Source organism: Notothenia rossii (genome assembly GCF_949606895.1).
Source record: "Notothenia rossii genome assembly, chromosome: 5".
Taxonomy (NCBI): domain Eukaryota; kingdom Metazoa; phylum Chordata; class Actinopteri; order Perciformes; family Nototheniidae; genus Notothenia; species Notothenia rossii.
The window spans coordinates 13,805,843-13,929,600 of NC_136903.1; the positions used below are offsets into that span (position 1 = coordinate 13,805,843).

The 123,758-nt window shown below is 40.0% G+C and overlaps 2 protein-coding genes and 1 long non-coding RNA gene across 3 annotated transcripts; all 3 read left to right on the forward strand.

Annotated features, from left to right (window-relative positions):
• The first annotated feature begins 19,764 nt into the window (after positions 1-19,764).
• On the forward strand, positions 19,765-22,063 carry LOC307040908. The gene is made up of 3 exons (XR_013808632.1): positions 19,765-20,225; positions 20,311-20,766; positions 21,628-22,063. It is a non-coding gene; the product is annotated as an uncharacterized lncRNA (long non-coding RNA).
• A 6,348-nt stretch (positions 22,064-28,411) lies between these two features.
• tp53i11b (tumor protein p53 inducible protein 11b) lies at positions 28,412-68,175 on the forward strand. The gene is made up of 8 exons (XM_079684113.1): positions 28,412-28,859; positions 32,724-32,843; positions 53,606-53,745; positions 60,446-60,504; positions 60,634-60,682; positions 61,448-61,544; positions 63,580-63,681; positions 65,588-68,175. The coding sequence occupies exons 3-8, from the start codon at positions 53,617-53,619 to the stop codon at positions 65,719-65,721; spliced, it is 570 nt and encodes a 189-aa protein (XP_079540239.1). The 5' UTR covers positions 28,412-28,859; positions 32,724-32,843; positions 53,606-53,616; the 3' UTR covers positions 65,722-68,175.
• A 1,970-nt stretch (positions 68,176-70,145) lies between these two features.
• Positions 70,146-93,434, forward strand: cd82b (CD82 molecule b). The gene is made up of 9 exons (XM_079684109.1): positions 70,146-70,302; positions 75,480-75,558; positions 76,752-76,824; positions 82,491-82,615; positions 84,037-84,111; positions 86,014-86,112; positions 87,263-87,436; positions 89,900-89,983; positions 91,179-93,434. Exons 2-9 carry the CDS (start codon positions 75,496-75,498, stop codon positions 91,254-91,256), a joined length of 771 nt encoding a protein of 256 aa, XP_079540235.1. The 5' UTR covers positions 70,146-70,302; positions 75,480-75,495; the 3' UTR covers positions 91,257-93,434.
• Positions 93,435-123,758: the final 30,324 nt, after the last annotated feature.

Below are 123,758 nucleotides of genomic sequence, written 5' to 3' on the forward strand. Positions count from 1 at the left end.
GGAAATCTCCTCAAGACGCAGATGAAGGACGAAGCAGAGATGGACATCTTGAGAAAGGAGAACCAGGATCTGAGAGAACTGAAGGAACCGTGTGCTGACGACAAGGATGTGGAGATCGTCACTTTGTTGAGTATCAACAGAAAGCTCCATGTGGAGAAAGAGGAGAAGGATCTGGAGATCGCCCGCCTGCGAGAGGAGATCCGGACGCTGAAGCTACGATATGGGGTGGAGGAGGAGGAGGAAGAGGAGGAGGAGGAAGAGGAGGGGGCTGTGGAGGAAGAGGTGGAGGAGGAGTGGGTGGATGAGTTTGAACAAAGCTCTGTTCTGATCTTAAAAACGACGAGCAGACCATTGTTGTTGAATAGGTTCAACGCCTTCGTCAACGGCCGCCCGAACATCCCAGAGTACATAGCCTACTTCACTAAAGGGGGACAGGTGGGGGAGGAGGGGGCTGCGGAGGAAGAGGTGGAGGAGGAGGAGGAGGGGGCTGTGGAGGAAGAGGTGGAGGAGGAGGAGGGGGCTGTGGAGGAAGAGGTGGGGTACAACAGTTATTAGATAAGTTATTAGAACAGTCATTCGAACACTTATTAGAGAAGATAATAAGTCCACTTTAATTAAATGTAATGTCACTGTATCGGGTTCCCCTGTGTCTCAGGGTTCCCCCGCATTGTTACAGGATTTGGGATCATTAAGCCCAGATTCTGTCATCATAAAAAAAAGAACACCCCTTCCTTTCTGCTCTGTGGGTTTTGATAATGTGCCACTATAGCTGAGAAATGGGTGTCAAAACTAATCACCAACAAAACAAACAAACAGACAAAAGTTTCGCTCCACTCCACCCAATGCAGTTTGGTTTTCGTGCTCACCACTCCACTGAGACAGCTAACTCTGTCTTTGTGGAAAAGGTTAAATGTATGTTGGACACGAGCCCATATGCAGGTGCTGTCTTCCTTGATCTCAGGAAGGCTTTTGACACTGTTGACCGCTAAGTGCTCCTTACAAAGCTGACGTATTTCAATTTTTCAGCAGTTTCGATACATTAGTTTAAGTCTTACTTATCAAACAGAAAACTGTGTTTTGGTCAACGTTGCCAAACCCCCCTACCTTGTCAACCCTGTTGGGGTTCCACAAGGTTCCATTCTTGGACCGTTACCTTTTTCTCTGTACATTAATGACTTGCCTAATGTATTTCCTGAGTTGAATGTGCAAATGTATGCTGATGATGAGGTCATCTTTATACATGGGAAAAACAGTGAAATTATCTCATCTTGTCTCTCAAATGCTTTGGACAAGGTTCAACACTGGCTGAACAACATTTGCTTGCAGTTAAACGTAAAAAAATCAGTATGCATGATGTTCAGTAAACGACCAGTCAAAATCGAAGGGTCCAACATGTTTTTAAATGGAGCAGAAATAGAACCAGTCTCCCACTTCAAGTATCTTGGAGTCATATTGGACTCGAACTTGACTTTTAAGAAACACATTAAGAAAGTATCAAATACTATTCAATTCAACTTGCAACATTTTAAACAAATTAGACCCTTCTTAACTGTCAATGCTGCAAAGTCATACCTCCACTGTATGATTCCATCCCATATTGAATACTGTTTTACAAACTGGTCTTTTGCTTGTGCCACAAACCTTAAACCAATAGAACAACTGTACAAGAGAGCTATCAAGGTTTTTGACGGAAAGCCATATTCCTACCACCACTGTACCATCCTTGAAAATCACAATTTCTTGAGTTTTTACCATTTTAAGTCTGTCTAAAAAGTATGTGCTTTATTTATAAATGTTTACATGGACTGGCCCCCCCTCCCTTAGGGGAATTCATCCACAAAAAAAGATACTGGACACTGCACTAGGTCAGAAACCAGAGGAGACTGAAGTCCACTGCAGACGGACCACTTTTGGACAAAATGTCCTTTCCATTAAAAGGCAGCTCATTCTGGAATAGCCTCCCAACTGAAATACGGGATTGTCTCACTCTCAATAGCTTCAAAGGTCAACTGAAAGAATGGTTGAGAAACAAACATCCGTGCAATCACCGCTAAATGCAATTTAATACAGGGGTATCTTCTCTCACACTTTATGTATCTCTTGTATCTTCTCTTGGACTTTATATATCGTTGCTGCTATATTGTATTACAATGTCATAAATACTTGTGTATGCTGCTCTTGCTCTTTTGCACTTTTTGCATATCATGTATTTGTTTTTGCTATGTTTGTAAAATGTCATTTTCTTAAATGTTTTTATGTGAGGAACTGCGGATGGAAATTAGCTCAAAGCTAAATCTGGCATATTTAAGCTTGACACATTTTATTGTTTTAAGTGTTCATTGATTTGCATTATCCCTGCTAAATAAACAATTAAATAAAAAAAGTATTTCAGTGTGATTTATGGAGATTAATGAAGCATATAAACACCTATTGGTAGTTATTCAGGAAAAAAAGAATCTTTTAAAACTGACACAGTTCGGTGACTTCATAATATCAATTTACTGTCAAAGTACATTCAAGCAGGCTGTACTTAACTTACTGTACAAAGTTGTTAGTGATACTGTGTGTAAGTATATTGGCAGCTACTGAACACTGTCATAGTCTATGTGAACCTAAACATACATTTACCATGGCACCCTGCTGAAAAAACCAGCCTGACCAGCTACATTGAACAGCCAGTAGATATTAGGCTGGAATGTTTGGCTGGTTTGGAGGGGTTTTGGACACTTTAGCTGTCCAGGATGGCTGGTTTAGCTGGTTTAGCTGGTGCATCAGCTAAACCAGCTAAACCAGCCATCCTGGACAGCTAAAAAAACAGCATAGACCAGCATAGTATGCTGGTATGCTGGGCTGGTCACCAGCATCCATCTATCACCAGCTTATGTTTAATAATAGTATTAAATATACCATGCTGGAAGCTTACCAGGATTCCAGGTGACCAGCATACATTAATAATATAATGCATTTTATTTATGGTCGTCTTTCAAAGCTCTCAAGGACACCTTACAGAGCATAATTAAAAACAAGCAACACAGAAGGTCAAACAGTAATTCGAGACTTAAAAAACAAAGACTAAAAACAACAACCAGTTTAGAGGAATTATGATATTGAATACGCCAGTTTAAAAAGGTGGGTTTTCAGGCAGAATTTCAAGGTTGAGTGAATCCATATTGCGGATTTCTTGTGGGAGAGAGTTCCAGAGACGGGGGGCAGAGTGGATGAAGGCTCTTGACCCCATTGTTTGAATACAGGTATGATTATTTAAACCAGAGAACATAGCTTTGTAAAACAGTGCTGCCCTCATTTTAAGTTAAGTTGTTGTCGCCACAGTTCCAGCCGTTGGTCTGCAGTGGAACAGACTACGTCAATTTCTAAACCAATATAATTATTTTGAATCAATAGTCGTTTGTTTATTTAGTATTCGCGTCGAGACGCTGGTTGACCATGACAGTGTTCTTTTTCCATTAATGACCGTCTCAATGCACATTATCCCTTACTTATACAGTACGTCATGTATTCCAGAATGTCTTTTTACAGCACTAAAGGATAAGATGTACTATTGCTTTCAATCAAAGATGGCCATGGTGTGCAGGCATCACATGAGCTGCATTCAATTCCCAGTGTGTTGTGAGAGAAACCTGCTGTCCAGTAGCTGCCAACATGAAAGTATTTCAGTTTGATTTATGGAGATTAATGAAGCATATAAACACCTATTGGTAGTTATTCAGGAAAAAAAGAATCTTTTAAAACTGACACAGTTCGATGACATTATAATATAAATGTACTGTCAAAGTACATTCAAGCAGGCTGTACTTAACTTACTGTACACAGTTGTTAGTGATACTGTGTGTAAGTATGGCAGCTACTGAACACTGTCATAGTGTATGTGAACCTAAACATACATTCATGCATGATGTACATTATATGTTAGTCGGGCCCCCTGGAGCCTGTGTATGTACCCTGCATGGCAAACAGTAGTAGTACCAGGCCACAGTTTTTTTGACAGCTAGTTTGCTGTAATTTCATTACATTTAACTGAAATTAAAAAAGCAATGTATGTATCATGTACGTGCACAAATATTAGCAGAAAGATAATATAATACATTTTGGATTTTGTTAACTGCATTTGTACAGTACTTCCTGGAACTTGGTACTGATAGCAATTATTACATAATGTTTTAAATGAGTCTGATTTAGCTTTTGTGGATTATATCGTGTTTTAAAAAAATGAATGTGTGTGACTGTTTGTGTGTGCGTGCGTGAGTGTGTTCACTGCAGCAGGCAGGAGAGGGCAGCAGACATTCAGGCTGAGAGCACACTGTTTGTTTCATGTCTCTCGTCTTCAATCCAGGGGAGGGGCTCATTAAATCTGGCTCCCGATCTCTGGCTGATGAACTCTTTATTAAAACAATATGTTCATCCTACGCCCCTACAAAGATATCATATTAAAGTTAAATTAACTGGTGCTTGATGATCTCAATGAGAGGATATTTTACAGCTAAAATCTCCCTCTACACGGTCTGCTGGAGCCTTTCCAGAGCGATAGTAATAGAGCCTGGAACCTTGGCTATATGAAGTAATTGGACATATGCTAATTAAGGTTTCTGTTCATCAGAAGGCATATACTCATTAGCAGTGGGACAACATCTTCCTCCAGAGGGCAGAAATCAGCACATAGAAGACTGAATCATAGTCCCCAAAAAAAAAGTCTGTGCACCATTTGAATGATAAAAAGCACCTAATTTGTTTATTTAAAAAAATAAAATCTATATTGTTCAGGGCTGCAACCACTATTAATTGTATGTAATTTTACTGCTAAGAATAGATATGGTTGGATCACTTAAAAATGAAATACTCCTATAATCAGGTAAGATATGTCAGGGCCTAAAATAAATGAGTAAGTGCCCCTGCAGCTATAACTTTGCATGTATTTCACATTGGCGATATTGAGGAAATATTTTACTCACTTTAGTTTAAGAATAACTCTACACTGTATTTATGTGTCTTTTTCTACAGTCTGTTTTGTGAAACACTGAGAGTAACACTATAACCACACACACCTCCTGTTGGCATGGAAACAGTGGGTGAGTTCAGGTGAGCGGGGAGTCTCGCATGTCTCACCCGGTCACCTGCCAGGCTTGGCAAGGTTCATGGAAATCTGAGAAGTGTGGGGCCTATTGCTGAGTGACATCCCTATTATTTCCCTTCACCTCTCCCGTGGCAAATCAATTTACTCTAGACTTCACAGAAAAAAATAAACGTCCTCATGACTTTCATGAGCGACTATCTGTGCTGTCGTTCAGTCAACAGGCGCTGAATAAATCAAATCCAATTTGATTGAATCCAAATCTCACATCTGTCTGCACTTACACTCAATCCCATTTTAATTGAATGTTATCATTAAAGTTGTAATTCCTTAATGCATAAAAAGCTTGCACCACCCTGATGATGCACAGCAAACTTTAATCACTTGAATGACATAAATATATATCACTATGTGCAATTATCTGTTATTTAGTGCTGTTGCCCTTCAACTATTAACATGTCAGCACATTAACAGCAGGAAGAAATAGCAGCAGATTCTATTTCAAAGTCACTATTGGAAGCTGGTGCCTGCCTGTCTCCTTCTCCCCAAATACTGTACCACCACCCACCCCTCTATCCTCTGCAGTTTTTAGCCTCATGCAGGCACGTGCACACAGACATCAAAGTGGGCTTTAAATAAATAAATGAATATATATCTACTGCTGTTTGCGCACAGTTTCCCTTTCCAAAAATATATTGATTGAATACAAAAATAAAAATAATCATGTCACCCTCCCTCCCTCCCTCCCTCCACGTCTCCACGTCTCGCGCACAGCGGTGCGGACCTCGGCAGTCACTTCAGACAGACAGGTAGCAGCACCTCCCACTTTACCATGTTATGCCAGCTTTTCTTGGCTTGTTTGAAGGTGAGTGGTGATGAAATGACTAAGCTGCCAGTGCCTCGAGTTTACATCAAATTAGCCAAAATACAAAAACAAATATAGTTAACCAAGGTAGGCTACTAGCTAAGGGATAAGTTAGCTCAAGGTTTAGCTAAGGCAATTTATCATGGGCATGCAGGCTAATGTACTGTTGCCTATGGGGAGACACTACAGGCGAATACAGTAAAATGTGTATCTAATAACGTAATCACAATCGCCACATTGATATGCAAATTAGGCGTTAAGTAGGCCTAATTAAAATGCGTTAATTTGTATGCAGTTACCAAGGCATTGCAGGTGAAAAGGATACACAAAACAAAAAACATAGCACCTCACAAGTTCCCCAGATAGTTACTTACTTACTTAGTCAGTATTTTCCCCGGAAATGTTATGTTTAAATGCAGATTAGCTTTATATCTATATATCAATTCAGACAGGGTAGTAAGACGAACACCATTTATATGTGTTTTCTTGACGTTTTTTTTCCATTAGAGTGAAAGAAAACATGGAAGCAAAATAGTAGCATACATGAAAAAACGATGTTTTTGCCCGTAATGTCCTTAAACAGTAACTTCATAATTTTGATTGTTGGCTGCTGATTTAATAACTATTAATTGTACTAGTTTGTTGTCTGCTCTTGTGCTTAGTGAAAGAAGACCATTGTCTCTGTGTTAACTGATTCTTGTGTAGAATTCTGTTGAGTATTGAACAATTGCGTCAGGGTGAGGGTATTAAAATATTGGTCATTAAGTTAGAGATGTGCAACTATATTTAACTTTTTGTTTTAAAACATTTCTTTATAAATGATTATGGGAAGTGCCCTTTTTCTCCCTTGAGCTCCTGCCCCCCAAAATGTCTGTGCACGTCCTTGGCCTCATGTATATATTTATTTGTCTACTGGTCTCTTCACTTGGCCCCTCTGCAGAAGGGGTCAGAGTGCAGGTTCTCACATGGTGGCTGGGATTCAGTGACTTGTTTTTGTATTTAATTGTATTAAATATAACTGCTTTTATTTATAGCTACACAATAAAATGGAATTAAAGCTTTGTAAACAGTTAGATGAATCATAAAAACATCAGATAATAAAAGAAAATCAGTTTATAGAAGATATTTCTCATAAGGAGGTCGATCTTATCACTTGGTTGGACTGTGAGTTTATAGGCTTTAAGAATGAAGCAGTGCAAATGCAAAAACAAAACTAATTGCACAACTTTTCTTTTTGACAATGAATACAAAAACATACAATATTACAACCAACTATTCAGAATATTTTGAGAAGAGATGCTTTTTTGAATCTCAGAGAATTCAATTGAATCTTGTTTTTTTAATATAATCCCGCACATTTTGACAGATCATTATTTGTCTTTTATCTCTCAACAATAATGACTTATAAGAGCCCCATTGTGCTCTTTTGGATTTTCCCCTTCCTGTAGTGTTATATCGTTTGTGTGCCTGTCAATCGTCTAAAAGTTCCCTCCAGAAGCAGTTTCTTTGTGAAAATGTCAGAGAGGAACAAAATAAAGATCACTCTTTTTTGGAGTGCTAAATGTAATGAAAGTTATTCCATGAGGGTAATTCAGACACACCTATTTCAACTGCTAGCAAAAGAGACGACCATTTGTGGGTATTTCAAAATGTCGGGCTCCTTTGAGTTGTCTTTCTGGACTCAGGAGTAGATTAACTGAACCAGTTCTTGGCTCCATTCATCCTGAAACTTCCCCTTTCAGACAGACACAGTCGGAGGCTTTCGATTTCTGCTTCTACCTCTGATGTAGTTTCTTGTTTTGGTGTTGGAGGTGGCTTAGTCAGCGCACACACAATCACCAAAGAAACAGATGTAACTTAACATTTTAAATGTATGCTGGATGGTAGCTGTTTTCTCTCTCGTCATTGTTCTCATATGCCGAGCATGTTTGCAGATACTTCAAGGAATGGCCATCTAATATGTCTTAGCTAGAAAACTATTGATAAATCAATAATGGACAGCGAAGGACATGGAGTTAATGCGTTTGCATATATCAAATGAGCTTAATGTCTATGAGGCTAAGCTGTGTCTCTCTGGTCTGGCTGAGAGTGAAAAAGGTGGAAACCATCAACACACAACTCATATATTATACATCTGGATCTGTGAATCTGGGAGATGTCTCATCACGTTTATCTTCCACCCTCATCATGAAAATGTCAGCCAGGAGACCTGTTGACCTGGAGCGGAGGCACAGGCGCTGAACTATTGAGAACCAGGAAACGCTTGGCATTTCTCCTCGCAGCAGTTTTCTGACCTGGAGATGGAGCGAGCATCAATTCAGCCCACAGCAATCAGGCCTGTTTGGTAGGGCATTGTATCCTCGGTATAATCATCCAACAATTTAATTTCCCCTGCCTTCCTCCTGGGACCTGTTGAATGGTTTTCTATCGTTAAGCAAGAAAGGTGGCTTTTTCGGTTTTCAAGATAATTGGTATGTGGCAGTTTGAGCCTGTGAATGGATCTTGAAGGATATGTTTTTTCATGAACACTAATTATGCCACATATTTCAGTTGTGGTATCTTTGCTCCGTGTGTCTCAGTCGCTACAAATCATTGAATGTGGTGTATTCATTGTTTGTGTAATGAGGTCGTGATTTATAGCAGATGTTATTTCTATTACCGTAAAATGTGATATCTACATGTCCTTAATTCCAACAAATGCAGCACGCTCATTAAAATGAAATCTTCACCGCACTCTCTTGTCCTTTACTTTATCCTTGACATTTCTTTTGGCACATTACATATTCACACAGTTCCCTCTCTTCATCTTCTCCTTAACACTTGCCATTTGTCTCCTGCAAGCTTCTGCTGACTCGAGTCTCAAGGCAAAATGTAAATACCTTCCCATGAGTCCCTGGGGCAGCAGGAGGGTCACACCTGAATACACTTCTCTTCATTTCTGCCTACACTTTGCACACTTTTCTTGACTAACAGATTAGACAAATAACAATATCAAACTAATAATGTTCTAGGATTTGAGGTTGTTTTAGTTTTAGTTTAGTCAGCCTGCTTTGTTGCAAGACAAGTATATGTTGGTATGCGTTTCCCTTATTTCCATTGAAGTGTCTTTTTAAGTGCCTTAAAAATGCATCAGCCAAGTGAAAATATATATACTTCACATTGCACTTAAACAAAACACTTACCTCCAAAATTAGGCATTAGGCTTAAGTGTGTTTAGAGTGTTTTATCTTCTAGTGTGGGCGCTCTTATGTGCTACATACTCTGTAGCTAATTTATATTCTGGTTTTAGATAAAGATTCTGCCCTTAGTTATAAAATAAAAACTATGTCTAAAACAGCAACAAGCAGCTATTATTCTAAAGAGTTTAATTCACCATACTGTCATTGTGGTACGTTTCTGACTAAAGCCATAATAGAATGTACTTAGCTTAATGCTAACATTTTGGCAGGCTGAAATTTGTATCATGACAATGCTAACATGCTGTTATTCAACAGATACAATGTTCCCCATGTTCACACTGTATTTTTGAGTTGAAGCAAACGTTTGCTTATTCGTACAAAACTGAAGCACAGCGGAGGCTGATAGAAATGTCCTTCATTCGCAGGAATTGGTCACATACAATTGTGAAATGATGCCTTTGCTGATGTTGAGGGTTTATCAATGTAACTACAATTTATGTAGTAAAACATATTGCCTGTACCAAACAATTGCATTGCAATTCATCCAATAGTTGCAGACATATTTCAGTCTGCATGGAAGTGGTCCACAGATGAAAAAACAAAATTGCCATCCCTGGAGCCAGAATACTCGTAAATATGAGTACACTGTGTGCATTTTACTACAGTACACGCATGGAATTATTCCTCTCTGTGAAGGTTTGTACAAATACATAGCTGACCTGAAATAACTCTGGAAAGTAACCATTCCCTCCTCCATAGAAAAGGCACTGAAAGTAACTGTAAGAGAAGTCGGCTGTCCTGTCAAGAGCAAGGGCAAAATCTTCTGTCAGAAACCAGAATCAGCAGGACAGCCATTCTCTTCTTTATTCTATAGACAGTCTGATTAAAATAATTGTCTCACCGGTCAGTCTGGCTCCAGTTTGTATCAAAAAGGTTCATAGCCTATAAAAGTTTGCTTTGTAAACATGATCTAACACCATGTATTTCTATTTAACCAGCAGCTATATGTCAACAATTTTGCGAAACACAGACTAGAATTACCAAGAGGGAATAAGGACCCAGTGCATAGCGACATAGTTTAGTGACAAATAAACTACTGGTCCAGTTTTAGAAGACTGACTATGTGACTGAAGCATGTCTGGTCATTAAAAAGGTTTACTTAGGGGGACACATTTACATATTAGGGGGCAGGATGTGATTTTACTTGCCGGAGAGCAGTCTTATTTTCACCAGGCGAGACTTCAATATTATCAGCCAGGGTCTCATTTCACCTCCTGGACTCCTAGTCCTCTATCTCTTCATCGATGCAACTACCGGTCTGTCAGCAGGGTACGGGACAAATCGATGTGTGCCTTCGCACGAGAACGTTTTTGATGAGCTGAGGTGGTCTAAACTTCTAACTGCTGAATATTATATGAGCCTGATACATACTCAAAGTGACTTCTGATTTATCTGCTCTAAAATTGGCCTGCTTTAATTCCTTTTCAGAAAATGTTACTCAAGGACTTCAGCTTTCATGTCCTAAGCAGGTCTTCCATCTTCTTTGTGCCATTTATAAGTGAATTGTCAACTTGCCAGAGATTCTCAACAGCTTTTAATCTTCTTCCTCCATTTTCATTTCCATCCATTTATCACCCATTCTTTTCCTATGGATAAATCATATACATTTTACCCAGTCCCAAATTCATTCTGCCAAAATAGTACATTTGATACATTGTTGTGTACTGTTCATTGGACTACACACATAGTACAGCCTACATTGAGCAAACCAACAGCAATTGGCAATAGGAGAGATTGCAGAGGAGATTCAAAGGAAAACAATTGTGGGGCATGCAAGCATGCAGGATTAGATTCATGGAAGAACATCTCCCAAAAATCTTACTTAACAGGCAAGAATGTGTCCTTTAGATTTTACAAGTAAAGTATAACTCACCAGGGTGTAGCCAGTCTCAAGGACGATAAACCTTGAGGCACAAGCAAGTGCTGACATGTCTAGCAGCAGCCATTGAGAGGAAGAGGTAAACTCACTGGATGCAAAAAGTAGATGGAGAAAGATGGGATTGAGCTGTTCATGAGGGGGTCAGGCAGAAAGCAATTTTGAACAGGAAGGCATGATGCAGGGCGGCTGAAAGTAGAGAGTGATTGCGAGAAAAGCAGGTATAGATTTTGAAAACAGCCTATAGTCCCTCAGGAGATGGCTGCCATTGATCCAGAACATATGGTGTCGTGGTCAGAAACACAGAGCTGACATCCCCATGGGAGGTTTGCAGTGGAAATTACCAGAAAGGGAATTGCTTAGATTTGGCAGCAGACACAAATGAGTGATTGGAAACATAACATCCGTCCAGTGGTGGCATGTTTGTTAGCCTTATGTTGAGAATAGACCTTGAGGAGATATCAGCAACTGATTTTCAGAATGTTAAATGGTTAAATACATGACCTATCATGCAAAAAGCACTTTTTTATGTCTTTTATACATACGTGTCCCTGGTGTGTCAGGGAACTCACAACATGTCAGAAAAGAATACCCTCTCTTTTCCTCCGTACCCAAATCTCTAAAAACGGGGATGCAATGGAGCTGATCTAGATTTGCATCCGATAGGACGTAAATTACGTCACATCGGACATGCGTACCCACGGCACTATCAGAAAGTTGCTATCAGAAACAATGCCTGACGTGTTTTGGACGCAATAGGTCTTTGTTTACATTAGCAAGCATCGCTAACACTCAGAGCTAACCTGCACTGGAGAGAGTATGTGTAAAGAAGCAGAAAAAAAAAAAAGGAACTCACCTTGTGGTAAACCCGCAAGAGAAAAAGCCTTTGAGCTTCATACTGTTTCAGAAATAATCGTTGATGTGGTTTGGAACATGATATGGCGTTTAAACACGGCAGCATTGAGCTGTGTCTCGTACAATTCTGAGCAGGCATTAGCTCCCCCTCTTTTCCTTTTTTTTAAGCTAAGGACCCAAAATCTGCATTTCTCTAACATGGTTGGAATAGAGGGATATGAGGGATGTCTAAAATGCATGATCTGTTTGGTATTTTGAGCAAAACATATCATAGACATGTTTTTATATAACTGAGACCCATAATATATGCCTAAAAATAGCATGATAGGAGACCTTTAAACATTGTTACCAGGTTACTTAGCCTGTGATGTGGTAGATGTGCGTCTATGCCTTGCTGCTTGCTGCTTGCTGCACTCAAGGAGAGAGGAAAGAGAAAAGAGTCTTAAAAACATTGAAATCCAAATCCCACAATGCTACGCAACATGCTTCGTCGTCGTCAAGGTAACATGACAAGGTATACGTGCTTTCCTATTGATACCATCTTGAGCCCTTGCAGTATCTTGCAATCACGCAACTACCAGGGGACCTCAATTAAGTCTATGAAGGTTCAGGGTAAAAGCTGATACTATAAAGATATAAGCCCCTACGTGTTGTTGATTATCTCCTCTTTGCTTGGATGAGATTTGGTGTTAAAGGCAGCTTACGATAGCACAGCTTGCTTCCCTCACAGGGCATATCTATGGTTCAAATCACCATTTAACGTGAAAATGAGGCTTTGATAGGAATGCTCATCCAAATTTTGTAATACTATCTGTTGCATTTCTGAGGGAGAGGTACAGTACTTCCTTTATTTTCATGCACACAATTTCTCTCTAAGCTCAATTGCTTGTTGACAGTTCAACCTTTTAGCAGATAATAGCAGTTTGATAGTGAAATTATTCATGTTTTGTCTGCTTGAGTAAGTGGTAACAAGTCTAACAGTCTCAGTGAGGCTGGGTCAAGCCGCAGACCGTCTGCTCTTTGCTGAGTGGAGTAGAAACTAAAAAGGCAGTTCACACTTCAGTTAGGTGCAAAGATGGTGTAAAGCTGTACTTTGAAGCGATGCCCATTGCCCGCAGCACACTACTAGCGTGAGTAAAAGTGCATTTTAGTACTTCATTTTGCTTCTGTCATTTGTAAAACTGAACTTTTTCATTATGCAATAAATACATACGGTATTGGTTATATAATTGCTAATAATTCTGCCCTTTTTTTCTTGGTTTTATTGCAGATTTGATGTTATCTTGTGAGAACATTCAGTTCTATAACAGTTAGGACATTTCCTACAACTACACATTATAAATATCTCATTAAAGACCCCAAGAGTTAGTTGTACCAGCAAAACAAAAGTGTCCTGATAAAATAGTTAAGTAGTGTTCAGTTTCTGTGCAGACTGCATTATTTTACATTGAGGGGAGACGCTTACCCGCATCAGCTTTTATTCACCTCTTACACGGAGCAGTTTTATTCTTTAATGATGAAATATCATGTTAATAGTATATTTGCCTGTGCTGAATTTATTCATCTCAGAGGGTGAACAGTGTTTTGATCCGGAGGGTAAAACTGTCCAACAGTCCTGAATTTATCCCATCTGGTAAATCGTATATAGATGTTGGGTTATACAAGAGGTTTGGATCAATTAAACTTGCATGTGTTGGTTTTATAAAAGGTGTAAATACTGTTGATGTTTTCAAAGCATGTTTGTTCATGCATTCAGATGAAGCCAGTCAACACCTACTTTAATTTAAAACCTGAATTCATTAGAATTCATCTTTTTTAATGAAGTTATTTGCATTTTCTTCTGGCTGAGACCTGTTTGCCTCATATATTAAAGCTTCAATTTTCTATACCTTTTTTAATTCTTAACACCTGGTACATTGTTCAGCTTGTGAAATACTCATATTTTATATTTCACAAAATATGATTAGGCTTCTCTTGAACTAATCAGCCTCTGTGTTTTAAACTGGGAGGTAAAATGCCTTTAAATCTGAATTAAGCCTGTGTTTGGGTTAATGATTTTCTCCTCAGAACAAATAAGTGCCAGCTTCCCAAAATAGCTCTTGGCTGAGGCTAAAAGGAAATGTAATTATACTAGAAAGACTGGAGAGCTTTCCTTTGCATGAAAAGAACAGCTACAGTGCTAAATATTTAGTTGGACCCCAGGTAGATTCACAATGTGCCAACACCTCTGAGAGCTCCTTCATATCAAGAGTATTTTCATTTGCTTAATATTTTTTGATTAGACCCATTTACGCAGTCTGTATGGAGTGTTTAGGAAACACACTTCCAAAGAGCCTTTAGATTAATGACCGTGATTGTGTACCACAACGAGATCCCCCCCTGCTTCTGGTTTTCTTTATTCTCAAGTCTAATTATTCATATTATGTGGAAGTTATTCTGTGGACAGGTAATTTGGTTTGTGCCCTGAATATTATTGGATTGTTTGGTTCTCTAATTTTCTCCAGGATCAGACAGGGAAATAAAGATGAATGTCAAGGTAAAGGATGAGTCAAGAAAAGTATTAATTGGCTGTGCCTTTGTCTGGTCAGGTGGAGGACAGGACGGTTCGTCTGCAGACAGAGACAGTGGAGTGGAAAGAGAGACTGCATTTAACTAATACCTGACCTTTGCCTCATTCCACTTTAGAGCGTGGTGTACAGCTGAGCATCATGGGAGTCTTGATAAATAAACAGCCAAAGCACAGCTGACTGACTTTGTGTTTACATGTGACAGAAAGGGCAGCCAGGAGAGTTCAAACTCAGATACGGTACATTATATGGAGGTTTTACCCTCCGGGTGAAATACCTTCAACCTGCCCTCCATTTTCTAACCCCTCTTTGGAAATTGCCTCTTTTCTTCCTGTTGTTTAGAGCTGGAATAACTATTATTTGTATTGTCTACTAATCTGTCAACTATTCTTTCAATCAAAGGGATAGTTTTTCTGTCCTTTACAGTATTAATATCTTACGTAAGAAAATAGTGAAAGACGCCGATCAGTGTTTTGTAAGCCAATGATGACTTATTTTAATGTCATGTTTGGTCTATAACTCCATATATAATCAATTTACGGTCTTAGGGGAGTAAAGACATTTGAGAGGATGTATGACCATGGAAAAGTTAAAGTAACGCGGGGTAACATTTCAGGGTAAGAGTTGGGCGGGTCTTGCCTTATGGGGAAAATACACACACACGAACACTTGTTAATGCTAACACACACACGGCAACGCTCACCACCAGCACACACACAATGGCAGATGCAAGTATCAGCGAGAGCAGCAGCGCATTTGCAACTTGGAAATATAACCACTATTTTCAATTTGTTTCAAAACAGCAATGCCAATCTCCTGAAGCACCTAAGTAATGTACATGGGGCTATAAAGCTAGTCGCCAAAGACCCCACCGTCTCAACCACTGGCAGTGACCCAGATGGAGCAACACCATCTAAACAGCCAAAAAACTATTTTTTTAAATCGCCACATGTCACCCAGTCAACTAAACAGATTGATTGCCAGGTAAGTTGTTGAGGACATGCTGCCCATCGCAGCGGTCGAGTCTGTTGCCTTCAGAGAACTAGTCAGCAAAATACCACAAGTACTACAAGTGCACTACAGATCTTGATTGTTGAGGCTACAATAAAGATGCCTGTCAAAATGTCTAAACATATCTTTTGTGTTTTATTGTTCCACTACATTTCATAATGATGATTGCTACAATGATGGGGAGTTGTCTTTTCTATTACTGTGCCACAGAACAACACCAAAACTTGTATTTGTATTGTTATTATTTTTAAAGTAAAGTAACTTGTTACTAGTTACTTTTATAATTTAGTAACTAATAAAGTAACTAGTTACTTTTTCGAGAGCAGTAACTATAACTATTACTAGTTTGTTTTTTTAAGTAACTTGCCCAACACTGGTATTGGCACATTCTTGTTTTGTTTTTTTCATGGAAGTAAATGTCCTGTCACCATTTCCCACAGTCATCCTGTTCTGATGTCTGTTTTCAGTTCTCAGCCTGCTGGCAAAAAGCCTAAGTAATCCTTCAAATTAAGCAAATATTACACTTTTGCACATAAACATCAAAACCCTGCTTCTTGAAGCAAGGATAAGATGGTGAATATATTTATAAAGCTATATGATTATCATATGCCAGAGAGATCAAACACTTTTAAACAGCCTGGGATTTTAGGATGTGAAGTGAGATTAAGCACAGCTGGAGAAATGTAGACTCATGCTAAGAGGGCCGTATATATGATTAGTTGAAGAGGTAGGATGTCTGTGAGGAAGCTGATAACAAGACCTTGGCGTCCCCAAGGTCCACTGAGGTGATGCGCACGTCGAGTTGATCTAAAGCTCCTCTTCATGGATATTAAAAAGGAGATGTATGGTATTTTTCTAGATAAGGAAATACAGGCAGTCTATCGTCAGTAATTAATTTCAGCGGCCTTGATCCAGAACCCTGATTTTTCTTCTGTGAAAAGGAAGCATTTTCTTTTTTTCAGTGGAACAAAAGGGAGCTGATGCACTTTCATATCTTCTTGTTGGCAATATATATTATCTAACAAGGGGATTGTGCAAAATGCCTCCTTCTTCATGCTCAACAATCAAAACACCCATTTGGTTGCTGCAGGTTGGGGGTGGAAGAAGAATGCGGTTTGTTTGACAGGTTTGAGTGCGGGCGTAGACAAAGCACATATGCCTCCTACATACCAGCCCCCTTATTAAAGCCATGTTTTCATGGTCATTGCTCAAATCACGTACAGCACATGAGTTTGTGTCTGCAGGCTAAAAATGTTATTGAAAAAATATAATAAATGGAAATAATGAGTGAAAACATTTTCCAAACAGGATTTCATTCTCCAATCTTGTCGGTACTAGATGTTGGTGAAACCATTTGTATGCATGTTATACCATACATCTGGCCTATTTCTGTCTTTTAGGACACCTGCACTGTTCAGAATATATTTTAAAAGCACAACCAGGAAAACAGGTCATCTATCCTGCCTCTCTTCTACAGCAGGAGTGTCTCATTCTGAGGGCATCCATGCAGGAAAGATAGTGAATTTGACCACACTCCATACGAGTATATATAAATACGTTTTATAAATGGATGTCTTCTCCCTCATAATATGCCCACACATGTCTTCTCACAGCAGGCTATCAGCCTCCTACCCATTTCTATTTCACAGATTGCCCCTGCCTGCCACTTTATCTGTAAAATCCACCCACTGTGTCCCACTGCAAATGTCACCGTTTCATTTATATGTCCGGTGTCCTTATAAACCCCTAGGTAGATGTCATAAAAATGCATGCAGGCGAAAAGTGCGACTTCAACATGACAACAGACCTGATTTCAGATCTGCTCCAATTCCCTTTATTGGGTTATTCGAATGACAGATATATTAAATAAACAACAAGACCCATCCGTTGTGTTGAAAAATAAAGGTTTAAATGAAACTTTATATGAATTACTACAAGTGGACATCCTTAGACATTTCCGAGGCCATAATCTGCAGCCAAAAGTCACTTTTAATTTTTTGTACATAGAAAAAACACAATGCTTAAGATATTAAGTCACTAATGCTTCGGATCAGCTTCTTTCAAGCCTAGCAGTCGTATGTACTTGCCATCTTTTTTTGCAGGATTTTACACGAACATCGGTTAGTTTGTCCGAATGGATCAGTTCTCATTCTGAGCAAATACTCAGTTCTTTCATATAAATCAGAAATGTGATGCTGACAGCCTCAATATATAGCATAGGACTTTATGAAAGTAGCCTAAATCAGAATACAAAATTACAGATTCAGTGCTTTTGCTTCAGGTCAGGATGTCAAAATATATCAGAATCACACGGTAGAAGAACAAGTAGAATTTGTTATAAACCTACAGTTTGAATGCACTGTGTGATGTTTTTCTAGAGAACTGTGTGAGTTACAACCTGTGTTTTATGATTGTTTGCTACTCGTTCCTGCCAACCTCTGAGGACCTTTCGCCTCCAACCCCTTTCATTTCGCTTCTGCCTGCAAATCCTCATAGGTCCTTTCCCCAACACTAATTCAGCACCTCTGTTCGACACTGAGGAGCTTGTTTTATTAGCACCTACATGAGTATCCCTGATGCTGTTACAAAAGCAATCAAAGAAAGATAACCCTGTTTCTGCCATGTGGGCTCTGAAGACAGAGTTTTGAAAAATATATACCTGTTAAAGTGTTACTGCTGTGCAACAATAGGAAAGGATTTATGTTGAACTACAGGGCGGATATTAAGGAAGCGTAGGGCTGTACCCGAATATCCGAATATTTGTTCCTTGGAGAACTATTCGGGTTTCAATTTCGTTAATCGGATATTCGTTTTTTCCCCGTTTTTTTTTCAAATTGAATTTATTGAAATCTCCAATATCAACGTAAGAGCTTGTGCCTCTTCGGGGGGTGCTAACACTTAACCATAAACGTTATCGTTTACTTTCTCCGTCTTTATATTTAGATAATAGGCTTGTTTGAGACGAGCTGCGGCTCGCCTCGAAAGTAGACGAGAATAGCAGATCGCTGCCGGGGGAGGTCTCAAAAAGCTTTCCTGAAGTCGGACAGCTCGGAGTCAGCTTATTCTTCTTCTTTTCTCGTTTTTTTGGCGGATTGAAAACAACTTTAAGGTGCATACCGCCACCTCCGGAGTCGGCTTGACTCGGATGTATAATAAGAACTGGATACAGCGTGGGAGGCGGGACCTCATTAATTCCTATGAGAGTTGCTCATTGGCGCATGATGATAAAATGGCCCAACTTTTGAGAGAGCGAAACGTCACAGATTACCCATCATGCCTGAGCAGTACCCGTATGTGTGCTCATAGCGCATGCGCAACTTTAGCCAAAATGCTCGTTCACATAAAGCACGTCAATTTGCGTACACGTAACAGCACCGTGCATTCATGACAGCATGGTATGGCTTGTTTTTATGATGGTTTGATATTAACGAGGCGGCAGTTAGCAGCTAGCGGCTAGCTAGTGATTGTGCTAATGTGCACATCAATCGTTATGTACTTATATTACGCTGTAACAGGATCTAGTGATATCCAAGCAACAGAGCTTAATTTAGCATGAAATAATTATTGAACTGTGTGTGTATATATATATATATATATATAAACACACAGTGTATATAGTAGTAGTAGTAGTAGTAGTAGTATACTATTTTACAAGTAGTAGTATACTATTTTACAAATGATGAATTTGTGATGATGAAACATGTGCAATATATCCATTATTACAGCTCCGTGGGATGGCAGATATGGGTCCGTTGTTATTGTGCATCCATGGGTAAAGATAAATGCATGTAGTGCTGAACACGTGACATGAACGTGCCGGGAGGCGCGGTCCCGTGGGTTAGATGCGCGTTCATAGTGCAGAGGGAAATAACTCTCAGAATAACGTTATTAGCACATTTTTACAACTTGAGGAACGAATGTTTTTAATAAGGGCTATACAAGTGTTCATACTGGGTAGTTTATTTAGTTTAAAAAAAATTATCCAACGATTTACAGACCACTCTTTCCCCATGTAAGTCAATGAGAAAAAGTGTTTCCGGGCCTGGCAACCAAACGGAAGTGTAGTACCGCCGTTTGGCCACCACGAATATTTTCATCTGAGTCCGGCGCACTTCCTGGGGGCTTGAGTCGGACAAAATGACTAACCATCATGCAACATTATTATATATATATATATATTAGGGCCGGGACTTTAACGCGTTAATTAAGATTAATTAATTACACAAAAATTAACGCATTTTAATCGCACTTAATTTTGTACCGCGGAACGTTTCTCACTGGATGAGTTTCAGGGGTACCGATTATACTGGAGCACCAACTAACGTTCATGACTTCAGACAACAACAAACCACAGTGAACAATAGTCGAACGAAGAAGCTGATGAGACCGCTTTGGTTGGCCCCGTGGATGGGACATTTTGTTTTAAAAAACGGACGGATGGAAGCGTCGATAAGAGCACGGTTGTTTGCAAATTATGCAAAAAGTAATTTGCATATCACCGCAGCACATCAAGCCTCAAGTATCACCTCAATGCAAAACCTATAGCAGCTAGCATGGAAGCTAGCGTGGACGTTAGCCCGACTCGGAGTACAAGGACCCACACCCAATTCGCGTTGATCAAACAGAGTGGCCTATGCAACAGAGAGATTTTATTTTTCATCAGGATATTGGAAGAATAGGAGGGATTGATGTCAATCACTGGCACTTTTTTATTTTATTTTAAATGGTACAGTACACTTTATGTTGAACTATTTATTATGTTGTTGGTGCAACTGGCACTTTATGTTGAACTGTTTATTGTTTCGGCCAAGGTTATAGAGAGGCGAAGTCCCTCCCCTTTCGGGAGCCTCCATGGGACCCCGGAAGCGGAAAATTATACATTGAATTCAATGGAGAGAGAAAACGTATCTTTTGATCCCGTTTGAATTGTGCCACGAATGACACATATGATGTTTGTCAATTTAAAAGAACATTTTGCAAGTAAAAAAAATTAAAATGTGTCGTAAAACTGTGAAGTAACAAACATTTTTTTGTATTAAGCCGCTCAGTGAACTACATGTCTCTGGTCCCGCACAATACGCGTCACCAACACAAAGATGGCCGTCACGTTGGCACATTTCACCTCATTCTGTCAGAATGAGAATAAAAGTATAAAACGAGGTGAAAATCACTACAAGTCTGGGCACGTTGAGAGCTGTACATACACGAAAGGGGAGTTAGTCGGTTCTGTAAGAGCCAGCATGCGGGACCGGCTTTACAAGGTTTCGGTGAGTAATATGAGTGCAATGTTAACAGGTTAATGTCAGTCAATAAGGAGGAGAATGAAAAAGAAGATGATGAACCACAGACCGGCATATAATGACTGCAGTGTGCAGGGCTGTGTTAATTTGTTACTTTTATCAATAGCATTAGTTGACTGAGAAAACCGTCAAGAAAAAAAGTTTAGCGATGTTACGAGTCGACTAGCATAATATGAACCACGGCTGTGATTGACAACCTGGACAGCCAGTCAGAAGCTAGAATGCCAACCTAGAGAGCCAATCAGAACCTAGAACGGGTGTACTGTATACGGGTGTGTATGCTGTGGATAACATTAGTGTTCACAAGAACAAGGTACACTCCCGTGTTTTGTTTTAGTTGCTCTTCAGATTGAAGCGGACAGTTTTATATCGACTATATGTGTGATCTCCTTTTTACATCTCGTTGTGTCATTTGAGTTTATTTGCTGTGTGTAGATTCAAGGATTTTGGTTATCTTGTCAATTTGTTTGGTTATCTAGGCACAGTGTGTGACTCCCTCTGGTACACTGGTATGTTTTCCTAATGTAGAGAGCATTGATTAATTCATAAACTACACACTGAGTCTAGATCCTGACCAAATCCTTTTTTGTTGATGAAATGTTTTTCAAAAATGTAATACACATTTAAAAAAAATACAATGTACAATCACAACCAATACAACACAAATTACAAAATATTCAGAAAAAACAAACAATAACAACAATCAGACAAGAGGACAAAACTATGGAAAAATAAACCCTCCCACCCCCAGATCTGGACCATCCTTGTATTGCTCATTCAATCTATTATAGGATGTTAACAAACATGGTACTTACTTTATTTGTACAGATCTACATGGGAGAAGATGGCGCGATGCAGAGCGCTGTCTGTGTTTGTGCACGGAGGATGTACAAATGCAGCCACGCTGCAGCATTGGCAATATTTGCCATGTGGCAGATCAGCTCCACAGAAGTTGAGTGCCAGTGGAGGAAGCCTGGCACTTCAAAAGTAGTCCAGCCGGTGTCTCAACTCTACCAACAGCAAGAGGAGACATACAACCCACTGGCCAGAGACATCGCCACTGAGGAAGTAGACTGGTTCAGGTCTGCACTGAGGGGCGCAGCGTGGCATGGCATGGCTTTTGTCACCTGAGCCAGAGCTGCAGCCTCAACATCAGGCCATTTTCAACGTGCCGGAGCTGGTGAAGGAGCATGGGGGTCGGGGGCTTGAGGCAATTCTTGCCTCAATGCGACTGAGCAGAGACCATTAAGCTGCCATCCAGACAGCCACCATAGGATAGCAGACAAATCCTCAGTGGCAGTTACACAGGCAGGGCAGGTTGACAGCCAGCAATTTTGGTGCTGTGCTGAGGTCGGGACTTTCATCCACTCCATGCGCGTCCCTCATGAAGAGGGTGCTTGGGGGGTACAATTTAGACGGAGTCATGGCTATCAACTGGGGAGTTGACAAGGTGTGTTTGGCCAGTGTGTTTGGCCTTTTAAGTGTGACACATATGTAGTGATAAATGCTTCACCTGACCACTGTTCCTAAATAAAAAAAGTTTTCTGCATCGTCAGTCATTTTTTCCAAATAATTACCAATATTTCACAAATTCTTCATGTCAACTTAAGAGCACAGCTGTATGTTGAGTGTCAGCTTGCTTGGTTAATCTTACTGGATGTGGACATGGATGTCGGTGCAGTCCACAATCATTTTGCAGTTGAAGGCAGAATGAATTTATTATTGACTCAGAATGAAGCACAACTTCATGTCATACAGTACATTGACTTTATTTGTAATTGTGTAAAAACATATGAGCATTGATTAGCAAGCAGGACCTGCAGGAACAGAGAACGGTGATGGATGGAGCTGGGAAGAGAGAAGAATAAAGAAAACAGATCAACTTTATTATCGGATATTAAAAATTCAATTTCAAAACAAGTTGCCGCTCCTACAGTTTTCTAGTATGTAAAGATGATTTCACGTGACCTATGCAAAATATCACACTCAATACATGTGTCTCTCTGGGGGGTGCATTGTGCCTTTGATGTATATAAATAATATACCATAACCAAATACTATTACGTACAGTGGAAATCAGGTTGCCAGAGCAGGTCAGTGTGCATGTTCCTCATGGTCTCAGCAGTTACAGGTGAGGTAAAGAAAATAAAAGAGAAAAAGGTAAGTAACAACACTGAATAATTATCTCTTTTAATAATTTTCTCTCAGTAATCACTCAACTACTGTCTTTCCAACAAACAGATTGACTCACCCTCACTGTCATCACAATGACACATGTCCAGAAGAATGTCATGCAAAGCTCCCTGCCTGCCTGCCTTCCTTCGACTCTCCCTGAACTGCTTCCTTAGCACCCGGTGGAGGGCGCAGTAGGCTACTCTTCAAATGTTTCACGAAATACTTACCATGATGACTACTCTTACTGTTTAACATGTGGGTGTACTATAAAATAATAACTTCATGGTAAGGCTACTAAAAATGACAAGGCTAAGTAATGTAATGCTAACTAACGTGCTCGCTACTAGCTAGGTAGCTAACTTGACTATGTTCCATGCACAACATGTATATTACCTATGATATTACCTGATATGTCTGATCCAGCGACTCCTGGTCCTTTCATAAGACGGGAAGCGATAGAACGAGCAAGTGGTATGATCACTTTTGTGATTACAACATGGTACAAAGCACACAGGCATCTTGCAAAAGTGAATTTATTGGAGCAATCTCTTATATTTATTGGAGGGAATAAATCAGTTAGGAAATCTTCTTCTTCGCTTTAATTACGAGTCGCAACCACTTGGAGCATTATCGCCTGTGACATCACATGCGCGACCCAGAATGGGATTTGGGATTTGTAGTCTTTGTAGTCGCGTATTTTTCATAGTCTTATATTTCAACAGTTTTACGACAAAATGTGACTTTTTTGACATGGAAATGATTGTTTAAGATTGACAAACATCATATGTGTAGTTCGTGGCACAATTCAAACGGGATCAAAAGATAGGTTTTCTCTCTCCATTGAATTCAATGTATAATGTTTCGCTTCCGGGGTCCCATGGACCGGAAGTAGATGGGCGTGACTTCGCCTCTCTATTGAGAGAGTTGGACTGAAATGTATTAGATTTTTTAAATCAACTGTTGGTAAATCAACAAAGTCTGTTATGGCCTCTGAAGCAACAGAGAGATGTTTTCTAATAGTCAGGGTTTCCAATGTTCTGAATGTACTTGAAAGTATTGTGTTTTACTTAAAAAACAAAGTGTTATAGTTTACAGAAGGTCTACCTACCTATAGGCTACCTGAATCTCTGAAATGTACTATATTCCTAAATATGCTATTGCTACACTTTATGGCCAGTGTACCACCTTGAAAAAAATAAACAATGTTTTGTTGCTTAAGCTTATGTATTCAGTCATTATTAAATGGTATACTAAAATCCATGTGAAAAAAATTGCTTCTCACTGTTCTCAGGTCAAATATGTATATGTGATTAAAAATGCGATTAATTGCGATTAATTAATTACAAAGCCTGTAATTAATTAGATAAAAAAATTTAATCGAGTCCCGGCCCTAATATATATATATATTTACAGTGCAATCATTCTTTCATGCTAAATGAAGCTCTGTTGCTTGGATATCACTAGATCCTGTTACAGCGTAATATAAGTACATAACGATTGATGTGTACATTAGCATAATTACTAGCTAGCCGCTAGCTGCTAACTGCCACTTCGTTAATATCAAATCCATCATAATAACAAATCATTACCATGCTGTCATGAACGTGCGGTGCTGTTACGTGTACGCAAATGTACGTGCTTAATGTGTGAACAAGCATTTTGGTTAAAGCAGCGCATGCGCTATGAGCGCACATACGGGTACTTCTCAGGCATGATGGGTAATCTATGACGTTTCGCTCTCTCAAAAGTTGGGCCATTTTATCATCATGCGCCAATGAGCAACTCTCATAGGAATTAATGAGGCCCCGCCTCCCACGCTGTATCCAGTTCTTATTATACATCCATGCATGCAACGCAGTTAGGAAATCTTCTTCTTCGCTTTAATTACGAGTCGCAACCACTTGGAGCATTATCGCCTGTGACATCACATGCGCGACCCAGAATGGGATTTGGGATTTGTAGTCTTTGTAGTCGCGTATTTTTCATAGTCTTATATTTCAACAGTTTTACGACAAAATGTGACTTTTTTGACATGGAAATGATTGTTTAAGATTGACAAACATCATATGTGTAGTTCGTGGCACAATTCAAACGGGATCAAAAGATAGGTTTTCTCTCTCCATTGAATTCAATGTATAATGTTTCGCTTCCGGGGTCCCATGGACCGGAAGTAGATGGGCGTGACTTCGCCTCTCTATTGAGAGAGTTGGACTGAAATGTATTAGATTTTTTAAATCAACTGTTGGTAAATCAACAAAGTCTGTTATGGCCTCTGAAGCAACAGAGAGATGTTTTCTAATAGTCAGGGTTTCCAATGTTCTGAATGTACTTGAAAGTATTGTGTTTTACTTAAAAAACAAAGTGTTATAGTTTACAGAAGGTCTACCTACCTATAGGCTACCTGAATCTCTGAAATGTACTATATTCCTAAATATGCTATTGCTACACTTTATGGCCAGTGTACCACCTTGAAAAAAATAAACAATGTTTTGTTGCTTAAGCTTATGTATTCAGTCATTATTAAATGGTATACTAAAATCCATGTGAAAAAAATTGCTTCTCACTGTTCTCAGGTCAAATATGTATATGTGATTAAAAATGCGATTAATTGCGATTAATTAATTACAAAGCCTGTAATTAATTAGATAAAAAAATTTAATCGAGTCCCGGCCCTAATATATATATATATTTACAGTGCAATCATTCTTTCATGCTAAATGAAGCTCTGTTGCTTGGATATCACTAGATCCTGTTACAGCGTAATATAAGTACATAACGATTGATGTGTACATTAGCATAATTACTAGCTAGCCGCTAGCTGCTAACTGCCACTTCGTTAATATCAAATCCATCATAATAACAAATCATTACCATGCTGTCATGAACGTGCGGTGCTGTTACGTGTACGCAAATGTACGTGCTTAATGTGTGAACAAGCATTTTGGTTAAAGCAGCGCATGCGCTATGAGCGCACATACGGGTACTTCTCAGGCATGATGGGTAATCTATGACGTTTCGCTCTCTCAAAAGTTGGGCCATTTTATCATCATGCGCCAATGAGCAACTCTCATAGGAATTAATGAGGCCCCGCCTCCCACGCTGTATCCAGTTCTTATTATACATCCATGCATGCAACGCACTAGCAAGACGTTGATCGCAACTGCGCAGGTCTCGCTTGTCTCAAACCGTCACATTGTTTCCAATGCAACAAAAACAACAACAACAACTTCCTGTCAACTGCGCTAACTCTCCTTCAAAATAAAAGCATGTCCATAAATAGGAAGCCAAGCCAAATTACACTTAAGACATATACAACTGCAACGAAAGTAACAAACACAATGCGATATCCTTTTCAATTTCAAAGAACACAAATGGGGTTACATTAACACATAACAATAAAACAACAATACTGTAGAATAACTAAATGAATGCCGTGAATACACCGAAATACACGTGTTGAAGCGGTTCACTGCTGATTACTAAGCGCCTGCGACCGCCCAGCAATATATTGTACTGACTGTTCATTTGAAGACACAGAAAAGGAGACGAAGGGAGGACAGGCAGGGACAACATGTTGTCAATTAAAGGTCACTTATGCAAAATCCACTTTTTCATGTCTTTTATACATAAACATGTGTCCCCTCTGTGTAAAGACATTCTGAAAGTTTCATGAAAAAGACCCCCTCTCCTTTTGTCTTGATCCATTTATATAAAACCTGTTTGAAAATAAGCTGATCAGATTTTGGCCACTTTAGGAAGTCATAACGATTTTTTTTTGGCATATGTAGCCATTAGCCAACCAAGGTATATATCTGAGACCTATAATTTATTGATGAAAAACAGTATAATAGGGGACCTAAAGGTCATGAAGACAGAGTCACTAAGGGTTTGCATCACGTAAAACTGACTTTTCTATCAACTTAGCCTTTTGTGAAGTTTTCTTTTTACAACTTCTCTGTGGGGCTCCGATATGTATTTAAATGGGGCAGAATGAAAAGTTCACATGGGAAATAATTAATAGAACCGCTCATAACTGATAGACATCTGAGACGTGACAAAGGGCCTCAAATAACCCCTGCTTTGAACAAAACTGGTTTTGACTGGTTTACTTTTTAGAAAAACATTGCATTTTATAAGTTAGCCTATTTAGATAAATCAAGTATACATAATTCATGGAGCCAGGGATGGAAAAAGAGTACTGATTCCTTGGGTGTTATACATTTCATATGAGGTTGCTAATGTTAAATGATAGAAATATAATGAAAAACACATTAGGGGCTACACAATTTAGTGCATGAACAAGGTATACCCTAAGTGGAAAAACAATCAGACCTTAGGCCTACGTAAAAACTTTAACAACCAACAGCACATTTGAAGTGCAAGTGAAAAGCCCTTACAATAAAAAACAATGTTCTTCAGATAAGCCTTACAACAAAATAGCAGAACATAGGACAAAACCCATACAAGTATAAAAAGATACCTACAGAAAATAAACAAAAAGATGCAGTGGGCACATCGGTGGGTGCGAACAAGTTGGGCCACATAAATCAATGAAACGGGCAACAACATAATAAAGCATCACAATGGCAGCCAACACTGAGATGAGGTAAACGCAATATGCAATAAACTTCACAGCCCACAAAAAATCCCACCTTCATGCAAAACGATAGCCTGCAGAGCTTTTACACGTTTCTGGTCCACAAAGATTGTTGTTACTCACCTGTTTGAATGTCATTAGTTCTGTCTCGTGCACTGCGACGGCCTCCTCAATCTGCTCCAATCTCTGCTCGTTAATTTTTCAATGTTCAAAACAAATAGGCCGCTCAGCCTCCATATTGCTCTGCGCTCCTCAAAAACAAAGTGTTCAGCTGAATAATGCTCGAGAGTAACAGCCATGGCCAGTCTCATGTCACAAACAACCACCGCGGGAATTTTAACTTGAACTAGACCCAAACATGGATGGCCCAATATGCACCTGTGCATCCTGGGTACGTTTGATTTGAGTCACTCAGCATGTTGGCCGGGTGGTGCTGTCAATCAGTGGTTCACACTTTTGACTCCTGTGAGCTCTTGGTATGGGTCTGGAAGTGTTTGAGGAGGACCAAAAAGTCTTCCTCTTGCATCCACCCAGACCCACCTCACACAGGGACAATGCAAACCAATCAACAATATTGAAACAGTCTAGCAAATGAGCCATCATTGTAAATGTGCCATGTTACAAAGGTCCCTGGTGGTCCGTGTTACAACCGTCCCAGGACCACCAGTAATTTTTCATCCCCTGTGTTTCACCCATATTTAGCTAGTTATATGTGTAGCTTACAAAACAGTAATTCTAATAATACTAGTTTGGATTCCTAGACATTTGACCTCAAGACAGTATCCAAAAAATACATCATATCATTTTTGTCAATATTTTTACCTAAGAAACACACTTGCTGATATCTTTCGCGAGATATTTAAACATGGCTCCTTTTTGTCACAGCGACCTTTCCATCTAACTGAGCATACAGAGTGAGTTTCATCACTCTAGCTTGTGATTGGAGATATTGATATTGGTTACAACCGTCCCGTGTTACAACTGTCCCTGGTCTCCTACTTTTGGTTCAGTAAAAACATTTGATGTACTGCCTTGGATGGGGAGTTTTTGTTGGAACTGGTTTTCATTGGTCAAAGTTGTCTGCCGCTTGCTCGTGTATTACGGTAGACAGAACCCGGTGTGCGCGGTGGTCATTACGGTAGTGTGTACTCTGGATTGTTTGCTGCTCCGGGTTTGTGAAGTAAGCACGGAGCGCTGCGATGATCCGCTACACTATCTGCCCTGCTCACTGAAATAACGGCTAAATACTCTCTGAAGCGAACTCTGGACACCACTCCTCTTCCTTACTGTAAGTTAAACACGTTATCTGCGCTTTTAAATATATGTACTGGGGTCTAGCCCACGAATTTCCTTTACATTTCACTTTTTGGATGTTTTCAAGCCATGTTTTCTATCTGTCAACGTTTTGGGAGAGTTGAATGCTAGCGTAAATATAAGTCATTGTGTTGCGTAAGTAGAATAGCTTATCGTATTTCTGCATGAAATATCGATTTGATCTGGCTTTTAAGTTGTTTTTTTGTATTAGTTTATGTGAAATCTTGGTAACATTAAAAAGCTGGAAAAGCGAAGTTACGCGTGGTGGAGAGGTCTGTTAAAAAGCCGTTGCAGAGATAAAAATCACCTTTTTTTTTGCTTTTGTTTCACCGGCATTTAACATGAAGCAACATACTTGCATTCAATAGTTTTAGAAACCCCTTTCCTTTTAAATTACGTTTTATTAAGCTCCATATCCTTATCTACGGCTGAGCTGCTACACCCCACTCAGTTACTGTGAAGTTATTTAGCAGCAAAGGTTAATGTTTGCTAGTAAATCCCCATCTGATTAATTATTCAACTGAGCTTTTCTTATTTTGACAGAGTTCCTTGATATTTGAAAGTGTGATTAACCGATGTGGTGAGCTGTGAGCAAGTGAGAGCCAACATTTCTGGGGATTTCAGTGGTAGAAATTGCCCAATTTGGTCAGCAGCACATGATCACAAGAAGGGAGACATCTGTGTTGAGGTTATACATAACTGAGGTTACGTGTTTATATAGATTTAGCTTTGTTGTTTCTTTTTGGTCTAGTTTCTTATCTTGTTTCATGTTTTATTTTTAACGTTTTTCCTCATCACTGTTGCAACAAGTGATTTCCCCTGAGGGGGATCAATATTGTTCTGATCTTATGATCTTATCTTATCTGAAATGAAGGGAGTTGTCTCAGTTTACACAGTTTGAATGTATGCTTTCCTCCTTATATAGTAATTGAGATTAGGTGAATTGATTTAATTGGACTGACTGACAAGAGTGTGTTGGAATGAGCTGCTGTTTTTTTGGGAGAGATAAATCTTTTGGTGTAAGAGTTTGCTTGACACCAAATAGTTCATGTTACTGTTTGGTGTGTCAAGACTTGTTCCTAGTGAACTCAAGCATTGCTGCAGCACTGACATAGCACTGACATGTTACCTTGTTGTCTGGCAGTGAAGTGAGCTAAGCCTTGTGGAGGGAAAGTCTCAATCTTATTTACTATGACAATTCTTCTTTGGATGACTGAAATACAAGCTCATTTTATATTCATACATCCAACTGCTTCATTTGTGGAGTTTATTCAAAGAAAAGACACTGCATTGACCGGGGTTTCGTAATCCTTTTAAACATCTGAACACACAACAAAAACTAACCCAAGATGCTGGCTTGGGTTAAACACAAGCTCATAACATGAGGGAAGTGACGGTGGCTTTGACATTCCTTGTTTTCTGAAAATGACAATGATGTTGAACAAATGGAACGAGGAGAGCTGTTGTTCCCCCTCAGCAAGACAACATTTTAAAAGTTATTTTTTTATGAATCAGGCTTTATTCCCATGGCGGATGTTGTACTATTTTTCTGTAATTGCCATCTTAGCAGGATGTCATCCATGTTCTGTGGGCAGGGGGAAGAATTCGAATTGGCCAAAGAAACACAAGAGATAAAACGGGTCTTCCTTTTCTGTTTTATGTGCCCACGGTAGGACTGCTCAATTAATCGTATTTTAATCGTAATTATGATTTTGGCTTGCAACGATTATGAAAACAACATAATCAAAATAAAACGATTTTTTTTATGACCTATTGGTTTTTTCAGTTGAATTATACTTAAAGTTCAGGGTAATAAACTGTTAAAAACATACTGTTCAACATTTTTTTTTCAATAAATAGATGTTTTCAAAGTAAATGGATAATCGTTTTTAATAATCGTGATATCAATTATTGACCCAAATAATCGAGATTATGATTTTTGCCATAATCGAGCAGTCCTAGCCCACGGCGACAATGTTTTCTGCATTGTCAAGAATAAATAAAAAATGCACTTGGAGTGGGCAGCAGCCGATGCTTTTTGAACATTACTGTCGCTGTGCTAATATAGCCATAAGCAGTTTTTAACCATAGAAAGCAAACCATTAGATATATTCACTCTGACCACATCCTTTAGTAGCACTCCACCTTCAGTGCTCAGAAGCGGATTTGGTGAATAGGTCACATCTGGCCTGATGATGACCTTTAGGACCGTTGTCCTTTCTCCATGAACACTTTTGACTGCAGGATATTGTCACCTCAGCCAACCCTCAAGTTGCCAGATTCTCCCACTAATGAATCCCCTTCAGAACAGCAGCACAGCCTTCTGTGTCACATAGAGAGAGGACACATGAAGGCTGAATGATTTGGGATTACAAATATCGAATTGTTTTGACTGATAATGCAATTACAATTTCAATTATCAATCGGAGGAATCCTTTTTTTATGAAAACTATTTAACAACTCACGGTGTAATTACTTTTTAAGCTAGGATCTGTAACAAACAAAGCATCTTGTAAAAATAAAGCATTACATCATCATCTTCCTAAGGCTTGGGTTAAAAGAGTATTTTCCACAAAACCGGGTGAAGCTAAGAAATAATTTCTCTCAGCAAGTTCGACAGTGTCCCTTGAACCCTACCAGACTGGATACAGATTGAACTTGGTCTCAATGTGAGGGGGAATTATCATTGGAGAGTTGAGCAGCATGGTTGTGTGTCTCTGTGTGTCTCTGTGTGTAGAGGCACAGAGGGAGGACGGCGCTCACTATAGCCCTGGGCAGTCCCACAGGTCCTCCACACACTCCTGGCATGCTGCATGCTGGGTAGCCAAAGCAGATGGTGACCTCTTTTTTTTTTTTTAACCCCAGAGTAATTAATTTACGCTTCCTTTCCCAGTGCAGTCCTACAATACAGAAAAAACAAGTGTTGTATTAAATAATAATACATGGTTTTTGTTTGTTTTTGCTGCACATGAACATTTGCAGGCCATTAAAACTGTGAGCGTATTTATACTGCCTGAGGCATTTGTTCCTGGTGGATCAGATACAGTAGCACAAAGCGATGTTTCTCTAAACAGTGGTTGGAAGGATATTTGGCTTGAAAGTAAGTCTTTAATACTACATTGTCAATACTCAAGAGAATGGGGAAGTGTGTGTATTTTCACAGATTTCAAAGTAGATCTCTTCAGATAGCGTTATCTTGGTAATTGTCGCCTTAGATGTTTTCATAAAACAGCGATAAAAGTGATTTACCTCACAAAATGGTGGTTAGCTATATTTAGTTTTCTCTTTCCGCACTGACTTCTGGTCTGTCTCCAGGGACTCCTGTGTTCCAGTGATATATTTCTGCCAATGAGGATTGCTTTCTTCCTGGCATCTTTGCTTTTAATTTCCTACTGCCTGGTGTGACAGTGGGTTTGCTACAGGCTCAAATAATGGGATGACAGCAGATGTGACTCTGTTTATTTCCAATGGACAAGATTAGAGAAACTGAGACCATACTGTATGTTGCTTTCAGACTTTGCGGTTTTATGGCTGTGATAAGCTGCTCATCTCATTGATTACGTCGAAGGGAAGATAGAAAAGCAATTGCATTGTTGAGTGGTGTCAAAACACTGTGGACTGTTTGTATTTGGCAAGTAATTTCCCCCAGGCTTTTTACAGCTCTCTGCATGAACTCTCATTTTGGATTCATTATCTTTGATAATCCCTTTACTTCATATCGTAATGTTGTACTGCATGGGGTTCTATTTTTTGTTTGATTTGATTGCTTCATATAAACACATGTTAGAGAAGAGACATGTTTCATTTTAAAACATATGCTTTTCTTTTTAATTGACAGGTAAACTTAAGGTGGCCTTGCAGGACATTTGGAAGAGCGGAGTAGAAGCAGCAGCATCGTCTTCTTCATTTGGGGTTAGAACCAAGGTGCAACCTCCACAACGTTTCAGATCTGCTTTCAGTAAGTACAAGTTGTGTTTCTGTCTCACTGATTTCTATTTGTAATTGGCCTGAAAAGTGTGTGTGTGTGTGTGTGTGTGTGTGTGTGTGTGTGTGTGTGTGTGTGTGTGTGTGTGTGTGTGTGTGTGTGTGTGTGTGTGTGTGTGTGTGTGTGTGTGTGTGTGTGTGTGTGTGTGTGTGTGTGTGTGTGTGTGTGTGTGTGTGTGTGTGTGTGTGTGTGTGTGTGTGTGTGTGTGTGTGTGTGTGTGTGTGTGTGTGTGTGTGTGTGTGTGTGTGTGTGTGTGTGTGTTCATAAGCACAGTGGAGCATTGTGTGTGTCTCCTCTTTGAGTTATAACAAAAAAATATGGTTTCACATTTCCCTCTGGCCATTTGGACAAAGTCAACCTTCAGTTCTCCTCAGCGGCACTCATGCATCACGTCTAACGTTTATGGTTAGCTGACCTCAGAGAAACCTTATACTGGAAGGACTCAACTCCCAAAATATGATAAAAGAAATGGAAGTATTTCAGCTGGTAAATATTAACAGATGAAAAGGCAGGTTTATCCATGGGCTCTCGTTTCTTGCCTCTGAGCCATCACTATGCAGGAGGCTTAATCCTTATCCTACAGGCGTTTTTCTTTTTGACTTTCTCTCTTTGATTGCTTTCTAACAGCAGCAGCTCATCACTGAACTGTTGGTTTCCACTTAACTGACAACTGTTGCTATTGTTCTGCATTATTGATCACACACTGTGCCGGGTTCATGTCCAGGTTGCTTCAATTTAGTATTTACTGTGATTGGTTTGGAAAATTGCTGATTTAAGTCTGATGATGATGATGTCCAATTATATTTCAATTTTTTTTACTATTTAAGTAAAAAGCTGCAACTACTTTAATGTGTTTTTGAGTAATGGTCTGTCTAGAAAAGAAAATAGTGAACAATTTCTTACCCCAGACCCAACGTTAAAATATAATCAATTTGATACTAGACTAAGAAAACATGAAAACAAGGATTTTTGGCACTATTTTTAATTAGATAAAACAAATAAATGGATTACCATTTCCAGATGTTCCACAAACAGGCCAGCAAAGAAGCAGACACAAGTGTCAAATATGGTTGGAAAATAAATTCAGTAGCAGCTGTTTGTCAGAAGAATAGCTGTCCTTGTTCCAAGTGAGATGGATCTTTGTTCAAAATGCGCGACACTCTGACAGGGTTTCCAAAGCGTTTTATAAGGGAGGAGCCACAAAGGCCTCGTATTTAATGAGAGAGAAGACTATTTATTTAGTTACGGTATTTATAATCAGATGAGATGATTCTATTTAATTTGTCAGCTTCATCTAAGCGTGTGATTGATCCATCACACTGCATGACAGCCTAATTGGTGGCAATAAGGTTCTGGTGTGTAGGTTATTCTTAGCTATAGGATGTTCTTGCTGCTTCATTTAAATGCTGATTGATTTTCCTGCACACTTCGTCATATTATTATATCTTAAATCCTTAGGCCTGGGTAATAAGTCAATACAATAGTTGTTCTTAATATGATAATCTTTCAGAATTTTAGAAAATGCAATTATGCAAATTAATGAGTCTTAGCAAATTGCATATAATTTAAAATATTAAATTAAGTTTTTTTTTTTTTATTAAACTAGCCAATTTGTTTGGTTATCTAATGCAGTGAGGGAAAAAAATACATTAAACATGTATTTTTAATAATAATAATAATACATTATATTTATAAAGCACCTTTCATTGCTAACAGCAATCCCAAGGTGCTACAGGAGGCATAATACAAAATAAATAAATAAACAAAAGTTTAATCAAAAGCTTTTTTAAAAAGAAAGGTTTTTAAGCCTTTCTTGAAGGCGTCAGTGGTCTGTGGGGTCCTCAGGTGGTCTGGGTGGGAATTCTACAGGCGAGGAGCAGCCTCGCCTGCTTGCTGCTGTGGGCTGTTGGATCACTTCTAATTCTGAAGGGATTTCTGACATCAATGAGGCAGAGAAGAGAGCAACTTCCATGCTCTTGAGAAGTTTAATTTCCTTCTAAATGGATTATAATCATGCAGTCGCAAACAGGTTCTTGCTGGGGGAATACATTCCATTAACGGCTAGAATCCACTTCAAGACACTGGTACTCGCGTACCATGCTGTGAATGGATCTGGCCCTTCCTACATCTAGGACGTGGTTAAACCGTACACCCCAGCACGTGCACTCCGCTCTGCATCAGCCAAACAGCTCGCTGCACCCGCACTGCGAGGGGGACCCAAGTTCCCATCAACAAAAACACGTGGGTTTGCTATCCTGGCTCCAAAATGGTGGAATGAGCTCCCCATTGAAATCAGAACAGCAGAAAGCCTACACATCTTCCGGCGCAGACTGAAAACTCATCTCTTTAGACTCCACTTCGAGCGATAAAATGACTAACAAAGCACTTATATACTAACAAAGGACTGGCTTATCTAAAGCCAGTTGAGTAGCACTTGAAATGTTTGGCTCTATGAAACCTGATGTACTTATATGATTCTGTTTTCTTCTAGTTTGTATCTTCTTGGTCGAATGCACTTATCGTAAGTCGCTTTGGATAAAAGCGTCAGCTAAATGTAATGTCATGTAAATTGAAGATAATAGGGACAGGAGATAAATGCAACCTTTTCCCCCAATTCGATATTTATCTCATCATGCTTGATCATCAGCCATCCTGTGGAGCCATTGATTTGCCACTGGCTAAGGTTCATTCCCTCATTTGTTTCTGTGTAAACTCAGCTGAGCCCTCATGGCATTTATAGTGCTCTGTTCAAACCTGATTAGCCAGCTGCGGGGGTGTATTCACATTTATCAAGAGGCAAATGAGAAGATGAGTGAAAATATGTGTTGACTTTTTTTTACTGAAGTCAGTTGAATTTTTTTAAAGTTCAACCTATGGAATTATTCAGAGTAAACATCAAGTTCATGAACAAAAACACATCTTTCAACAATAGTTATATTCACTGGCCATGGCTGTACTTTTTCTTACTTTTTTTCCTGTGTAGAATGGAAAAGCAATCCAATTAGCTGCAGGAATTCACAGATTGCTGCTGTGGGCTGTTGAGCAAATTCTGCTCACGACTTTAGTGACAAGCTGTCTGACCTTTTTCTGGTAAACTAATAAGGCTTGAATGCATTTGGGGGAGAAAACATTAAACGCCTTACCCACCCACACACACATACACACACTGCAGACAGAGTTTGGGAGTTGCTTTGAAGAAACTTTACCCATTGACAAACAAAGACTATAATGAGGCCTGTCTGCCTACTTGTAGAGTGGACCTATCAGCTGCTCCTGGTGAGCTGCATGCCCCCGGTGAGCTGCATGCCCCCATATCACCTCCTGAACAAAGACACACAACTTCTAGGAAGAGATGTAATAACTGACGTTTTGTTGTCGGTCAGTGTTGTCTGATTGGCACTTGAAAGATGTGACGGTGAGAGGAACTTTGTGATTTTAATTGAACGTCTCGTATTTTCCGCAGACAATAACTGGGTTAACCCTTTAACTGCCGGACCAAGAAAAAAGCTCTGGAAAATTATTTTTTTGCATTTTATTATCAAATGGGCCATAAATAAGCACAAACACATTTTTTCTTTTTTTTAACTGACCACACAGTTTTGTTTTTATGAGCCTCTACCAAATGGTCGAGCTGGCCCTCTATGGTAAAAGTAATCATCATATACAGTACAGTATTTGTATGCATCAAACTCAAATAAAACACAAACTCAAATACATTTGTTTATTTTATGGAAAATGAGCAATATATACAACCAGATATATTATTTATTATAATTGTAAAAAAAAAAAAATGGAAAAAAGTCATGTAAAGTGTTTTTCACGATAAAAAAAATACTTGCTCATCTTACTGTGTATGCTGAATTGGCCTAACAGGAAACCACTGGCCTAACAGCACATGTCCATATCCTGTGTTGGCCTAACTTGCTCATCTGTGTGCAATTTTGAGCTGAATGCCATGCATGAAAGGTGATATATAAATTATTATCACTCTTTCACTCTGAGACTCATAGGGCAGTACTAGGTTTAGTAATATTACCATGAATCTAGCCATTTATTTACCATATTTTATTGGAAAACATCTCTGAAACTCTGAAAAAGTCATATTGCTAGCTTACCATAAAAGGCCAATTCGACCGATTGGTTGAGCATATTTTCCAAAAAATAATTACACCCTTGTTAAAACTTTTTGTTGTGCATCAAGTTATCTAATTATGTTCAGTCAGTGCCCTGCCACTAAAATATGTCAAAAATGATATGTTTACCTTTCAAAAGTTGACCAAAAAGAGTGATTTCTTCAGCAGTGATTTTTAGCATTGCCAACTTTCTCAGTTGAAGCTAGCTGAAGGGCATTCTGTTCGAACCACAGTGACATCTAGAGGTTCTTTTGTGCATAACATGTCAACCAAAGGGTAGAGCTGGCTGAATCAGATGGAGTTCAACTTTTTTTTTTTTTTTCAACCAGATATCAAGACGCGAAATGTGCTCTACCAAATGGTGGTGCTGGCAGTTAATGTTGTAACATGTAAAGTTTCAACTATTGATTTTCTGTCACAGAGAACCGTTTATTATTTGCACTCTGCCTGCAGTGGGGGAGAATGAAGGACAAGCCAATCATAGCGACTGAATAGCAACAGGATCGGTATGTGCCTGTGTTGGTTTTACATGAAGCTGTGTGTATTCGATGTTTGTTGAAGGTGCTCTGCTTACTGATGGGGCAGAATTGATTTTAGTGTTTCTGTCATTGCTTCGGATCGGAGGCACACAGAATGATTACAGTCAGATGTAATGCTGAAATTAGATTTTTTCTGTCTGTTTTTAAGACGGACGGATAACTTTTAGCTTGGAGGACACGACAAGAATAGACTCATGGGAGAAGACGTTCCAACATTGACCTACACAAAGACGTTTTGTGCATTATGTGAAAGTATTCAATCTAGTTACTACTGTACCTATTAAATTATCTTGAGTCCTACGTAGAGCTAGATATCACAAACCATATTTGTATTTGTAATATTATGTGTGTCTGTCTCAACATGGCCCCAAACAAGGCTTGTTTACTTTTTAGAAGATTTCCTTATTTACATTTTCAACTCTATTCTTTATTTAGGTAATGTTGTACATTCACTGAGCCGTTTTTTAAGTATATTTGAGTAATTCAAGTATTTTAAAAAAACCTTTCCCAAACTAAGAGATGGAAGATATAGGTGAGATATAAACACGCAGTAAAGCAGTGTGTGGCATTACTACTCTGTATTGGTAACAAAAAGAAAGACTAAATGTTTTTTTCAGGAACATTGTGTCTCTGAAGTGAAGTACAAGCTCTCTAATATCACAGCAGATTCAGTTGACCCAGCCAAAGTCCTTTCTCGCTTTACTTTGCAGGTAAAGTCAGAGAAAGATAGCACTTCTATGATAAGTGCTATCCTATTTTTTTTTTCTTTCTTTTCTTCACTGCTCTTCAAGTGTGAACTGTAAAAAAGGGTGATTTGTCAAACTGGCCAACCGGCAGATAAAATGTCAACTTCATTCATTCTGGTTGCTTTTAGTTGGAACAAACCACTTTGAAATAAAGTCTATAAAAAGCAAGTGACTGAACTTTGAAACTAGTTACTCTACTCTGAAATGCATTTAATTTATACCATTCTTTATATTCTAATGTGTGTGTGTTTATTATAATTTTATTTTTTTAATAATATTTATACCAATATATAGATAAATTAATTAGTTTAGTTTTTTTTAGCATTTAGTTAGTGTTGGGTGTTTTCTTACCTTGTACTGTTTCTGTATTATACATTAACTCTATCCAATTCTAGACGTGTTAATAATATATATTGTAAATACTTTATGGTTAGTGTCTCGGCCCGAACTCTAAAGCTGATTGTGAATACAAATATATTGAATTGAAGTTAAAATCAGAGTTGGAAATGGCGTACACACAAAGAAGGGAACAAAAAGTCAGTGTTTGGTGGATCAATATCCCTTGTCTCGCTCGTGAAAACATCTCCCTCTCTTTCTGTGTTTGTATGTCATCACCATAAAAGTAAGAATGTAAACTACCAGCTTTTCTTTTTGGAAAGCAGATTCTTAGTTATGTATACACAGTCACTCATCATGTGGAGAGTGAGGCCGCGTTGTTGCCCAAACTTCTTCAAGTGTGTGACAACAAGATGGAAGTGAAAGGAAAAGCTGACCAGCGCTGTCACACGTCGATGATGTCGGCTGTTACTGTGATACCCTCTTGTTGGCTCATTTGTTTTTATGGGCAATATCATTTATGTTGTGTGACTTTATGATCTAAAATACCTGTTTGATCATCCATTACCGCTATATTTCCTAGAGTGATGAGCACATGATTACTCTTCCACATGTTCAGGAGAGGAAGTGTAATGAAGTGCATGTTACTAGATGGCAAAGTAAACATGTAGGATATTTTAGAGATCTCTTTTTGACCTTTACCTAACAATTACACCCACCTGAAGATATCGTTTAGTGACGCAGGTTGAGCCCTTTAAATGAGTGCTCTCCGTCACCCAGCAGCGCTGCTTAGCAACCAGGTAGCGCTTCAACAGGCAAGAAAAGCATGGGAAAGGAGGGCTGTCTTATTGTGCGACACTTAGGACATCAATAATCACTCCAATTAACATTGTCTTGTTTCCCGTGAATGAGACACGTCGAGTTTGACTATCAAAGAAGCATTGGTAGCTCATAGCAAAGTATTTCACACAGTTATTTTTTGAATTATTTCCAAATGAATTCACATGTTCTGGCTGTTTACAATCAGGGGGCTCCAGGAGGTGATTTAATCTGCTTTAAAACTCACTCATTGACAGATGGAGTTAGTAATAGTCCACAGCAGACCTGTGGTTTCCCTACAAGGTCAGAAAAGCAGACTAATGTAAAAAGGTTAGAAATATAGCAGAGTTGAAAAAAATAAATAGAGTGCTTGATTAAGGAGGTTTTGCTTACATATCATATACAAAAATATACTGCTTTGAATCATATTAGAGTATCATTAATACATCATACCCTGACGTATAAATTGTAGGGTCAAAATGTGCAGTTCTCTCCCTAATCTCTCAAACTAATCCTTCTGTACACTTTTGCAGCCCCAAGATGTAGGTGCTTCCTTTATAGTGTTTTTATTCAATCATCCCTTAGATGGGTATGAAGAAAACGTTGACTCTAGAGGTAACTGTGAGTTGAACAATCTCCAAATGATTGGTTAGTTTTAAAACCAATATTTGGATCCATTTTCTAACATGTATGAGCCATGGCGCTCTTGACAACAACGCTTTCATTTGTTTATGAAACTAAAAAGTGCCTTTTTTTATATATCGTCATCATTTCAACTCTAATCTTGAACCACTTGCTTTATTTCCCAAATAACTCCATTACTAATCACCACGTGAAGTCTGCTTATTAAACAGCTTCCCTGCCTTTACCAACATCGACTTCTAGATACAAAACAACCCCATAACCACTATAATAATTCTGTTATTCTCACAAGCTTAATTAACTTCACAGCAGCACTCTAAAAGCCTCCACTGAGTGTTTTTCATTTTAAGCAATTGATCAATCCAATTGTTACCCACAAGCCAAATGGGCAACAGTTCTTTAGTTCATAATCATCTTCTAGTGAATTTTTATTAACTTAATCCACAAAGTGCATCAACAACCCATGTACTGTGATGGTGTTTAGTGCGGGGAAGGGTCTATGGGTGGTGGTTACCCTTGACATACTTACAAATCTCCTGAATTATGCCAGCGGTCCTGAGGGGAAAATAATTGGGTGCACAGAGTTTTATCCACTAATAATCTTTCTGTTGTGCGTCATTAAAGCCTAGCCCATTAGATCATTTAATTGGTCTTGGCCAACAGTCACCCTGGACAACACGTGTTTGTTCTGGTATTTCCTGCTACCTCGGTCTCCACTTCCTTCATTCCTTCTGGCTTAACTCTGCAGAAACACTAACATGTTTTACATTCAGTTACCAATTTAATATGTACAAGTAGTTAAAACGAATCATGTCTAATTCAAAAGTCCTGTAATAAATCCTACTTCCATGAATATTACAAACGTTAAAGAGAGAAATGGATTCAACTTTATGTTTGTTTTGGAGGAGGCAGGTTGTGGTGTTTCCTTTTGTTCCCGCCCCCAATCATCTTTCTGCACAATGCAATACAGTTCAACAGCACCCCATTCTATAACCTCTGGAAAGACCATGCAATTGTATTTGTATGATCATGAAGTGTCATAGCTTTCTTCAGCTTTGGCAAGACAAACAAACATCTGTGAAGGTTTTGCAGCTTTGTTGTTTCACTTAGGACTGCACGATATTGAAAAAAACGGACATTGCGATATTCTTTTGCCCTGCGATATATATTGCGTTTTTTTTTAACTATATTTAACCGGATGAAGGATTTTAGTCACGGACGTCTGGATCTTAACTGGTTGACTCATCATACCTTAAGTCATGATCTAACATGTCATGATAATGCAGGTTGCTTACCCTCAAATAAGGCGGTTCATCTGTGAATGAAGAAGAGTGGTGTCTAGAAGGGATCCAAGAGATTAAACGTATTACATTAAACTATAGGAAGCTTCATTATCACATTAGGGAATTAACATACGTGACCAAATAGGTCATTTAATTTTTTATTCCACAATTAAAACCTTTTTTGTGCAAATACCAGCAAAGTAGTGGACATCTTTTAAACAACATTATAAAAATTAAGAACAGCGATACACCAGCTCCTTTATGCCGTTTTGAACCTTTCTCATATGGTGTAACACCGGCAAAGGCATCTGAAATAGTTGTTTGCTGTGCATGCAGACTCAGAGCCTGCATGTCACTCCACTCAAGTACCCCTGACATGAGAGCCGCGCAAGTTTTCCTTTTGTAGCAAGCAGCAAAATAATTGTAACATGACGTGTTTGAGTTCATTTACCTACTTAATATCGAACGCCCTAAAAAAAAAAAAAACGTCCCTGCGATGTGAATATCGCGCATGCGCATATCGCGGTTATTGCCATGACACGGTATATCGTTCAGCCCTACAATAATGAAACATCTGCTTTCTAACATGTCCAATAAGTCTGCAGGATATGAGAAAAGTATGTACGCTTACATTGTTGTTGTTGTTATATTGCGAAGACAAAATGCTACTAATAAATGTTGTTTCCAGGGCAGCAACAGTACTATTTACAACAACAACAACAACAACGTCACTACTGCATATAAACTCATTAATATCTTGCTGTAAATCTAAAATGACAGCAAAATACTGAGTACAATTTAGAAAGAATTAGGGATGCCAAAATCAGTCTCTGTCAGTTCTTCATCCTGTGTCTGTGTGCTGTGCAATAGGGATAACAGCATTTATTCAAAATCAAAGCAACAACAATGTGCAGCTGCAGAGGTGAGGAAATCAATAATAACTCTAATTATAAGTCACTGTGTAACTAATAATAATAATTACTATAAATAAGTAGTTATAAATACTGGTTGTCTGTTTCTCAGTGTCTTACGGTGCGGTAAAGACTGTGATTTGAAGCATTTCGTCACTGTTGTTGGTGTGTTTTTAAAAAGCAGGACCTCAGTTTGCTGGTGTTTTCGTTGCATGATGGATCCCTGCTGAGCTCTGACGGTGTTGTTCTTCGGAGGACACGTTCACATCCCAGCTGCGCGTGTGCACTGAGTGTCAACTCTGCTTTACCTCAATTGCTGCATCTGCCTTGGCTTCACATTGAGCCCCTCGTGTCAAGATGGCTCCATAGATAGAAAAACCAAACACTCACTGGCAGGGCTCAGTGATTTCATACTACTAGCTCCCCCCTCCTCAATGCCATAGATGGTAAACAGAAATGTCCCTTCTTTCTTTCACAGCATTAAATCATACCGTGTGTTTGTGTACAGAGCTGTGTCAAGTCATATAACAATCCCTTACTTTGGATTGTTATTGAGATATTGACACAGATTAATGATCATTTGTTTTATTTATTTGCAAATGATGGTGGAAAATAAGTATTTGGTCAATAACAAAAGTTCATCTCAATATTTTGTTATATACCCTTTGTTGGCAATGACAGAGGTCAAACATTTTCTGTAAGTCTTCACAAGGTTTTCAAACACTGTTGCTGGTATTTCGGCCCATTCCTCCATGCAGACCTCCTCTAGAGCAATGATGTTTTGGGGCTGTCGCTGGGCAACACAGACTTTCAACTCCCTCCAAAGATTTTCTATGGGGTTGAGATCTGGAGACTGGCTAGGCCACTCCAGGACCTTGAAATGCTTCTTTCGAAGCCACTCCTTCGTTGCCCGGGCGGTGTGTTTGGGATCATTGTCATGCTGAAAGACCCAGCCACGTTTCATCTTCAATGCCCTTGCTGATGGAAGAAGGTTGTCACTCAAAATCTCACGATACATGGCCCCATTCATTCTTTCCTTTACACGGATCAGTCGTCCTGGTCCCTTTGCAGAAACAGCCCCAAAGCATGATGTTTCCACCCCCATGTTTCACAGTAGGTATGGTGTTCTTTGGATGCAACTCAGCATTCTTTCTCCTCCAAACACGTCTAGTTGAGTTTTTACCAAAAAGTTCTATTTTGGTTTCATCTGACCATATGACATTCTCCCAATCCTCTTCTGGATCATCTAAATGCTCTCTAGCAAACTTCAGATGGGTTGAGTCCGTGGCGGCGTAGTGTGTTACTGATGGTAGCTTTTGTTACTTTGGTCCCAGCTCTCTGCAGGTCATTGACTAGGTCCCCCCGTGTGGTTCTGGGATTTTTGCTCACCGTTCTTGTGATCATTTTGACCCCACGGGGTGAGATCTTGCGTGGAGCCCCAGATCGAGGGAGATTATCAGTGGTCTTGTATGTCTTCCATTTTCTAATAATTGCTCCCACAGTTGATTTCTTCACACCAAGCTGCTTACCTATTGCAGATTCAGTCTTCCCAGCCTGGTGCAGGTCTACAATTTTGTTTCTGGTGTCCTTTGACAGCTCTAGTGGAGTTTGGAGTGTGACTGTTTGAGGTTGTGGACAGGTGTCTTTCATACTGATAACGAGTTCAAACAGGTGCCATTAATACAGTTAACAAGTGGAGGACAGAGGAGGCTCTTAAAGAAGAAGTTACAGGTCTGTGAGAGCCAGAAATCTTGTTTGTTTTTCGGTGACCAAATACTTATTTTACCGAGGAATTTACCAATTAATTCATTAACAACCCTACAATGTGATTTCCTGGATTCTTTCCCCCCATTCTGTCTCTCATAGTTGAAGTGTACCTAGGATGAAAATTACAGGCCTCTCTCATCTTTTTAAGTGGGAGAACTTGCACAATTGGTGGCTGACTAAATACTTTTTTGCCCCACTGTATGTATTTTTTTCTCTACATCAATTTATAAGGTGCCGCTCACACGGGAACGTTTGCGTTTATGCACACTATGCGTTTACAAAAAAGTATTCCGTTCACACGCATTTGTTTCATTTGACGTGTCTGTTCACACGAGAACGCTGGACACGCTTAACTAGTACATATGCCGGGCCTGTAACTGGCACTGTAACTTCCGCCACAAAATACACCAAAAGCAGCGAAGAAGACCCCGGAGCATGGTTGCCATGGTTGCCCTTCTGTTTATGCCCCGCAGTGGATTTAGCAACATGTAGTAGTTCATGTAATTCTCCATGTCCACTTGTTGCTGATGGTTGTGGTAGAGGAGCTGTAGATTTTGCACTAACATCTGTAGCATGGTCAGTAGCAGTAGCACTAGCAGTAGCTACTGACCATGCTACAGCAGTGAGCAGCAGAGGTGGGGAGAGGCGGGGCTATGGCTTCATCTATCAGGAAATGATCGTATAGAGGCGATTACACGGAGCCGTTTGACCCCCCAGAGCGTTTCGTTTGCAAATCTATCCACCTTGGGACCCGTTATCGTTTGTGGGGTCCGTTTCTATCGTTTTGTTACGGCCTCGTGTAAATAAAAGGGCTATACGCAAGAGAAACTATGCGGATCCAGCTCGTTTTGTCCTCGTGTAAACGGCACCTAAATGAGCAGTTGCAGGGCGCGGGGGGGGGATGCAGGGCGACCTCCCTCCACTGAGCCACAGCTGGACCGCTATTATGTGAACTCAGTCATTATCCCTACAGCTGAATTCATAAGACAACACTCTAGAAATGCACATTCTTAATCATTAAAGTGACAATGACTCCTGGGATACTCGGCTTCTTATGTTATTGTGACTCCCAGAGGATCTTCATTAAACACACTCGAACATAATCAAGTTGGAGCAAGTTGACCAACAAGAGGGTAATTTCCCTTGCTGCAGTGCTCAGTGATGTAATAACTGAATATTAGGAAGGGAAACCCTGAATACCAGGACTCATTAGGACTAGTTCATCCCACAGTGGCTGTCCCCAGATGAACAGTATTAATCTCTTTGGCTCAGCACAATAATCCATTGATGGTAACTGAGGAGCAGTTCTCTCATACTGACTGTGTGTACAGATGTCCTCTGTGTTGTGTGGAGTACAGTTTCCAGGGTATGCATCGCTGGCCTGTTCTGACTCAAGAAAGAAATTCACCGCCTCCTCTATTGTCTTTTGTTTATCACCAGCTGTCAGAAGCACTGCTGTCTGTGTTCATGTTTTTTCTCTGCCCTTTTGCCACAGCGAAACCTCATCTGTATTATCCAGCACATCAGAGCCTGCGTCTGTTTGGCAGGGAAACCATTACTTTAGGTGATTTGAAGGAAATGATCTCAGATTTTCCACATTTGGATTGTCTGGATACGTCTACAGGTTCATTCCCTCCACTTACACGATGCACTGTCGTGTGCAGATTGCTGTTTCCAGTGCCTACACTAGAACAAGCTGTACTGTTACGGTCAACTTAACGTGTCAAATGTGTGATCACGCAGGCCCCATGAAGAGAAAAGGCACAACTTAAGACTTGTCATGTGTCAGTAGTTTGCTGTTCATGCATAATATAAGGCTCAAAGGGTTTTTTCTCCTGTGTTTTTGGAACTGATCTTACAATTTATCAAGCAGACACAGATAGTTTCCACAATCATTTAATCCCATAACAAGCTGATTGTCATAACAGTATTATTCAAATTGTGTCCAAGGTGTGTGGATTCACGTAAAATGTGTGGCTCATGTTCTGACGTTTCTTTCAAATCTTGTCTACTCTTGCAGGTAGATAAATAAACACAATATTATATATATGATGTAATACACAATATACGGTACAAACCATGATACACCATTAAGAGGGGTGTCATCACCTTGTGCGAGCGTTCCAAGATCACTGTTAATGCGCACGAGCACACTAAAACAGCCTGATCACTAAAATAGAGATTGGTATACAAGTATTGAGAGTGATGTTTAAATTAAAGAGTGATTATTATGTCACCAATGTTAGGCATTAAACGCTAACTTGTTGCGTAATAAATAAGATTCCTTTGGATAGTTTTAGTGAATCAGTTTTGAGTTAGTTGTCAACATTGTGACAATAATTGCAGCTCTGATAGAAGACAGCACTAAGGATCAGAAAACAAAAGCTTTTGTCTGTTACAGAAATAGTAAGAACTTGAATGCAGAGAGATTACACAACACACTTCACAGCATTCTCTGAGCAATTTGTTTTTCAGTTATGAATTGTGAGCAAATAAAATAAACAAAATGAGGTAAGACTTCGGCTGTAGGCCCACAGCTTGGAACAGACCTTGAAAGCCCAACACATGGTCTGGGTAAACAAGGCCAATTTTATATTTCATGCTGCTCCTGTTCAAAACACGGATGCCACCTTCGATTCCGATCACAATTTCTCATAGTGCTGCAGAACAGGAAGTGGGAGTTAATCATTTGGTCACTGCTGGGTAGATTTCCGAGGTTGTTGTGGAAATGCTGACTTCAAAGTGGAGTCCTGCAGTTTCTAAGCTCCACTTGCCCCTGGGCACTTTTCAGTTATGTTGGACTGCGTCAAGGAAAACTTGTGCCCCAGTGTTCCCCAGTGGCTGCATTGTGTGAGATGACAATTATTTTGTCATCAGAATAAGTTTCCAGCTTCTTTCCCCCATCAACAACCACTAAAGCCGATAAATAGCACGATGCTGTGGTGGTTACAACATATTAATATGTTAACATACAAATGTTAACCACAGATTTCCACCTTATGTTAGCACTAAACAAAAAATTGTGTTGCCAGAGGAAGAAATGAATCCTTTGGGAACCATGGATATATCAAAGTGAATGGAAATCCATTCAATAGTTGAGAAATGTCACCTCAAACATAAGATGTCAACATTATAATGTGCAAGATAAAAAGTCAGGTTTTCACACAAGTCGGTGTCCTTCAATCTGTATAAACGTGAATGGGAATCTATCAAGTAGATTTAAATATATTTCAGTCTCGACCATAGTGGTGGTCTGACTTTACAAACAGAAGGACATTGCTATTCCCAATCCTGCTGTTGCACCAGTAAGACGACACTTACATTTTCATTACAGTGTTCTTAATATAGTTAGCTATCTGTGTTCTTTTTTTACATTATTTTAATTTTTATGCATGCACCACGACACCTAGTCAAATTCCTCGTACGTGTGAACCTACCTGGTAATAAACCCGTTTCTGATTTCTGATTCTGATTCAAACAAACAACTCTTTACACTGTTATGACATCTGGAATCCAAAAAGACATGACTTTATTCAATCAGATCACAGGACTCTTGATCTTCCTGTCCTAGGCCTAATGTAACAGGCTATGTGCTGAAGCTCCACTGTTGCTGAGGGCAATGAGAAATCATTTCATTAACCACACTAACCACGAGAAGTAACACATTTACAAAGGTCAATAAATTGAGTGGGCTCATGAGACAGACGTTTCATGGAGCATAAACTGCTCACACTTGTTTTTGGAGACTGTTGAATAGAAGTGTTGTTGTGTTTGATCTACTCCTGGCACTATATGATGCTAAGATATTCCAAATATGGCGGTGAGGGGATTTAGAGGCTACTGGGCAACCGTGTCCAACGTTATTTTTGGAGAAGAGGAGGAGATGAGCAGGCTGAAGAAACGGCTTTCTTATTTTGAGTAACACATTTGTCCACAGTTGCTCCTCTACACCCACACACTGCTTTGTTCTTCTGATACAATCATTTTTTGCAGAACATCTTTCTCGTTGAAATCTCTCAGGGAGTTCGCACCTTTCCCACAATATCTTCCTCCTATGTTTAGCAGCTTAGCATGACCTTTGTCATGGCACAAAACCATGACAAAGGAACTAAAAGGATACTGTTGGCTGCTCATATTGTGCTGGCTTCTTGAGTATATTATGTGCATGTCATTATAACAAATGCATTGCTTTGAAAAATCTGCAAATGTATCTTCTTTGAATTGAATTGATTTATTTAAAACAAGGGACAGTGTACATTAATCAACATATTCAAAACATGTAAATGTACTCGAATTAGCCAAAAGGCTAGTTTTCACCAATAGTCCCTTTGCCAGATGGTGACAGGCATGTCTGACTGTCTTTACGTGTTCGACTGACTTCCAAACCATTCTGATATTGTTGTTATAGTATTTTGTTTCTGATTGTAGTCAGGGTGATTGAAATTCACATTTAGAATTCCGATTATATAAATAGCAATTACTCTTTAAACAATTACTCCAGAAATAGCTGTGTCTTCTACAAAATTACCCCTTTTATTATACATACAATTACCCTCTAGCACTGATTATTGTTGGAGTTCTTGTCTTGCTGAGGTTGTTCTGGAGGTATTTTCGGATGCTGGAGAAGTTTTAATTGCTATATACTTTTCAAATTAGCAGATCTTAAATTAGGATTTCAACTCCCATTATTGCCATTATTCTATCCTCTTTAGCAACAAATGAATGGTTGAATGGTTCCACAGATGCAGAGGGTACTATTGGCACAATTGTAGATAGCTGTTATCCCTTCCATGGCACTATAACACGGATGCAGCATAATTTAACAATGTTTTTGGACTTTAAAAATGTACATCCAACCACAATAAACATAGTTTAAGTTCCAAGGTAGATATATTTAATGCATCAAAGAAAGAAACCTTTAGACCACCTTTTCACACCTATCTTTCAATGTTAACAGTACCCTGATTCCTTTTCTGTGAATATTGTACTTTAACTCCAGATTGCCTAAAAATGGACTGCTGTGTCTGCTCTTGAATTCAGCTTCTCTTTATTCATCCGCGTACTCAATAATTCATTATTTAACACACTTCATGCCTTATTCTCATCTTCAGCTTTGACTTTGCATTCATCATCCGGGTTAGATTGTTCCTCTCTTAAAGATTTGATGCTGACAAGAAGCCACTAATTAGGAAATCGTGTCTTCTCTAGTTGACTGAACACGGATCAAAGTCTCTTCATCTTTCCTGAAATATCCTCACAACAGCAGCGAGGATGACATCGGTGTCACTAGTGGCTCTCAGCAGAGACCCCATACTCAAAATTGGTTCCAATCGTGAAAGATGCTTTTGGTAATTAGGAAGCAATTGGTTCATTGGCCGTTGCTAGGCAACTGCATCAGCATTACCCTGGCAAGTCACGTAGCAATGGTATATTTCCAATGGAGAGACATGCAATGCTCTTTTATGTGTTGAGAAATGCGTAATTTGCCCACCGTCTTATTTCTAGCATAATAACGGATTATGTTGGAGCAGATAAACATTCAGGGGGCCACAATGCCAATGCTTTAATTTTGCATCATTTAGAGCAGGGGTGTCAAACTCAAATACACATTGGGCCAAAATTTAAAAAAAATGGGCACTAGTCGAGGGCCAGACTGGTTCAATGTTTATTGAAAAACTTATTGAAATAAACTTATTGCACATATTAAACCTGGAACTAACAAAGCTTAAATTATTGCCTATAAAAACAACATTAAACAATCAGTTGCATTCATTTCTTATGGCTCTATCTGCAGCTTCATTTCTTATGATTTATATTTTTCCACAGGCCAACAACAGCTGCAAAAAAACAATTCCCCTCAAAGAAAAACCAAACGTGCTCTGTTGTCGCAAGAAAAAAAGTGCAGAAGGAAACATCCATTGAAACTCAGTGTGCTGCTCTGTGGTGCTAGTTCAAGCCAGATATTTGGCATCTCATCTCGGGTGCAAGTTCATCAATGTTTGGGCTGAGGAAATCCTCAGGATTGAGTGAAGGTGTGCGTGCAATATACCGGCGGGCCAGATCTAATAGTAATTATAAATTATCCTGCGGGCCAAAATTAAACCCACCAAGGGCCTGATTTGGCCCCCGGGCCTTGAGTTTGACATATGTGATTTAGAGTGAGGTTACGCAATGCATGCTTCTTCTTAGCGAATCAGACAAACCCTGAAACGTGGCTATTAAAGCTGGGAGAACAACTTGCCTGTTTATTTCTCTGTGGATGTATAATACCAAAAGCTGCTTTTATATGCATGGTATAATAAGGAAAGATTATTGAAGAAGGGCTGAAGAACATATTTCATCCTTGGTATATCAATTAGCAATTATTGTCCTTTAACAGCCACTTATCCATTTGACCGATTGAGGCTAAAACTCAGAGGAGGCGCTTGGCACTTAAGTTGAATAGCTTGTCCACCTTAAACGACCTTAATGAGCCTGAGCCAGGACTGTTGCAAACTTCAGGGTTAACTCTCCCGCGTTAATCATCAGGTGGCCATGAGAGACACAGGGAGCTTGACATGGGTTGTGAGGAGTTGTTGCATTTATTCACCAGCAGATAAACTGTGATGTTTCAATACACCGGCGGGAACCATACAGGATGAAGTTATGCAAGGCAGGCCCACAGCTGACAACCCAGCAGCTATTTTAATTAATCCGGGTGAGACATACCGGGAAAGTGGCTGCCTGTGTCCATGGCAATGCGTGCAACATCGTGGCTTATAACTTTCCTGGCCAGGTCTACCGGGGACCCAGTTTCCTGTTGTGCGCATACACCGCAGCTGGCGATTAATGATAGATAAAAACAATCTGTTGCAGCTTGGCAGCTTGTGAGGCATTTTGATCTCAGTCCCCTGCATGCAAAGCACTAATCTTCTCTTTTAATGGTTAATGAGTGCTTAAGAAGGGTCGGCTATCATCCTTAATAGCAAATGCAAATGCGATCATCACATTAAAAAAAGATGAAATAAATTAAGCTAATTGCAAAGAGTTGGCTTTTTGAGTGTCTGAATCTGATGACAGTCTTTTTGATCTGATAAGGACTCATCGTACTCAGTCTGAGAGTGCACCGATTCAGTGAGCCTAAAAAAAACAAGCTAGCAAGTGTCTGGTGTATTTTCACAGCAAACTTTTAAATTAAGTGGAAATAGGTTTCTCTTTTTTCTTTGCTCTTTCCTTCAGTGTTGCCTGTAAATAGAAAGTGTGCCCCTTGCTCTGTGTGGGAGACTAACAGGAAGCTTTGAACACAGCAGCCTGAACACATGCTGCCTAACCTTTACTGACCGCTCCTGTTCTACGTACGACTACCAATACAAGGGCTTGTTGTTGAGCCTTGCTATTTGTATCACAGACAGACATGAAGTCGGATTAGCCCACTTTCTAGTTCCCACCTGTTTGTTCCAGCAAAACCATAACAAAGAAGGAAGTGGGGGGGGGGGGGGGGGGGAACAAAGTTACAGGAAGACCTTACAATGTAATGCTCTTCAAGCATGGCTGCAGCATGTGTTTATTTACTTTATGAATGAATGTTACTTATTTTTGACTTAGTGAAAGAAAAACAGCAAATCATCACATTTTAAGATACTTTAAATATATTTACATACTTTTTTAAAATATATTTATATACTACTGGGTAGTAAACTAATGCTTTTTAAATCATTAATGGTTTTGGAAAAATAGGAACAATTAAAACATTTTCACTTAATTGACTAATTGTTTCAGTTTAAATTTCTATAAAACATCCAATAAAACCGTGCAGCCTCAGAAATTAAAATTGATATTCTGTCAACTCCTCTCTGACTGAGCTATCACTAAAATGGAAAGTATGCCAAAAATATGCCGCTGGATTCTTGTATTGAAGTGCTTTGGCATTTTACATTTTCAACCTGTTTATTTAAAAACTAGCTGTGTAATAAATAAACCAACCGTACTTAGTTGCCTACTATATGGCTCTCACTGTGATGACACACTTCCTGATTGGTGGAAACAGAGCACTTTGTGTCCTGGTAGCTCCAGGGGCACGGTAAGGGGGTGAAAAGTTAGGACGATTCTAAGGGCCCGTGACTGACAGGGGCCCGAACAATTTTAGAACATTAAGAAAAAAATGTTTACGTAACCAATGTGATATCTTTTCATGGGGCCCAAAACAGTGAGTTCTCCTTTTTCCTGAGTCTTTAAATAACACCTCTAGAGAATGAGTTCATGGAATAGCTATCAGTTGTTACCATCCTATTGTTTGCATGTGTACACGTATATGCACGGCTTATACCTCCAGTTGAACCATAGTGGAGGTTACACGATTGAGTCGTTATAATACCTTTTTTGATTTGACTTTTGCTTTTCCCCATTCCCCACATGCACTATTCATTTACGTTGATCAATACAGTAGGACCAAAGCTGTGTATTGGGATATTCCATTTAGCAGACGAAGGCAATTTCTATGCATCCAAGAAATGATTCTCTGAATGCATAGATCGAAAATGTTTTAAATGTTGTTAATAATGGGCAATAGTCGTTCAACCTATGAAAACCCAAGAAGTCATTTATACTGGACAACTATTACTTCTAAATAGCTGCAACAATCAAAGCTTTATTGATTGAGTAAGGTTTACAGACTTTCGCAAAATTGTTGTGTTATAAAGGATAGGCAGAGTTTTTTATCTGAAGCAAATGTTATATTAATTAAAAAGCTATTAAAGCTGACTGGCTGTGCAACAGTGAAGCTTTGGTGTTTTTTAATCACAGCAGCATGTGGGGATAACAAAAGTAATGCTGAGAGCTTAAAGCTGGGAGCTGTGCCAAACTACAGAAAACTACAGAAAATAGATGATGATATCATAGTTGGAATAGACCCCATGGAGTATTCATTTCAAATGCGACATAAATGTCACACGTTGTCAGTGGAGCTGGATCAATATTGACAGTGCGACACTCAGAAAGCCCAGCTCTACGTGTGTGTGTGTGTGTGTGTGTGTGTGTGTGTGTGTGTGTGTGTGTGTGTGTGTGTGTGTGTGTGTGTGTGTGTGTGTGTGTGTGTGTGTGTGTGTGTGTGTGTGTGTGTGTGTGTGTGTGTGTGTGTGTGTGTGTGTGTGTGTGTGTGTGTGTGTGTGTGTGTGTGTGTGTGTGTGTGTGTGTGTGTGTGTGTGTGTGTGGGCACCTGTGACTGCTGACCTCCCAGCAGTCCCAGAGGATGTCTGCCTCCTGCCTCCAATCTGACTGAAAGGTTTAAGAGGTTGCCTGTATTTGCTAGACCTGTGTTATGAAATTGGGTTTTATAAGTAGAGTCCTCAAAGGGGATACTGCTATATTGGTAGATACCTCTTCCTGCCTGAGCTGTAAAGAGGTATCTCCTTCAAAAGAATGAATAATAACGGAGATACAAAGTTGAATATCCTAAAATGTTCCTATTTTTTGCATCTTCGCTCTTTGTTTATATTATGTATTTCCTCCCCGTTACTGCCTCACACACTGCTTGCCTTCTGAATTTCACCAACTATCTACCCTCTCTTTCCCCTCTGCTCAGGTGTTTGCACCATGTCGTCCAAACCTCACCCTCCTCTGATGAAGAAGCACAGTCAGACGGACCTGATAAGCCGTCTGAAGAGCCGGAAGATCCTGGGAGTCGGCGGCGAGGATGATGACGGTGAAGTGCACCGCTCAAAGGTCAGATTAAGTTACAGGATTTTTTTTTCCATGTCATTTTATTCAATATGGGCGGTAATGTAGATACCAATGGCACATATGCAATCCATTATCATAACAAACAACTTAGGTATACTTGAATCCAGCACCAGACACTTTTTAAGCTGCTATGGACAATATTGCAATAATGCACATTCTATGGACAATCTGCACTAATGTACATTCTCAGAATATTGAAGTGACTGTTATTTTGTGTATATTGATAAAAAATGTGTCTTTGACTATATATATATATACATACATACATACATACATACAGGGCTCGACAGTAACGGTTGCCATCGGCAACCATTCAGAAAAAATGTCAACCACTTCTTGGCCTTTGATTGCCATCAGTGGCAACCAGTTTTTAACATAAAAAAATAAGGACAGCAAACAGCAAAATGTGCACCCCAAAATAGATAAATGTTAATTATTTGTTGTATTAAGAGTGATAATTAATTGTTGTTGTGACCAGTCGGAACCTGATACTTAAGTTGCACGTGCATTGGTGTGATTACGGAGCCAGAAAGCGATGCACGTTTAGTCGCGTGCGCGGTGCGCCGTGTGTTTGTTTTTCAAAAAATGGTGAAGCAAATTTAGTTGTTTGACTGTGGGGTAAAAAGTTCGGCCAACCCGTCAACATCTCAAACGAATGTTCAAAGTGATTCAACTGATAAAGCGCAAGGTGAACCCGAACAAAAGCAAAGAGGAAATGTGTGAAGTCTGCTCCGTTGTGCATTCACTTCCGGTAAAAGTTCCTTCAAAATAAGAGTCCCGATCTTATTACTACCAAAATAAAAGTGCAAAACGAAACTTTACCATCGGAAAATATTGGCATAAAATTATAATCACTTCTATAAAAAGGTAACACATTTTAAATATAGTTAGACATATTAAAGGTAATTTACAGCATTCATAATTCATATCTAATTCTTAACTGTGAATGGTTTTAATTTATTTTGCATTAAACATTTATTAGTCTGGCCAATCCAAGGCTTCAATGCTGAAGGGCCAATGGATCTATGGTGGGGATCAGCACAAAGGTCAAGAAAAACCACATTTGAAAGGGAGACAATTACGGATGATCAAGAAACTAGTGACTTGCTCAATTCATTTGTGAGGGATCTGTGAAGAACATGACAACAGCTGCACTACTGGTATTTTGTATACTAGCAATTGAGGGTGGACAAGTTTACTACCACTTAAGTTTCAAATAATTGTGTTAATTACTTATTGTAAAGCATTTGAACATTCTTTTGTGTCACATGTTCATTATTAAGTTGATGTATAACTGTATCTTAATTATTTAAAATACAAGGTGACTAAAAATGGCAACCATATTTTTAGTTTTGGCAACCAAAAGCTGATGCCTGGTTGCCAGCCTGGCAACTACTTTTAAAAGTTAGTGTTGAGCCCTGACATAGTTGCACACATATTTTTATATTTTATACATATTTGTTTTTATATTCGGGACTGTGGGAAACAGTATTTCAATCTCTCTGTCTGTACATACAAACTGGAAGATTGACAATAACCTAGTCAATCTTAGCCTTCACTAACTGTACGGAGGCTCAGTCACTGGTACATTTTTATATACAAAGCCATGTTAGGGAAACTTCCATCCTACATCTGCTCCCTGACCTCACGGCGAATTGTAAGTGGCTACTGCTTGAGATCGCATGCTGTGGTTTTATTAAATGTGCCAAGTGCTAGGACTGTCTTCGGGAAGATAGCTTTTAGATGCGCAGCTCCTCTGTCATGGAATAGTCAATTGAAATGGAAACTGAGCAATCTGGTGCCAGTAAATGTTTTTAAAGCTCGGTTGGATGCTACTCGATCGGATGCTGTTGGTACCTGTTCATGTGGATAGTTATGTAAATTGTAATCCCTGTAATGATGCTGTATGATGTCCTTTTTGTTGTTCTGTTGTTTCATGTGGAACCTACTTGAGCAGGTCTCCCTTGAAAAAGAGATCAATGATCTCAAGGGATACACCTGGATAAATAAAGGCTTGAATAACGTTGACTTAGAAAGAAAAAAAGGCACATGTGTTAAACCATCTGCAGTTGATCACAGATGCATTCATTAACCCTGAGTAGAGCTATGGATTCCTTTTTAAAGCCACAAATGGCAGCTATTTGGCTGATCACTCTCATAGTGTCCCGTTGTGTGCATTTGCTCCTCATGCCTCAGTGAATCTAGATCACGTATCGCATGAGCTCCACTGAGATGTGACTGGCTCCCCTGAGAGAGTCCCTTGCCTTATGCATCTCATGTATTATATTCCTGCCTCGCATGTGTTTACCCACTCATATACGCAGTGCACAGTGATGTGTATACCAAAACACAACGGCTCCCATGCTGGTTCGTGACAGCATACAGAAAAACACATCTATATATTCATGCAGACTCAGTCGCATTCTGACAATGATGGTTTGTTCCATTTCAGGGGGATTTATACATCAAGATCCCTAAGGTTGCTTGTTGTATACAATTGCATTAGGGTGAGCATAGGCAAAGCTGTTCCTCGCTGAAATATTAATCAGGCAAGTGGGCGAAGGGAACAGAGCAGAAGGGAGCAGGCATACGTTGGTGACTGATAGCTTGTGATGAGAAGACGCCCTCATTTCTCAGCCCTTCCGAGTGTTTGTTTTCTCTCTCAATGTTTTAGCAAGGAGCTTAACCCGGGCATCTGCCACTTAGATCCCTCTCACCGAGCGTTCTGATGGAGAAGGAGACACTAAATGACTCAATGCCAGTAAAGCTTATTTGATTTAAAAAGGATTATTAAAGTCATATACCAGCTGTAATGGTTAGTTGGTGATCAAGCAACAGTCTATGCTAAATAGAGCAAAACAATACTTTTAGTCTATTGTTGTTTTAAGTAGTAGGCTTCCTTACTGTATCTAACTATGGCAATGACCCTAATTTAGAAACACAATAGTTGTTTTTAAAATGTGCTGCATTGTGTAGTTACTCTTTAGTTGTTCTATTTGTCCTTGCAACAAGTATTGGTGGTAAAGAGACCCATGGGATCTGACATATAGCTGCAAGAGTTGGAGGGGAAATAGTCCACGTTATCCCTGTGGTCCATGTAAACAAAGGGGGGAAGGACTCCTGTAGGCGGCTGAGTGTGTCTTCCTGCCTCTTTTACAGCTTAGAGAAAGAATTCTGTTCATATTTCTTATTCTTTGGTGAGAGAGAGGCTTCTGTGCTCGAGTATGTGAAAGTACAACAGTGAAGAAATATTGCCCTTTGGCTGTTTTAGGCCACTGGTACACTACTTTAGTGTTCAGGTCAAAAAACAACAACCAGGCTTGAGCACAGGCTTTCACAGATAAGGCATACAACAGCGTTTTGTGTATTTATTTTCTATCCCAGAGGATTATCACAGAGACGTGTGAAATGTTGATATTATCTACTTAATGTGACTGCACTGCATACATCAGATGAAGGAACATGTAGTGTGTTGAATAAGAGATTATAATTCCTATACTACTCCTGAATATTTGTCATGATCTCTCGAGTTGCCCTTTGTGTGCTTTTATATAAATGACTGAGTGACTGGCGACAAGGTCATAGCAGCTGTGATTGAGCGTCTCTCATCACAAACAACATGCATTTCTTCCTTTTCCTGTTTCTCATTCTCTCCCCAACTCCTTTCCGCTCGAACCCCCCCGGCAAGCAAAGTCTGTGCCGTGAGTCGATGCTCATTTCCCTTTGAGTATTTCTCATGCCAGTCATGAATATTTATGTGTTCCTGTCAAAAACCACCCCTGAAACTTTGGCACAGGAAGGCTGATTCACCTGGTCACATGATCACAGCTGGCACCAACACATTCATGAACAGACACTTCAGCTGCAGTGCAAAAAGACAGGCAACGGCTGTAATCTGCAACTCTCTATCTCAATGTTTTATGAGTTTAACTTCAAGGATATATATATTTTTTAAGGGCTCTGCTATGATATGAAAATCCAGCACCAGCCATGGGCGAAAGGAATTATATAAGAAAAAGTCAGGAACACAGAGAATCCTTTTTACTCCATTTCTTCTAAGACACATTAAACCTTTTTATATCTTCCTCTCTTCTATTTTAGACATCATGAAATGTTATTTCCAGGAAGCTCGGGACCCCCTTGAAAACGAGATGGTGCATGGGTTCATCCCAATAAATAAAATGTCTATATATATGCAATATACAAATAAAATACATAGACCATATAAAGTCTTATATCACAACAACTTTATAATATTTGTCATATGTCCCTCCCCTAAACATTGTAATATTCGATATTTCAGACATTAAACTGCCTTAAATTCATGAAGTTATTTCTCATGATGTGATTTGATTGAACACAGTTGTGTTCCTGTTGCAGTGCTATATTAATTAAAGTTCACAGTGGGGAATCATAGAAAGCAAAACCCATGACTTGATCTTTATAGAATAAGACACAAACAATGTTGTTTCTTTCTCTTCATTTCAAAGCCAAGCAGAAGAAAAGGTTCCCATTGATAGTGACTCCCCTCTAAACACTGCTGGAGAGAAAACGGTTTCTCTTCTAGGATTTAATGGGTTTCAAGGTTAGGTGTATTTTTTGTTTCAGTGATGCCATGTCTCACTGCAACACAAACAAATGTTTTAAGGAAGAGATGTTGGATGGTGAAGGGAACTCTTTCATGTGGGGAGGTGTGATAAGACCTGCAGCATTTTGGTCGAAGGAACAAAACTTCAAAGCCAACCAGCCATGTTTTTTCTCTCTGGGTAACTGTCAGGAGGAAAGCAGGGTTGACTTGTTTCTTGCCCATGCTTGTGTAATTTAAGACCAACATTTCATTTAGTTTCATTTGTATTTGTTCCATTCATGGTATGCACAACTTAAAGGTGGGGTAGGTAATTTTGGAGAAACCAGCTCGAGTGCGCTAGAATTAGAAAATACACAGCCGGAAAAAATCTTGCCACTTCCTTACAGAGCCCCTCCTCCAACACACACGAACGCGCACATGACCAATGAGTGCACGAGATAAGTTTGTGCACAGATGGAAGGCTGACAGGCAGGTAGGCCATCCAGTCATTTTAGCCGGGCCGGCTCAGATGATTGGTCGTGCTTTTTACAGCGCTACGGCTTCCATTTTTGTATGGATTTTTTTGTCAAAGCACTTAAGATATTCATTGCTATCAGGATGTTAAGAGCATTCCTTGGAATATAACAAAAAGTGTATCTCGAGCCGGTTTCTCAAAATGACCTACCCCACCTTTAATGTATAACAATTATTTACAAAAATGTCTACTTTATAAACACACCATTCCCGAAAAGGAGCAGGGAGAAGAAAATAATCTTATATTACCTGCCCCTTTCTCAAAAAAGATTAATAAATAGAAACAGAAATAGAAAATCAAAATTTGTCAGCAACAATTCCTCCTTTCATGCAAAACAAATTAGTGCTCTTGACCTGCAAGCCACCGTGTTTTTTACTCTTCATATACTGATATTAATATACACACAGATACACATAGATTGTCTCTTTCCACTTGATATAGTTTGCAGAGAAATACAGCGTGCATGGCATGCTGTATGAAGGTTTAGCCCACTGATTTATTTTTCTGTTTCTTGAGATGTAGAGATTACTGTCATTATCAACTAACCTTCTGCTTTTAGTCTAAACAATGTGAGAGAAATGTGAGAAATTGCATTGAGAATTTTACAGAGCCCAATCGAAAAAAGCGAAGATTTTCAAATTGATAAAAAACACAAAATCAGAATATCTTCAATCTTAGAAGCTGGAAGTTTGATAAATGATTAGTTATGGGTTATTCATTGATTATCAAATGTGTCATTGATACATATTCTGTCTATCAATTAATAACGTGAATGTTTCATGACAACATCATGTTTCATGCCATCAGATAGTTTTAGAAGAGAAAGTCTGGTAATATATCAGACTTAACGGAAATTGAGCCAGAGAGTGTGCTTGAATTCATATTGCAGTTTCCAGAGACCTTCGTATGAATATATTAGTGGCTGATGACGCAGAGAACACGTCACCATTTAACAGCATTCCAGCGTCTGCTTGCATCTTATCAGTGATGTGAGCTAAGTATTTGAATATTGCTGCATGATTGATTATTCTTTTTAATTAAATATTAAAGATAACAGTTATTTATATTCACAAGAAAAAATAAATTGCTTTTAATTTGTCAAAAAAGTTTCCCACTTCAGCCCCTCGGGGTTATGAATTGACTAATGCGTGGCGTTCGTGTCGTGAGGAATAAGTTCATTTATAGCAAATTAGGTTTTTCCTTCTGGCCTGCACTTGGTTTTGGGTATTCATCCAGAATGTACTGCAATATGATGTTATGACATACCCTCTGAATCGTCGGAGGATGATTAAGGACGCATAGACATTCCCAGTCTTTAATTAAAATCCTAATATGTCCTTCTTGACACTCAGCCTCTTTTCTTTCTCCCCATCACTTTGGTTAAATTCATTTTTCTCCCTTTAACTTCCTGTAGATGTGTTGGCAACATGAAGAGCACCTGCATGCTGAGCACTTTATTCTTCGTTACGCCGTGCTTTGTTGAAGGCTGTCATAATAGATTTCTGTTAAGATGTCATGATTGCTTTTACATTTCCCTACTCATGATTCATTTCCCTTTGTCTTACTTTGTTCACTCACAGATCAGTCAGATGCTGGGAAATGAGATGAAGTTTGCGGTGCGGGAGCCCATCGGCCTGAGGTGAGATTTGAAAAGCTCAGAGCAGCTCTCAGTTAACCCCAGCGGACTGTGGAAGGTCAGCTGGGTGTCACTTCCAGTAAAGTCCAACATCTTGTAAACTCTGACAGTAATGTCTCTCTTTCGTTTAAGGGTGTGGATCCTCATCTCAGCAGTGGGGTTCACAGTTATGGCTTTGATGGTAAGTGTTGCTTCAATCTGTGATTCTTAAAGTGTGTCTATGTTGAATTATTTTAAAATATCATGATCTAAAATAAAAAAATGTAAAGGATTTATATATGAATTTCTGAAATAGTTAATATATTATGTTTTTATCTAATTATTTGCATGCACATATAAGCTGGATTCACATGTATTGAATCACACTTAAAATTAGCCATTTGTGTTTCCTATCATTTTTAATTCATGTCTTATATCTTTTTCAAACATTTCCCTTTGATCGGGAAAAGTAAATATATGCTGCATCAAATTATTAGTAGTAATATATAGTATACTCTCTCTCTCTCTCTCTCTCTCTCTCTCTCTCTCTCTCTCTCTCTCTCGTAACTATAATACAATGAAGAACCTCATGCTGTAATCATCATCACAGTAAAGGAATTCTTTCACATTCAAAACCAAAACATCTTCACTCATTTGTGAATAATCTTTCATTTCTAAAAGAAACCCCGTTGTACAGTAATTACAGAACAAAAAGCTCATTGTCAAAATAAGAGAAATCACATTATGCAAACCAAGCAGGGGGGTTACTGTAGATTCTTTCCCGATGTATCAGGGAGGGCCATCTGGAGAAACAGCTCTATCTTTGTTGAACCTAAATGCCCACAGTGTTTGGATCATAAAGAGAGTCTAACTCACAGAAAGGAAGACTTTGTCAATGCGTTTGTGGAAGACAGAATTCTGTTGAGTTGAAAAGACAGACTGTGTTGTGCTTTGTTTTCCCACACAGGCCCTGGTGTTTCCTAACCAGCTATATGAGGTTGTCTTTGAGGAGCAGCTCTCCACAACTTGCCTCTCCATCCGCCTTTATGGAGGAGCACTGCTTAGTAAGTCTTCTCTCCTGTTCATGCTCCCTCGTGCAGCACTGTGATTAAACCACAGTTATTTATGTGGGAGTTCATTTACATTACATTACACGTTGCTTGTTAGACGCTTGTATCCAAAGCAACTTACATACTCAATACTGTGGACAATCCCCACAGGAGCAATTTGGGGTGAAGTGTTTTGCCCAGGGACACAACTACATGCTGACTGCAGTGGGCTTTGAACCTGTGACCCCCTGATCCCAACACCAACGCACAACCCACTGCACCACACGCCTCCCATTCACTGTGCTACAAGGATGCTAACACACCGTTTTAACATACACGTTCGCAAAAATGTACACTGCTAATCTGCACATGGTCCTTTGTGATAATGCATTCATTACAGTTCACACACGCACATTCAGATGAAGTACAGAAAGCTTTTTGCTTCTGCCAAGGCATCCCTTAAGGCTACAACAAAGGCTGTGTAATTGTATTCAGTTCCTTTTATGTTCTGTTCACTAAATAACGACTTGACAGAGACAAATTCTCAAGCAAGCTCGCAGAAAGGGCTCCAGTCGCCTCACTGGCCTCATATATCAGATCTAAATCCGGTGGGAGCACAGTGAGGGCAGGCAGGACAGTGTATGTTCTGTAGGAATGTGTGTGTGTGCGCGTATTGGCCTGAAAGTAAGAGTAGAGGCAGTGTATTAATCCACAATACATTGTTGCAGCTCACTCTCTGTATCAAGCAAAACATTGAGGTTTTTTTTTTTGCTCTTCTGTGCCACAGAAGTCAATCCGTGGAAATAAATATGCCAGGAAATTACAGTTTTATATATTTAAATAGACTCCTTAGTCTGGAGGTTTAGAGACGAGTCGGTGAATCAGCCACTCAGATATTGATGAGAGTTCGTGATGCGACAGTGGCAGAGAGACACACAGGTTGTTTTTTAATGGGAAAGTAAGCAGGGAAATTGAGAATGGTGAGGCAAAAGGCTTAGCATCCACTCGATAACCAGTTTATTTACCATAACATATGTCAGAACATCAGCATTTCACCTTTATAGGGGTATCTATTCAAATATAGATTAGATCTAACATGTTTCCTCCTCCCTCACATTTTACACATATATACATAAATCTGAACCAATATGAAATCTAACAAATAATTAAAACATCCTCTGCATGATAACCGCATTGCCTGAGGAGATAAAATCTTGAACAAATGACTGTGTGGAGGAAGATATGAATGAACCAGCTCTCAATCTAACAAGGCCAGCCAAAGAGGTGCCTCGTTTAAATGTCAGCAGGGCGGTGGGGATTAGCCAAGATAATGGATGATGTCTTCCAAGACGAGGGGCGGTATAAAGGGTAGAAGGATGGGGTCTCATCTGCCACACAGATGGAACCTGGCGGGGAGGGGAGACGGTCCATCAGCCCTCCCACCTTTCTGCTCATTCCCATCGCCTCACCATGTTTGTGTGGGTGGGTGGGACTGAAACAGAGAGAAATGAACTGGAAGAATGGCAGGGATTAAAATGGTGGAGCACAAGCGTTTATCACGGTCAATGAGTCGAAACATTCAAAGAAATCAATAGGCCAATTATCACCGTGTGCACACGGCATCACAGATTACAGCTGCAAGAAAACTGTTCCCATTCAGAGTCATCTTGATTGGCCTATTGTGTGTACACATACAGAGCATTTGACTGTGTTGTTAATTTAGCTATATCTCAATTACACAGAAATGGACATAACTAGCTAGCTATGAGCAAAGACAATAACGCTGGAGAACTGAAGGTCGAGAAAAGAGATGACTAGCACTGGTTGTACCTGGAAAAATGTAACCAATAGATGTTTGAATCCATATTATGTATTGATTTGCCTTGCATGGACTAGATGAGTAAATGTATATAATGTACAGTACAGTACTTCTGTTTATGGAATTGCTCTGGGACGTGTAGGAGTCTTCTTCTTTCCTGAGCTTTATTTGGTTTTCTTTCCAATGCCCCACAACATATAAATTCCCTTTTTTATCACATATTTTTTCCAGGCCTGGCCCTCATCTTGTGGAATGGTCTCTACACAGCAGAGAAGATCATCATCCAGTGGACTCTGCTCAGTGAAGCGTGCTACTTTGCTGTCCAGTTTCTAGGTGATTACATTCCTCCATTATTGTGCATTTTCTGAGCTATATCCTTTTTTCAGAAATGATTAGAATCACTTTCTGGCTGTTATAGTGACTTAAGACAGCAGTTCAGAATTGGTTTTACTACAGAACATTGTAAATGGATGTGTTGATAGTGCCCTCTTGTGTTCAGAGGGCGTAGTCACAGCTGTGGATTACTTAAAAGGAAATGTTTTCATGTTATCAAGTTGATCTTAAAACAGCACTCACAGGCCCATATGTATATTCAAACTGTTTTTGGTTTCCTAAACCATTCCCCTTGGTGCTGCTTGACCTGAAGAGACCTCTTTCTAGGCAGCTTCAGTGAAAAGATGCCCTATTTTGGTTTTTTATCAGATGTATTTTGGAGCCTTTAAAACTTCATGCCCATATTAGTTTTTTGCTTCGATGTATTTATAGTAGGGGCCTTCAGGTCAGAACAAAACTATTTTGCCTCATCCTGGATTTTCTTTTTTTTACAACTTGTATTTAATAGTGTGCACTAACCCTTATTTACAATAAAATAATCTAAGTAAAAGTGAAGTGAGAGTGAAAGGGGACACCTTTCATACTTAAAGTGGACCTATCATGCTATATTTGAATAATATAGTGTAGGACCATACCTATATAAGGCATATTTATACTTTTTATTTTTCAGAATACCAAACAGATCATGCATTTTAGCCATTCCTCATTTCGCTCAATTTAACACTGTCTTTGCATGGGCTGATTCTGTGAGAACAGCACCACCTACAGGCCTGGCATATGTACTACAGCGTCTCCAGTACTTTCGAACGGCAATGTCCGTGGTTCAGAGTCCTGCACGGGTCTGATTTTCAAGACCCGCTCCCGCCCCGCACCCGCGACGTGCAGTACCGAACCCGCCCCGCTACCCGCACATATTACCAATTAGTTCCGCAACCCGACCCGACCCGTCGGCACAGGATCCGCAACCCGACCCGAACCCACATATATATATATATGAGCATTGAAAACGTGCAATTATTAACACACGCAGTTGCATATTTCTCTCAAAAAGTGTGGGATGTTGGTTATTCTCTCCATCTAGGAGGACACCAAAAGCCTCCCAGACGTTGGATCTTGCTCTTGAGGAAGTGTTGGAAAATGCTGTATTCTCCGCTATAGAGCTTCACCTCAGCCATTCAGAATGTGGCGCGCTCAGAAGCAGATTGATGCGCTGCAGAGGTTATGAATATGCACGGTCCCGCGGGGGAGAGATCTGAGGATTTAAACAAACCCGCGGGTACCCGACCCGATGCAGGACTCTGCCGTGGCTGTCTCCTCCTGATTGGTGGAGTTGGCCCAATAGCCGTAGCGCCACTTCTGTGACGTCATAGAAGTGTTCAAATCTGGATCAGTCTGTATCAGATCCGTTGCAGCCCCTTTTTAAGAGATTTGGATATGGAGGAAAATAGAGAGGGTTGTGTTTTCTGACACTTGGTGAGTTCCCTGGAACACCGGGGACACATATTCATGTATAAAAGACGTACACAAGTGCATTTTGCATGATAGGTCACCTTTAAAGGGAAACTAAGGAGTCAGGATTCAGCTGTTTAATTAAACCAAGTTAGTTTCTACAAAAGTTAAAGTCTGTCTTTGTGTATTAATGCTCTGTCAAGCGAATTATTTTTCCCAAAAACTACTTTTGAATGATACTGAATTTAGCTAACACACTTTGACAATTGGTACAGCAAACTACTCTTTGTATGTACATGCAGGCGACGTTGTTCAAAAATAGACAGCAAAACTTGAACAAATCCTCCTTAATGATTCCATTTCCAGAAGTTAATAATGTTTAAAAATCATGTGAATTGTACCATTTGCTCACAGTGTAAAATGTATAACAGCACAACATGTCGTTCTATGTTTTCAGTGACGTCCATCACTTTAATCGAGCTTGGCATCCTGCCCGACGGCGCCATGCTCCTGCTCCTCAGCCGGGTGCTCTTCCTGGTGGTCACCATGGGTTACTACTACCACCTGGGCCGCAAGGTGAAAAAGACCTGAGCGCTCTGTGTGATTCTTTCAGGGAGGAGACAGCTGAGCACCGATCACAAACGAGGGGTCAGAAGGTTTGGAATATTATTTGATTGGGGCTTGGAGCATTACTTTGCCAGTGAATGCCCCCCCTTCCACGGGACCCCGCCTATTGTACCCCCAATATTCAACAGATGAGCACAGTCTCACATTCCAGACTCTGCAACAAGAACGAGAGACCCCATGGTGGAAGTACATTTCTCTTTCACTGGGCTTTGAGGTCAAGCCCCTCTTGACACACATTCCTCCTTTGTGCCATTCTGAGTGTTGTTATTACAAAAAAGGAGCTAGCAGTTTGTAGTGCATCGTGTCACCTAGTTATATGATTTAATTGTACAGTACATCTCACTATGTTGTTCATATACAGCCACGTGATTTCCAGATTCAGTATTTTGTGTTATCTAAAGTTGCTTCTTGACTTCTTAATCACACTCAAGGACCAAGAGTTCATGCGCTAATTAGTTTGATGCTGTTGATATTACTTCATACTGTTTGAATTCTAAAGTGAAGCCTGAATCTCTGTGCTCTTGCATGCTTTTCTGATACCTCTTCATTGAACACATTGAATGGGAAAAGCATCTACTGGGTTTTGTGTAAAATTAAGCTTAATGCTGGATTATTGGGAATGCTTTTACTGCTGAAAGTTTTCTTGTTCATAACACTGAGGAAACTTACCTAAAGGTCCTATTTTACTCTCACGAATGCCTATAACACATAATCAGATTCAGACTACCCAAAAATAAATGCTGAATTTAAACATTTTTCAGGGATAAAGTGCTTTATTTTAAATTCGTTGAACTACAGTCAAGAAGTTCTACCAAAGTAAATAGGAACTGTGTACAGAATATTGAAACTACTGAGGTTAATACATGTTGCGTTAAGAGATGGACATGTGACTCGTAGAAGGAAAGCAGTGAAGCTCTCTCCTTGTTGTATGTGCGCTGGTAGACAGGACTTTAGCCTGAGTGATATACGGAAAGTATTTTAACATTCTTCTTTACTGTAACGCTAGTGCCACAAGCCCAGCATGTACTGTACAGTATGTGTGCAGACCAACAAACCTGGTTCCTCGTCAGTAATGTAGCTCAGATTTTTTTACATACACCTTATCCTTAGCCTTAAAACTACTTAACAGTCATCATCACTGCACCCTACTTCTTTTAAATATGTGAATACTAGTATTTACTATTATGTCTTGTTCTTATGAACCTCAACAGGGAACAGTATTAATTAAATGGTTTTCAAAGGTCCCTTGGTGTGTCTTATTTTGTACCTATTTAAGTGACTTTTGTCTCTCTGACATGCATTCGATTTATTCCACCAAAAGAAATAGCTCAAGCTGTGTAGCAAATATAACGCAAATATGAATGAAGACAGTAGAGATGTTAATGGTGGCGAATAGATGCATTAGTTAAATACAGCAAAACAGCCTCAAAAAGGGACATTTAATTCATGATCCAGGTAAACTAAATGAGACAGATATAACCCATCAATTGACCCAAAATGTTCAAATGATACTTTTACCTCCCACTTCTTGGCACGCGACATCCCAGCTCAGTGTTTTAGAGCTGAGACGACACTGATCATTTGTCAACTCTGATCTCTGCAACTCAAAAAGGCAAGCCTAAAGGACACTTAAAAATAGTTGACTACGTTCATTTTGAGTCAAACAAGAAACATATACAGTAGTCGGCCTCCTCCAAAGGTGGTCCATATTGTTGCAAATGACCACGTTCAGCCCTGCCCTCAAAGGGAGTGGTCCTGAGGTTGCAGTGATTGTGGGTTAGCAGTTGCGAGTCCAGCACTGAAGGCAGATGTTACTTGGGTGAGCTCTCAGTTCAGATAGGCAAAACATGAAACATGGGTGAGGTCTCCCGTCCTCCTGAAAAGTTGTAATTATCCTTTTTTTTCTCCACTGTTTAATTAGATGTAGCTCTCCCAAGTGACATTGTGTGCCCCAACCTATTGCTTCGTCCTGACTAGCATGGTAATTATGGAGTTCAGAAAATGTCATTCCATTTCCGTCGATACTACAGGCCTCAAATCATCAGCCCTGTGAAATGTTCAAAGTCTTTGATGGGTGTTATTTATGGAGAGATGGGCAGTTTTGGGGGGGGACAGGCAGTAGGAGGGAGGCAAAGAAATGGGTCTTTCATCCTCCTGGTTCTCTGACGTAAATTAGTCAAAATATTGCATTGCTAAGCCTTGTCCTTGACCTTTTAGAGGAATAGTGAGTGGGCTATTCATTCCCTGATGTAGATCCAACATATGATGTACTGTTGTGAATAGGATCCCAGGTTGAATTGTTTCAAGTTGTAGCATTGTGTTTTTATGTATATATGTGATATATTGTACCTCAGAAATGAATTGTTATGGATTTTCACTATTTAGTTTGAAATAAAGGACACTACTGTTTATTTTGAAGAGTTGAAACGTGATGTACTCATCTTTGTTCCTTGTCTTGTTCATAGAAATAGCCCTGAGAAACAGTTGTTTTCATTATTGATTAATCTGCATAGTGTCTTCTCAACTACTCGCTTTTCTGGACAAACAATTCCAGAAAAAAGCTGAATTTGTCATAACCCCAATTGTGTCTTAAATGTACATGGTTTTTCTTGTCCAAATACATTTAGTTTACTGAAGAACACCGTAAATCCTCACATTTTAGAAGCTGGAGCACTCACATTGTTGTTTGAAAATGTACTTGAATCACTTAAATTACAGAAATAGAGTAATTTGTTCATTTACAATGGATTACAAGGATGTGTTAATTTCTTACAGAAGTGTTATTACTTATTGAGCTACATAGAACCTCAGTTGTCTACTTGAATTATAATTGTTTTACTTCATTTATTTTTTAAGGTACTGAATTGAATATAAAAAGGTTTACAAATCATCTACCATACAGATATACTAGACATATACCTACACACTGGGGAACCATAATGTTGAGAAAAGCTTTCACTCAATCAAAAACATACTGTGTGCTCCACTCATGTTTCCTCTGCAACAAGCCTGAGTGTGCTTTAAACCTGTTGCATCATTGATGCCCTGCAGTAAGAGTGATTTTCTTTGAGAACCCATTATTGGCACGGATAAACACACACTAATTGATAGCTGGCTGGGAGCCTCAAACAGGTTACTTTCCAACTTCCTGCAGTAACCTTTAGAGAGGAGATCATCTAGCAAAATATACTATCTAGTTAAACAAAACACATCAATCCACACAACAGAGAGAACAACATGGTTCTAAGTAACATGTCTTAACAAATAACACCAGAGATCTGGTATGTAATCTCACCCTTTGTTTAGTGTTTTCTGTTTGGAGGTTGTTTAACATGTCATAACATGATGGCCCTCAGAATCAGAATACCTTTATTATTCCCACAGAGGGGAAATTTGCATCGTTAAAGCAGGAAAGAGCCACAGACAGCTTAATGTTACATAATGTTAAAAAAAAAAAAGTACTAAGTTATGATATAATAAAAAATATAATAAAAAAATAAAAGTAAAAAATTATACTTTTCAAAATACAAATCCTGTAACAGTTCTTAGGATTTAGCAGCCAGGTATATATTACACAGATATTAATGGCGTATATAATAATGTATATATTGCACATATAGCACATTGCACATAGTTTGATGTTATATTTAACAGCAGCACGTTACACCATTTACAAAATGAAAAAAAACACACCTTGTAACGTGTTACAGGTCTGCTTAAAGCTCTTCTCAGTGAATCTACCTGGTCTAGTCTAACACATATTTCTGGGAAACTAACCTTCCCCATACCACATGCTCTCTCTTTACAAACACTGGGTAAAGGGTGAAAAGGGGATTGTGTGGCACAGGAAATGTGTGTGTGGCTAAGGTTGTTTATAGGCAGAAAGCTCCCATGTGTCCCTGTCTATGAACTTTACTTTCTAATATGTATTGAGTCCAGTTTATTTCTTAAGGCATAGTGGTGAAGAGCAATTTAGAAAGTAAACTTACAATGCATCCTTTAAGGCAGTTTTACTCAGCAACAGCTTATCAACATACATGTAAATATAACCAGTTCTCATCTTCTGTTATAATTTGCATTATATGATCAAATGAAAAGTAGCCTACACAACTAACAGGCAGCAATATATACATACAGTAGTCAATATTATGGCAATATGGAGAATGGCACATTTCAGAATCATATTGTAGATCATATTGGATTATAATTTGACTGAAACTAACTAAATATTGTAGTTTCGTCAATGTACTATGTCAAACACTCAAATAGTTATATAACTTTTAAAAAGCTTGTTTAAATTAATAGTTTTCTAAAGAAAATGCACCTGGCTGTGAGGCTTCTGTGCAGTTATGTTTGCTTGACCGGAAGGGGGGGCTTAATAACCCAGTCTTCCGCGTGAGGGGTGTGAACACTTTCCCACACACTCTTTCACACACCCACCCACATGCAGACGCAGACGACTTGTTTCTCAGCAACGACAGTTTAGTCACCAAGCAAGCACGAAAGGAGACGGTCGACCCTCAACCATCTGCTACAGAAGTTAAAGTAAGTGTTAGCGTTCATCATGTTTGAGTGTGTCTGTTTTAGCTTGTGACGCTGTTTACGCTAAAGGCACGTTAGTTTATAGTTGACGTAAACGTGAAGCGAAAGTAGAGTTAACCTGAACTGATATGAATTTAAATTGTTGAAGTCCCTGATATGACTTAATGAAATGGCGGGTCCTCGTTTAACTTGTGTAAAAAGTTCGCTGTGTACATTAGCAATCTGCCGTGGTCACGTCTCAACTGTGTGTGTATGCAGTTTTTTTTTTAACAACTTTGTTTGCCATATGTTAACGCTGGTGTTACGCAGCTCATATTTGAAGTGTCTTTAAAGAACCTCATAACATAAGTAAACTGATTATGTTAAAACTGTTGTCAAGTGGTCCAAAAACGAAGATGAGGAACCTATAGGATTAGCTTCACTTAATGGAGAGATCGTGAAAAGTAATTATTTTAGTCCAGAGGTGGATAAAGTAAACAGATCCTGTATGGTCTTAAAATACTCCATTACAAGGAAACATAGTGAATTAAAAATGTCAATTAAGTAAAAGTACAACGCGTTAAACTTAAAATGAAATGAAAGAAAAACAAGTAAAAGTGCTCATTCTGCACAATGGCCCCTTAAAGTAACATACAGTATTATTATGAGCCAAATTTAATTAAAGTATCAAAAGTAAAATTGTGCAGAAAAGCTCTTTCAAAGTATATTTAAAGCCTATTATTTTATCCTGTTTTCATCACTTGTACAAGCATTTGAATCTTCTGGTTTGTCATTCTGGAACCAATTTTAGAGAATTTGTCAAATACATGAGTGATAGGTAGTGAAGGGAGCTTGAGCTACTTACAGTAGCCTACAAGTAGCTAGTAACTATGAGTGGTAAATACATGTAGTAGAGTACAATATTGCCTCTAAAATGTAGTGGTGTGGGAGTATACAGTAGCATAAAATACTCAAAGTAAAAAAAAAATGAACAAACCCCTATTTTGGACGCTTTTTCCTAATCAAAATCCCTCTTGAGTTTGTTCTCAGACCCATTACTTTACAACAAAGGGTTCGAGGATGGATCTATAATTATATCAAATTAATGTTATTATTTTATGATATGTCTGTAAGAATGCTTCTTCATTTGTGAGCTTTTCTGAGACATTTCTTTACTTTGGCTATACAGAAGAAAAGAAGGATGCCTCCGTACTTCTTGTGAGGACATTTCCAGTTGCAACAGTGCTCTTTCAGCCGTCTTGCGTTAGTGCAAGCTTTTTTTTAGCAATATTGTGGTTTACAAGCATAAATCAATATCTGAGCAGGCACACCTACTGAAGTGGAAATTATTGTTCAACCCACTAGTCTTATGTTTCATTTACTTTTACTAGAGACATTATAAGTAGATTGAGATTAATCTATTATGAACTGACAATATTTGAAATGGTCATTTGTTAGCTTTTGGGTTGTGGCCACCTTTCCCATTAGTTAGCCATGTATTTAGCCGCTGAGTGACACGTTTACAAACTATAATATACAGCGGGATTAGTACATCTTTAACAGATCATCTACCCACATCATGTATCTTTGAAAGCCACAGATAGAGGTGAGTTGTTTGATGATGTGCTGAACAACACAGCCTCAAGCGATTAGATAAAGAAGACTCATTGTTGATTTCTAGCACAAATTGGACTTCAAGAGGTAATATTATCATTTGCATCAAGCTATTTGTGACTACATACTACTTTTTTACAACTTAAAACATGGAATATGTTGTTAATAGTGGACTGAAGAGAGTCACTAAAGCCATTTCATAGTCATATGGCCACCGGTTTATTATCGGCTTTTGTGATTTAAAAGATGATCTGCAATATTTCGTAAAAAAAGATGAATGAAAACCTTTACAGACCTACAAATACTTTGATAATAAAAATGATCACTACTTGTAGCCTCTGTCCACATGTTTGCAAGCTGAGATACAAAACACTTAACTGAAAGTAGACAACTTCCAGAAATGTACTATATGTGCTAAAGCTGTTTCCTATTCTCAAACATAAATGCAAATGTTTGAGTCACGGGAGAACACGCTGAGATAATGATCTACATCCTGTCTGAACACAGGGACTTACAACATTGTTGCAGATGTTAAAACAGGATTCTGGCATGGTGTTAAGGATTTAGTATCATACGAGTGTATGTAGCGTGATGGCCTCACAGATGTTTAAATGGGTCATATATGAATATAAAGGGAGGAGGTGGTAGACGAAGGTTGGCACATTGCCTTGCTTTGTGTGTACACCAGGTCTGTAGTTGATCCATGCTGGGTCCATTACAGACACTGTTGATGCCATCTGCCACTAATGCTGCCTTCATAATCATATCACTACACCATGCTTGTGCACTGGCCTATTTATGTAGTGCACCCCCATGGAGAAGAATGGGGGCTACAAAGGGGAGAAAAAATTACTGCATGGGGTCACAGAGTTTGGAAAGTTCTGGTGACTCATTTGCAGCTTTCTTAAAGAATCAATTATTTTCTGCATGTGGTTTTCACACTTCTAAGCCTCAGCTTACTCATCTTCTTCTCCTCTCACATTGTCTTTTTAATTGAGCGTTAGGAATACTTGCTGTTATACAAGGTTACTGTTTCTTGGAACAGCCGTTTGGCTCTGCTTTGAATTTCCATTGCACTTTCCAGGCTTTATTTTTTACCCTGGAACAGATTTGTCCTTCTCTTTGAGGGAGTCCAGTGTGATTGGGTTTGTCTAGGTAGGTTCAGCAAAAAAATAAACGTGTAAAATGGCACCGCAGCTGCAGTATCTGCTTAATGTGTAAGCATGCATGGAAGTCAAAGTATAGGTTTGTGGTTTTGTTTGGCTTTGGAGCAAACCTCAATATGTTCAGTTGGCTGCTTCAGAAAAAGATATGCTTTCCTTTTTATCCTGTTGAATTTGTTGTTGGAAAAATAATAAGTAGCATTTCTTTAGAGTTGTTTACAGATGGAGGGAACTCAGTCAACAAACATTTTTTGTCATACAATAACTAAGCCTTTTAACCCCATTGCTGCTCACCATCTAGACACAAAGGCCAACAATCTCCTTTACGGATTATCTGCTTTGCGCTGAGCCCTGTTTAGTTTTGTAAACATGAATTGTGTTGGTATTTAGGTTATCGAGTGCATTAAAAAGCTTAGTATTCGTGGTAATAGTAATAATACCATTAACCTCAGTCGCCTTTTGACAGTCCTGCTATACAGATTGTGTTTTCCAGCCAAGCATGGTGCTTTCAAAAAAGATATGGAGCTTTTAATTACCCATGTAGCTTTTGGTTACTTTTATAACAAAACTTAAGTAACAAGAAAACTGCTCTTTTGATGATAATCAATATCTCAAATGGTATTTCTTTCAGTGTTTTTATCCATCCTACTGGTACTGACCCATGACTCTATTTAAGAAGATTAGATTAGATGAGTAATTCTGTTAGGAAAAATTGAAGAAATGTGATACAAAAACTGGTTTTAATCGGCAGGCTGAGGTAAAATGAACACATTTGTTTTAAAATACAGAAGTAAACACTATGGTAATATGTCTAAGTGTGTATTTATAATGTGTTGTGATGCATATGTTGAAAGAAAATGGTGACAGGGATATCATTGCTTCCCTTTCCACTTGCATGTTTCAACAGTTACAACACTAACCAACTCAAGGACAACAAGTAAAGCAGTCATATGTGATGAAATGCCACCAAAGATAATATGCAAAGTAACTCAAAATAATTTAACTGGTAATACAACATATAAGTAAAGTAAAAATGGCAATGTTTCATGATGCCAAAATCCCTTTCTCCAGCCGCTTTCTACACTTGCCATCATTTGGAGAGACTTTTTTGTCTTTAATAAAGGAAAACAGTGCTGAGTAGCAGTATCCTTTTACCCTATATTCAGAAATAAAACACAATAAACATCAGGTTTTTGCTTCCAAAAGTAGTATACAGTACATTGTTCAAAATAGAACTAAATACACAGTATTATAGGCCCGGGCATTGGGAAGAACCCACGGTTTTGATGGAGAAGAGAACAGCTTGTCATCTTGGGAGTTGTCTCTATAGGTTATTTTCAGACTGCTCAAATAACCACAATGGCTGGTTATACTTTCAGTGCTCCCAGTGAAGGAGAAGCTCTGGTTGTGGTAAATATTTGTATTTGACTTGTGGAGAGAGAGCGTTTCATAGCATGTCCCTACTGAGCTGTATTTGTGTTGCTGGCCTACAGGTGTTAAGGAAAATGTTACTCACAGAAAAGTGACTGAATGCATTCATATGTGTTGGCTTGTGCAATCGCGTATACATCTGAACGAACATGTACATAGACGAATGAGAGGAAAACTGATTGGACAACACTGCAGACCTCAGTGTAACATGCCCAAACCTAAAACGTCAGATAGCTACAGTTCTGAACTTGCTACAGCTCAGTATCTGATTCACAACATTAAAATGTTATTTGTCATGGAGTTGTATGACATCAGTCAGACCTTTTTAAATATGACTGGATACGGTTTTATAGGCTTCTGATTTGGCTCAAAATAGTGAATGAAAGTGATTCCAAAACAATGTGTTGTAACCATAGACTGTTTGGTTGTAACCAGGCTTTTGACTGATGGTAAACAAAGCTGTAGGGCCTGGTTTCTTTCTGCCTGTGATGACTGTAGACCGTCTAATCACATGCTGTCATGGTTTCTAAACACACAGTCATCATGACTTCACCTCTCTCCACTTTGTGGTGGTTTCTCCTCAAATCTGTCTCATCCAGGTGGTTCTTCTTGTTGGTCATAACTATATTCGTTAACAAATTGGCCTTCAAAAGCATACTATACTCTTCAAGCTCAATGTTTACAGACGATGGACTAATTGTCTTTAATACTAGAGCAGGTGGGGTTGTTTAATACTGGCTAATAGTCAACAGGGCTGTTGAAAATGAATTAGGCTTTGAAGATTAAAGCTGTTTAATCAGTCACCCCACTCTGCAGATTGTCCTGTGTCCTTGTGTTGTAGCTTTAGACACTTTCTCAAGGCTAGCTAGCTTTGTTTTGTTATTCTATAACTTCTTTATCTTGTGTCCGGCTTCTCTTTTCCCCCACTACACAGCGATGTAACCCTCTGATGTTTAAATTAACACATACTTTCCATCTATTTCTGTCTTCCAGAAGAAGCACCGCCACCATGGGGAAAGGATGCATCACAGTCACCAAGTACTTTCTATTCCTCTTCAACCTCCTCTTCTTTGTAAGTCATGACATGTCTTTATCAGTGTTCTGTGGCAGTGCTGCAGTAACTGCAAAGCATAGCGCGCGCGCTCAGAAACATGTTGCACGACTTCCACTTTATCTGCTGTATTTACCTCAGATAGAAAGATAGGTGTGCTCTGCTCCTTCAGCTGAATCAAACACTCATGATGCATTCAGAGCAGTTTCATGCCTTTCAGAATGAGCTTTTATTTGAATAAGCCTCCTTGTTTAAATAAGAAGAGAGAGAGAGAGATACATAGGGACATGTTGCTGAAACTATGCCTTGAGGGAAAGACTATACAGAGTACCTTTAGCACAGCCAGGTCTAAACAACAGCAGATGGTTTCTGTTTGTTCCCTCCTCTCTCACACTGAAGTCCAGGGCTAGATAAAACCCTCTTAAAGCTGCGAGGATGTCCAGACCTTTCCAATGAGACTGCGGCTGTAAACCTGACGCAGACCTTTTGATGGGAACACTCAACCGGTGTCTAATAGGAAGCGTGTGTTTGTGTCAGTGTTTGTCCATGTGGACGGATCAGACTAGTGAAGCCAGGAAGTGGTGGGCTAATGATGACTGCCGGGAGCTCAACAGTCCCTCAAATGAACAGCTCCTAACCAGTGCTCTAATGACTGTTGTGCTGGGGAGGAGCGGGAGTGGCTGAATGAACAGAACCTGTCATCTATGCATTTAGCCCCCAGTACAGAGCCCCGCCACCTCTAAACAAGGGCCTTCTTAATTACATAGAACTTCATTTCCTCCTTACATGGCTACATAATGGGACATTTAACGAGGCGTTCCGACGCCAGGGATAAAACTCTCACGTCCAGAGCTGATATTTATACTTTTTTCCTATCACCTTGACCCCTTTATCCTTACTTAACACTGTTCAGTTTGCTGTTCTGAGAAGGATATGGGGGATTTGTAGATCTGTGGCTGGCCGGTTGGTAATTGTGAGAAAACTAGTAGAGTGGGTTTCTTGATCCTCTCAACATCCTCTCTGCATGTTGCTTAGAGAAACACAGATAAGCAGACATTGAGGCAAAGTGAAGAGTTAGGATCTGATTATTTCCAGATGTGACAGACTGAGGGAGCATAAGTATGGCCCTCTGTTTAACACACCCTAGCACAGATTCTGTGATTTACTTTCAGATGACTTTTGGTGCCTAACTCTTTTCTGTTTCCCCTCCACAGATCTTTGGAGCATTGATCATGGGCTTTGGCCTGTGGGTCCTCTTTGATAACCAGAGCTTCATTGCTGTTCTACGTAAGTGAAGACACACACACACACACACACACACACACACACACAGACACAGTCACACACACACACACACACACACACACACACACACACACACACACACACACACACACACACACACACACACACACACACACACACACACACACACTAGGGCTGCTCAATTAATCGTATTTTAATCGCAATTACGATTTTGGCCTGCAACGATTACGAAAAGAACATAATCGAAATAAAACGATTTTTTAAAAATGTATTTATTTGTATTGGTTTTTCAGTTGAATTATGCTTAAAGTTCAGGGTAATCAACTGTTAAAAACATACTGTTCAATACATTTTTGTAATTAAATGGATTTTTTCAAAGTAAATGGATAATCGTTTTTAATAATCGTGATATCAATTACTGACCCAAATAATCGAGATTATGATTTTTGCCATAATCAAGCAGCCCTAACACACACACACACACACACACACACACACACACACACACACACACACACACACACACACACACACACACACACACACACACACACACACACACACACACACACACAGAGCCACGCCCTTTAGTGATAACATTCAGCACTTTTGACCTATAGCACTTCAGCTGGTAGATAGAGATCGGAGAATGTGCTTGTCAAATGCTATAAACTCGAGCCTGCTCTGCTGAGCTTATGTGGATTTTATCCCATAGGAATCGTTCCCAAGGAACCACCAAGGGATTTTTTCATAACAAAACAAATATATGACTCACAGATGCAACTTTATGACTTCTTCAGTGATTCAAAGGCTTCCCTGTAGACTCACAGTGATAGACACATCTGTGAAGATCCAGGGGAGGTGATGGCTCACATGTCAATGTATCTTATGTCAGTAAAAAGCAGCTTTATTTCCCCCACAGTTTCCACAGAGTTGTACTTTGAACTTGCCAAGTCTGCCAGCTCCCCAGATGGCAGCAGTGTACAGATAGATTCTCCCACCTTCACAGATGTTGGCACAGATGTATTGGTAAAGTCTGCATGGTGAAGAAAAAGCCAAGCCTTCCGAACGGCACTCAGCTAAGAGACAAAGTTATCAGCTTTGTCATAGAAAACAATATATAAGTTATCTGCTAGGAAGACACTAGAGAAAATATAATGAAACCCAGTTGAGGCTGAAAAAGAACAAGGAACCACGGATGGAAACTCTTAGTTGCCATAAATCTGGTTATAAATGCTTTCAGTGTATTCATCCCAGATGGAGCTTTGCCGAGAGCAGCAGTGAGGTTTTTCTCCCAACATCAGTCTATAAAAAAGAATTCCTTTCAATTTATTATCTGGCAACTTAATATGTGTTGGAAGTCAACTATAGCGTTTATTTCAATAAAACTGTGATACCCTTCTGGTATAGGAGATGGGCATATGACACGGGTCGCAGGACTACGTCTGACGATAAGGGTTAACACATTCAGATCAACCCCCAGATGTGTTTATAACATCTGTACTGTGCCAATCTGAAAGACTTATGAGACTTACTGGTCTTTCACTGTATATTTGAATAGGAGTAAATCACTGGATTGATTTGATTGAATCAAGGAGAAGCTATTTTGATCATTGACGGTTGTCTAATTGTTAAGATGCCAAATGTGAGGATTTGCTGCTTTACTATATTGTAAGTAGAAGTCGCTTTTTTTTTTTTTTTTTTCATTTACAATCCATAACTTTGGGAGGTCTTATTCAGAGAAAGGCCAATCTCTTGAGCAGAAATGGAGGAATCTATATTTAGTCTGGAAGTCTGCGCTGCTTTGACTGATGAGTTGTGAAGAGGCTGAAGTTATGACGAAGACCAACCAGAACTGCCCTTGTGTCCTAAACTAGTCGTACTGAGTCTTGCTTTCCGCTGGCTCATGTTTCAGCCCCTGAGTTTACTTCTCAGGGAGGAATCACCCCAGAGTTATTACTGAGCAGAGTCTACTTATCTCCAGAGTGTAAAGGCTCTACAGTATCCATCATTCCTGCCCGCCCCAGTCCTATTGTTGTGAGAATCCATCTGTTCCTCCTGAGGATATCCCTTCCTATGTGAGCCTTGATGGCCTTCTCTTCTCCGTTTATTATTGTTGTGTAAATCCAGAGGGGGGGTCAACTTCAACTCTTAACTGCATCCTTGAATTTGTAACCTCACTGGAAATCTCTTACCACTCTGTAAAGGAAAAAAAAAAAGCTGCAGGCATCTCTGTTTATTGACTCTGTATGTTTTACCATTGCCTGACCATAAACAGGATCTCTGTGTTTTCAGTTTCCATTCTTTATGAGTTATATTAATAGATGACTCTGCAGCTGTCCCAAAGACCTCAGGGAGGGGAACTTTGGGAATGTTTTGGTTTCAGGACCTCCATTTCTCAGTTAAAAGGGCATCTTCCCCTTAGTGTTCACCCCTTCATATAAATACAGTGATGTTATTAGTTTACCTCATTGACATGGTGCCTTCCGTTTATCTTTCTGTCGCTTGCCAAAACACAGCTTGCCTTATGTTTAAACAAAAGTCAGCTCTGGAAAGGAGGTCTGGGAGCCAGAGCCGGAGCAGTTTGGAAATATGCTGCAGATTAATTCTGAAACTTTCCAAAGTCATGAACAAAGAACCTGGTTGTAAAAAGCATCTTTATTTGGGACACTTAAACTCTGGAAATTATGCACAAAGCTGGTCTGCTGATGTTTACATTTTTTGAACCTGTGCAAAATGTCAAGCGTTACCTTTTTTCAGCTTTATACAAATTGAATGTGTGGCTCTGGTCATGTTTACAGAAGGACCTGCAATACCAAACAGTCCCTCCTTCTCCTCTTCCTGCCTCAGCAGCTTTCTTAAAGGGCACCATCTTTCTTTCGTCTTTAAATGGAAAGTTCTGTGGAAACCACCTGAGGAACTATTTCAGAATAACTAGCAGCATGGAAATGTGCCATGGTAAATGGCAGAACAGCACAGTAACCAGGGGAACACATGCTGACTTTAGAAAAAGTGCATGTGTACTAACCACAAAGCAGAGAAGGTCGTAAAGTACACCCTCTGTTGCTCTTCAACTCTGATGTTCTTGACAGAGGCTCTAACAGGAAACATTTTTAAAATTTTAAAATAAAGATATAAAAATAAAGCTGCAGCTGTGCAAGTTTGCCTTTTCCACAAAACTGCCCTGTCCATATGCAAGAATAATAGCCATGGAATACAAAATAGGAACTTTCTGTCTACAGAGAAACACTACAGGGCTTTTTAAAATTGAAACAGAAAGGGTTGAGTTAGAGTAAATAATATATATTTTGTATCATGTCTGTTACATATTCTATGAGGTGTAAACATGTCTGTTCATCATGTTTTCACACCCTGCCTATGTGACAGCTCTCGCCTTTTAACATGGCCAGCCGGTAGCTACTGATTCAACATGATGTGGGAGGAGATGGTCCACAGATTTAGATGTATTGCCATAACATGCCAAGAAAGTCTACTGAACGTAGTCACAGCTGAGAACTGTTTGAGACTGCATTCGAATTGAACAACGTTTCCTCCTTCTCCAGGGAGTATGTTTTGACTAAAGTGTTTGTTTAATCTTGTGGCTGCAGGGAAACCACACAAAAAACATCTTTCTCACTTATAGTTCAAACTGTTCATCACCCTTATTAAATAACTTGTGATCTAGTTGTGAAAATATCTAATGAAGTTCCTCTGGTGACATCTCTATAATGTTGAATTTGCCTTTAGTGTAGTGAAACAGTTCTGCCTCACATACTGGAACTAATAACTATAAATAAAGACATGAAGTAGTATCGAGCAGAATCAATGATATCTTCAGAAACATCAATACTTCCTCTATTCTATCTCTGCTGTAGATAATGAGCCTGTGTGTGTGCTTGTGTATGTTTTGATGGGAAAGTAAAATAAAATTAAAATAACATGCTTCAACAGAGTGCTGGATATAGAACATACTCTGTGCTTGTCTGCCTCCCTTTAAATGCTACCCTGTAGCCACATACACTCTCTGCGTATGTTCACCGACGTTCTTCTAGCTTTCAATTATTCTCGTGCCGCCACAACATGTGTTGCTCCGTTAACATATGTCAGCGACGTAAATGCATGTAATAACGTCTTTCGGTATCTATATTTTGTCTGAATTTTAAATTAGCATGTTTATTTAAAGTGTCTCAGTACACTACACCATCTATGTACAACACATGCAACCAACCATTTATAATAACAGAGTCATAATTGAGCCCAAGATGACTTAGAGATGTCCATTTTTGGTCCAATCTAAAGTCCAAAAACAGCTGATTTCCAGAAAATCCATTGTCGTCACTTTACAGAAGTTGGAAGTAGAGGGTTGTTTTTGATGAAGTTCTCTTTCTGTGGACTGATTGAAGTAGTTTCAACTCTTGCTAACGTAAATAAGTGGGTGTCCCTTTGACAGAGTTTATTGAAATATACTTGTATTGTCCTTGCTTCAATTAAAGCTGTCAAAATTGATGTACGTAATGCATAATACAAAAGAAAATACCTATGGAATAACACATATCCGGTAATGAGGCGAGCTGCTAAATATATATTCACCTATAGATGTTTCAGAGAATCAATACGTTTTCAGTTTTCATTTATTTATGTCTGCTTTCAAGTGTGAAGCTTTCAAAGAACTTCCGCCCAACAGATTGTTTATTTACCTTTGGAAGAATAACAGCTTGCATCCTGTGATAATGAGTGTACATGATGGAGTATAAAGACTGAGCATGTCTGCAAAGTGAGGTGGTGCCTGAGCATGAAGCAGAACTTTCTCTTGGTTCATTTACAGTACGTTTCAGACAGTAGAGTTCCCCAGTCTTTGGAACAATACATATTCATTGTACATATGCCATACTGTGCATGATGATTGCTGCATGTAGCATCAGCAGCCAATGGGATGGTAAGGGAAGCATCATTGCATAACAGTCATTGGGTCTGTCAGCTTCTTCACTGAATAGATGGGGCTGAGTTATCTGATAGCTCTGACTGCTGTGCTCGGCCCAGGAATCTTTTGGAGCTGGAGCCATTTCACAGAGCTCCGATTCTGGCTTCATCTGCAGACGCTCTGACTCTGGAGCTCCTCGAGCGGAGATAACACACAGCCACATAATGGCTCCAGTTGATCTGCTCTCCAGCCCCCCAATCTTCCATTTTCAGTGGTGCCCCCTCCTCCTCCTCCTGAAGCCCTCCCGCTCTACATACCAAAGAGGGAAATCAATTAATCTCACCGAGCATTGGTCCAGCTCTCTCTGGTGGCCTATTCAAATGATCTTTTGTGGCAGAAAAACTAAAAACCTTCTTGAGAGAAGAAGAAGAAGAAGGCTTGCACGTTGAATCATTTGTTTGGCTTCCTGTAAGAATCAAAATGGTTTTGCATGCCTTCCTCTCGGCTGCATTTGTTTGCAGGCCAAAGTAGAAAAACAAGAGCAAAGGTCTGCTGCAGTTATTTCTATCATGGAACAAAATGTGTAGTGCATTGTTTTTGCTAACTGGTTGTGTGTTGTGCTACGTGTAACTGAACATGACTACACACTTCACTGTGAAACTGTGGTAGTGCAGGTGTTCAGTTTGCAGCACACATATATCGTTTTGAGTGGTTTTGTGTTTTTAGCTTACCTCTTCCTCCTGTCTGTTCACACCTGTTTCTTCAGAGGAATCATCAGACACAGTGAAAGTGGCCTCCTACATCCTCATCGCTGTCGGCTCCTTGTCCATGGCCATGGGCTTCTTCGGCTGCATAGGAGCCATCTACGAAATCCGTTGTCTGCTGGGTTTGGTGAGGAATGATATTCACTTTGAGCTCCAATGCTAACATGCTACAGATTGGTCTTCTTTCTTAGAAGCAGGAACAGGGTAAACACCCCCACCACTACGAGATGAGGCAATTTAAAACTTATGTAAGATCTAACATATGAGTCATTGTCACACAGGAACTACATGTCCTTTTTTTGACACAGAAAACAAATTGGTTTTAATATAAATGATAGAAGTCTGGCCGGGGAGTCCTTCCTCATTTCTCTCTGTCTCCCCTCATATCCTGTTATCGCTTCTCCAAATGAAGTATCTAAATAGATCCATAAAATGCACCAAAGTAATACTTAAAAAACTCCCAGTAGTGTGTGGCCCTCTAATCCTGCAGAGAGTTTGGAAACATTCACCTAAATGCACCTGCTTAAGACCTCGGGCTTGGCTAAGAACACATGACAGATTCCTGCTGACAGTAAAGCCCTTTCGCACTTGTGCTTATGTGTGGGCTGGGGGGGCTCGCAGCATGTGTGGATTTACAGAGGGGGGGGGGGGGGGGGATAAAGCCAATGAGATGTAGGGGGTACAACATGAGTGGGGATGGGTGCATGAACTCTTCAGCGTTAACCCTGCTTGGGGTTAACTGAAGAACTGCTGTGACCTATTTCTCCGAGTGATAGTGACCAGCTGGCAAAACACAAACACCCACACACCCAAACACCCACACACACATGCGCACACACACACGCACACACACACACACACACACACACACACACACACACACACACACACACACACACACACACACACACATGAAGCTGTTAAAGGATCTTTAATGGCTTTATTCATAAATAAGGCTTTAGACTCTAGAGATTAGTGATGCTACATGGATTAGCAACACTTTAAAATGTAAGGTATCTCCCCGGGAGCTTTCTTTACTGCCTGTTTATTTTCCAGTATAACGTAAAACTGAAACCGGCAAGACAGGTTTTTTTTGTCTCGAAGACTGTGAAATTGGAGAAATGTATTAGCCAACAGTTGCTTCTTTAAACATTCAGCAGTTACGCAGCAACAGTATCGTCGATTTGGAGTTTTTGGCCACCTGATGAACACAGGAATGGGATCCTTATGTGCAATGGGTTTTTGGGGCTTTGTCAATAAAAACAGATGTCTGCTTTGGCCTAAAACAACACAATAAGAGCAGTGAGATTAAACCTAAAGCTTAAAGGTGAAGGCCGATGAGCTGAAACTCCCCATAAAGCTCTGTTAAGCAGAAGGGCCATGCTACGCCTTTCTCATTATTACATCTTGTGAAATTGGAAAATCATTAAGTCTGTTATAGCCGCTTAAAAAATGTTGTTTCTCTATTGAGTATTCCATAACTAATATCTTGCAGTATTGTCAGTGTTTTTTTAAGTTGTTCTTATGGTTTTTCTTTATCCTCCTCAGTACTTCACCTGCCTCCTGCTCATCCTCATCGCCCAGGTCACTGCTGGAGTTTCAATTTACCTCCAAAGAGAACCGGTAAGACTCTTTACTTGCTTCCCCTATTCTCAATCTCACTTCTAATTTCTCCTTCTCTTTACAGTATCCACTTTTAGTCCTAATTTCTTCCCCATTTCAGTCTCTCTCCTCATTTGATAGTATTCCGATTAACACCTACTTCTCATGCCCTCCCCCTCCCAATACCCTTCCTAACACATGGTGACACATCGGTATTCACCCTACACAGCTGGGATGGGCTGAGGCAAACCTTTTTGTGCGCCCCCTGTTTCCTTTGATGGAACACAGGTTTGTATTGTAAGTCGCTTTGGATAAAAGCGTCAGCTAAATGCAATGTAATGCAATGCAATGTAATGTAATGTAGCCTAACCAATGGAAATTGACGTGTCGTCAGTTTGTGACTGATGTGAAGTTGGATGTAGGTGGAAAGTGAGATAAATCAGTTGGACTGACGCACATGTGTGACAATGATAGAGAACCAGACCTTTGCACTGAATATTGTTTCCATCGTCGTCTTTCTTGGTTCCCCTGCTGGGTGTTTTTGTTTCTTCTGTTGTATGGGGAAGATAAACAAGTTCATGGTGAATGTGTGTGTGTGTTGACAAAGCTGCTGTCATATGATGACATATCAAATTGGTATGTCTAACACTGCCTCATCTAAAACAGTAATTATCACCCCAGCACCAGAAACCACTTTCAACTGAAGTCTTTGAGGGAACAGCACCGCCTACAGGCGAGATGATCAACCCACCAGAGTTGACTCAATACACCCTGAGTTGAGTGAGAGCCTAGTTAGAAAAAAATAAAGTCCATCAAAATGTAAACAGACATTGATAAACAGATAGGTATATAATAATCCCAGGACAAACTTTAGTGTTTAACACTAAGTAAAGAAAATTAGAAAACGGGTCACGACAAACCCGATAACCTCACTTCCAAAAATGAAAGAATTTTGAATTTCCATGTAAACAGACGGCTGAAGTGTTCTTAACATTCCACTTCTTAAGATAAATAAGTCATTTGAAAACCCACTGGATTATCTTTAAAAGCAAAACGGAACAGATCATCTGAAAGTGGAAACTAAGGGGGATTTCACATCAACGGCGACAATATTAAACATGTGTTCCTTAAAACACTTTTAAGTTACCAAATACACCATAACATGTGGGTGACCATTACACAGAAATGTGTTCTGTTAAATAAGGGACCAAGTCAATAATAGCTCCAGCCTAAATAATACAGGCAGTGTGTTTGCACTGTGCGTGTGAAGGGAGTGTTGTGTTTGAACACTCAACCTCTCTGACTGGCTTCATGCTCTGAAGCTGGTCATTCTCTCCCAGGACAAAAAAGCTTTTGCTTTGATAAGCCTCACACCTTTAGGACTCCGGGAGAGCAGAGGCAGTTTCAGCTTTTAGCCTCATGTTCAGTATGTGTGCACCCATGTGTGTATGTGTGTATCGCTCAGCGTTTGTGTGTGTGCAGCCTTAGACGCGCTCCCTGTGTTTAAGGCTTACCACAGGACAGGGTGGTGCCACTTCCCAGAATAGGGAGAGGCTCTCACTCGTCTCCTGTAGCTCTGAAGATTCATCGCTGCCACCCCTCTGTGGTCTTACACACATAAACACAGAGTGGAGCTGCGCCTACTAAAGCCATCACAGGACTTCACAGGGCAATACCACCCGAGGTGTAGCCCTAAGAAACATTCAGTTCAGATGTTGCTAGTACATTTTCGAAACAAGATTCAGCGTGGGTGTGTTTGTTTTCTTTTCTTTAACACTGTCTCTCGACCATTCACCAAATACATTTCCATGTGGACAATCTGTTTACTCTTCTGACAAGCATGCACACACAAACTATTCATCTACAGCTATAAATGTGTCAAGTATAAATAAGTGACCAGCATTTGTTCTTGTTCATTTCCAGTTGAAATACGAAATGGCCAAAATCCTAAAGGACATGATAATCAACTATACCGGCGAGAACAGGACCACAGAGCACACCTGGGACTACGTTCAGAGGACGGTGAGTTAACTCCTAGCCTGGATTGTACAAGAAACACCCAAACGTTTAATATAGAAGAAATTAACTAAATGCATCAGACAAATATATTGTAGTACAGTTCAGATTGTGCCATCAATACCCCTAGCCACTGACCATACAAATGACTGTTATAAGAATGAATGCCACATAGATCCAGGTAAAGCAGCAGGTAGGTATAACTGAAGGAAATGAAAGGAAAACGATCCTTTACACTGGAGCATGTCTGCATGATAAACCACACCGCTAGCCTCACGGTCACATCATTTAAATGGCCTTAGTTAGCTACGTTAGCAATGTTTTGGTGCAATACTTTACAAATAAAACCAATTACTAACAAACCATGCATTGCCTATTTTATTTAAGTTATTCAATTAGTAGTTTTAGTACAGAATTGTATTTAGATGTCACTGCCAGTGTCATGTTTTGCACCACATTTAAAAAAAGGTTCTCCACTACAATATGTTATAGGTGATTTGAATTTTGTTAAGAGTGCTCAAAACCTTGGAAACATACATGTAACAGCCACACATTGTCTTTTCCCTCGCTTTGAAACCCACCGACCTCACAGTGAACCCTTTTTAACTGAATCTATTTTCTACTGCCATCTCTGTGGGTTTCAAACTAAATTCCTTTCACTTGCTTTGTATTGTTTCGAGCTGGGAGTGTAAGATTTAGGAATGGATATCTCAGGATCTCAGCACATCAAACTGAAACTATTTGTACAATCAAACACTTAAAGGGTATTTCTTTTCTTTTTACTTGGGATAAAATGACTCATTTAACTAATCAGTACATGGCAAATAAAAACAGGTCAGCTGATTGTTCTACGCTCTGATAAAGTTTATTCATTTTCTCCCCTATCTCCTTCCTCCTTCTCTCACTCCCTTTCCTGCCAAGGCCCAAATCTTTCTGAAAACAGCAGCCGAGAACAGATTAGGCTCAAACACCATAAAAGAGATTTTCCTTTACTGATCCAATCCATTTCTAGTTTTGCTTTCATGTAATTTACTTAACTAATCATTTCCGTCTCTCGTCTTTTTAGCTTGCTATTTGTTTTTGTGCCTTTTCATTCAATCCTCCTCTTTATCTCCATATATTTCACTCACATCCTCCCTCTCTTTTATGTCCCCAGATGAAGTGCTGTGGATGGACTAGTCCAGGCAACTGGTCTGAGAACGTTTTGATCAAGAACAACTCCGAGAACCTCTACCCGTGTTCTTGTCGCAATGTGTCCCTGCCTGGCACCGACATTAGGGAAGTCGGGATGTGTGAGCACCTGTCCCCAGAAACACCCATCTATCAAACGGTACATGACCCTTAAACTGCAGCTCTGTTCTGTTTCTCTAATGTTGAAAATCATTTGGAATTTACTGATGAAGCCAACAGCTGTTTTCCCAATTGTCCCGTCTCAGTTCAGTATCAAGTATCAACGCTGTCAGGAAATAATTGCTTTGGCAGTATTTGTGAATACATTGTTGTGATGGAGTAGACTAACTCTGGGATCGGTTATTAAATCTTTCCAACTGTGCCGTCTCGTTTCATAAGTCTGGGGTCACTCAATTCAATTCTATATGCTTTATTGGCATGGATGTCAGGTGAACAATATTGCCAAAGCGTCAAGGATAATACAATTCAATTGTGATAAGTAAAGAAAAGAAAAGAAATACAATCCATTCATTCAACAATTTACAACAATATATTATTGAAAAACCGCAAGTATCAAATGTAAAAACAAACAAACAAACACACACAAGAAAGTCACATGAAGTAGAACGGTGGTTCCCAACCTGGGGGGTGCCAAAGTCCGGAGGGGGGGGCGCCAGGCCTCAGATGGTTTGAGGCCAAATATCATATTTTTAGACTTTTTTTTTTTTTTTTAACATATAATTTTAACGCAATACATGATTGTCACCAAAAGCCTTGTCTCTACATTACAATAAAATATAAAACATCATTGATTAATTAATTTGAATAACAATTTAAGTTAGTAGCTAATAAAGGCATAAAAAGACAGAAATGTATAATTCTTTCTTTAATAGAAATGTTTCTTCTGCCCGTAAAGTGTCCAAACCAGGCTTTTCTGGATAAGCGCATTTTTAAAACATAGTCATTGTCCATGCCGGTTTCAATTGGATTATTTGTCACAGTTGCTCCGATCAGATCGGTCTCCTCCATTTGTAGATTATTTACGATTTTTGAATCCACATAAACACATCGGCAAAATCCGGCTTACTTTGAGCATGTGTTTTAAACAGTTTAATCCCTTTGTGAATTGTTTCCACTTCTGCGCCGTCCTTTAAGTTCTTCAGACAGCGGGAATCCAAATGAATGAATCCTGAGTCCAATAACCATCAAAGTCACTCGAATAGTGCTCCTTAATTACGCTTTCATCCTCCTTTAACAAAATACTTCACATTCATCTAGTTTGTGACAGCAGTTGTAGCATTTTTGAGACTTTTAAACTTTAATTACAGCTGGCGCAACTTCCAACAGGAGTCATTTGGGGGGGGCTCTTGGGAAAAAAGGTTGGGAAACCCTGAAGTAGAGGACTCTCTCACTCAGGCAGCGTGTGAAACTGCTGTGTCGAGCAGCTGCAGCTCCAGCCTGCCGTCTGCTTCCCCATGCTGAAAGTTTTACTGTGTTTGCATTGTTGGTTGATCACGTCACTATACGGATGTGTTAGATATTACTTAATTTAGTATGTCTTGCTTTCATTCACAATATCTCCTCAAAGGGCGAACATACGATTATTTTAAATGTGTTTCTTTGTTTTTTCTAGTTTAAAGGGTCACTATTATGCTCATTTTCTGGTACATATTTGTATTGTGTGCCACTACTGTGACTTGTTTATATGTTTTAATGTTCGAAAAGGTCTTTATTTTTCTTATCCTGCCTGTGCTGCAGCACCTCTTTTCACCCTCTGTCTGAAACCAGAGCCCAGTCTGCTCTGATTGGTTAGCTGGACGGCTCTGTTGTGATTGGTCGACCTTTTAGAGATGTCCCTCCCCTTAGTCTATCACGTAGAATGTGTTGGAACGCTAACCAATAGAAGCCGAATGTTATGTAGTGGTGTCACCATGGCATAAGTTTATATAGGACCACAATGGAGGCGAACTTTGAGATTTTAGCCTTTGCAGACAATTTACATGCACACAATATATATTTTACAGGCAGTGGATAGCTAAAGAATAATAGGGCCCCTTTAACATTTCCCCTTGATGATGCATCTTTAGGAAAGGGTTGGCAACCTGTGTTTGCTACCCTGGCCTACTGGTTCATATAAATGGAAACATGAAAGTGAATTCTAACAGTCTAAACCCAGCTGCAATGCTAAAGCAAGCCTGCCTCGTTCTAATAGACCATCCTCCTTTACATAATTACACAGGTCGGTGTGACTGGTGTTATGTAACTTTCGGCTGCCGGCTCCGTGTGTCACTACGGTCGTACTGAATTAGCAGAGTGAACACCCACAGCTGAGGCGTGTTATTTGTGTTGTGGAAACACCCGGAAAGCTCTATTATTCTGTTGTTTGGTCTGCGTGTTTCAAAAACGTTTCTCCCCCTGTTCGTAGCGCTTTCCTCCCCTCAGCTAGGCCGTGTTATTCTTCCACTCACTGACCCAGTCCAGAGACAACAGTTGTGTTTTGAAAAGGCTCTGTTCATGTCCGGCTGGGATCACGTTGCCATTCATCTCTTCTCCACTCATCGCCCTGAAACCCCCCTCTTTCCATGTCTTTCTAAACCTCTCCCTCTCTTCTTCTCTCCTTCAGGGCTGTGCTGCCAGCGTGGAGAAATGGCTGCTTGACAACTGTGGAGTTATTCTGGGTATCTGTGTCGGTGTGGCAGTCATACAGGTATCCATTTTTCTCCCCGAACAGACATTTTTCAAACTATCTTAATATCTATACTCAAATGCCATGTGTACTCTATCTTTTATAAAAGTGTCACTAATAAGTATTCCCCCTTCATACTGGCAGTGAATCAATCCCTCTCTGATACAAACTACCGTCATTTTCGGACTATAAGCCACGCCTTTTTTCCCATTTTTCGACCCTGCGGCTTATATAACGGTGCGGCTAATCTATGGATTTTTACAGCTAACGGCCACTAGGGGACCTCCTAAATCTATGGATTTGACAGGTTACAGTCCACCACCTTTAACTCTATGGGCTCTATGGCCGGTCCGCACCCCCCACCTTTAAGCGGCGGGCTCCAGCAGGAAAAGCTGGAGGCCGGAAAAGAGTGAGACAGGTAGCGCGCAAAAATAAAAGTGCAACCGAGAGTGGTACGAGAGACAGAACGAGAGCAAGACAGACAGACATTACGAGAGCGAGACAGTTTGTCCCCGTACCACTGGTTGAAAACCACTGCTGTACATCACTGCCGGTACGTGCGCTGGGAGCGCACCGTGTAAGTTTTGAAAGTTGAAAAGTTTGTGTGTCTGAAACGCTATGTGATACAGTACAGTTTACACAGCACAGTACATGTTCTGTAGCTACTATTGCACTAAATGCTAACACTTGAATACGTTATGCAAAAATGCAACTTGTTTGTTGAAATGTTAATAAATGGGAGCTTCCTCAAACAGCCATCTCTTTCCAGACAATCCCCTCTGTGCACCAACCCTTACATATTGTAATTAAACATTAAAACACCTGTGGCTTATAGTCCAGTGCGGCTTATATATGTACACATCATTCAATTTAGCTGCTGCGGCTTATATTCAGGTGCGCCTTATAGTCCGGAAATTACGATACATTGTTAAAGATAATAGTCAATCCAAAAAACGAAATATTTGTTTAAAAGCTAAATGAGATATACAATTGTTGGAAGTCCAGGTGTTGGTTTTCTTGCCAAGAGTCGAAGTAGATATGCAGATTTTACCACTCTGATGTCGTTCTGTTAAATATGAGCTAGCCTGAAATTCAGTGAAATGGTTCCCCTAGGTTTGGATGGAAAACTGTCAACTTTTGTCTTTATTTTTAAACGAAGGCTCCATTGTTCAGTTTCAACTCAGATAACTAAGTCGACAATTTCCTTTTTCTCCAGCTCCTCGGGATGATCCTGTCCATGTGTCTGTGCAAGAGTGTCGTCCAGGAGGATTATACCAAAGTACCGAAGTACTGATCTGAAGTCGGAGCCAGCTTCACACGCAGATGCATGGACTCTCTTCCTCTCACTCTTTCTCTCTCTCTCTTTCCTTGTCTCACTTTCTTATGAACACACACACACACACACACACACACACACACACACACACACACACACACACACACACACACACACACACATTAAGACAGCTGTCTCCACCACTTGAGCCTCTCCTGCCTTCACAGCTGTTCACATTTCTCACGCCCCATATGTCCCACAAACACACACGCACACAAACACCCACCTTTCAATCCATTTTTGACACACTTGTTGGACAGGAGTCTACAAGTTACCATTGTTGTCTTATTATTTTGTATTTTTTAAGGAGACTTTTTTTTGTGGAAGCCTGAGAATTGTGCATGTTTGATACTATGCAGAGATTCATCTATGTGTCGTTTTTGTTTTTCTTCGCTGACCTCAGTGAAGCGCTTAACATAGTTAGTAGAGAGAGCACTTTAGTGACACTTGGTGAGCAGAGGGCCCGTGACTGAGGCGCATGGAGATGAGAGGGAGGGTGTGGGGGGGGGGTGGATAAAGGATTAATGCCACTTTGTGATCATGCACTTGGTATTTTTGGTGCGGAGGGTGGAGGAGAGGCCCAGGGCAGGGCTGCTGTGGTGGAGATTTCAGTTTCTCTCATCAGCCCTGATATTAACCTCCGTTTACATCCAGCGCCACCGCCTCCTTCTCCCTCCTGCTATCCATCATCTGTGAGCGTCTCAAAATCACGCCTCTGGCCTCCTCTCGGGTGTGTCTGACTGGTAACCAGTAGCTTTCCAAAATGGCTAGTTTTGCATGAAGTAAGCGTTTGTATGATATGTTGAGTGAGTATTTTTATTTCTTATTTTATATTCTCATGTCATCTCTGTTTTTTTTACAGCTGTATATATATATGACTGTTAAGGGATTATGGCACGTCAGTGCTTGGTCAGCGGTTTATATGGGAATGTTGTCACCCACATGCTCTTGTTTTAAGAGTCCTATTGTTCTTGGTTTCCTCTCTATTGTTTATGATGTACAGAATGTGGCGGACACAGCAGCCCGTCAGCACTATTTCGGTCTAGATCAGAGAAATTGGAACCCTTAGAGTGAGTCTGTCATCACTCTTAAAGCCATGTTTTTATACTTTAACATATCATGAGTTAGTGAACAAACATCCTGTCATATCGCCTGCCCTGAATATCTTTATTTAAGCTCCTCATACCTGCTCTCATTTAAAAAGAACACAGCGACCAGAAAGTATTTTGCTTTCCCTGGTTGATTTGCTGTTTTCGTTTGGCCTGTTTTTATATTATCGTAACAAGAGCAGAACTAAAACAATAGAAAACGTGCAGTGATTGCATGTTACAGAGGCTGCTATGACCAGAACATGTTCATCACCTCATTCTATCTCTGCTAAAAAATATTTCCACAATAATGCTGCTTTAAGTATCCTGATTCCATATCTCAGTTATTCCTCTTAATTTCAAATCACTATTATAGCTGAATGAATGGTTAATGTAGTGGATAGACTGCACTTGTATCCAGTTATTTCAAATCATGTTCATCAGTGTGTACAAGAGGGCCAAAAAGTCTCATTTAAAAAAAAACGTATAAAGAATTGTATCCGTCAGAATTACTGTCAGTTATTTTTTATGACCTGCCCAATTAAAACGTTAATTTATACAAGAAGGCTTTTTTGTTTGTGTTTAAAAATTACACTTTTACAAACATTCATTGTTTTGTTTAGTAGAAGAAGCCATGTTAAAAAAAATGTTTGTTTTTATTATTGAGACTTATTATTAATAAATCTGAACCCAATAGAATCCATTGATTATTTCTTTCATTCTGTGTGTCTCAAAATGCAGCTTAACTTGATATGAAGACTGATTTTGTCAAGCAGGTTACTAATGTATCTTTTCCTTGGTCATTTGTCGGGTGTCGTACATAGTCCATCCAGTAGATGGCAGTATATATTCACAGTGTTGCAGATTCAGTCAGAAATGCACTTGGACATGATGAGCAAAATGAATACAGTATGTTATGGTGTTGAAGTGTAAAAAGAAAGATTATTCATCAATTAATTGATTATGTTTTAAATTGTTGATTTGTAGAAGCTGCAGGTGTTATAATAACCTTCAAACAGGTTTTAAAGTAACTCCATATTTGACCATCTATCACGTTGCTATACCTCACTAATTTATTTATTTTTAATTTAATCGTGTTGTATTTTCTTGATAAGTTAGTTGACCACCCTGTGGCTGAACAGAACAAAAGGCTCCACATCTATTCATGTTCTCACAATAACAGGATTTTTACAATAAGAGCTTCTCCTTTATGATTTAAGTGCAATGAATCTTATCAAGGCAAGGGAGCCTCATGATGTCATGTCAGAAGCTAATACCTCACCACTGACTCACAAGCACTGTTTTTGAAGCAAAAAAACATGGCACCGACCTGGCTGCTCCAATCCAATGTTTTGTAAGACTGTTAACCTCAGTATAATGAATACAGTGTTCTCTCTGGACTCTTTTGAAGTTACAGAGCCACATTTCATCAATGAGCTTTGTCAATGCCGAGTGCTGCAAGAACCAAACATCACACTTTGGAGTGGATTCGAGGAAAAAAATGTAGTTACATTTTTCTAAATGTTTTGAACTAAAAAAGGATTTTTATCAGGCTCAATAGATAGTTATCAATAGATAACATGAAAAAACACAAGGTTTATGTATACAGCAAACAGAGTTGATATAATAATAATAATAATAATAATAATATATCCTGTTGATATAAAGGTCACGCCAAAATTAACCCATAAGAACCCGGACTCATTTCTACTTTTGGGGAAATGAAGGGGAACATCATTTAGACTAAATAGACCACCTAGAACACATTTCTGTCAAGTAACCCCTCCTCAAATATCTGAAATGTGACATGAGCACTGAGCAGATCATAATAATATTTCTAATTGTGCATATATGTCACTTTGGGTTTACTGTGAAAGTTTAGGGTTAAAGTCCCGATGTGACACCAGTGTCACAGCGATGTTTGTCTCATTTGTTTCATATCAATTTGATCAAGAAATGTTTCCACAACAGGTTAAATGTAATGAGGGAAATGTTATGTAAGCATTTTAATTCTTAAATGGCTTGAATTTTACCTTTAGCAACAAACAAAAAAGCTTTTGAAATGTAGCTAGTTCTGTCACATGTGTTAGTCTGGCACATGGACATGTTGTTATGGGAACACAACATCACATGGCCTGGACCATGACCCACCAGACTGTTCAGGGTGTGTCACTTAGGGACTTCATGAGATAAAATAAAGGCTAAAGCTGCATAAGGAACTTTACAGAACATTTAAAGTCCATGTGACACCCGTGTCACGGTGGGTCCCTAAGGCACACTTACAATATGAAAGAACGAAATGGCTGCAAGAAGGTTACAGTAAATTATTGTAAATAATATTGTTATTTAGAGGAGATATGATGGTAAAAGCATGGTTAAATATCCAGTTATATAGTTTATGTTGAATATAGCTAATATCTTACTGTTTCTCCATGAGGTAACTATTGTCTTCCTGCATTATTGTTTCACCATAAGATATTCAATAGATCATTTAGGAATTTACCAAGTAAATATGTTGACTATTTGCTTCTTCCAGTTCCTTGAAAATAAGGCTTTATTAGTTTTTTGTCTGTGGCATGTTAGGGTAATTACCCTGGGCTCTGTGAAATTGTGATTTGGGTTTTTTGTATCAATTATAGCAGCAGCGATTGTTCCATTGACAGAAAATAAATTGGCAGCGATATTGATAATGCACATGATATCTTTGTATGCAGGCTGTGAAAAACTAAGTGGGCCTTATAACAGGAAGGATAGTGTGCTGCTGCTGTTGGGGTCATCCACACACACACACACACACACACACACACACACACACACACACACACACACACACACACACACACACACACACACACACACACACACACACACACACACACACACACACACCGTCCATTCCAGACACAATGAGGAAGGAAGGCTTCATCTGTTTTTTCCACATTGTCAGTCAGTGGGTGCAGGGCAGAGGAAGTGTGGGACGGATGATGATCCCTCTGAGACCGAATGAAATAAGAGGATGAATAATGGAAGATGTCAGGTCCACGTGTTCACCAAGTGACCCCAGAGTGAAAACAATATGCTGATTCGAAAAACATGTCTCCTGAGAATGTGTGATGGGCAGCTAAAACAAGTATTGTATTTTCTCAATATGGCGCATGCATGCAATATACACCACATAGAGCTCATGCTAATGAGCCCATGCATTCAAATGAGATGTATGTTTGCCAGGATGTTGCCTCTGTAAGTATTTGTCTCTCTATCAGTGTGTTTTTAGTTAATGCTCCGCTCCATTGGTGCTCAACCAACACAGATGATGGTGGGGGTCTCTGGTGCTGTCCCACTGCCCGCTGCTCTCTTCCTCCCAGCATCCTGTTCAAATTGTGTCATAAACATGTTGAGGCAGCACCCCCACATGCCTCCCAGCCACCCCACAATGGACCCCACCTCCACCTGCAGACTAACCCCTCTGCCTGGTCCCTTCCTCCTGCACAGACCCACACTGGCTTTCCTGTTTTTAAATCCCTCTCTGGGATCATACATAAACAAACTGTGGGCACACATATCCGCCAGATAGATATGTTCAATAACATCACCACTGCCTGGTCTATCCCCTGTCTGGTGCAGATTACTTTTAATCCTGAGGAGCTCTAATCAGAAATGAGCCGTATGAGTCACAGTGCCCCTGCAGAAATGGAAAGACGATCAGCCTAGTTCCATTAGCTGGTTAAATTGTTTCTGTGATAGGCGGAGAGGCAGCAATTGGCTGCAGGTCAGTGGGTCTCCTCCGCCTCATTTCCTGCCCAGCGGCTTGTAGGCTCCAGCACCGGAGAAGAATGAAACCCTGACTCACACTCAGAGCCACCTTCCTCTCTCTCGCTTCCTCTTTATAACTTTCTTGCCTCTTGTGGGCTAATCCAGTCGGATAAGAGCAAGCTCTCCTCACCATGTGGCCTCTTTAGCCTGTGGAAAGTAAAGACCTCTGAAATCACTGCTGCAGCCTCACTGCCAAACTCTGTTGAACATCAGCAATATGAGTATGTGAGAAAACAGTTTCCACTTGTGGAGGCTATTTTTATATAACATTAGAATGACTGATTCTTATTATTACATAAGCTTATTGTGCTCGTTTATGTGGCTGTGACTTTGGAATAAATAGACTCAACCCCCCCCCCCCCCCCAAGTGTTGATGGGGAGGACAGGAACGAAGGGAAAAGTCACATGAGAAAGTGTTTAGCTTGCAATATTGAAAGTAGCAAGGTCAGGTGCAGAGACTGAGAGAATACAAAGAGGTAGTCAGAACAGCACATCGCACTGGCCTTGACTTTGTATGGGAGCCGCGCTCCCCCGCAAAACTAGGAAGCAACATTATTGTTTTCCACTATATCTGCAGAAACGTTAGAGAAAACAAATTACGTATGATAGAGACAGAGTAGGGAGGGACTTCGCCAGCCGGCCGAATGATGATTGGAGGATCGTGTTGCCAAGAGACTCTATCTGAGTCTGTGCACCAACCAAAGAGAACCAAGTCCAAGTCTCTTCATCTAGTCTTGACCAATCATAAATGTACGGGCAACGCCCTGTGTAATAAAATGTATTGTCGCAAAAGGTTCGAGGCTCTTTACGGATTTGGTGGTTACAGATTCCAGCTTTGCTGCCTGTGATTTCCAAGACGTGACGAGTCCTTGGCCAAGTAATATATATATTTTGCTCTCTTTACAATAAATAGTTAAACTTAGAAGTTGTCTGTCTTTTCTGGAATTCGGAACCCAACCCACTCCAGCCTGGTGGAGGTGAGAGAGAGAGAGAGAGAGAGATGGATATGAGAGAGTCTCTTTGTGCCAAGTGGGGACTGAGTAACAAAATAACAAAGTATATTCACTCAATCACTGTATGTGATTTGATATGGATCTTGAGTCTGAAATAAAGATTGAATATGTACAGTCAAAATTAAGGAACTTATACTTTACTTATTGTACTTTCTCAATCCATATTACATTGCTTGCACAACTTTTGTAACTAGTAGTTACTATGCAGATAAAAATGTTACCATAACAAATAGCATCTTTGTAGAATACATTTATCAACAGAATGGACAACCATCTTGATTGATCTGCCTTTTACACATATACCATTGATCATTAGGTCTGACATTGCACTTCTATACTTATGACATTTGATGCAATAGCACAGAAGTCAAATTGAAGTTCTAGCATAATATGTGTTTCCTCATTAAGAACTAAATCACGAATGCTAATTAACAAGCTGGTATTTTTTGAAGAGACTTATCTTCAGTGCTGCTTGCTCAGATGAGGCAACTAAAGAGGCTTCTTTAAATATACAACTACACATCTCTACAGACCTACAGTAGGCTACGCAGAGAAGGGCCCGGGGTAACTGTAGTTTGCAGCTCAGCTGAGATACGCAGTCACTGACTTCCAAAAATCAAGTAAGTTAATATTTGTATCACTTACATTTGCGGCCCAGTGTAGCAAGAAGACGCAGCAGTCCCCTTTATGTTACATGGTGCCAAGTGCTAGCAAAATGTGACTGGCTGAAGTTGTGTTGCATGCCAATCTGTGTTAGCCGTGGAAGTGTGTTTGGTTAGCCTGGCCGAGTGCATGCTAGTGATGGCAACCTGTTAGTTAGCTCGATTGACTGATGTGAGCTACAATGTGCTTTTACTTCTTCTATCAGAGTGCCTGAAACCCTGATTTAAATATTAATCTATATCAATATTCATGATAAAGCAACACTTAGAGATGAAGTTATTGACTAGAGCTAAAACGATTTAGTCGATCATCAGATAATTAATCGGTAACAACAAGGCCAATTTGATGGTGGATTTACTGTTGAAGACATTTTTTAAGACCCTTATAACCAGCCTATGAAACTTGAATAATTAGTCAAATAAAAATAGAAATGTAATGACAAAACAAGACACTTGAAGGCATCCGTTTTTAGTCTTAGATATTCGTTCTACTGAACTATAAATATATCATTTGAAACTGTAATTAATCAATAATGTAAAAGATCATCAATCATGTCTCCCTTGAAATAGATGTTGATCTCAATGGGATTTTCACCTGGTTAAATAAAGGCTACAAACAATAAGTTGCATCCCCAGAAGTTTAAAAAACACCCAACATTACATAAAACCTGAGTTATCTATCTCCTCATACAGTAAGTGTGTGGTATGTCTTGATCTGATTTGATAGACAGTGGCATCTCCTGTGTGACATTGTCCATGAAAACATGACATCATCTTTTTCAATCAGTGGCCTGTTGACTTCAAACCTGACCAAAGAGCACAGAGAAAACACTCATGTGAAAAACAATGGTGTGGCTAAAGATACTTTACAACCTCATTAAAGTCTTGTTTTATTGGAAAAGGCTCTCACTATTTACATAATCATATAGGGATCTGAATTCTACACTACTGTGTATTTCTACAGCGATCACAGCTGTAGTTAACATCTTATCCTGATCACACCTTAGGGCTGTGCTTGAGGTGCTAATTATGTGTCTTTGTGCCCATAAATACCTCATAATCACACTGTAATCTATTGTACCAAATTGTAACCATACTATTAAACCCCATAGGCTATAATGAGCTCTGAATTGAATACCTGAGAGTGTTTATATGTGAGGCTGTGAGTATACTGTATACCTCTGTGTGCTCGAGTGGGAGTTTATGTCCGATCTGATTGATGGGGGTGGTAGTGGAGGCAGCGCTCCCTTGATTGAAGCTACAGGCAGCACTAGGCTTCTCATTAACCTATGATAATGCACCTGTCACCCTGAGACGAGAGCCTCACAGCACATTTGTTTCGGATGGCTGTTCTCGCTTCTTCTTTGCTTTTTTTTTCCTTCCCTCAATGCTTCATCTATCTCCTTTTGTGTCTCTTTTCTCTCTCAATTGTAAGCTCTGCTGTTTGGAGAGTGATACTGACTCTATGCCAAGCTGGCCATAGCAGATGTAGGTTTGTGCATGTCTGTTCCTCCCCCTCAAAGCCACTTCTGATTTGTATTTAATAGGATTTGTGTTAACTAAACCACCAGGACTAGGGTTGATCTTTCATGCCTTTCATGGCTGCGTTTGTGTGTGGACTTCAAATGCGACAGCCTTTCCAAAATGACTAGCAGTATGTGCCATCACACAACATACGCCCTCTCAGTTGGCTCATGTGCTGGCTGACAGAGATGTGATCTCTCCTTCTGGTCATTGTTTCATTTGATCTCAGATTCAGATGATCATAATTTGGATTCATCAGCTACAGTATTTCTGTCATTTACTAAATATGTGTTTACTGTAATGTCCTTGCTAAGATTTTGTGTGTAACTTGAGTTATATGAACCATAAACATATGGTTATGTACGTAAAGTAGCTGTTGTTATTTGTTTGGTCGTCCAGCAAAACTTTATTGTAATTCATTTTGTGAAAATAAGTATTTGTCTTTACAAATCTTCCTGATTTCTATCATTATTAATGAAATTTGTATTAAGTGTTGATATGATTACATATCTCGTTTACTCACACCTTAACCCTCTCTCAGTGGTACTTTAGCTTTGTTAATTGGGTTCAGTTTGTTATCTATACATCCGACAGTCACTATCATTCACTCAATCAAAGCTCTACCACATTGTGTTAATTCAATACATGAGTTAAATATTAAAAATAGAAATCATGGAAAAATAGCTAAGTATCATTCTCAAAAATAAAACTACTCATAATGCAGAACAAAGCCCCAGGGGTATTCTATCTCTACTATTAACACACAATAATCCATTAATGTGTAGGTGCCGTTTATTTACTGCAGCTGCTCACTGTTCATTTGAATTAGTTTATATATTGTTGGGTTCATTTTCCGTTAAGTAAGTACTCGAGTGGACTGGGTGCAGATATTTAGTGACAGCTTATCCAAGCCATCACTTCATAACGGGGTCGAGCTTGTGAATTGCTTGTGTGACTGGCTCCAGTAGTCGTTGTCCTATCATAATATCTTTCTATAAGTCATTTTCACCTCCAGTTCCTCCACCAGATGTCTTCTTTATTCCCTGTTGCCCGTTGCAGTCAGTTTCTCTTCTCTCCAGAGGGCCTGTGTGTGATTTATTTATCCTATCTGCACGTTCAGCGCCAGGAACACACCCTCGGAGACCACAGGACTATGGGAATGTTTCCTCGAGCCGCTGGAGTGTGTCGAAAAGGACTTAGAGGTACAGATAGTAAATCAGTCTTGACCTAAATGTGTGTGTCAGAACGGTAGCATGTTGAGTGGATGCTGCTTCAGAAGACCTAAAGGGGGTGTTTAGGTTTTAGGGTTTGGGGGAGTGAAGCTTCAGTAGCCCCCATTAGTCACTCTGTCAGATGTGAGAGAGATCAACGAGGCTGCGGCTGCGCTCGTCCCATTTGATGCCAAACAGCCTTTGGAATTCAGATTTCCCAATATTGGCAGGACTTGATCATGATTAAGGAATGAGCATGTGTGGTGTTGGGAATGTCTCTGGCATGAATCTTCGACTCCAAACTCTAATCTCCAACCGCTTCATCTTATGCCATGCACATTTCTCAGAGGACTAACTAATATTACTGTTTTGATGTCTTTTGAAATACCCAGTTTGTGTTGGAGACCAGCTGCTCCCATTAAGGGAAAACACAGGACAAAATAAAAGCACCGTCCTTACATGGGGTCCGACCTTCCTGTTTAACAACCAGCCGGCTTCCTGTCAGGGGCCCCATCGTATGACACGTGTGAGCGACATTGACACCTCTTTGTCCATCCTCGACCTTCAAGGGAAAAACCTGCTCTACATTAATGCAAACATCCTGCCATCTTTTTCCTTTTCACCCACGCCTGTGAGATCAATACAGTGTGAAATAGTTCACAATTCAATTTAGTGGCATCGACAAATCTGAAAAGATAAAAGCAAGAGGACACTTGTCAGCATCTCAGAAATGACTGTTACTATCTTCAAGCACAGCCTTACATTTGTTCGTGTCACGGTGACCAGAGATTGGAAGTAATTCGGCTGTATTTATCTACTGAGCTGTCATTCGGAAAAGACTGGCTTTCAGCTTGAGTGGCCATTTATTTCCGCTGCTTATTGAGCGGGACTGAATGGTGGAAAACAAGCCTCTCCTGATGTGCTTAGGCAAGAGAGGATACTCTTAACATGGCATCCTGCTGAGTTTCACATGTAAGGACAGACCACTGGAAGTAATGGAAGCAGAGAACAACAAATGCGGCTTTCTCAGTGAGTTTATATGGGGATCCTTTATTAAAAATGGGATGAAGTAACACTAAATGTATGCATCAGTGTAATCAAAACCAGAAGGAGGTGGGGAGCGGATGGCCTTCAGTGGAATATTCTCGGCTACTGATTAGAGAAGCCATGTTAATGAGATTCATTGACAGCCTAATATGGAGAACAGCATGCCCCCCGCTGTGTCTGTCTGTGCTGTCCCTTTCTCTCGGTCGTCTTCCTTGTCTCATATTTTGCTATTTTTCACACTTCCTCTTCCTGTTGCTGTCTCTTCGTCACAGAGGGGATTATGTTTACACTCGACCAGAACAGCAGGGGAGGTCGCCCTTTCCACCGAACACTGTAACGATCACAGTTGTGGAGTCGTGCCTTTTTTTATATTGTACGCTCTGCACAGACCTACTGTCTTTTATACCTGAGGGTAGAAGACACACACACACACACACACACACACACACACACACACACACACACACACACAGAGATAAAGCACCTTGGGACTTGGAGACGGTGGTGCCACGTGACAGGCAGGCAGCTGGCCCATATTACCAGAGTAATGACTAACGGGACACTGCTGTTGTTTTTTTTGCGGTGTAACATATCCTGTCAGGTGCTGTCACTCAACGGAGCTTTTAGGTGTGTGTGTGTGTGTGTGTGTGTGTGTGTGTGTGTGTGTGTGTGTGTGTGTGTGTGTGTGTGTGTGTGTGTGTGTGTGTGTGTGTGTGTGTGTGTGTGTGTGTGTGTGTGTGTGTGTGTGTGTGTGTGTGTGTGTGTGTGTGTGTGTGTGTGTGTGTGTGTGTGTGTGTGTGTGTGTTTGTGTGGGTGGGTGTGCGTGCGGGTGTGCGTGCGCGCGGGTACTATAAGGATCCATCCCTGGGCTCAGTGGAAAGCTAAGGAGGGAAAGTAGTGGGCCCAGATGTTTTACCCAAATAAGCTTAAGGATGAGTTCATGGAGAGAACATCTGAGGCAGAAAGAAACTCTTAATCCCGCCAGTTTGAGGACACGTGTGCATATCCTTTTCATAGTTAAGAATGCTTGAGATGTGCTCAGATAAAGTGTGACCTAATTTCTTCTTTTTAGCACAAGAGCACTTAAAAACAAAGCTGGAGAGAGTCAAACATTGGCCAGATGCAGAAACAGAAACAAATGTGCTGGAATGGCCTGTGGGTGTGCTATGCAGAGACAGAGAGGTTTCTAAAGAAATTGTTGAGACTATGATTGTGGATTGCAGAGAGGGGGGCTGGAGGTGTGGCCCCTATTAAGCAAAAGTGTGTCTGTGTGTAGGTGATCCTATTTCAGTACAAAACAGAGTTGGCCCGGTGATAATGGCTTCCCCCAGGCCCCACACTTCCTCAGCCATGGTAGCTGAGCGGCTGCAGCATCAGCGTCGTGATGAAAAGAGAAAGGTCGGGTAACACTAAACTTCCCCCAGCTGAGGGTAAACAAGGCCACACCACAAGCATCCTGGGAGAAGTCCCCAGACTCAACTGCCGCAGAGTCTGCGATCACACTTTGAGCATACCATTGCAAATGATAACAAACCATTGAGAGAATAAGACAGTCTTTGTCTCGTCTTGACATTTGTATTTGTTTGAACTTATTGTTGTTTGCTCAATTTGATTGTGTCTACTGTCTGAGGCTGATGTCTGTTTGGATGCACTTATTTCTGCAATGCTCTCTCACTTGGGGAAAATAAAGAGCTGAGCTACAACTCAGTATACAGCATATCATATTTTTTGTTCCCAGTTGGGTAACTCAGGGTTTGCTTAAATATACGTGGGTGTTACACTGGACTGCATAAGAATAAGATCATACAAGTGTTTTGCATACATTTGTAAGTAGGAAAGTCCTCTGTCAGTGGTTTGAATGCATTATGGGTAATGTAGGAAACATGTATCGACCATGAAGAAGGTTGCTTGGCCTAACACCAATAAATCTGATTGTGTTGCGCCAATTTTGTTTTCCATTGTGAGTTTGAAATTTTTATAGGAGTACAATGCTAAATCGATGAGTGAGATGAACTGTGAATTAAAAAATTTCCTAATAATATTTTCACTTCTGTCTCCCTTGTCTCAGACGCAGCTGATGTTAGCTACCTCAGAGGAAACGCCCCTCTTCAGACGGACAGCAGGATGAGATCAGCTGCAATTCACCAAAGTCCACAGCCGACCAGTTACTTGCCCTGCTCCTGAGGATCCAGCCTATCACTGCAGCAGTGGGCAGAGAGGTCATGTGAGCCCAGTTAAGTCTTTTTATGAGGCCATACCAGACAGAGGGGGAATGGGGCGGAGGAACACTGTCCTTTATAGGCTACTGGGGATAGTGAGGATCCATCTCAGGGCTAATAAAGGTCTCCCCTGCATGGAGAGTCTCACAGCCTGGGGGGGGGGGGGGGGGGGATGCACCTGGGGTCTACTGTATAGGGAGACAGAAGCTTAACCCATTCTCTCCTTAACCCTGATTTTCCCATACCTTTCTTTCCATCTCACCACTTATGCGTTTCCCAGTTAGCTTTAACAGCACCGAAAAATGGTATTCTTAGTATCAAATGTATTCAAACTAAATGGAAGCAAAAGAAGAGGCTTTGCCCTCTCAGAGTAATAACTGAGATACATGATTCACTTATTTTAAATTCAGAATAACTTTACCATCTCTATTATTAAATCTGGTTTCCAATGTCAATAATAAATATGGAAGCAAATACCCTTTAAGAAAAGACTGCTTATAACTCCTGAATCCTCAAAGTGTTAGGTTTTCTTTGGTATTCCAGTTGTAGTTGTCTGCAGGCTATGTCTGGGTAAATGGTATTCAAACAAATACAGTCTAAAAAAACGGTGCTCATCTGTAGCCCACAGCTAGCTAACCAGCTTCATGGCATTATTCGTTTTGTTGACATCCCTTAAGCCCCCAAGTTGTCTTTATTTTGTCTGTCTTGGTTCTTGTGACAGTTTATCTAGAGGCAGCAGAATTGAACAGTGAAAGTGAGCTGCAAATATAAAGTATACTCTCCCCTCTTGAGGTTATAGCTTATGGCTCTGGTTAGTTTTATACTCAACAGGCAGCCGCAGGGCTAAGTGAACTCACTCCACTTTTACTGACCTACACCATCTCCTCTGACAGGACTTTATGATACACCCACAAGAGGTGAAAGCCTGTATCTCTGGGGAGGATCCTTGTCCCATAAACCAGGATGTGATTAACTCTGAAACCGGTAAGGGAGATTGAGTGGTCGAGGCTACACCTAAATTCATTTTTTTAAATTTAACTCACAATTCTCCCCGCTTGTACTCCTGTATAAAGCCAGAGAGACGAGCAGTTTGCTGCCTGCAAGAGAGAATATTTTGCTAGATTGGATTTGTCATTTTGATTTATATGGAGCTCGGTAGTGAGTGTGTTATTGTGCCATCCTGAGCCTGTTCTCCTGCCGCACCATGCTCTCCTCCCTGTGTTATTAACTTAGCATTTTTTGCCGTGTAAAAAACGAGTAGTCACGGGGGAGGAACTCGGTAAATGATCAATTGTTAGAGGAAAGATTTTTTTTCTTCCTCCCCAAATCCTGCTGCTGATTGAAATCTCAATATCTTCAGCTTTTGTATGACAATGCGTCTTGAGGAAGAAGGTACAAGGGAGAGTATCACAACATCTTGATTTGGCATGCAGTGCAAGACACCAGAGAGCAATGCATGATTGTCAAAGTAACATCCTCATGTTCACCTCTCGCTTCTCTGATGTTGGATGATCGCCCGCAACAGGATTCCTCTTACCCACCCAAGAGAGTGATGAACACTCTGTTCACACAGAATCAGGTGTCTGATCTGTCAGCAACATTTCTTTCTCACATTGCAGCTCTGCCGTGTAACTATCTATGTTGCTAAAGCATGTTGTACAGCAAGATAAAAGGCATCTGGTTATTTTTCTCAGCATGTACACTGGAAGCAGGGGGGGGGGGGGGGTAGCCTGGCTCTGTTTCTGCCAAATAACCTGCTTAACAAACGTGTTGGTAATAGAATAACTCATTTATTAACTGATGGGATAATAGATATAATCATTAGTTGTGTCAATCTTTTATATTGGTTCTATTTGCCAGTGGTAAACTCTAAAAACAGCAAAACCACATATTTAATAAGGAACACTAAACGAAAAAGTGACACCGCCACCATGTGGTTATCTTAGCTTGGAAACAGCTAACCTAATGACAAGAATGAATGAAGTCACTGCTGCTATTTCTGATTGCTCAGTTTGAAATGCTTTTGAACAGCGTAGGAGGGCACTTTATGTTTGATGTGTCACAGGCACAGTGTGTGCCTCAGTCATGGTTTATAGCTGGAATGTCTAAGGAGATGGATTTGCTCGTGTTTGCTTAAGACATTGTTTGATATGCATGGAGGTGTATTTGTTCTTCTGCCTATGTTATTGCTGCTGGTTTGTATGTAGAGTCTTTTAAACGCATGTGGAGTGTTCCCCTCTTGATGTATGCATTGAAAATTAAATCACTTAACTAACCTTTTCAAGATATAGTTTGGCCTATACTGTAATCCTTTGTAAATCTCAACATATCATTTTTGCATTTCTGTTCTTGTAGGTACTATAAAGCATTATATTATATATCTTGTTATGACTGAGATTTAAAGGTGCAGTTAGTCTTTAGAAATAGCCATGTTAGCTGTGTCCTACAGCCTTTATGCTAAGCTAAGGTTGCATTAGCTCTATAGTTACCGTACAGACGTGAGAATGGTGTCGGTTTTCCCATCTATCTCTCGCCAGAAAAAGATGTGAGATATGTGTTGAGTCAAGGAATCTCGGCTTTCTCCAGTTCTACCAAGTCTCCAGTTGATCTTTTCCTATTTCTTTCTTTTTGCCCTCCCTTTCTGCCTCACTGCAGTCTGGACTTGTGCTTTTGGGGTCTGTGGATAAGAGAGTGAAAGTGACAGGGCGGGACGGCGACTGTCCCCAGAGGGACTTGATGTCCTTCTGCCTCAGCAGTGAGTGAGAGCCAGCCAATCCGAAATGAAAGCCTCAGCCCAAACTCACCATGACAGAGAGGACGGAGCCTCAGCCCAACCCTGATGGCGACTGGACTCTCAGACTGGTCTGATCAGGAGCCACGTTTACATGCAACACTGCACCCACATGATCCGAAAAAGTACCTTCAGGGACCTGAGTGTGCTGGGAATAAAAATTCCTCCACAAAGAGAGAGCATTATGTAAAACTGCTTTGATACTGCTGCATACTCAACAGGTGCCACGCGTCTGGCTCTGAGCCACTGCCCAATAGTTTGTGGTGAGGAGATATAACATGGCAGCAGCTATAGAGTGTCATTGTAAATCACTCAGAGGAGTTTCACTGGCTCGTCTGCTGTAGTGCACATGCAGACGTGCCGGTAAACCTCAGAAGTCTGCTCTGTGATTGGAGAGAGAAATGATGGGCCCCTTGGTTAATGGAGAAAGCAACCGGCGGAGGAAGCCTGTGTTTTTCTAGCTCATCTGGCTTAGATTAAAAGCACGCCTGCACTCCGCTGTCACAGTGAGAGTGGAGGGAAGATAGAGGCATGAAGACAAGAAGGGAACAGAAAGTGAGGGAGGGGACAAAGGGGAGGGGGGAAAGAGAGACAGGGTTGGGGAGAGAAAAAACAATAATAAAGACAGAAAGCAGCCAGGAAACAGAAAAAGCATTTGCAGCGGGTTTTAGGATTTGTGATGAGCTCCGGCTCTGTCACCCCGAGTGCTTAGCACAAGTCAGAGGCATAAACCCTTTAGATAGGCCTTGTGGAACAATGGAGGAGGAGAAAGCTCTTAAGACGAGACCGTGAATGAAAGCAGAAGGTCTGAGTTCAGGGAACAGAGCCAGTGCTCTGCTTGCCCCTGACACGTCCTTGCCCTCTAACTGAGAGCACATGCCAGGCGCAGGAAGACAACATTCACCCTCTTCACCTTCAGAACATCCTCTTGCCTCCACAGCCTCCTCCTCCTCCTCCTCCTCCTCCTCCTCCTCCTCCTCCTCCTCCTCCTCCTCCTCCTCTGCTAATGCACTCAGACACGACCCCTGACGACTCAGTTGCTCCCTGCACTGTCAGTGAAGGAAAGAAACACACACAGAGAAAAAGGTACGGGTGTCCATATCACTCTCTGCAGGTCGGCGTTGTTTACCAGCGTCTTCGCAGCATGCCTGCACAGTCACACAGACAAGTTACTGACATGCTGGAACTAATTGTCTCCTGTGCTGACAACTTCACAGAGAGCAATTTGAGAGGCTTTAAATTAGTTAACTCATTTCAGTGTTGGCAGTCCTCCTCCTCCTGTGTTATTCAAAGTGCTATTTTTCCTGTCTGTTTATATGTTTGTGAGAGTTAATCCAGGATTTTAGAGAGTGAGCTGAGTGGAGGGATTTGAGCCCATTGCTCTGTTTCAGCCTGTTGTGAAGCCTTCGTGCTGACAGGCTTTCTAGGTCAGTTCTAATTGACGACCTTTATTAATGACAGTGAGTTGCACGTGTGTGTGTGTGTGTGTGTGTGTGTGTGTGTGTGTGTGTGTGTGTGTGTGTGTGTGTGTGTGTGTGTGTGTGTGTGTGTGTGTGTGTGTGTGTGTGTGTGTGTGTGTGTGTGTGTGTGTGTGTGTGTGTGTGTGTGTGTGTGTGTGTGTGTGTGTGTGTGTGTGTGTGTGTCTATTTATGTGTCTGTTCCTTTCCTGGTTTTTGCTGTCTCACTGTCCTTAGGCACAGCTGAGACCCCCCACCACCCAGACCCTTAGAAAAAACCCCACTGTCCTATCCTGCTCCTGGGGTTCCTGCTGTTTTTGGGACTGTGTGCGTGTGTGTGTGTGTGCGTGTGCGTGTGCGTGTGCGTGTGTGTGTGCGTGTGTGTGTGTGTGTGTGTGGGCTGCTCGATTATGGCAGAAATCATAATCTCGATTATTTGGGTCAATAATTGATATCACCATTATTAAAAACGACTATCCATTTACTTTGAAAACATCAATTTATTTAAAAAAATATATTGAACAGTATGTTTTTAACAGTTGATTACCCTGAACTTTAAGCGTAATTCAACTGAAAAACCAATACAAATAAATACATTTTTAAAAAATCGTTTTATTTCGATTATGTTGTTTTCGTAATCGTTGCAAGCCAAAATCGTAATTGCGATTAAAATACGATTAATTGAGCAGCCTTAGTGTGTGTGTGTGTGTGTGTGTGTGTGTGTGTGTGTGTGTGTGTGTGTGTGTGTGTGTGTGTGTGTGTGTGTGTGTGTGTGTGTGTGTGTGTGTGTGTGTGTGTGTGTGTGTGTGTGTGTGTGTGAGTGTGTGTGTGTGTGTGTGTGTGGGTGTGTGTGGGAACGTCCTGCTGTCACCACAGGCTGGCCAGTCTTCGTACACACCCGTGTCTATTTTGCGTCTACATGGGGTATCTCCGTCTCCCTCCCACTCAGATGGGGGATGTTTGGGGTCGCAGTCTGAACAGATAACATCACCTCTAATGGGCAGACAGTACAGAGCAGTGTCCAATGGCAGTTTTCCAGAGTGCACAATGGATATGAATTTAAGTATATGGAAAAAAATGAAAGCTTTAATAATATCAGCAATTACAGTTTTCAAACTAATTTGTCACTTCATTTCCAGCAGGGTGGACAGCTGCAATGGAGTTTGAAATGGAAAGAACATTATACCATTTAATCACATTAAGAATAATTCTACCATAGTTTTAACAGGATCCAGAAGGAGTGAGCACGTCATCATTTATACAACATTTTGCTCACCAGAGGTCTTGGAACGCAGTGATATTGATAAAAAGAAGTCAGATGTTTTAGAAAATCTCATTTGTTTGCCAAACTTAGACTAAAAATGTAAAAGAGAAAACAAGGGAGAACTGTAATCCCAAACTGTTTTGAACATCCATCACAGTTTCTGGTGTACATGCATTGTTCTCTCCAATAAAGTGGTTTAGAACATCTGGAAAAGCTCTTTGTGTGTTTACAACTTGATTATCTGCTTGTCTTTCTTCCCAAGATGGACCCAGATTTCAGCCGTTGAGTGAGTAAAATCTTCGTACTACTTTAGAATAGATACAGAAAACATATAAAATGAAACCCAAACAGAAATGCATTTATTTTAGGAACAGGAGTGATGTGTTTCTACTTTGAACGCTGCCTTCTGAATGTGCTATAGTTGTCTGATAGTTATTTTTGGGCAAACCATTTTGGGGACGCTGAACAAGAACCCAACGTTTTCTTTAAGAAATCAAGGCAACAGGGGATGAGTGATAAAGAGGACAAATTCTATTTTTGTGGCTGAAGCATTTCTTTGAATTGACCAAGGCTTAACCACTTTAAAGTCTCATTTAAAAACTATGTTTTTATGTCTGATTTACTTTAATCGACTTGATTTTCAATGCATCCTTTTTGCTTTAAAAGGCACTTTCAGTTATCTGCATTGAAAGGTGCTATAGATAAACTCTGTGACTCCTTCATGAGGTCATCACTGAGCTGGAAAGTGAAAGTCTTTGAGGAGGGCTGGAGGGACAGACCCTTGTCATTATAGAGGAATTCTCTAATCATGTGGAAAATGACTAACTGTATGATGCAAACCCTCACAAGCTTTTTTCATCAAGAAAAAACTTTTCCAGCTCCGTCTTCTGGTGAAAGATATTATGTATTTTCGTCACACAATGAGAAAAACTCCCTGTTATTCTTGCAGTAGGCACCTAGAGTCAGTGCATGCATGCATGCTGAGTAAAAAGATGTGTTACCTTGAAAGCTGAAAGTCAGTAAACTGTTCTCTCTGCAGCAAATAACTGCATCTGCTCAGCCTCCTAAATCCTCATGGAGCTGCTGTGTTCAACACACTTTAATAACCCTCCGCTTCTGCTTTCTGACACACGTCTCAACTCTATCTGTACTTCCTGTCTTTCATTTGTTTCTCATCCACCAGCTGTAGCTGGAAATACCCCCCCTTCATTCTCCATCCATCTTCTACCCCAGAGCAGTTGCTGCTCCCAGAGGAGATGTCAGTGCAAAGAGAAATCATGTGCGTGATCACAAAACTTCAATGCTCTGACAGGCCAAAGCCCAGAGCGCCAGTAACAACATGTGTGTGAGATGGATAGAAGTGAAGTAAGGCTGAAATTATTTGTTTGTTTACATGAGTGATAGTGTTCATATGCATAATGATTCTTTCAAAATTACCCCTTCGACAAGCATCTGAGAGCAGGAGTGCAGTAAATCTCGGCTGCTTGTTAAGACAGTGTTTTGGACTCAGGCACACACTGGTCTGTGGAATGTGAATGTGATAGCTTGTAATTCCTCACATCTGCTCTGCTCATAAGCGGCCACATCTTTATATGGTCAAAGTATTCTGTGGCTCCTGCTATTTGGTAACAATGTCTCCAAGTGGCCTGAGATCATCTAATCATGTCCATATCCACATCTTGACATCAGTGGTATTCACAGGGGCAGCGTTGAGGCGTGTTGTGCGCACACTCTCTTGCTACAAACTCGTGTCCTTGTGACATTTCGGTAACTACAAGTTTACATTAACATGCATATCTTCGCTGAAGCACACTTAGAGCGCACATTGTCCCCGCTCTCCAGGAGAATAGCGCGATACTTTCGTCGTAGCAGCTTGACGAGGCCAAGTCCTGCTCGCCTCGCTCGATGAACTCTGTTGTCATGGCGACAGAGACGTTGTGGCAGTTGGAGTGCATCTCCTTGGAAAATAAGACCAGTAGCAGAGCATTATACATCTACTCGCGCTGCCTATTTACTATTAATGGACATAAATATTGATGTGGTTTGGAAGATATTTTCACGGCGGAGGGGAGCGGTGGCCTACGGTGCGCGCAGACATGAGCTGATGAAGTGCTCTGTGTCACGGCTGGGGCGGCGTGCTCATGTGTGGACGCACAAGTGCACCGCTCAGCACCCTTTAATCTCAAATGGCTGCAGGAATAATAATGTAGGATTTGATTGTAACACAGCAACAGGGCTTTTATTGTATTTGCCATGCATTTTAATCTCACTCATCTCCAGTGGTGCTGTATATTAGGAGCATTCATCTCTCTTACAGAGCCCTGTGCTGCAGGATGGTAACTGAACTGGGTGCTCAAACACTAAAGTGCAACAAGGAAAGCAATTTGTTTATGAATTTGTTAATTAGGTAATAAAACAACCCCTTCCAAATACAATATATTCAAAGACTTATATTTGGTGTTTAGGCCTTCAAGTCAAACAAATCATGACGATGCCACCTTCGTTTAAAAACTTCTGACGGGGATTTTTCATGATAGTTTACATAAATACATGAATGAAATTAAATAAAAAGTAAAATATATATTTATTCACAATGGAAAGAATCATCAGTGATATAGATTTTTCTATGGTTAAATTGTGTTCATTGAAACCCATCTAAAACAGCAATAGTTAATAAGATAATCTGTTAAATATGAAGCACTCGGTGCTGGTATTGGATATTATTACCTTTGGACAGATTCAGGCTAGCTTTTACCCTCTGCTTCCACTCTTTATGCTAAACTAGGTTAACTGCCTGCTTCATCTGTACATTTATCTCAGGTATCTCAGTGGAGTCATCTTATCTTTTAAGTTTCAGTTATAATGTAAATAATCCTATTTCCCCATGTGTTGAACTATTCCTTTATCAAAAACTTTGATGTTTGAGTTCTGATTTTGCTTACACTGATACTTCTTCTTTGAAAAACCACAGTTGAAATGTTCTATTTCATTGTGACAGCAATTTTACAAGCCACCTTGAATACTGCTGAAACCAAACAACGTTGAGACGGAGAGAGAGAGCAGAAAGAGTGATGGAGGCTGACATAAGATAAATAGAGTCCATCATAACTGTATTTGCTTTTCCTTTTTTTCCCCCTTAGCTTTTCATAAGTGGCACTCTCCGGATGCAAGGTCACCCTGTCACTTCAAGTGTTTGGGATCTATTTTTTATTGGCTTCTTTGCAGCCTGTATTTCATTCACGTCGCCTTGTTCAATTTTTCTCTCTCCAGTAGGCTCTCTTCACACACACATCTTCCTTTGTCTCCGCTCTTTCTTTTAAGAATCTCTTGAATTTGTTACATTATTTCTGGTAAAAGTATAGAATAGTGGGGCTCCTCCCCGGGGGCGTCCCACTGTGGGCTCAGCTTTATAGCAGATTAGATCACAAGCAGAGGCTGTACAATCTACAGAGAGAGAAGAAAAATGATCCTTTTTCACATTTCATTTGCATGCTTTTCTCATCTTTCCTCCAGGCCTTTGGGTGAACGTGAACCACCTCCCATGGCTGTCTCTCAATCTATCCTCTCCATAATGACTCATTTAAATGGCTTTGATAATCCGTTAGTACTTTGAATTAAATAGCCATTAGACGAGGGTTCACAGGGAATGAAGGCTGTGGCCCGAGTCTACTCTCCATCGCGCCTCTCGCTCTGCTGCAGAAAAGTATTTTTCTTTCATTAAAAGCATTATTCAAAAACAAAAGGAGCGCTCCCAAAAGGCTCAATTATAGCCTGATCAAAGCTGGACTAATCATACGGTTTTATTTTGAGTATTATTAGAAGACAGAGTTAAATTATATGAATAGAACAATCAGTGACACTGAGTGCAAAGTTAAAATGTATTTTCAAACACACAACAGCCTTACCGACTGTTATTCGCTTAATGATTACATGTGTTTTTAAACTAGTACTGTAGTGGCAATTTCTTATGTTACTTTATATGGTAAAACCAAATGATGATATTATGCTTAGAAACTGTTTGGTCAACTCGACCTGTTAGCTTCCTGCCAAGGTCGTACCTGGAGGATGTGGCTCTCCCTATGAGAGCATTGTAAGATAACAGTTTTCTAAGGAAAGTCTTATCTCTTTTACTTCCTGCACAGCAACAGTCCTCTATAAAACACACACACACACTATAACCTGTGTGCACTCCTGCAGACTACTCTGTACTCTGTGAGACTTGTACCTTTGAAGCGCTTCAAATAAAGAACCAACGAAAGACAACGCTGATTGCTTTCACCAGTTTACTATTGATTACTCTCATTGTACATCTTTACAGTATTGACGAGTTTCAAATATCCACGACAGTACAAATATTTGTTAAATGTACACTCGGATGGTAATACATGGTTGGGCAAACTGCTTGGTTGCTGAGAGGATTGATTCCACATTTATGTTTGTACAGGTTATATAAATACCACTAGCAGAGCCATGTTATCCTCAGTTTGCAGATGTATTAGTTATGTTAAGCTAAGCTAACCAGCTGGTTGTAGCTTTTTTCCAAAAATAAATTGGTGTCAATCTAATATTTGAAATCGGTGTACCTGTTCATCGGCTGAAGATTGGTATCGTTATCATTTAACTAGTCAACTGAGAGAATAATCACTTTCCAAAATGTCAAACAAATCCTAAATAAAATGTTCAAATGCTTTGTGGGTTTTGCTACAAAGCACCACGGTACCTTATCTGGACGCAACAGGTCAGATCAGGTCAATGCTGTCATAAATTGTTTGAGTTTGAGTTGTGGGTGGTGTCTTTTGATCAGTGTTGGCCTACAAGAAAACAAACAGTTATCTGTTCCAGTTTACAGTGTGCAGTTTGTCACATCCCTGTCAGCAGAGAGGAAACGCTTTTTATTATTGAACAAAGCCCTCAGGCGCTGACATTTTCTTTTATCGTTAGCAGTAATTAATGCACTTTCTTCAGGATAAACAGTTAAATAAATAAAGCAGCTGAAGAGTTGAAAGCTCTTGACACGAGGTGATTGGTCGGAGCGGATTAACAAGACTCCTTGTAAATCTGAACCGAGTAAAAACAGAATAAATGGAGAGGGCTTGTGTTTTTATGTGCGCGGTATTCTCTGATCCACATCTCCCGTTAAAGTTTCATGTATCTGTCACTTTCAGAGTGGTATCGTGGAGTCTGAGCAAATTGAACATTCATCCTGAGGGAATTTAAATATCACATCAAAGAATCAGATCCTTTTTTTTTTATTAGGGAAATGTACACTGCAAACTGACTCAGGCTGCAATTATCTTCTGTTGGACTCGAGCTCATGACTTAAAAATGAGCATTTATATGGAAGACGGCAGTCAGGTGTTTCCACTGACACCGCCTGCTGAGTTTTGACATGAGAAAGAAAATAAGTGTCGACCTCCATACTCTGCTTTTCCTATTTGATTTTTTTGCCTCCTCTTTGCTTACCATATTCAGTCAGTCTTCCGTTTCATATGATATTTATTCTTCGATGCTGCAACAAATAGATCTTGAAGCAGGATTTTGATATGACAGTATTTCGCAGCTCATTGGTTGAGCTTTGAATCACCACTGAGGGTGATCCAAGGTTAAATGTTCAATCAGACTCTCCACCTTCACCTTGTCGTGTCCTTGTAGAAATAATTACATCTTTGTGCTATTTCTCAAGATAGACCGTTCCGATCAATCGACTGGATTGTCTTTGTTCACCAAAACAGACTGTTGAATAATGAGATTTATGAGTAAATTAATGTGTCGCATCATTCAGACGTGATGGGATCGACTCTGCCCCGATGGACAAATAATCGTCCATTTCTTATCCATCATTACGGTTTCTGTAACCGACTTGTTGGCCACATGACCTTTCCAATCTATACAATACCGTGTTGATGTATTATTCACTGCTCCTTAAGAATGGTATGCATTTAGCAGATGCAGCCAATGCATTGTTATTATAAGCAGGATAATGGATCTAACTCATTTGGAAGAAAGTATCTGGAGGGTATAATGGTGAAGAAATTAATCATTTTCTTCAGGGCCTGACTATTCAAACCTGGGAGATTTCGGCCTAATGGTTGCACAAGAAACACGATGTAAACACAACAAGGACATATTACCAACTTTTAAGGTTCCTATGAAATCTAAAAAGATATTGAAGTTGCTTTATCACTTATGTGTTGCACTAATCATCACCTATATGTCTGTATCTGGACCAACAATGATTACAAAGTTGTTTAGTTTGTCAGATTTATTTCAATTTTGAGTTTTTCATTGCATGGAAAAAGCATGATAGATATCCTGCACTCTGGAGCAATGTTGTGTTCCATGAAAAAGGTTTTAATATATGCACAAACCCATCATTGGGATGAATCAGCTTGATCACAGGGATAAGCCTGCTGCTTTTGAATGCAATGTTTTGGCTGCAGGGATTTTCATGTGATTAAATCTAGTGCTGCTGACCTTGATGGCCATTAGGGGACGGTGGTGGAGCCCACTTATTATGGGGGGAAAGGAATCACTAAAGAAATACAGGGTGTATATTTATTTCTCTCTTTTGAATGACCAGTTACCTTATAGGCATACTCTGATATTTAAAGGCACAGTAACAATCATTTCTTAAAAAAAGACTAGTACAAAAAGAACCCCTTGCGAGCATCAATTATGACCCAACTAAAGGTTTGTGGCAAATCCTGCCCTCTGCCTCTATTCTGTGTTTTCTTTAAATGTTTTTCTGATCTTAAGCATGCCAAGAAGAGGCTGCAAAAATGGCAGCAGGGAACCCAGAGCCAACAGAACTCGTTCCAAAAGATTAGTAAATCTGGGGTTAGCTTTAACCAGCTGGCAAGCAGCATAACCCTTTCTGAGCTAGGGGAAATGTGCCAACCTTTAACGCTGTACTTTAAGAACTGCAACTTGTTGTCTACTGAACACAAGTATCCAAATAAAACATACATTTTCAAGGTGTCTCTTTGAGCATGACATCACCTTAACTCCACCCTGAGGTGTTTTCATCTATCCATGGAAACAGGACCAAAATGAAACATCCATTGAGCCCAGTAGGTTTTGTTTTGGGCGCTGAGTTTTGGGTATTCCCTGCCTTGTGTGTTTGTCAATGGAAGCATGGCTGCAAATCCTGTGCATGTAGAAACAGGTTAGCAAACACTGCCGTCATACGGGGAGCACCTGATTCGTTTTTTATGATCTTAAATGAAATTATTCTTGCGAGTTCTGGCACCTGAAACATGTTTGAGCAATTATTATTTCTGTCAAAAAGCTTTGATTAAATCCCTATCTGACAACATCTGGAGTGTGATGAGAAAAAGTCCTTTGTGTGTACGCTCATATTTCTGTTTAGAGTATTGTACAGGTGTTTCCAAGCAGAGGGTCTCGTCTCCTTATTGTCCACACTGTGCTCACACACACATGTAAGTCCCTGATGGTCTTCCTCAGGCCTGGTGAGGCTCACATAGAGTAGACAGTAATGAGAAAAAATGATAACTGTATTCCATCAACAGCTGAGCCCTGCAGCTCCTGTCAGCGTTAAATGCACATATATAGCCGCTGGGCATGCAGTTGCTAAGGAAGTGATGGTATCTAAGCAGGATTTGGCAGGGAAACATCCCCAAAGTTGATTCAAGAGATTGGATGCCGCTGGAGTTGATTTCAAGCTGCATCCATATTTCATTTACTTATAGTGGCTCTCTAAAGGGAAGATGGAAAATTACCTAGGCATCTGTAAAAAAGGCTGCGTGAAGTGAAACGGGTCCAAAATAAACACTGGGAACGTCATTATCGGCTTGTGGACATAAAAAGGAAACAAGTTAGTGCTGGGATAGGACAGTAGCAAGAGTTATGGTTCTGAACGTCTCCAGTTCATACTGTATTAGCAGGTTTCCACATTAACTCTGGTCTGTGGATCTATAAGAAGAAACCACTATGACAGTTTTGTTTCCACACCTGGTTAATGCTCTACAGTTAAAAGTCCTTGAAACAATCTGGCCTTTTCAGACGTGCCATAAAAGTATTCTGTAAAACGTCAGACAAGAATATCAAAGGACATTTTTAAGATAATATGTTGAGCATATTATCAGACTTTACACCATGCATCTTCTGGGGGGTTAACTCTTCTAAGTCAATGTGTTACAAAGGTGTACATATTGTTATCTCAAAAAGTTGTGCCTCATGGGTCTATTCGAGGACCACTTCTGTTTTTCATGCTGGCTTTTTTTTTATGTATTACCCCTAAAACAAATAATGTTTTTAGTGACACAATCACATGCTTTTCCCTTTAGTTTTATCATTGTTCTTATAACAGTGAAATGGTTAGGTTTATTTTATTTTGATTTGATGGTTTGTCTTTTTCACTTCAGTTGTTGTTCTGTATTGTTTACTTTTTTTTTCTGAGTGTATATTTTGGAGTCATCTTCCAAACAGAAAGATGGAAGTCAAAGCTAAACATGCTAAATACTTTACATTTTTCACAACCTTTTTTCTAGTAGTATGGTGAAAACATACATGATTAATTGTGGCCTTTTATTACACGTTAGGTATGCGATGTTTCATTTGATAATATTAAAACCGATTAAAACCTTGACGGTAAGTGTTGTCTTCTGTCCCTAACCACATTGACACCCAAATTTCACATTTTGTTCAGTATTGTAAAAAGATGCATTGTCACACACTAGAGTATAGTTTGTTTAGCTGAGCGTTTACACTACCAAATGCAATGGCAGATACTGTTGAAGAGGACCCACTACGTTTTGAATATTTGTTTTGAATATACACAAAGAAAACATAGTTAAGAATATTATATTCCATTCCTGCCGATATATCTCATTAAACACATCGCTCCTTTAAGTTCAACCAGCTCACAGTATATTTTAGTGCACCAGGCCACAACGCCCAAATCCACATTCATAATTCATCTTTGAAAATCTTTTAGATCCCACATTTTAACTTCCAAGACTAGCAAACCAGAAAATGTGTCTGGGCTTGACCAATAACCACGGACCTCTTTACTTGTAGTGCTGCACACAAGAAGACCAGACTCAGACCTGGTTGCGTTAAATTAAACAGTGATTTCAGAACACACTAAATGCATAACACACCTACAGCAGCTGAGTGTATATGAGAAAAGGATCTACAGAATAAAATATGCATGTTCTCTCTGAGGTAAACAAAATCCCCGAATGAAACAGAGAAGGAGAGAAATTGTGTGTGACAGACAAATGGATCCCTCCCTCTCGCTGAATCAGATTTCTGGGAGAGGAGGGGATGCAGCGGTGGCTCCCCTGGCCTACTTTCCTCCATTCAACAGCCAGTAGATGCTCCTGGGAACACTGGAGGTACAGTATATGAAGGGAGCTCAGCCACGCTTCACTTGTTACTGCAAGACAGCAAAGTAATGGCTGCACTCAGGGGGGGGGGTGGGAGTGATGTGGGGGGAGAGTCAGTCAGCACACTTACTGTACATAAAGAGGGAACAAGGCGAAATGGTCAAACCATTCCTTATTTCCATCTACACTCTCCATTTCCTCTCTGGCTCTACAGCCCAGTGCCTCCTGTGTTTGCGCTGCTTGGTTAAGCTCAGACCCAGCAGATGTTTTGTTGTGTGTTTTCCTGGTGTATAAAATATCAGACTGACATACATCTCTTCGCTCTACCCTCTACTTTCCCTCCCACTCTCCCTCCCTCGCTCTCTCTTGTATCCTCGGGCTCCTGTCACTGCCTGAGCTACAGCAGGTAGACAACCGTAATTATTTAGGAGGAGGAAAAGCTCACACAAGTGCCTACAGGTGTTTTCCAAGCAGGGGAATGCACTCAGAAATAGAAAAGGCAGTCTGAAAGACGTGTTCAAGACAGAAAGTGTTAAATATTCTCCTAAAAGCTTTCTAATTTCAGATTTAGCATATTAATAATACTCTAATTGTCTTCTTTAAGCCTCCTACGGATTTCTACGATTATTCCTCTAAACAGTGTTAGAGGCTTGTTGCTAGGTTACAGCCAGGTAACACACATCATGAGTTGTTAAGATGTTTTTAAATACAAAAAAAATGATTAAGTACCTTCCATTTTAAGTGTGTCATTTTGATTGTCGCCTTACTTTACCCCTTCTCCGTCAGCCTGGCCGTGTGACAGGCGCTGACAAGCCCACTAAGCCAGATGGAGATGCATGAATTTACAGATGATTTCATGTGAAAGCTCGCTGATTTTGAATGGTGTCTCAGACAAAGGCTTGAGGGGGAAATATGTTTGCGACTTGCCTCACAAGGATGGTTTCTGCTTGATTATCTATGTTAAGGAGAGATCATTTTCTAAAGGTTAGCCTCAGGATGAATACGTGTTGAAGTTAAATTCTGGAAAACAGACTTATGACTCAAGACAGCAAAGCCTATTCAGCAGCAGTGTAACCAAATGTGTGTGTGTGTGTGTGTGTGTGTGTGTGTGTGTGTGTGTGTGTGTGTGTGTGTGTGTGTGTGTGTGTGTGTGTGTGTGTGTGTGTGTGTGTGTGTGTGTGTGTGTGTGTGTGTGTGTGTGTGTGTGTGTGTGTGTGTGTGTGTGTGTGTGTGTGTGTGTGTGTGTGTGTGTGTGTGTGTGTGTGTGGTTCCCCTAAAGGGCTTCCAGGAGATAAGTCTTGCCGGTCTACACCATGTCTCACAGTTTGATCATGGTCCCGGAGTGGAGGGGGCCAGGAAGCCCTGAGACATGATGGCATGTTCCCCTGGGTGCTGGCTGATGCCCCCTGACAGATTGAGGCTGTGACAGTGTGTTTGACGTCTTTCTGTATTTAAGACTGCGAGTGTCTCAGGGATGTTGCAGTTATCAGAATAATGTCACACAGAGACAGAAACCTCCATGGCTTTGTTTGTTAGTTCAAGTAAATTGAATACAGATTCTGAAATAAATGAATCATAAAAAGCAATCATCAGTGTTTTGTGACTGATCCTTCTTCTGTAATTTCTGCTCAAGCCTATTCATCTAATTTTTAATTGAGCTTAATTAAGCTTGATCCGCAAAGTTTATTTTCAATCAATGAGTTTGTTTTTCCCAAATGCCATCAATAATTTTTTATTTCTAAATAAAGACAGGTTTGAGTTTGTGGTGGAAATATTGCAGTTTAAGTCTTTGTGAGGTTGGGTTGTCATTGACAGATTTTCAGCCAACTAGTGGACTCATAAGTTAGCACTGTGTCTGGCCAATGGACTTCATGCTAAGCTATAGATCTATATCCATAAGTATATATACAGTTGTTTTTAGACAATGCAAGTCAGTGTCAATAGAAAAGAGGCGGTAGAGAGCTTGTGGGACATGTTTAGCCTCCACAACATAAACCACATTTCCACATGGGGAAAATATATTTTTATCTCCGTGCAACATCCAAAGAATGGTATATTTACATTTCCTGTTTACAGGAACTCGATATTTACATAGTTAAAAAAAAAAACACATTTGAGAAAAAACAATCCAGCATCACATTACCAAAACATGCGATATTAAATTACTCCTATGCTGTTGCCGGGGAAATTCCATAAGACTATATCCCGTGTGTGTGTGTGTGTGTGTGTGTGTGTGTGTGTGTGTGTGTGTGTGTGTGTGTGTGTGTGTGTGTGTGTGTGTGTGTGTGTGTGTGTGTGTGTGTGTGTGTGTGTGTGTGTGTGTGTGTGTGTGTGTGTGTGTGTGTGTGTGTGTGTGTGTGTGTGTGTGTGTGTGTGTGTGTGTGTGTGTGTGTGTGTACAGCAAGGCCTACTTTGTGGGAGCTTGTGAAGCATGTCCACAGCCTGTTTAATGAGATAGCATGTGGTATGATGCTATGTGTGTGAAATTGAAGCGCAGGCTGTGTAAATTGAATTAAATGGGTATGTGTGCGATAAGAATGTGCATGGCAGAAGGGCATGTAAGCTAGCATAGACTGCCTATCAGTGTCTGTGTTACTGTGTGATTAACATAGACATAAGAGCATCTTTTATCGCCGGCAGCATGGATTGAGAAGGACAAAGTGAGCTATACCATATCATGCGAAAAAGCCGCGTGTCAAATGTATTTTTTGGGAACTTTTTGCCTTTAATTGGAAAACAGCTGTAGAAAGAGAGACAGTGGGAATGACATTCAACATTAGGTTTCAAGGCCTTATCTAAGTGGTCACCCTTTCAATTGGTTTTCATGTAAAAAACACATCCAAATGTCCCTATGCTTCAACATCCACAGGTCATTGGAAGTAGTTTGCCCTACTTGTGTCCTGCCACAGTAAAACCTTTCATCACCTCATTTAAAGGCTTTTCTCATGTCATTTTAATCTTTTTGAATTTCCTTGAATTACTGCAAAGTGGCTCCCATCATCACTAAAAGGTCAAGACCATGAGTCTGTAAACTGATTTCTGAGCTGCGTATTGACTTGTGTTGCACATCGCATAGTCGATAAAAATCACTGCATTTGTTGATCAATCACTGATTAGCTAAGAAAACAAATATTATCTGAACTATGTCAGGGCCTAAAGAGAGGTCCTCTCCCCAACACCAGTGATCCATGTGAGCGCTCCAAGGCGGGGGGAGGAGGCGTTTCAGTCAGTGATTCCCCTCAGCCTTTCTTTACTCTGAGCCCTCTGAAAATACCCAAGGAGCCAAAAAGAAAATACCTCACAGCTGTTCCCTCGGCAGCCAAGCCATTCCCGTGATACTTTTCTTACACATGGCGGAGTCTCTCCGTCTGAAGCAAGCTCCTGACGAGTCTTTGAATCCAGTACGCTGATCTCTGGCTTGTTTCAAACGTCACTTTAAGCTGCTCGTTGTCGTGTATTCTTGACTTCAGAAATGCTCCTAAAAGTTCAGGCTTCCTAAGGGCCAATAAGAAAGGGATCAGAGGACTGGGGGTTGGAAGTATCACGTATGCCACTGGGAATGTCAGTGTCACGACCTTAGAGGAGAAGGCAAAAAGATCAGTCTCTGGAGCGCTTATCTTGCCCTCCATCTGTAGTAGATTTTGTGACACGAGGAGCACAGAGGGGTAGAAAACACTTCAGCACCCCCTCTGAAGCCGAAACAAAAGCACTCCTCTTGTTTTCTGGCTGTGAGAGGGACACACAGCATGAATAATTAACAAGGGACAAACAATAACTATCAGCTGGCTCTCTGAGAGTTGTCACTTATCTGTTGCTGGAATAAAAAACAGTGATGAGCCAATTCCTCAAGGAAGCAATAATCATTACTCTCACAAAGATACAATTACTCTGTGCCTTAGGGTACTCTCTAGATGCAGTCATTTGTTGTACTTTTTCATTAGTTTCCAAACAACTGATGAATACATATAATATATTGTCTCATCTGTATAAATAAGATGTTGTCTTCCAACATGACTGTGTGCATGTGTTCACACAAAGATAAACACAATGACATTTGTGATGATTATGTGCCACACTTCCAAAGAAAAGGCACTTTCCCATTCATGGTAAAAACAAACTGTAGAAAAAGACAAGATACAGATGAAATTGAGTTATGTGAGTTTCTTCCTTAGTCTGTATTCAAAGGAAAAGATTAAAGTCAGAATTCAACTTACAATAGTATGTGCTCTGCAACTAAAGTGAGAATTTGACTTAAAAGATTCACACATTTTGACTTTATTCTTACTTTAATTAAAAGTATTATAGTAACATTTGAACAGTAGCAATAGTTTTGGAAAGTGTATTTTCCTTCTCAGCCAGAATTGTAGGGGATTATTATATCTTCATTGTCAATCAGGTAGGAAATTGGTCTTCAGCTAACCAAACAAAAGAAACAACAACATAAAAAGCCGACAAGTAGTAAATAAACAAACACATAGAAAAGGTCAAGTTACACATTACAGCAGCTCATGTCAAGGTCTATGGCCGATTGATTGTTACATGACTAAAGACAATCCTGCACACTGTTTGACTACACTACTACTCCACACATTCATTTATTTATTTTAACCAACATTTGGGACTTTTACATGATGTTATCCACCATTATAATGCACAGAGAAGCCTGTTCTGAGCTGTTCCTGTTGTATTTTGGGGTTAAAAGCTGGAAGAAGCTTGTGACTGTGAGTTGGAGTCCATACACATATTGATCTGAGTGCACTAATTTAAATTGTGATGTAAAAACAAGATTGCAATATTAAAAAAGTACTCCTTCATAATATTACACATCAGGTTGTCTGAGAAATTGCAGTTAGTATGTGCTTGTTACTATCAATGTATTATTAAGAAGACTTAATAGTGTATCACAGAATCTCAACATATGATCTCATCACATATGATACCATTGAAAAACAGTTATGACATATTTTATCTTCTACAATCTGAAAACCACATTTAATATGGCTCTGATACTGAATAAAACA

What these genes read in the sequence shown, in the direction of transcription:
- tp53i11b (XM_079684113.1), top strand. Translation starts at nt 53,617, where the DNA reads ATGTCGTCCAAACCTCACCCTCCTCTGATGAAGAAGCACAGTCAGACG. An exon ending in GTGAAGTGCACCGCTCAAAG is followed by an intron (nt 53,746 to 60,445) that starts GTCAGATTAAGT and finishes GTTCACTCACAG; the next exon opens with ATCAGTCAGATGCTGGGAAA. An exon ending in CGGGAGCCCATCGGCCTGAG is followed by an intron (nt 60,505 to 60,633) that starts GTGAGATTTGAA and finishes CTTTCGTTTAAG; the next exon opens with GGTGTGGATCCTCATCTCAG.
- cd82b (XM_079684109.1), top strand. Translation starts at nt 75,496, where the DNA reads ATGGGGAAAGGATGCATCACAGTCACCAAGTACTTTCTATTCCTCTTC. An exon ending in TCTTCAACCTCCTCTTCTTT is followed by an intron (nt 75,559 to 76,751) that starts GTAAGTCATGAC and finishes TCCCCTCCACAG; the next exon opens with ATCTTTGGAGCATTGATCAT. An exon ending in GAGCTTCATTGCTGTTCTAC is followed by an intron (nt 76,825 to 82,490) that starts GTAAGTGAAGAC and finishes CTGTTTCTTCAG; the next exon opens with AGGAATCATCAGACACAGTG.